Genomic DNA, 144,179 nt, shown 5'->3' with positions numbered 1-144,179 from the left:
AGAAATCTCAATTTCTGTCACCCCCTGATGACTTATACCAGTGCAAGGCCATTTGGTCTCAGAAATGCTCCAGCAACCTTCCAAAGACTGACAAATCAGGTGGTGGCTGGAACAAATAACTGTGTTGTGTACCTGGATGAACTGCTGGTTTACAGTGACACTTGGAAAGACCACTTAGACCACCAGAAGATAGTATTTAGCTGCCTGCAGGGAGATAACAGGAGTAAACAGCCAAGAGTGAGTTTGCTAGACTGAAAGTAAATTAATTAGGGCATGTGGTAGGATCGGGTCGAGTACTTCAACAGGAGGCGAAGGATCACGCCCTGGTCAATTTCACCCAGATTCCTATTATCCACTTTGCTTGTTCGCTTCGAAGAAATCTAGCAAATTAATCAAACACGATTTACTCTTCGTGAGACCATGCTGTCTGATGGATTGCGTTTGGACTTTCTAAATGTCCAATTTCCCAACAACAGATGTTAAACTAACTGATCTATAGTTTCCTACTTTCTGCCTCCCTCACTTTTTGAATAAGGGCGTTAGATTAGCTCTTTTCCAATTCACTGGAACCTTTCCCGTATCCAGAGAATTTTGGAATATTATAACCAATATCTCCACCGCCACTTCCTTTAGGACCCTAGGATGTAGGTCATCAGGACCTGGGGACCTGTCAGCCTTCAACCCCAATAGTTTGCTCAGTACTTTTTCCCTTGTGATGATGATTGTTCGAAGTTCCTCCCTTTCTGTAACCTCTGCATTACCTGGTACTATTGGGATGGTACGAGTGTCCTCCACTGTGAAAACTGAAGCAAAATACTGATTTAGTGTCTCTGCCATTTCCATGTTCCCTTTTATTAAATCCCCAGTCTCATCCTCTAAAGGACCAACATTCACTTTAGCTTCTCTTCCCTTTTATATACTTATAGAAGCTTTTGCTATCCATTTTTATATTTTGCGCCAGTTTTGTTTCATAATTAACCTTTGCTTTTTTAAATTTTTTTTTTTAGCAACCCTTTGTTGATCTTTAAAAGTTTCCCAATCTTCCAGCCGGTCACTGGCCTTTGCAATTTGGTATGCCTTAGTTTTTGACTTTATGTTATCCTTAACTTCCTTGCTCAGCCATGGATGTTTTTTTTCCCCCTCTTAGAATCTTTCTTCTTCTCTGGAATTTATTTTAATTGGGATAAATTGAATATCTCCTTCAACATCTGCCACTGCTCACCAACCGTCCTACGTTGTAGTCTACCTGCCCAGTCCACTAGGGCCAAATCTCTCCTCATGCCTCTATAATTACCTTTGTTTAACTCCAGAACACTTGTGTGGGACCCCAGCTTCTAGCCCTCAAACTGAATTTGAAATTCTAGCATGCTATGATCACTTTTCCCCACAGGATCCTAAACAATGAGATCATTTATTAATCCCACTTCATTACACAACACCAAATCGACAATAGCCTGCTCCCTGGTTGGTTCCACAACATATTTCTCCAAAAAACTATCTCTAATCCATTCAATGAACTCTCCCTCGAGGCTATCCTTGCCAATTTGATTAATCCAGACTATATACTGATTAATATCACCCATGATTACTGCCGTACCTTTCTTACAAGCCCCCAGTATTTCCTGGTTTATACTGTGTCCCACTGCGGAACTACTTTTTGGGAACCGAAAGATTACTCCCACCAGTGACTTCTTTCCCTTGCTATTTCTTATTTCGATCCAGAGTGATTCTACGCCTTGATCTCCAGTGCCTATATCGTTTCTCACTACAGCACTGATCTCTTCCTTCACTAACAAAGCTACACCACCTCCTTTTCCTTCCTGTCTATCTTTTCAAAATACTGAGTACCCTTGGATTTTCAATTCCCAAACCTGGTTTCCCTGCAAACACATCTCAGTAATCGCCATTAAATCATACCCATTCATCTCCATTTGCGCTGTTAACTCAATTATTTTATTCTGAATGCTTCGTGCATTCAGATCCAAAGCCTTTAAGTTTGTTCTTTTATTAAATTTCCCTACTCTTGTACGATTCCTTGATGCAATATGTTTTTCACACGATCTGTCCCTTCCTTTTATTTTCTGGTAACAATAAGCCTCACCACTAACCTGCACTCCTACCTTCTCCTTTAACTTTGACTTCCTATTTTTCCATGCAACTGAACCCTTCCCCCCACTATTTACTTTAAAGTCCTATCCACAGCCCTAGTAATGCCCTGGCACCAGGTAGGCGATACAGCCTTCGGGACTCTCGATCCTTGCCACAGAGAACAGTGTCTTTGCCCCTAACTGTACTATCCCCGATTATGATTACATTTTTCTTTTCTCCCCCAACTTGAATGGCTCCCTGTACCACGGTGCTGTGGTCAGTTTGCTCATCCTCCCTACAGTTCCTGCTCTTGTCCACACAGGGAGCAAGAATCTTGAACCTCACTTTTCATCCCACCAGCCTCCATATCCAAAGGATCATCCTCCGCCATTTTCGCCACCTCCAGCGTGATGCCACTACCAGTCGCATCTTCCCCTCCCTTCCCCTGTCAGCATTCCGAAGGGATCGTTCCCTCCGCGACACCCTGGTCCACTCCTCCATTACCCCCACCACCTCGTCCCCGTCCCAGGGCACCTTCCCTTGCAATCGCAGGAGGTGTAATACCTGCCCATTTACCTCCTCTCTCCTCACTATCCCAGGCCCCAAACACTCCTTTCAGGTGAAGCAGCGATTTACTTGTACTTCTTTCAATGTAGTATACTGTATTCGCTGCTCACAGTGTGGTCTCCTCTACATTGGGGAGACCAAGCGCAGACTGAGTGACCGCTTTGCGGAACATCTCCGCTCAGTCCGCAAGCAGGACCCTGAGCTTCCGGTTGCTTGCCATTTCAACACTCCCCCCTGCTCTCATGCTCACATCTCTGTCCTGGGATTGCTGCAGTGTTCCAGTGAACATCAACGCAAGCTCGAGGAACAGCATCTCATCTACCGATTAGGCACACTACAGCCTGCCGGACTGAACATTGAGTTCAATAATTTCAGAGCATGACAGCCCCCCACTGTACTTCCATTTTTAGTCATTTTTAGTTATTTTTTCTTCCTTTTTTTTTGCATTCCTTTTTACATTTTTTACAATCTTTTTTTGCATTTATTTCATTTCATCTTAGTTTGTTCAGTTTGCTTACCCACTGTTTTTTTCAGGTTGTTTTTCTTCAGGTTTGCACTTGCTGATGTTCAATATTCAGTATATTCACACCTAATCTGTACTAATGCTTTGTCTTTCAACACACCATTAACATATTGTTTGCCTTTGCTCCGTGACCTTTTGGTCAGCTATGTGGCCTGGTCCAATCTGCACCTTCTCCTTTGTTATCTCTTGCCCAACCCCCACCTCACTTGTTTATAATCTGTGACTTTTCTAATATTTGTCAGTTCCGAAGAAGGGTCACTGACCCGAAACGTTAACTCTGCTTCTCTTTCCACAGATGCTGCCAGACCTGCTGAGTGAATCCAGCATTTCTTGTTTTTGTTTAAGAATCTTGAACCTGTTGGACAAGGACAATGGCTGAGGTTCCAGCAGCACTACCTCCTGGATCCCTCTGCCTGCCTCATTCATAGTCACACCCTCCTGTCCCTGACCACTGGTCAAATCCAAGGCAGTTAATCTAAGGGGTGTGACTGTCTCCTGAAACACAGCATCCAGGTAACTCTCCCCCTCCTGATGTGTTGCAGTGTCAGAAGCTCAGACTCCAACTCAACAACCCTGAGCCGGAGTTCCTCGAGCAGCCAACACTTGCGACAGATGTGTTCATCAGTAACCACAATGGGGTCTACCAGCTCCCACTTCATGCAGGTACAACACATCGCCTGGCCCTGCATCTCTTATTTTATATAATTAGATTTTAATTTGTTATTTAAATTTCCGACTGGTCTTTAGTTTTTTTTAATCTGCTTTAGTTTTTAGTTTATATACTTATAAATCAATCAAGTCTTACTCGATGTTGATTCAATTAAATTAAATTAAAAACTTACCTGAATACTGACCCCAACTGCTTTCCATTTCCCTGCTCTCACTGTTCAATGTGACGTCACTCTGATGTCACTTTTCGATTTTTCCCCAGCTCCTCGGGCTCCTCCTCTCTGTCTCTCTCCCACACAAACCTCCAGTACTGCTGCTCCTCGGGCTCCGCTCCTCTCTGTCTCTCTCCCACACAAACCTCCAGTCCTGCTGTTCCTCGGGCTCCTCCTCTCTGTCTCTCTCCCACACAAACCTCCAGTACTGCTGCTCCTCGGGCTCCGCTCCTCTCTGTCTCTCTCCCACACAAACCTCCAGTACAGCTGCTCCTCGGGCTCCGCTCCTCTCTGTCTCTCTCCCATACAAACCTCCAGTACTGCTGCTCCTCGGGCTCCGCTCCTCTCTGTCTCTCTCCCACACAAACCTCCAGTACAGCTGCTCCTCGGGCTCCGCTCCTCTCTGTCTCTCTCCCATACAAACCTCCAGTACTGCTGCTCCTCGGGCTCCGCTCCTCTCTGTCTCTCTCCCACACAAACCTCCAGTACTGCTGCTCCGCGGGCTCCGCTCCTCTCTGTCTCTCTCCCATACAAACCTCCAGTACTGCTGCTCCTCGGGCTCCGTTCCTCTCTGTCTCTCTCCCGCACAAACCTCCAGTACTGCTGTTCCTCGGGCTCCGCTCCTCTCTGTCTCTCTCCCACACAAACCTCCAGTCCTGCTGCTCCTCGGGCTCTGCTCCTCTCTGTCTCTCTCCCACACAAACCTCCAGTACTGCTGCTCCTCGGGCTCCGCTCCTCTCTGTCTCTCTCCCGCACAAACCTCCAGTACTGCTGCTCTTCGGGCTCCGCTCCTCTCTGTCTCTCACCCGCACAAACCTCCAGTACTGCTGCTCCTCGGGCTCCGCTCCTCTCTGTCTCTCTCCCACACAAACCTCCAGTACTGCTGCTCCTCGGGCTCCGCTCCTCTCTGTCTCTCTCCCGCACAAACCTCCAGTCCTGCTGCTCCTCGGGCTCTGCTCCTCTCTGTCTCTCTCCCACACAAACCTCCAGTACTGCTGCTCCTCGGGCTCCGCTCCTCTCTGTCTCTCTCCCGCACAAACCTCCAGTACTGCTGCTCTTCGGGCTCCGCTCCTCTCTGTCTCTCACCCGCACAAACCTCCAGTACTGCTGCTCCTCGGGCTCCGCTCCTCTCTGTCTCTCTCCCGCACAAACCTCCAGTACTGCTGCTCTTCGGGCTCCGCTCCTCTCTGTCTCTCACCCGCACAAACCTCCAGTACTGCTGCTCCTCGGGCACCGCTCCTCTCTGTCTCTCTCCCGCACAAACCTCCAGTACTGCTGTTCCTCGGGCTCCGTTCCTCTCTGTCTCTCTCCCGCACAAACCTCCAGTACTGCTGTTCCTCGGGCTCCGTTCCTCTCTGTCTCTCTCCCGCACAAACCTCCAGTACTGCTGCTCCTCGGGCTCCGCTCCTCTCTGTCTCTCTCCCGCACAAACCTCCAGTACTGCTGCTCCTCGGGCTCCGCTCCTCTCTGTCTCTCTCCCGCACAAACCTCCATTACTGCTGCTCCTCGGGCTCCGCTCCTGTCTCTCTCTCTCTCCCGCACAAACCTCCAGTACTGCTGTTGCTTGGGCTCCGCTCCTCTCTGTCTCTCTCCCGCACAAACCTCCAGTACTGCTGCTCCTCGCGCTCCGCTCCTCTCTGTCTCTCTCCCGCACAAACCTCCAGTACTGCTGCTCCTCGGGCTCCGCTCCTCTCTCTCTCTCTCTCTCTCTCCCGCACAAACCTCCAGTCCTGCTGTTCCTCGGGCTCCGCTCCTCTCTGTCTCTCTCCCGCACAAACCTCCAGTACTGCTGCTCCTCGGGCTCCGCTCCTCTCTCTCTCTCTCTCCCGCACAAACCTCCAGTACTGCTGTTCCTCGGGCTCCGCTCCTCTCTGTCTCTCTCCCGCACAAACCTCCAGTACTGCTGCTCCTCGGGCTCCGCTCCTCTCTCTCTCTCTCCCGCACAAACCTCCAGTACTGCTGTTCCTCGGGCTCCACTCCTCTCTCTCTCTCTCCCGCACAAACGTCCAGTACTGCTATTCCTCGGGCTCTGCTCCTCTCTGTCTGTCTCTCCCGCACAAACCTCCAGTACTGCTCCATTCACGGAGAAGACTCGGAGGGCGGAGTTCTGGACCGGTCAGTATAAAAAACTTACCTCGGGGATTCGCGGCTTCCATTCACGGAGAAGACTCGGAGGGCGGAGTTCTGGATGCGTAAGTATAAAAAAGTTACCTCGGGGATTCGCGGCCTACATTCACGGAGAAGACTCGGAGGGCGGAGTTCTGGACGGGTAAGTATAAAAAACTTACCTCGGGGATTCGCGGCCTACATTCACGGAGAAGACTCGGAGGGCGGAGTTCTGGACCGGTCAGTTTCAAAAACTTACCTCCGGGATTCGCGGCCTACATTCACGGAGAAGACTTGGAGGGCGGAGTTCATGACCAGTAAGTATAAAAAACGTACCTCGGGGATTCGCGGCCAACATTCACGGAGAAGACTCGGAGGGCGGAATTCGTGACCGGTCAGTATAAAAAACTTACCTCGGGGATTCGCGGCCTACATTCACGGAGAAGACTCGGAGGGCGGAATTCGTGACCGGTAAGTATAAACAACCTACCTCGGGGATTCGCGGCCAACATTCACGGAGAAGACTCGGAGGGCGGAATTCGTGACCGGTAAGTATAAAAAACTTACCTCGGGGATTTGCGGCCTGCATTCACGGAGAAGACTCGGAGGGCGGAATTCGTGACCGGTAAGTATAAAAAACTTACCTCGGTGATTCGCGGCCTACATTCACGGAGAAGACTCGGAGGGCGGAATTCGTGACCGGGAAGTATAAAAAACTTACCTCGGGGATTCGCGGCCTACATTCACGGAGAAGACTCGGAGGGCGGGGTTCGTGACCGGTAAGTATAAAAAACTTACCTCGGGGATTCGCGGCCTACATTCACGGAGAAGACTCGGAGGGCGGAATTCGTGACCGGTCAGTATAAAAAACTTACCTCGGGGATTCGCGGCCTACATTCACGGAGAAGACTCGGAGGGCGGAATTCGTGACCGGTAAGTATAAAAAACTTACCTCTGGTAAAAAAACTGAAAAGTGACGTCACAGGAAAGCTGTGACCTGATTGGCTGGTGGGGAATTTGTACTGAATTTGAAAATAAAACATTGGTAAAAATTGATTAAAACCATTAATTAACTAATTAATAAGTAGAGTAACTAAACCAGAGGGAGGAGATTACTATATTTAGTTAGCATTTAGTATTTATTGTAGAAATCTAGCACGAGGAACCATATAGTTAATTATAACAATTTAGTAAGGATTTAATAAGTATTTTTATTTATTAATTAATTAGTGCTAGAAATGACGGTTAGAGGGGTGAAGTGCTTCACCTGTGAGATGTGGGAGGTCCGTGAAGCTTCCAGCATTCCGGACGACTACATCTGCAGGAAGTGTACCCAGTTGCAGCTCCTCACAGACCGCATGGATCGGTTGGAGCAGCAACTGGATGCACTTCGGAGCATGCAGGTGGCAGAAAGTGTCATAGACAGGAGGTTTTGAGAAGTGGTTACACCCAAGGTGCTGGCAGATAGATGGGTGACCGCTCGAAGTGGCAGGCAGTCAGTGCAGGAATCCCCTGTGGCTATCCCCCTCTCTAACAAGTATACCATTTTGGATACTGTTGGGGGGGATGGCCTATCAGGGGAAAACAGCAGCAGCCAGAGCAGTGTCAACACGGCTGGCACGGTTGTTCAGCAGGGAGGGACAAAGCGCAGAAGAGCAACAGTTATCGGGGACTCTATAGTCAGGGGCACAGATAGACGCTTCTGTGGACGTGAAAGAGACTCCAGGATGGTATGTTGCCTCCCTGGCGCCAGGGTCAAGGAGGAGGTGTTGGGTGTCTTGCAAAGCATTAAGGTGGATAAGTTTCCAGGGCCTGATGGGATCTACCCTAGAATACTGAGGGAGGCAAGGGAAGAAATTGCTGGGGCCTTGACAGAAATCTTTGTATCCTCATTGGCTACAGGTGAGGTCCCAGAGGACTGGAGAATAGCCAATGTTGTTCCTTTGTTTAAGAAGGGTGGCAAGGATAATCCAGGAAATTATAGGCCGGTGAGCCTTACGTCAGTGGTAGGGAAATTATTAGAGAGGATTCTTCGGGACAGGATTTACTCCCATTTGGAAACAAACAAACTTATTAGCGAGAGACAGCATGGTTTTGTAAAGGGGAGGTCGTGTCTTACTAATTTGATTGAGTTTTTTGAGGAAGTGACGAAGATGATTGATGAGGGAAAGGCAGTGGATGTTGTCTATATGGACTTTAGTAAAGCCTTTGACAAGGTCCCGCATGGCAGACTGGTACAAAAGGTGAAGTCACACGGGATCAGACGTGAGCTGGCAAAATGGATACAGAACTGGCTCAGTCATAGAAGACAGAGGGTAACAGTGGAAGGGTGTTTTTCTGAATGGAGGGATGTGACTAGTGATGTTCTGCAGGGATCAGTGCTGGGACCTTTGCTCTTTGTAGTATATATAAATGATTTGGAGGAAAATGTAGCTGGTCTGATTCGTAAGTTTGCGGACGACACATAGGTTGGTGGAATTACGGATAATGATGAGGATTGTCAGAGGATACAGCAGGATATAGATCGGTAGGAGACTTGGGTGGAGAAATGGCAGATGGAGCTTAATCTGGAAAAATGTGAGGGAATGCATTTTGGAAGGTCTAATGCAAGTGGGAGGTATAATATAAATGGCAGAACCCTTAGGAGTATTGACAGGCAGAGAGATCTGGGCGTACAGGTCCACAGGTCACTGAAAGTGACAATGCAGGTGGATAAGGTAGTCAAGAAGGCATACGGCATGCTTGCCTTCATCGGTCGGGGCACAGAGTATAAAAATAGGCAAGTCATGTTGCAGCTGTACAGAACTTTAGTTAGGCCACACTTAGAATATTGCATGCAATTCTGGTCGCCACACTACCAGAAGAATGTGGAGGCTTTGGAGAGGGTACAGAGGTTTACCAGGATGTTGCCTGGTCTGGAGGGCATTAGCTATGAGGAGAGGTTGGATAAACTCAGATTGTTTTCACTGGAACGACGGAGGTGGAGGGGCGACGTGGTAGAGGTTTACAAAGTTATAAGCAGAGTGGACAGTCAGAAGCTTTTTCCCAGGGTGGAAGAATCAGTTACTAGGGGACATAGGTTTAAGGTGCGAAGGACAAAGTTTAGAGGGGATGTGCGAGGCAAGTTCTTTACACAGAGAGTGGTGAGTGCCTGGAACTTGTTGCCGGGGGAGGTGGTGGAAGCAGGTACCATAGAGACGTTTAAGAGGCATCTTGACAAATACATGAATAGGATGGGAATAGAAGGATACGGTCCCCGGAAGTGCAGAAGGTTTTAGTTTCGGCAGGCATCAAGATCGGGGCAGGCTTGGAGGGCTGAATGGCCTGTTCCTGTGCTGTACTGTTCTTTGTTCTTTTGTTCTTTGTTTTGATGACCTGCTGGCTTTTCTCATCGTGGACAGCATGTGACGGCCGCCTGTTCACTGTAAACTGAGGAAGTGTTCATGGAGAGGTGACAGGTTGAATAATCTGCAGAGGTAGGTTTTGTATATTCTAAGTGGGCTTCCACTGCCCCGCTGCCAATTGAGGCCCTCAACTGGGTAATTAACCCTTAATTAAGGGCATCTTCCCACCGTAACCGCAATTAGCCATGTGACGGGTGGCCCTGTCACCGCACGGGAAATACGGCACAAAAACATGTGTGGCTGTTTCCCGGTTGCTGGGGGTGGGGGACCTCATTCAAAGGCATTATTTCCTGGATGAGGGAACCAGCATCGGGTAGGTGGGTGCCCACTGATATCTACTCTGCTACCCCTGCTGCCAACCTCCTTACCCACTCCTCCTCCATGACCCCTACCCCATGAGACCCCTCTCGCCCTGACCTACCTTGAGCCTGGTTCCAGGGCCGCTCCTCGGTATCTGGTGGTGGATTGGCCGGCAGCTCTGTAAAGCTGGGAATTCCAGCGGGAGGGTCCTAAATCATAGAGAAGCCCCGCCGCTGTGCAGTTAAGTGCCTGATCAGCAATAGAGTCGGTGGGTCTTCCATACAAGAGTCACGCACGGATCTCAGCGTCAGTTTCCCCCAACGGCGAGACTCCCACCACCTGCACAAGGTTCCACCCTCGCTTTTTTTAATTCCAGATTTTGTTTTTTATTGATTAATTGAATGTATTAATTGAATTTAAATTCCACAAGCTGCTGTGGTGGGATTTAAACCTGTGTCCCCCAGGTATTAGCCTGAACCTCTAGAATACCAGTTCACTCGAATAGGGAGAAGCTATTCCCAATGACAGAAGGATCAGTAAACCAGCTTTAAGGTAATTGCCAAAAGAGGTGAGATGAGGTGTAATGATTTTAAGCAGTAACTTGTTATGATCTGGAATACGCTGCCTGCAAGGATGGTGAAAGCAGATTCCATAGTAACTTTCAAAAGGAAATTGGATACATAACTGAAAAGAGAAGAACATGCAAGATTAAGGGAAAGAACAGAGGAGTGGGACGAATAAGATAGCTCTTTCAAAAAACCAAAATCGGCACAATGGGCCGGATTTCAGCCTCCTGTTCATTATGATTATATAAATCTGTGATTATAAATCCTGAGAATGGATAAGAAACTGTCTGAAAGATACAGAACAAGTTGTATTCATTGGAGGAGTTATGTATGTCAGGGTGGGAAGAGTGAGTATTGAGTCGGGAATCTCAGGGCTCAATGCTGGGACTACTTACTGTCTTTAATTTACATCAATAACCTGGATTTATATACACAATGCAATGTAGCCAAATTTGTAAATAATACCAAACTCGGAGTGGTCGTGAAATTAGAGCAAGCAGCTCAGAAATTATGAAATAAGTTAGACATGATTTGGAAGTGGCCTGAACAACAGACCATGAAATGAAATGTAGAATGGGGCATAAAGTCTGCAAGAAAACATACATGACATGTAATCACCATGAAGGCATTGAAATAAGGGTGAAGTTGAAATTAACCTGGGACTGTTGGTAAACACAATAAAAAAAATCCAACGAATGTAGAGATGCAAGAAGGTGAAGACAGAACGGAACATTGATCACCTGGAGGAACAGAGAGAGTGGAAGTTGATCAGCTGTAGGAACAGAGAGAGAGGAACATTAATTCGCTTTAGGAAAAGAGAGAGAGGAGCATTGATCAGCTGCAGGAACAACGAAAGAGAGAGAGCAACATTGATCGGCACAAGTTCTGTGGCATTTACTGTGTTGGGAGGTCTCAGAGTTACACAGGAGATCATACTCCTGCGTCAACCCACACCTCCCCCGGATTCCTGCCATTGTTTTATAAGCGCAATCAACACTCCTTTGGTGCAGGCCCTCAATGATCCCCACACACATAAATGCCCTGTTCCTCCTTGCACCACTTGTTCCAACACACCTCCACACCCCCTTTCTGCCCTGTGATGGTCCGATATGTTTCTTTCCCCAGTCCGTAGTCTGGTTTCCTTTTACTGGGTCTAACTTTCTCAATCACCATCACAGTCCCAGGGGAATGTTCCCCTCACTTCTGAGACAGACGTTCTTTCCTTCAGTCACCCCAACCCTCGTAGCAGTAACCTTTATTTTTACACACGGCACGGAAGCCTCCCTGGAAGTGTAGCCAGAGTGGTTCATGTACCTGGTCGAATTCAACCCAACCCACCCTGACCACCTTCCCTTGTGGAAATAGGCCCTCCGTCCGTCCGTCACCCCTGTACCCTCCTTTAGTCACAGTGGGTCCATGTCCTCCAATTCACCCGTACACAATGGCTGCCTCGGTGTCTCCCCTTCTCGCCCTTCCGGTCTGTACGGCCATCAAAAATACAAATCCCCATGGGGAGGTCTGAATCCTTCACTCTTCTGATGTTTCCCTGCTTGTAAACAAAACAGACAGAACATATAATCCTCTGTGAGAGGTTTGATCCTCCACAGGTTCAACTGATTATTGACAAAACATGGAAAAACTATCTACAAAACTCCACCGCCTTACTCGAGGCACCCATGGCTAGATGGTATCCGGCCGGGGCCTCTTACAGTTCAGCACTGGCTCGTCAGTAGGCAACCACGGCACTCTTGGCCTCGGGGTCCTATTGCTCCTCCTTACAGCCCCAGATACTGGGTCCTTGTCGTCGTCCCAGATGAACGGCGACAGGCCCGTATCCACCAGACTCATGACTGGGCCTGGGCTCCGTTTGACCTTTCCCTTCCCTTCCTCAGGAGTAAACAGTTTACACTGGTTGATGTGAAACCATTTTGTCCGCCTTGGAAGCTTCACTGCATAAACCTCGGGGTTCGCCTTGTACGGCCCCATGTACAGTGGTTTGAACGTCCCTACGTGGGTGTAATTCCACACCATCACCATGTCTCCTATCTTCCATTCCTGGCAGCACTGTGATTCCAGCAGCAACTGGTTCTGGATGTGCTGCTTCCCCAGATTGCTGGTAGCCTGCCAATGAATGCTCTGGAGTGTCTCATAAAGACTCTGCATGAAACAATCCCGGGTAACCTCCCTCACCTGTCAATCTGATCGCCCGGGAGCTAGCACGTGTGTGGGAGTTTTCATCACTCTCCCCATCATGAGCTCATGCGGGGAGTACCCTGTGCTTTTAGAAGGACTGGCTTGATCTCTCATTAGAATCAATGGAAGGACTTCATCCCACCGCTGAGAGAATGACCCTCTCTCCTTCCTCATCCTTTCTTTTAAAGTCCAGTTCATGCGCTCCACAATCCCTGAAGACTGGGGATTGTGAGACACATGCCACCTTCCGTGTATTCCCAAGAGTCTGAGGGTATCCCTCATGACCTGGCCCATGAAATGACTCCCCTGGTCGTATTCCACCACGTCTGGCAATCCTCACCGGGAGAACGCTTCCCTCGCCAGCAACCTCGCAGTTGCTAGTGCGGTGGCAGATCTACAAGGAAAAGCCTCAACCCTCTTGGAGAATACATAGACCAGGACCAAGCAGCACTTGTTCCCAGCCTTTGTCCTCAGAAACGATCCGATAAAGTCGATCTGCAAAGTCCGCCATGTTTCCTCTACCTTTCGCGTGTGTCCTAAGGTTGCCTTTCTTTTCAGGGGATCGGTATTGTTCACCTGTACACCAAACAGTTCGCACAGAACTCCCAAACGTATTCCCTGAGCTGGCGCCGCACCCTACCCTCTCTACCATCTTCCAGGTCGTTTCTGGCCCTGGCTCCCAGAACCGCGTTGGACAACGGAAGAAATTCTTTCCAGTGCTGTTCGGGAACTACCCACGGATCCCCTTTTAAAGCAAACCCTCTTTCAAAACCACGTCCACTGCCGCGAGCGGACCCTCAAACCTCTTTCCCCTAACCAGCTTTCCTTGGACCACTCTGATAGCCGGGTCCTCTGCCTCGACTTGGTTATGTCTGGGCCTAACACTACCCCCTGGGTCCCTCAGCTGTCCTGGATCGCTGCGACCGGCCCTGCCTGACAGGGATCCCAGAATTCTCCCTCTCTTGTTCCCTGTTTTGCCAGCTTGTCGGCCTTAAAGTTCCCCTGCCACCTCGGCTCTGACCTGGAGTGGGCTTCCTCTTTGTGGATGTAAAAGCCCTCTCCACTACATACGGCTGCAAGGATCGTTTTCAACAAAGGGGCTGTTAGAAGGGGTTTCCTGTCTGCTGCTTGAAAGCCACAGTGACTCCAAATCACCAGATATTTGGTACACGTGTTGCAGGTGAACATCGAGTCTGATCAAATAGTGTAAGGAGTGGGGAATACCTAGCGGTGTGTAACCACATACACCGCTGTGCAGAGTTCTGCGTATTGGGCACTCATGTTGTCGGGGAATTTAATTGCCTTGGTCACCTTGGCCACAGGATCATAAATCCCACATCCCATGAGTCGTGTCCCGTTTACGACAGAACTTGAACCATCATCATAGATGTCCCTGCCGGTAGAATGGACTCCGGCCTTGAACCCTACATCGTGGTTCCAAACCCCTTCAACCGTGCATCGATGAGCTTCCCCTGCATATGTGAGGTTCATGGTGGGTTTGGGCTCCGTGAGCCCCTGCACTTTCAAATTTAGCTGAGACAGTAGTAAAGTCCAGTGTGCAATGTGAGCACTGCTCATCGTGTCATCCTTTATCCTGCAGTCCAGCAGTATTTGAGTGGGGGTTTAGTGGGTTAATAACATGAGGAGCGAGCACCCTGTGAAAAGCTGAGAGTGTTTCATGGCCCAATGCATGGCTAGAAGATGCCTTTCACAATTGGAGTACCATTAATCCACATCTGTGAGGGCCCTTGAGGAGTACACCATAGGCCTTAGCTTGCTGTGCCACTCCTGGAGCAAAACTGCACCGAGACATCCCGGCTGGCGGCTGCTTCCAAGAAGAAATCCTCATCCCCATTAATCACCCTTAGTGCTGGTGTCGTTTGGAGGTTCTCCTTGAGGCACACAAACACTGCCTGGCAGTTCTCATCCCACTCCCATCCCACTCCCTTTCAGAGGAGCTGGAGCAGAGGGCCTGCTGTGATGGTGTAGCCGTCAATGAAGAAGCAGCAGTATCCTGTGAGCCCCAGGGAAGACCTTACCCCGGTAACGTCTTTCAGCGCTGGCAATCCTGTACTGTCTTCCTCCTTCCCTCATCTATGCAGCACTATCCTGCCCGCATGATCAAACCCGGGGCTTCGGGCTGACCAATCTGAACTTTTTTGTGATGCACCTTGAATCCCACCTCGTTTAGTAGCCCGAGCAACTCTGGTAACAATGGGATATCGTCCTCATCCCCTTCTGAGAAGAGCAACAAATTGTCCATGTATTGGACTAGCTGGTGTGGCCGGCTGACCGCTTTGAGTGCATCAGCCATACTCTGGTGGAAGATAGACGGGCTGTTGTGGAAGCCCTGGGGAAGACAAGTCCAAGTATGTTGTTGGCCTTTAAAAGTGAAAGTAAACTTATACTGGTCCTCCCGTTTTAAGGGGATTAACCAGAACCTGTTTGAAATCTCCAGCACTGAAAATGTGGTTGCAGTGACTGGAATTCTCACTATGAGGTCGGCTACTGCTGCCACAGGAGGCGCGCATGCTGGAATGTTTTTATTCAGGACTCGATCGTTCCCGGTAGCTTTCCACAAATTGTCCTGTTTCCTGACTGGCCAAAGTGACGAGTTCACATGGGTCGCTATTGCCCTCGATGCCCCTTGCTGCTCAAGGGATCCCAGTGCTGTCTCGAGGTCAGCCTCGGCCTCCTTGGGAAAACTGTACTGCCGTTGTGGTCATGACATCAGGTCTCCTAGGACTCTAACCTCCACCTCGGTCACCCTACCACAATCGTGTTTGTGGGTGGCAAACGCTGTGAGATTGGCTCACACGTAGGCCTGGTACTGTGCTGGGGTGTTCCTCACTGGTGCTTCCAAGTTGTAACCTCCCTTTGGACTCATCGTACAGATGTTTCCCCTCTTATCCCTATCCTGAGGGATAACTATCACTTCCTCCACTTCCTCGGATCCACCTGCTCCCCATAAGCAATGGTTCCTGAGATCCACAATAATCCAGTTTGCTAACAGAAAGTCAGCACCGAGGACTCCGGATCCCGGTTGCTCCCACTTCATCAGCATGTATTTCCACGTGGTGTGAAGCACCCTAACATAATGGTGAGGGGTTTTGAAATCACCACAGCCTGTTCGTTCCCAGTGAACCCCACCAGACTGAAGTGAACCCCGTTAGACCAGGGTGAAGTGGTCGGGTTATTTGCATGGTGTACCGTGCTAGAAGCCCTGGTATCCACTATATATTCCCCCTTAACCATCTCCACCCCTATCTTCACACAGGGTCTGCCACACTCGTCATAGGTGAGTAGACACAGATACTCAGGCTGGGCTTGTTCTAGTCAGGGTCGTGGGGGAATGCGGGAGCTGTGGGAACTGTACTGGACAATACAGGGTCCAGCTTTCCCCTGCTCCTGGTAAAAGCCTCCTTGAACGTCGTCATGAAGCGTATGAACTCGGAGTCATCGGCTTTCTTTGCGTGGGGCTTCTGCCCTGGAGGAGATTTCTGCTCTGGCTTCCCCCTTTGGGGCAGTCCTTCCTCCAGTGACCTGCCTTCCCACACCCATAGCAAGTCCCTGGTTTGCTGGTGTCACCCCATTCCTGACACCATTCTTTCTCAGCCTCACTGGCTCGAGCCTCATGGAGCTTGCCCTTTGGTTTGACCTCCCCTCCAGATTCGGCTTTAAAAGCTGGGCTGAGCTTCCTCATCGTGCCTGCTCTATGTTTGCAAGGTCTTCAGGGTCATACCAATTCTCGGCCCTGCTCCTGACCCTGGGCAAGCTGTTTGCCACGAGGAGTCTAAGTTATTGATTTCTGGGAGTGCCCATCAACTGTGCCCGGACGACCACTCCCGCAGCTGTCTTTGCATAGACTGGCCACAGCCGATCGGTAAACTCATCTGGGTACTTGCCGGGTAACTGCCTGGTCTTTTCAACCTGTAAGAATGGATTCCCCTGGTTCTGCCCCATGGCTACCAGGATCTCATCCTTCCGGACCTCTGTGGTGCCTCCCCCCAGCTTGGTAGCTGCGGAGAGACTCTGATCTCCATCTGGGAAGAACAGCATCAGCCTGTTCATCTTCTGAGGGACAGGGTTAATCTCCACTTGGAGAGGCAGGAATTAATCAAGAATAGTCAACACGGCTTTGTCAGAGGGAGATCGTGTCCAACAAACTTGATTGAATTTTTTGAGGAGGTGATTAGATATGTAGATAAGGGTAAGGCAGTTGATGTAGTCTACATGGACTTCAGTAAGGCTTTTGATAAGGTCCCACATGGGAGATTGGTTAAGAAGGTAAGAGCCCCTGGGATCCAGGGCACTTTGGCAAATTGGATCCAAAATTGGCTTCGTGGCAGGAGGCAGAGGGTGATGGTCAAGGGTTTTTTTTTGATTGGAAGCCTGTGACCAGTGGTGTACCGCAGGGATCGGTGCTGGGACGTTTGCTGTTTGTAGTGTACATTAATGATTTAGACATGAATATTGGAGGTATGATCAGTAAGTTCACAGATGAAACGAAAATTGGTGGTGTTATAAACAGTGAGGAGGAAAGCCTTAGATTACAGGATGATATATATGGGCTGGTAAGATGGGTGTTGCAGTGACATTTTCCCTTAGCGGAGGGATCAATAACCAGGGGGCAAAGATTTAAAGTAAGGGTAAGTAGGTTTAGAGGGGTTTTGAGGAAAAAATGTCCACCTCAAGGGTGGTTGGAATCTGGAAGAGACTGCCTGAAAGGCTGTTAGAGGCAGAGAAACTCTCAACATTTCAGAAGTATTTGGATGAGCACTTGAAATGCCAGAGCATACAGGGCTATGGGCCAAGTGCAGGAAAATGGGATTAGAATAGTTAGGTGCTTGATGGCCAGCACAGACACGATGGGCTGAAGGGCCTTTTTGTGTGCTGGATAACTCTATGACTCTATGACCCTATCTCGCCCTCGCTACACCCGTTGATCCCCCCAATCTGCTCCATCTCCATGAAGTGAACTGAGGGATCCCCACTCCGTTTTAACTTGGGTGTTCCTGCAAACATGGTTTGCAGCTGAGGGTTTTTGTAAGGCACCACATAGTCACTCTGCTACTGCCCTTGGTCCCCGTTTGCTGCTGTTGGAGAAAACATTTGCTGTCACAGAGGACACATGGGACTCCCTAGCATCTATTGCTGTTCCTGGGATTCCATAACCTGAGCCCTACTGGCGGACTCTGCGGTAACCCCACTGGCAGGCTCCGCATCCTGGACCCTACTGGTGGGACCTACACTCTGTATTCCTTTGGCGGATTCTACAGTAACCGTGCTGGCAGGATCACCCTGACCTTCTTCACCCCTGAATAGCTTAGCTTCCCCCGGAGCTATCAGGCTAACCATCCCTCTGGCCTACGACAAGGCTTTGGTCAGCTTTCGAATCTCCACCCTAAGGCCCGTGATCTGTATCCTCGTATCCCTTCCCCTGCACAACCTTGTTCGCTATCCTCATGTCGCTGAGGCTCCCCTCAGCTGTACCAGCCCTGGCTTGTAGTCTTTGGTTGTCCTCTCGGAGACCCTGAACTTACACTTGAGCTTCAGTTACCTGCCATTTCCAATATTCGTTCTAGATACGAGACGTTTCATAAGATCATAAGATCATAAGAAGTAGGAGCAGGAGTAGGCCGTCCGGCCCCTCGAGCCTGCTCCCCCATTCAACAAGATCATGGCTGATCTTTTCGTGGTCTCAGATCCACTTACCCGCGTTCTCACCGTATCCCTTAATTCCTTTATTATTCAAAAAGATATCTACCTTAGCTTTAAAAACGTTTACTGAAGAAGCGTCAACTACTTCACTGGGCAAGGAATTCCATAGATTAACAACCCTCTGGGTGAAGAAGTTCCTTCTTAATTCAGTCCTAAATCTGCTCCCTCTAAACTTGAGGCTATGCCCTCTTGTCCGAGCTTCACCTGCCAGTGGAAACATACTCTCCACTTGTATCTTATCTATTCCCTTTATGATTTTATATGTTTCTATAAGTTCCCCCCTCATTCTTCTGAATTCCAATGAATATAATCCCAATCTACTCAGTCTCTCCTCATAAGCCAACCCCCTCAACTCCGGAATCAACCTAGTGAACCTCCTCTGCACCCTCTCCAGTGCCAGTACATCCTTTCTCAAGTAAGGAGACCAAAACTGCACACAGTACTCCAGGTGCGGCCTCACCAGTACCTTATACAGCTGCAACATAACCTCTCTGCTTTTAAACTCAATCCCTTTAGCAATGAAGGACAAAATTCTATTTGCCTTCCGAATTACTTGCTGTACCTGCAGACCAACCTTCTGCGATTCATGCACAAGGACACCCAGGTCCCTCTGCATAGCAGCATGCTGCAACTTTTTACCATTCAAGTAATAATCCTTTTTACTGTTACTCCTACTGAAATGAATGACTTCACATTTATTAACATTGTATTCCATCTGCCAGTCCTTTGCCCACTCACTCAATGTATCTATGTTCCTCTGCAAAGTTTCACAGTCATCTGCACACTTTGCTCTGCCACTCATCTTCCTGTCTTGTGCAAACTTTGACACCCTACAAGTTGTCCCCAACTCCAAATCATCTATATAAATTGTAAATAATTGCGGACCCAACACCGAACCCTGAGGCACACCACTAGTGACTGATTGCCAACCAGAATAGCACTCATTTATCCCCACTCTCTGCTTCCTGTCAGTCAACTAATCCTCTATCCATGCTAATACTTTACCCCTAACGCCATGCATCCTTATTTTATACAGCAGCCTCTTGTGCGGCACCTTGTCGAAGGCTTTTTGGAAATCTAGGTACACCACATCCACTGGGTCCCCAATTGTCCACCTTGCTCATAATGTCATCATAGAATTCCAAAAGATTTGTCAAGCATGACCTGCCCTTCATGAACCCATGCGGCGTCTGCCCAACGGGACAATTTCTATCTTCCGTAATAATGATTGTTTCCAGGTCCTCACCTACATTCGTCTCTTTGTCAATTACTGGCATGTTATTAATGTCCTCCACTGTGAAGACCGATACAAAATACCTGTTCAATGCCTCGGCCATTTCATCATATCCCATAACTAAATTCCCCTTCTCATCCTCTAAAGGACCAACGTTTACTTTCGCCACTCTTTTTCGTTTTATATATTTATAGAAACTTTTACTATCGGTCTTTATATTCTGTGCTAGTTTTTTCTCATGTTCTATCTTACTTTTCTTTATAGCCCTTTTTGTGGCTCTCTGTTGACCTTTAAAGTTTTCCCAATCTTCTAGTTTCATGCTGTTTTTGGCCGCTTTGTATGCCTTCTTTTTCAATTTGATAGCCTCCCTTATTTGCTTAGACACCCATGGCAGATTACCCCTTTTCTTCCAGTCCTTCCTTTTCACTGGAATATACTTTTGCTGAGCACTTTGAAAAATTGCTTTGAAAGTCCTCCACTGCTCGTCAACTGTCCCACCATAAAATCTTTGTGTCCAGTCTACTCTAGCCAAGTCCTCCCTCATTCTATTGTAGTCCCCCTTGTTCAAGCGCAGAACCCTGGTATTGGATTTTATCTTCACACTCTCCATCTGTATTCTAAATTCAACCATACTGTGATCACTCCTTCCAAGAGGATCCCTAACTATGAGGTCATTAATTATTCCTGTCTCATTACACAGGACTAGATCTAGGATAGCTCGCTCCCTCATCGGTTCCATTACATACTGTTCAAGAAAACTATTATGGATACACTCAACGAACTCCTCCTCAAGGCTACCCTGACTGAGCTGGTTCGACCAATCTATATGTAGATTAAAATCCCCCATGATAATTGCCGTACCATTTTTACAGGCATTAGTTATTTCTTTGTTTATTGACCGCCCCAATGTGATGTTATTATTTGGTGGCCTATAGACTACGCCTATCAATGACTTTTTCTTCTTAGAGTTTCTAATTTCCACCCAAATGGATTCAACCTCATTCTCCATAGAACCTATATCATCTCTCAGCACCGCCCTGATGTCGTCCTTGAATATCAGAGCTACACCACCTCCCTTACCTTCCTGTCTGTCCTTCCGAATAGTCTGGTACCCCTGGATATTTAACTCCCAGTCGTGACCAACCTGTAACCATGTCTCCGTAATGGCTACCAAATCATATTCATTCGCGATGATTTGTGCCGTTAACTCATCAACCTTATTACGAATGCTACGAGCATTCAGGTAAAGTGCCTTTATGCTAGCTTTCTTACCCTCATGATTTCCAACATCTCTAATAACTCCTGAGTTATTAGTTTAGTTTAGAGGTACAGCACTGAAACAGGCCCTTCGGCCCACCGAGTCTGTGCCCACCATCAACCACCCATTTATACTAATCCTACACTAATTCCATATTCCTACCACATCCCCACCTGTCCCTATATTTCCCTACCATCTACCTATACTAGGGGCAATTTATAATGGCCAATTAACCTTTCAACCTGCAAGTCTTTTGGCATGTGGCAAGTTATCCTTCCTTTCTGATTCTTTCATAGTCTGCCTTGAACTTAAACCCTTCTGCACACATGTTAACCTGCTGCTTACCATTTTATTTACCATCATACTCCCTGTCGTTTTCCCTTTCCCTTCCCCCCGAGTCACTAGTTTAAAGTCCTAGAGACCACCCTATTTATCCGTTTCGCGAGAACACTGGTTCCAGATCGGTTCAGGTGGAGACCGTCCCATCGGTACAGATCCCCCCAGGTTCCAAAACTGATGCCAATGCCCCATGAAATGGAACCCCTCTTTCCCACACCACTCCCTTAGCCACGTGTTTACTTCCATAATATTCTTATCCCTAAGCCAATTTGCACGTGGCTCGGGCAGTAATCCGGAGATTATGACCCTCGAGGACCTGTTCCTTAATTTCGTTCCTAGTGCTTTATAATCCCCAAACAGGTCTTCCATCCTCGCCTTGCCTATGTTGTTAGTCCCAATGTGGACCACAACAACTGGATCCTCCCCCTCCCGCTCCAATATCCTTTCAAGCCGGTCAGAGATGTCCTGCACCCTGGCACTGGGCAAGCAACACACCATGTGGGACTCCCGATCCGGCTTGCAAAGGATACTATCTATCCCCCTAATTATAGAATCCCCTATAACTACCACTTGTCTTTTTGCTCCCCCCTCTTGAATGGCCTTCTGCACCATGGTGCCATGGTCAGTTGGCTCATCCTCCCCGCAGCCCTTTTCCTCATCCACACAGGGAGCAAGTATCTCGTACCTGTTGGATAAGGTCAAAGGCTGAGGCTCCTCCACTCCTGAACTCAGGATCCCCCTACCTGCCTCACTTGCAATCACACCCTGTTGTCCCTAATCATTAACTGAATTTGAATTACTTAATCTACCAGGTGTGACTGCCTCCTGAAACAAAACGTCCAGGTAACTCTCCCCCTCCCGGATGTACTGCAGTGTTTGAAGCTCAGACTCCAGATCATCAGCTCTGAGCCGGAGTTCTTCCAGCAACCAACACTTGCTGCAGATGTGGTCACTGCCGTTCACAATGGGGACAGCCAGCTCCCACATCATACAGCTACAGCACATCACCTGCCCAGCCATCTCTACTCAGTTAATTACTTTATTAATTTATATAAATTTATGAGCTAAATACTTTGATACTTCTCTGCTGTGGTCTTTTTCAAATAACCAATTAATAGATAAGTCAAAAAAGTAAAAGAAGAAAGTAAATTTTTACCAATCACACGATACAGCAGAAATAAAATAAAAAGCATACCTTATCTCGAGCCCCGCACTCCTTCCTTGTAGAGTGGAGATCCTCCAGTAATCTACTCCCAGCCATCCCTCTAACCTCACACTCTTCCTCGGAGGCCTGCAGCTCTATCTCAAGCCCTGAGCTTCTGGATTTGCTTTTACAGACATAGCAGCCACACAGCCTTTTCATTAGACTTTTTGTGACTATTGCTATCTGTCCATTCCTCTGCCCCCTGCTGAGGGCAGTCAGAATGGATCATGTCCAGAATCCACGGCTGGACCACATTAATTTTCACATACATGTATGAGGAAATTCTTTCCTCCATATCCAAACATTCACCTGAAAACATATCCATATCTTTCATTGAGTTCACTGCCAAACCTCCTACCTGATTCACCAGATCTGTAGGGTATTTCCGATCTTGTGAGGGTCGTTCAGCCTTGCTGGGCATGACCGAACCCACTTATTTACAGTCGAACGTCTGGACTTACCCTTATGAATCACACTGAAGGATGATGAATAGTGCAATCGATACAGGTTGCATATTTTGAATAATTAAAGTATGTTTAATATGTACAGCGATTCTCAATATGGCAAATCCAATACTAACGCTCCTATAGGACTGACAACAAATAGATTACTTCCCCTTGGATATCTTAAACTAAGCCGCTCCATGTTCCCTTACTCACGGTCGGTTAATTTCCAACACTACACTAACCTCCTTTTCTAAGGTTTGGTCAGGACATGTAGAGGTAACTCTCCACATGGCTGTGAGTTGACTATTCTGCAGGCTGCGGATGAAATGCTCACCCTGCTGACTTTGGCAGCTGGGTTGTGTCTTCTATGATCGAATTCCTTGGGGGCCGTACCCGTTCGTTAGGGCATGTGACTTCTATTGGTCCTGGTTGTCGAGAGAGCTGGTGGACAGCCATAACGGCGGTGCTAAAGTGTGGTGAGTTGAAGAGACTTAGAAGTTGGCAGGAAAAAAGACAAAAGCGCAAGGGGAGAGCCAACTGTGTAACAGCCAAGACAACCAATTTTATCTGCAGCACCTGTGGAGGAGTCTGTCACTCTAGAATTGGCCTTTACAGCCACTCCAGGTGCTGCTCCACAAACCACTGACCACTTCCAGGTGCTTACCAATTGTCTCTTGAGACAAGGAGGCCAAAGTAGAAGAAATAGACAGTTGTAGAGAGAGCAGCGTGCGTTGATCCTCTGTCCTGTAGAGCTGTGTGGCTGGTGTCCATTTGACATCAACTGTTTGACCCTCCTCTCCTTCCTCAGGTGCTTCAGTTCTACTGTTACAGCACTCTTGCTTTGCTTCCCCCCAGAACAGAATGTTGCCTTGTTTTCTGACTGATCTTGTCAGACGGGGAAAATGCTCCGATTGGTCCCTGGAGAGAAAGTTTTGTTTGAATGTGCAGTATTTTCCCCCTCTCATCCAGCTGGTTTCAGGGGGGCAAGGGAGGGGAGGGAACAATGGGAACTGCTGGTCTTGCGTCATCTAGTTGCTATATGAGGTGTGAACTGTTTCAAATGGGTTCTGTTGTCCAGACCGATTAACTTGATTATGTGGGGCGACACAGTGGCGCAGTGGGATATGGGCCGCAGAAGTGCAGAAGGTGTTAGTTTTGGCAGGCATCAAGATCGGCGCAGGCTTGGAGGGCCGAATGGCCTGTTCCTGTGTTGTACTGTTCTTTGTTCTTTGTTCTTTAGTCTTGAGAACTCATGTAGATTCCCTGAAAGTTTTGAAAGTTAGGCAAGCTGCGGAAATTGCTTATGATTTTGAGCTTGTGAATAAGCGAAAACCTTTTGTCTGTCACCCCCGTAAACCCAAGAAGGATAGAAAGTGGGAGAGTGAAAGGAAGGCAAGTAGCCAGGGTAAGGAAGGAACTGCTGGGATTGCCCCAGGATCACCTCCTCAGGCCAGAATCACAGAATCGTTACAGTGCAGAAGGAGGCCATTCAGCCAATCGTGTCCATTCTAGCTCTCCGAAACAGCAAGTCCCTTAGTTCCATTCCCCTACATTCTCCCCGTAACCCTGCACATTCTTCCTTTTCATATAACTGTCTTATTTCCTTTTGAATGCTTCAACTCAACCCGCCTCCACCACTTTCTCAGACAGCGCATTCCAGACCTTAACCACTCACTGCATGAAAAAGATTTTCCTCATGTCACTTTTGCTTCTTTGACCAAATACTTTGATTCTGTGCCCTCTCATTCTCGATCCTTTCACGAGTGGGAAAGGTTTCTCTCCAACTACTATGTCCAGACCCTCATAAATTTGAATACCTCTGTCAAATCACCTCTCAGCCTTCTCCTCTCTGAGGAAAACAGTCCTAACTTCTCCAAGCTATCTTCATAACTGAAATTCCTCATCCCTGGAACCATTCTCATGAGTTCTTGCCAGAAAGGAAGTTGCTGAAGGTAGAAATGAGGTTTGAAAGCCAAAGTGTTATCATTACCACAAAACAGGTCAGCTTCATTCAGAATGCTAGAAGTTGCAAAGTAAACCCATAGGACTTGTTGGGTACACAAAGCTAATGCAGAGCAAAGAGCTCTGACTAAGAGTATAGCAGAGCAGGCTGTAGCTTTAATGGTGGCTGTAAAGCCAGATACATAAACTAAAATGAGTGTAGAGGTTAAGAATAAGATAATCAAAAGTCATAACGAATTTTTGTGAAAGGGAAAAGTAACTTCATTTCCTTGAAATGAGGCAGGAAAACGTATCATTATACCGAGGGACACAGGAGCAACCCATATATTCTTGCTGGGGAAAGATATGAGGTTTCCACCACAGAGCACCTGCAAAGCTGAAGTTTTATTTAATGGAATTGGCGGGGAGTGTATACCCACACCTTTGGGATAGCAACTGTAGGAGTTGTCCACAGTTTGCCAGTAGAGGGAATTGATCTACTCCTAAGATCAGATTTGACTGGATCAAAAGTATCAGTTTCTCATCTAATTGCAGAGGAACCAAGTGAAGTTAGCGAAACGGAACAATTACAGGAACAAGTTCCAGGAATATTTTCTGCATGTTTAGTCATCTGAGCAATGGCTTAAACAGGTTCCGTTATTCAAGGTAAAAGTGGCAGCACAAACAAATAGCCAAGTATCTGAAACCTTATTTGGGGATTTAGATAATCCTAATGACATGTTTAACAGATCTTCTATATTTGCAGCATAGCAAGCTGATCCAGAGTTATGCAGAATGGCACAGACGGCTCTGACAGAAGCTGAGGCAAAAGGAGTTCCAGAAGACTATTACATGGAAAATGGGGTTTTGAGGAGGACATGAAGACTGCCTCATAGACCTGTGGGTGAACTTTGGACAATTGTTGGCCAGATAGTCGTGCCAACTAAATTAGAGATTATTAAGGTTAGCACATGAAATTCCGGTTGCAGAACATAGTGGGATTCTGAAGACTAAATCACACATAAGTCAACATTATTTGGCCAGACTTTACAAAGGATGTGAGGCAACTTTGTAGGACATGCTATATCTGACAAATGGTGGGAAACTGCAACCTACCATAAAACCTGCACATAAGCACTAATTCCCATAGCAGCGATTGAGGAACCATTTAGCAGGTTATTGGTAGAGTATGTTGGACACTTGCCAAAAACTAAAGTGGACATCAATGCATATTTACTATCATGGATATGTCTCCTCGATTTCCAGCGGCCATCCCTTTGGGGACAATTACAGCTAAAATAGGAGTAGAAACGTTTACCCAATTCTTTACAAGATATGGATTACCACTTGAAGTTCAATTGGATCAAGGTTCGAATTTCACGTCGAAGCTATTTTAAGAAATCATGGGCAATTTGAGTATCAGACAATTGAAATCATCAGCATATCACCCACAGTCACAGGGAGCTTCAGAGAGGAAACACCAAACCCTCAGAACAATGATTAGAACCTGCTGTCATGAATATCCACATGACTGGGATGAAGGACAAGACCTTCTTTCATTTGCCACCAGAGACTCACCGAATGAGTCTCCAGGCTTCAGTCCTTTTGAACTGGTTTACGGATGAAGTAAGAACTCCTCTAAAACTCATAAAAGACAGATTCTTAGAGCAAAGGAATGAATCTTTGATACTACACTATGTATCTGTGTTCCGGGAAAGGCTCATGAAAGCAGTTTTGTGTGGCTCAGGAACACTTTAAAGCATCCCAAGCTGAGAAGAAAAAATGGGCAGACAAGAATGCAAAGACCCACAATTTTCAACCAGGGGATGAAGTATTGGTGTTGTTACCATTTCAGGGGGAACCATTTAAAGCATGGTTCAGTGGCCCATATAACGTGATTAAAAGAGCGAGCAAGGTAGATGACTTGATTGGCACCCCTGATCGCTGGAAAAAGAACCGGTTGTGTCAAATCAATATGTTAAAGCAGTAATATCGCAGGAGCAGGATAAGCCAGTACAGGTATGTCAGGTAATCAGGACTGTTGAGAAGGAAAAGGAATATTTTTTGATTTAGAGATACAGCACTGAAACAGGCCCTTCAGCCCACTGAGTCTGTGCCGACCATTAATCACCCATTTATACTAATCCTACATTTATCCCATATTTCTACCACATCCTCACCTGTCCTTGTATTCCCCTACCACCGACCTATACTAGGGGCAATTTATAATGGCCAATTTACATATCAACCTGCAAGTCTTTTGGCTGTGGGAGGAAACCGGAGCACCCGGAGGAAACCCATGCAGACACAGGGAGAACTTGCAAACTCCACACAGGCAGTACCCAGAATTGAACCCGGGGCGCTGGAGCTGTGAGGCTGCGGTGCTAACCACTGCACCACTGTGCCGCCCCGGAAGTGAGGAATGAGGCAGAAGGAGTCCGAGACAATTCTCTGATTGAACCTCCAACTATCAGGTTAGCGAATATGGAATGGCTAGGAAAATTGGACAACATGTTTTTGTACTTACAGACAAAACAACGTGAAGAACTAACCAGGCTTTTCACAACATTTAAAAGAGTCTGCAGGGATAAGGCAGGATGTACAATCTTAACTATACATGATGTGGATATAGGGGAATCCATTCCTTTAAAACAACATCCTTACTGCTTAAGACCAAACAAACAGGCCCAAGTAAAAGCAGAAACCCAATACATGCTGGAAAACAACTTGATCAACCTGAGTCAAAGCAGCTGGAGTTCACTAATAGTTCACCTAAACCTGACTGGTCAACCTGGTTTTGTATAGACCACAGAAAAGTCAATGCAGTAACGAAGGCAGCATCCTACCCAATTCCGCATTTAGAAGACTGGATCGACAGAGTGGGCAGTGCTAGATTTCTTACCAAGATCGACTTGTTAAAGAGATACTGGCAAGTTCCTTTGACTCCTTGAGCCAAAGAGATATCGGCTTTTGTAACACCTGACGATCTCTATCAGTCCCAGGTGATGGCATTCGGGCTAAAAATGCCCTCGTCATTTTTCAAAGATTAATGAATCAGGTAGTAGTCAGTGTTCCCAAGGGTATCTCGATGATGTTCCACTTGGCAAGAACTGTTAAACCAGCTAAAATAAAAACAAGAAATGCTGCAAATGCTCAACCGGTCTGGCAGCATCCATGGAGAGATAAGCACAGTTAACATTTCAGGTCAGCGACCCATTGCCAAGCATCGTTTGAAAAGCTGAAGGCAATCTTAACTAATGAACCAGTACTCCAAATTTTGCTAAACTCTTCAAAATAGCGATCGATGCCAGCGACCTGGGGCTTGGTACAGTCCTATTGCAGGATGATGAATTGGGCACAGTCCTATTGCAGGATGATGAATAGGGCACAGTCCTATTGCAGGATGATGAATTGGACACAGTCCTATTGCAGGATGATGAATTGGGTACAGTCCTATTGCAGGATGATGAATTGGGTACAGTCCTATTGCAGGATGATGAATTGGACTCAGTCCTATTGCAGGATGATGAATTGGGTACAGTCCTATTGCAGGATGATGAATTGGGTACAGTCCTATTGCAGGATGATGAATTGGGCACAGTCCGATTGCAGGATGATGAATTGGGTACAGTCCTAGTGCAGGATGATGAATTGGACACAGTCCTATTGCAGGAAAATGAATTGGACACAGTCCTATTGCAGGATGATGAATTGGGCACAGTCCTATTTCAGGATGATGAATTGAGCACAGTCCTATTGCAGGATGATGAATTGGGTACAGTCCGATTGCAGGATGATGAATTGGGTACAGTCCTATTGCAGGATGATGAATAGGGCACAGTCCTATTGCAGGATGATGAATTGGGCACAGTCCTATTGCAGGATGATGAATTGGGCACAGTCCTATTGCAGGATAATGAATTGGACACAGTCCTATTGCAGGATGATGAATTGAGCACAGTCCTATTGCAGGATGATGAATTGGGTACAGTCCTATTGCAGGATGATGAATTGGACTCAGTCATATTGCAGGATGATGAATTGGGTACAGTCCTATTGCAGGATGATGAATTGGGTACAGTCCTGTGGCAGGATGATGAATTGGGCACAGTCCTATTGCAGGATGATGAATTGGGCACAGTCCTATTGCAGGATGATGAATTGGGTACAGTCCTATTGCAGGATGATGAATTGGGTACAGTCCTATTGCAGGATGATGAATTGGGCACAGTCCTATTGCAGGATCATAAATAGGGCACAGTCCTATTGCAGGATGATGAATTGGGTACACTCCTATTGCAGGATGATGAATTGGGTACAGTCCTATTGCAGGATGATGAATAGGGCACAGTTCTATTGCAGGATGATGAATTGGGCACAGTCCTGTTGCAGGATGATGAATAGGGCACAGTTCTTTTGCAGGATGATGAATTGGGCACAGTCCTATTGCAGGATGATGATTTGGGCACAGTCCTGTTGCAGGATGATGAATAGGGCACAGTTCTATTGCAGGATGATGAATTGGGCACAGTCCTATTGCAGGATGATGAATTGGGCACAGTCCTATTGCAGGATGATGAATTGGGTACACTCCTATTGCAGGATGATGAATAGGGCACAGTCCTATTGCAGGATGATGAATTGGGCACAGTCCGATTGCAGGATGATGAATTGGGTACACTCTTATTGCAGGATGATGAATAGGGCACAGTCCTATTGCAGGATGATGAATTGGGCACAGTCCTATTGCAGGATGATGAATTGGGCACAGTCTTATTGCAGGATGATGAATAGGGCACAGTCCTATTGCAGGATGATGAATTGGGTACACTCCTATTGCAGGATGATGAATAGGGCACAGTCCTATTGCAGGATGATGAATAGGGCACAGTCCTATTGCAGGATGTGAATTGGGTACAGTCCTATTGCAGGATGATGAATAGGGCACAGTCCTATTGCAGGATGATGAATAGGGCACAGTCCTATTGCAGGATGATGAATTGGGCGCAGTCCTATTGCAGGATGATGAATTGGGCACAGTCCTATTGCAGGATGATGAATTGGGCTCAGTCCTATTGCAGGATGATGAAGAGGGCACAGTCCTATTGCAGGATGATGAATTGGGCACAGTCCTATTGCAGGATGATGAATTGGGTACAGTCCTATTGCAGGATAATGAATTGGACACAGTCCTATTGCAGGATGATGAATTGAGCACAGTCCCATTGCAGGATGATGAATTGGGTACAGTCCTATTGCAGGATGATGAATTGGGTACAGTCCTATTGCAGGATGATGAATTGGACACAGTCCTATTGCAGGATGATGAATTGGGCACAGTCCTATTGCAGGATAATGAATTGGACACAGTCCTATTGCAGGATGATGAATTGGACACAGTCCTATCACAGGATGATGAATTGGGCACAGTCCTATTGCAGGATGATGAATTGGGCACAGTCCTATTGCAGGATGATGAATTGGGCACAGTCCTATTGCAGGATAATGAATTGGACACAGTCCTATTGCAGGATGATGAATTGGACACAGTCCTATTGCAGGATGATGAATTGAGCGCAGTCCTATTGCAGGATGATGAATTGGGCACAGTCCTATTGCAGGATCATAAATAGGGCACAGTCCTATTGCAGGTTGATGAATTGGGTACACTCCTATTGCAGGATGATGAATTGGGTACAGTCCTATTGCAGGATGATGAATAGGGCACAGTTCTATTGCAGGATGATGAATTGGGCACAGTCCTGTTGCAGGATGATGAATAGGGCACAGTTCTATTGCAGGATGATGAATTGGGCACAGTCCTATTGCAGGATGATGATTTGGGCACAGTCCTGTTGCAGGATGATGAATAGGGCACAGTTCTATTGCAGGATGATGAATTGGGCACAGTCCTATTGCAGGATGATGAATTGGGCACAGTCCTATTGCAGGATGATGAATTGGGTACACTCCTATTGCAGGATGATGAATAGGGCACAGTCCTATTGCAGGATGATGAATTGGGCACAGTCCGATTGCAGGATGATGAATTGGGTACACTGTTATTGCAGGATGATGAATAGGGCACAGTCCTATTGCAGGATGATGAATTGGGCACAGTCCTATTGCAGGATGATGAATTGGGCACAGTCCTATTGCAGGATGATGAATAGGGCACAGTCCTATTGCAGGATGATGAATTGGGTACACTCCTATTGCAGGATGATGAATTGGGTACAGTCCTATTGCAGGATGATGAATAGGGCACAGTCCTATTGCAGGATGATGAATAGGGCACAGTCCTATTGCAGGATGATGAATTGGGCGCAGTCCTATTGCAGGATGATGAATTGGGCACAGTCCTATTGCAGGATGATGAATTGGGCTCAGTCCTATTGCAGGATGATGAAGAGGGCACAGTCCTATTGCAGGATGATGAATTGGGCACAGTCCTATTGCAGGATGATGAATTGGGTACAGTCCTATTGCAGGATAATGAATTGGACACAGTCCTATTGCAGGATGATGAATTGAGCACAGTCCCATTGCAGGATGATGAATTGGGTACAGTCCTATTGCAGGATGATGAATTGGGTACAGTCCTATTGCAGGATGATGAATTGGACACAGTGCTATTGCAGGATGATGAATTGGGCACAGTCCTATTGCAGGATGATGAATTGGGCACAGTCCTATTGCAGGATAATGAATTGGACAAGGTCCTATTGCAGGATGATGAATTGGACACAGTCCTATCACAGGATGATGAATTGGGCACAGTCCTATTGCAGGATGATGAATTGGGCACAGTCCTATTGCAGGATGATGAATTGGGCACAGTCCTATTGCAGGATAATGAATTGGACACAGTCCTATTGCAGGATGATGAATTGGACACAGTCCTATTGCAGGATGATGAATTGAGCACAGTCCTATTGCAGAATGATGAATTGGGTACAGTCCTATTGCAGGATGATGAATAGGGCACAGTCCTATTGCAGGATGATGAATTGGGCACAGTCCTATTGCAGGATGATGAATTGGGCACAGTCCTATTGCAGGATGATGAATTGGGCACAGTCCTATTGCAGGATGATGAATTGGGCACAGTCCTATTGCAGGATGATGAATTGGGCACAGTCCTATTGCAGGATGATGAATAGGGCACAGTCCTGTTGCAGGATGATGAATAGGGCACAGTTCTATTGCAGGATGATGAATTGGGCACAGTCCTATTGCAGGATGATGAATTGGGCACAGTCCTATTGCAGGATGATGAATTGGGCACAGTCCTATTGCAGGATGATGAATTGGGCACAGTCCGATTGCAGGATGATGAATTGGGTACACTCTTATTGCAGGATGATGAATAGGGCACAGTCCTATTGCAGGATGATGAATTGGGCACAGTCCTATTGCAGGATGATGAATTGGGCACAGTCCTATTGCAGGATGATGAATAGGGCACAGTCCTATTGCAGGATGATGAATTGGGTACACTCCTATTGCAGGATGATGAATTGGGTACAGTCCTATTGCAGGATGATGAATAGGGCACAGTCCTATTGCAGGATGATGAATAGGGCACAGTCCTATTGCAGGATGATGAATTGGGCGCAGTCCTATTGCAGGATGATGAATTGGGCACAGTCCTATTGCAGGATGATGAATTGGGCTCAGTCCTATTGCAGGATGATGAAGAGTGCACAGTCCTATTGCAGGATGATGAATTGGGCACAGTCCTATTGCAGGATGATGAATTGGGTACAGTCCTATTGCAGGATAATGAATTGGACACAGTCCTATTGCAGGACGATGAATTGAGCACAGTCCCATTGCAGGATGATGAATTGGGTACAGTCCTATTGCAGGATGATGAATTGGGTACAGTCCTATTGCAGGATGATGAATTGGACACAGTCCTATTGCAGGATGATGAATTGGGCACAGTCCTATTGCAGGATGATGAATTGGGCACAGTCCTATTGCAGGATAATGAATTGGACACAGTCCTATTGCAGGATGATGAATTGGACACAGTACTATCACAGGATGATGAATTGGGCACAGTCCTATTGCAGGATGATGAATTGGGCACAGTCCTATTGCAGGATGATGAATTGGGCACAGTCCTATTGCAGGATAATGAATTGGACACAGTCCTATTGCAGGATGATGAATTGGACACAGTCCTATTGCAGGATGATGAATTGAGCGCAGTCCTATTGCAGAATGATGAATTGGGTACAGTCCTATTGCAGGATGATGAATAGGGCACAGTCCGATTGCAGGATGATGAATTGGGCACAGTCCTATTGCAGGATGATGAATTGGGCACAGTCCTATTGCAGGATGATGAATTGGGCACAGTCCTATTGCAGGATGATGAATTGGGCACAGTCCTATTGCAGGATGATGAATAGGGCACAGTCCTGTTGCAGGATGATGAATAGGGCACAGTTCTATTGCAGGATGATGAATTGGGCACAGTCCTATTGCAGGATGATGAATTGGGCACAGTCCTATTGCAGGATGATGAATTGGGTACACTCCTATTGCAGGATGATGAATAGGGCACAGTCCTATTGCAGGATGATGAATTGGGCACAGTCCGATTGCAGGATGATGAATTGGGTACACTCTTATTGCAGGATGATGAATAGGGCACAGTCCTATTGCAGGATGATGAATTGGGCACAGTCCTATTGCAGGATGATGAATTGGGCACAGTCCTATTGCAGGATGATGAATAGGGCACAGTCCTATTGCAGGATAATGAATTGGACACAGTCCTATTGCAGGATGATGAATTGGGCACAGTCCTATTGCAGGATGATGAATTGGGCACAGTCCTATTGCAGGATGATGAATTGGGCACAGTCCTATTGCAGGATGATGAATTGGGCACAGTCCTATTGCAGGATGATGAATAGGGCACAGTCCTGTTGCAGGATGATGAATAGGGCACAGTTCTATTGCAGGATGATGAATTGGGCACAGTCCTATTGCAGGATGATGAATTGGGCACAGTCCTATTGCAGGATGATGAATTGGGCACAGTCCTATTGCAGGATGATGAATTGGGCACAGTCCGATTGCAGGATGATGAATTGGGTACACTCTTATTGCAGGATGATGAATAGGGCACAGTCCTATTGCAGGATGATGAATTGGGCACAGTCCTATTGCAGGATGATGAATTGGGCACAGTCCTATTGCAGGATGATGAATAGGGCACAGTCCTATTGCAGGATGATGAATTGGGTACACTCCTATTGCAGGATGATGAATTGGGTACAGTCCTATTGCAGGATGATGAATAGGGCACAGTCCTATTGCAGGATGATGAATAGGGCACAGTCCTATTGCAGGATGATGAATTGGGCGCAGTCCTATTGCAGGATGATGAATTGGGCACAGTCCTATTGCAGGATGATGAATTGGGCTCAGTCCTATTGCAGGATGATGAAGAGTGCACAGTCCTATTGCAGGATGATGAATTGGGCACAGTCCTATTGCAGGATGATGAATTGGGTACAGTCCTATTGCAGGATAATGAATTGGACACAGTCCTATTGCAGGATGATGAATTGAGCACAGTCCCATTGCAGGATGATGAATTGGGTACAGTCCTATTGCAGGATGATGAATTGGGTACAGTCCTATTGCAGGATGATGAATTGGACACAGTCCTATTGCAGGATGATGAATTGGGCACAGTCCTATTGCAGGATGATGAATTGGGCACAGTCCTATTGCAGGATAATGAATTGGACACAGTCCTATTGCAGGATGATGAATTGGACACAGTACTATCACAGGATGATGAATTGGGCACAGTCCTATTGCAGGATGATGAATTGGGCACAGTCCTATTGCAGGATGATGAATTGGGCACAGTCCTATTGCAGGATAATGAATTGGACACAGTCCTATTGCAGGATGATGAATTGGACACAGTCCTATTGCAGGATGATGAATTGAGCGCAGTCCTATTGCAGAATGATGAATTGGGTACAGTCCTATTGCAGGATGATGAATAGGGCACAGTCCGATTGCAGGATGATGAATTGGGCACAGTCCTATTGCAGGATGATGAATTGGGCACAGTCCTATTGCAGGATGATGAATTGGGCACAGTCCTATTGCAGGATGATGAATTGGGCACAGTCCTATTGCAGGATGATGAATAGGGCACAGTCCTGTTGCAGGATGATGAATAGGGCACAGTTCTATTGCAGGATGATGAATTGGGCACAGTCCTATTGCAGGATGATGAATTGGGCACAGTCCTATTGCAGGATGATGAATTGGGTACACTCCTATTGCAGGATGATGAATAGGGCACAGTCCTATTGCAGGATGATGAATTGGGCACAGTCCGATTGCAGGATGATGAATTGGGTACACTCTTATTGCAGGATGATGAATAGGGCACAGTCCTATTGCAGGATGATGAATTGGGCACAGTCCTATTGCAGGATGATGAATTGGGCACAGTCCTATTGCAGGATGATGAATAGGGCACAGTCCTATTGCAGGATGATGAATTGGGTACACTCCTATTGCAGGATGATGAATTGCGTACAGTCCTATTGCAGGATGATGAATAGGGCACAGTCCTATTGCAGGATGATGAATTGGGCGCAGTCCTATTGCAGGATGATGAATTGGGCACAGTCCTATTGCAGGATGATGAATTGGGCTCAGTCCTATTGCAGGATGATGAAGAGGGCACAGTCCTATTGCAGAATGATGAATTGGGCACAGTCCTATTGCAGGATGATGAATTGGGTACAGTCCTATTGCAGGATGATGAATTGGGCACAGTCCTAGTGCAGGATGATGAATTGGACACAGTCCTATTGCAGGATAATGAATTGGACACAGTCCTATTGCAGGATGATGAATTGAGCACAGTCCCATTGCAGGATGATGAATTGGGTACAGTCCTATTGCAGGATGATGAATTGGGTACAGTCCTATTGCAGGATGATGAATAGGGCACAGTCCTATTGCAGGATGATGAATTGGGCACAGTCCTATTGCAGGATGATGAATTGGGCACAGTCCTATTGCAGGATAATGAATTGGACACAGTCCTATTGCAGGATGATGAATTGGACACAGTCCTATTGCAGGATGATGAATTGAGCGCAGTCCTATTGCAGGATGATGAATTGGGTACAGTCCTATTGCAGGATGATGAATAGGGCACAGTCCTATTGCAGGATGATGAATTGGGCACAGTCCTATTGCAGGATGATGAATTGGGCACAGTCCTATTGCAGGATGATGAATTGGGCACAGTCCTATTGCAGGATGATGAATTGGGCACAGTCCTATTGCAGGATGATGAATTGGGCACAGTCCAATTGCAGGATGATGAATTGGACACAGTCCTATTGCAGGATGATAAATTGAGCACACTCCGATTGCAGGATGATGAATCGGGCACAGTCCTATTGCAGGATGATAAATTGAGCACAGTCCGATTGCAGGATGATGAATCGGGCACAGTCCTATTGCAGGATGATAAATTGAGCACAGTCCGATTGCAGGGTGATGAATCGGGCACAGTCCTATTGCAGGATGATGAATTGGGCACAGTCCTATTGCAGGATGAAGAATTGGGCACAGTCCTATTGCAGGTTGATGAATTGGGTACACTCCTATTGCAGGATGATGAATTGGGCACAGTCCTATTGCAGGATGATGAATAGGGCACAGTCCTCATGCAGGATGATGAATTGGTCATAGAGAAGCCAGTGAAGTACTTTCCAAGAAAACTGAATTGCCATCCAAAAAAGTATTCCAATGTGGAAAAAGAAACATTCAACTTTTGCTGGCTCTGAAACCCCCACCCTGGGCATTGCTAATGGGATTTAGAGCATTCCTGTGTGGAGGGAACCAGGGCAAATTCACATCTACTTTTGGAGATCAGCAATATACAAGGAATTGTTCATCTCACTGTCAGCAGGTAAAAACATTTTAATCCCCTATTGTTAGTTACAATGTGTTGATGATTTGTTACTGGCTACAGAAAGAGCATAAGGAATTATTGTTGCAGCAGTTTTGGTTGTTGTTGGATGCAGAGTTCAAATTAAAATTAAAAAAATTCAAACTCATCCAATGAAGACTGAAGTCACCTCCTAGGAAATACACATAGAGAATCATAAAATGAGACATACAGAATGAGGCCACGCAACCCATCAGGCTGAATTTTGTTCAGCTCCCGTCGTTGGGCTCCATGGCGGGGGTGCAGGGTCCGGGTGCCGGACGTCCGGAGTGGCAGCGGCTCACCACAGAACCTGACGTGCCTTCACTTTCCCATCCAGGGAAAGCTGGCGCCACCGAGGTGGGAAAGGGGGGAACTCAGGATTTATAATGTAGTGGGGAGCGGGGGGAACAGGGTTAACTCTGCATTTGTAGTCTGGTGGCAGGAAGAGGTGATCTCCACATTTTGTGCAGTTGGAGGCAGAGAGGAGAACACTTTAATCTAAGTGTTTTGGGTTGGGATGTTGGGGGGGGGAGGAAATGGGGTGAACATTTATTTTCGGTGTAGTCGGGGTGTACAGGGTTTAACTCTGCAGTCTCTGGGCAGGGCTGGCTGCCCTTTGAAAATGGTGCCAGCGCATCCGCCGAGACAGCTGATGCCGTTCATGGCGTCGCTGAGGCCGCCCCCGCCATGTGATTGGGGGAAGGGGCTGGCTCACCCTGCATATTTAAATGAGCTACCGCGTGCAAGAACACAGCGACATAGCGGCTCGTGGCCCATACATGCGGGCCGCCATTTTCTTCAAAACAAAATTCAGCCCATTGTGTCTCTGCTGGCTCTGGTACAGCTATCCAATGAATCCCACTCTCATGCTCTTTCCCCGTAACCCGATATATTTTTTCCCATCATGTAACTTTTCTATGGTTTCTGTGTATTTATTCAATTCTGTTTGAATGCTGCTCTTGAAACTCCTTCCACCACCTCTCAGGAAGTGCTCTCTGTGGTGTTCCTCACTTGCTGTATACGAATATACCAATCACAATGAGATGACTGGTATGAACAAGATCGGTTCCTTTATTTGAAGACTAGGACTGTTACATATTTATTACAGGACAGCCTATGAGGCCTGTCTAGCCTTGGGATCCACACACCACAATTGCACAATCACATGCTACATGGAAACACTTTCTTTTGAGATGATCACGCCCATTCTTTGTACATTACCTTAAAGCAACATCATGCAACTTTGCATATTTCAACTCGCTGGCTAAAAATGTTTTCTCATGTCGCCTCTGGTTCTCCTTTGCTAATCACCTGAAATCTCCGTCCTCTGGTTCCTGACTCTTTGGGCCCTGCAAACAGTTTCTCTTTATTTATTCTATCGAGACCGTTCATCATTTGGAACACTTCCATCAAACTTGCTCTTAACCTTCTCTGCTCCAGGAGAACAATCCCAGCTTCTCCAATGTCTCCACATAACAGAAGTTCCTCATCCCTCGTTCCATTTGAGTGAGTCTCTTCAGCACCCCATCAAAGGCCTTGACATCCTTCCTAAAGTGTGGTGCCCAGTAATCGACACCATGGGCAGAATTTTACCAGCCCCTGGGTGGCAGGCTGGGAGGTGGGGGGCCGGGTACAGCTCCCTTACACAGTCCCGTGGCCAGGGATGTTTCCCAGCAGTGGGCTGCGAGGTGGATCTGCTGTCCACTCCAAGGAGGTGAACAGTCAATTTGCATCATTAAAGGGTCTAGTGAGGGCCATGTCACAGGCCACCAGCATTTTGCTGATGTGGATGACCCGCACTGTGTGAGGAGGTTACTAGCTTCATGGAGCCTCTCTCCCTTCAGCAGCCCAGGGAGAGGGACAGGCTATTGTAACTGGAGACTCAAAGAGGGGGCCATGGGCAGGAAATGCAGCCCCCATGGCCCAACGATTCCCCCTGGGAGGGGCTTTCCCTCATATTCTCAGCCCTCTGAATTTTTATATTTTGTTTACTTATCTGGAGGCAGCCCATGAACTCTGACCTACCTCAACAGTGCCCACCTCTCCTGTTGGCATTGGTGAAGCTTCAGAGCTGCCGGCCTCTGATTGGGCCAGCAGCATCAAGAGCTTCCCCCCCATCCAATTAGGAGGCTGTCTGCAGTAAAATTACTGAGTCGGTCCTGCTACCTGCAAGTGTGGTTTCTGAACCCGTATTTCGCCCCGACATCGAGGTCCCAAAAACAGCAGTATAGTTCAGCCCAATTCTCCAACTGAGGCCTAACCAGTGTTTTGTAAATGTTCAGCATAACGTCCTTGCTTCTGTACCCATTTCCTCCATTAATAAAGCCAAGGATCCCATAATCTTTTCCAACATCTTTCTCAACTTGTCCTGCCACCATATAGTACTCCAGCTGTGGCCTGACTAGTGTTTTCTTCAGTTCCAGGAGAACCTCCCAGCTTTTATAGTCCATACTTTGGCAATAAAGGCAAATATCCCAGATACCTTCTTCACCACCTTATCTCCATGATGAGCCACCTTCAGGGATTCCTCTACACCTCTCAGTATCCTACCATTTATTGTGTATTCCCTTGCCTTGTTAGCCTTTCCCAAATGCATTACCTCACAGTTCTCCGGATTGAACTCCATTTGACACTGTTCCGCCCACCCGACTAGCCCATTGATATCTTCCTGCAGTGTACAGCTTTCTTCTTCATTCTTGAACTGCTGCAGTTCGTGTGCTGTTAGGGAGAGAGTTCCAGGTTTCTGACTGTCGGTATGGCCATTTTTAAGCCCTCAAATCAAACCAGGCCAAAGAACACTTTGAATTCAGCTCAGTGAACTGTCCCTTTAAATCACTAAGAATTTGTCTCTGAATCAATTAAAAATCAATTAAAGAAATACAGTGACAGCCGATCAGGCACCAAACAGCAGGGAGTTCACCAGCCAGTCTTTGAATATTCAAAAGACCTGAAAAGGGATGCCATTCTCAGGACAAGTCATTTCAAATAAAATAAAACCCGTTATCAATTAACATCCACTCTAAACATCTCCAAGCTATGAAGATATGATCAGCTCATCTTCCCTCCATTTTTCACCTACTGTCCCCAAACGAGACAGGCAACCTTGTTCAAAAGAACTATTCAACAAGTTATATCTGGCCGGTCTGACACAAACACACAGGACAATAACAAGGCAGCTTTTGGTGTGAACCCACAACACTGTCACTGGTACAGGGTTTGCCCAATGAGGTTTTTGGGCAGATTAGTTCTTTTATCTTCAGCAGTAGCATTACAGAAACAGTATGAAAAGTCAGGCCAGCATCTCCAGCAATCTGTACAGAGTGAGTGCAGAGAACATCAGCACATCGAGACCACGGAGCTCACGTCTGAGTTTAGGACACAGAGGAAAAGAGGGGCATTGAAGTAAGGAGGTAAATCCTCAACCCAAGATAGAATGTGCACTGCAATAACAACAGGCCACTGCCAGCTGCAAGACATCGGACCCGTGAGTATCACCAACGAGACTACACCACACACTGCATGGGCTCGGGTCCCTCTATCAAACACACCAGGCATACAACTTAGGTTCGACTGGGTGGGTGGTGTTTTTATAACCTTCTTTCTTCTTCTTTTGGGCCTCCTTATCTCGAGAGACAATGGATACGCGCCTGGAGGTGGTCAGTGGTTTGTGAAGCAGCGCCTGGAGTGGCTATAAAGGCCAATTCTGGAGTGACAGGCTCTTCCACAGGTGCTGCAGAGAAATTTGTTTGTTGGGGCTGTTGCACAGTTGGCTCTCCCCTTGCGCCTCTGTCTTTTTTCCTGCCAACTACTAAGTCTCTTCGACTCGCCACAATTTAGCCCTGTCTTTATGGCTGCCCGCCAGCTCTGGCGAATGCTGGCAACTGACTCCCACGACTTGTGATCAATGTCACACGATTTCATGTCGCGTTTGCAGACGTCTTTATAACGGAGACATATATAACCATTGTACAAGATAGAGCATAAGTGATGTCACTGTTGTTTTTTGTTTAATAAATACCCTTGTTTGATTCATCATATACCTGTGTGTTGTTTGACATCATTTTCAAATTCCACTTCGTAAACATCACACCGCCTTCGCCAAGAAACCCACAAGTGAGTGTTGTGGGAGGAGAGATTTTCACCATTACAACCCCTCACAGGCCAATCACTTACAGCAGCCTTGTACAGGCTTTGGGGAGTCAGGAGGTGAGTTACTTGCTGCAGGATTCCTAGCCTCTGACCTGCTCTTGTAATCACTAAATTTATATGACTGGTCCAGTTCAGTTTCTGGTCAATAGTAACCCCCAGGCTTTTGATGGTGGGGGATGCCTCAATGGTAATGACATTGAACATCAAAGGGAGATGGTTGGATTCTCTCTTTTTGGAGATGGCCATTGCCTGGCACTTGTTGGCATGAATGTTACTTGTCACTTATCAGCTCAAGCCTGAATGCTGTCCAGGCCTTGCTGCATGTGGACACAGACAGCTTCAGTGTCTGAGGAGTCACGAATCATCAGCAAACATTCCGACTTCTAACCTTATGATGGAGGGAAGGTCATTGATGTAGCATCAAGGTGGTTGGGCAAAGGACATTACCCTGAGGAACTGATGCAGTGATGTTCCTGGACTGAGATGTTTGGCCTCTAACAATCACATCTTCCTTTGTGATAGATGTGGCTCCAACCAGTGGAGACTTTTCCCTCGATTCCTGTTGAATTCAATTTTGCTCGGGCTCCTTGATGCCACACTCAGTCAAATGCTGCCTTGGTGTCAAGGGCCACCTCACCTCTGGAATTCATCTCTTTTATCCATTTTGCCCTCTTTGGACCAAGACTGTAATGAGTTCTGGAGCTAAATGCCCCAGCAGGAACTCAAACTGAGCATCAGGGAGGAGGTTATTGCTGAGTAAGTGCTGCTGATAACACTGTCAATGACACCTTCCATCACTTTGCTGATGATTGAGAGTAGACAGATCTGGTGCTCATTGACTGGATTGGATTTGTCCCGCTTTTTTGTGGACAGGACATACCTGGGCGGCACAGTGGTGCAGTGGTTAGCACCGCAGCCTCACAGCTCCAGGGACCCGGGTTCGATTCCGGGTACTGCCTGTGTGGAGTTTGCAAGTTCTCCCTGTGTCTGCGTGGGTTTTCTCCGGGTGCTCCGGTTTCCTCCCACAAGCCAAAAGACTTGCAGGTTGATAGGTAAATTGGCCATTATAAATTGTCACTAGTATAGGTAGGTGGTAGGGAAATATAGGGACAGGTGGGGATGTTTGGTAGGAATATGGGATTAGTGTAGGATTAGTATAAATGGGTGGTTGATGTTCGGCACAGACTCGGTGGGCCGAAGGGCCTGTTTCAGTGCTGTATCTCTAACCCTGGGCAATTTTACACATTGTCAGGTAGATGCCAGTGTTGTAGTTGTGCTGGAACAGCTTGGCTAGGAGCATGGCTAGTTCTGGAGCAGAAGTCTTCAGTACTAAAGGTGGGATGTTATCAAGGCCCATAGCCTTTGCAGTATCCAGTGCCTTCCGCCATTGATATCACATGGAGTGAATGGAATTATCTAAAGACTGGCATCTGTGATACTGGGGACCTCAAGAGGAGGCCAAGATAGATAACCCACTTTTCACTTCTGGCTGAAGATAGCGGAAAATGTTTCAGCATTTTCCTTTGAACTGGCACGCTGGGTTCTGTCAGAATTGAGGATGAGGATGTCTGTGGAGCCTACTTCTTCTGTTCATTGTTGAATTGTCCACCACCTTTCATGATTGGATGTGACAGGACTGCCGAGCTTTGATCTGATCCGTTCGTTCTGGGATCGCTTTTCTCTGTCTGTCACATACTGCTTCTGCTGTTTATCAGGGTGTAGTCCTCTGTTGTAGCTTCATCAGGTTGGCACCTCATTTTTAGGTTTGCCTGGTGTTGCCCCGCGCATGCTCTCCTGATCTCCTCTGATCCCGGCTTGATGGTAGTGGTAGAAAGAGGGATATGAGCTTACAGATTGTGGTTGAATACATTTCTGTGTCTGCTGATGGCTCATAGCACCTAACGGATGCCCAGTTTTGAGCTACTAGACCTGTTCTGAGTATATCCCATTTAGCGGGATGGTAATGCCACACAACACGATGGAGGGTATTCTCAGTATGAAGACAAGACTTCATAAGATCATAGGGAATAGGAACAGGAGTGGGCCATTCGGCCCCTCGTGCCTGCTCCTCCATTCAATAAGATCATGGCTGATCTGATGTGCCCTTAACTCTAATTTCCTGCCTTGACTTCCCTCGTACATCAAAAATCAATCAACGACCCAGCCTCCACTGCTCTCTGGGGAAGAGAATTCAAAAGATTAACGACCCCCTGAGAGAAGAAAATCCTCCACATCTCCATCTTAAAAGGGAGATCCCTTATTTTAAATCTGATCTCACTAGTTCTAGGTTCCCCCATGAGGAAAAACATCCTCACAGCATCTACCCTGTCAAGGCCACCTCGGAATCTGATATGTTTAAATAATAGGGCGGCACAGTGGCGCAGTGGTTCGCACCGCAGCCTCACAGCTCCAGGGACCCGGGTTCGATTCCGGGTACTGCCTGTGTGGAGTTTGCAAGTTCTCCCTGTGTCTGCGTGGGTTTTCTCCGGGTGCTCCGGTTTCCTCCCACAAACCAAAAGACTTGCAGGTTGATAGGTAAATTGGCCATTATAAATTGTCACTAGTATAGGTAGGGGGTAGGGAAATATAGGGACAGGTGGGGATGTTTGGTAGGAGTATGGGATTAGTGTAGGATTAGTATAAATGGGTGGTTGATGTTCGGCACAGACTCAGTGGGCCGAAGGGCCTGTTTCAGTGCTGTATCTCTAATCATAATCAAAATCACCTCTCATTCTTCTAAACGCCAATGAGTATAGGCCCAATATGCTCAACCTTTCCTCATAAGACAACCCCTTCATTCCAATAATCAACCTCATGAACCCTCTCTGAAATACTTCCAATGCAATTATAATCCCTCCTTCAGTAAGGAGACCAAAACTGTACACAGTACTCGAGGTGCAGTCACACCAACCACATGTACAGTTGTACAAGACTTCCCAACTTTTATCCTCCATCTCCCTTGCAATAAACATAGACATTCCATTTGCCTTCCAATTACTTGTTGTACCTGCATGCTAGCTTTTTGTGATTCATCTCCACAAGGATTTAGCAGTGGTCACTTTGACCAAAACTATCATCGGCGGATGTATCTGTGACAGGTAGATTGGTGAGAGTGAGGTCAACTAGGTTTTCCCTCTTGTTGGTTCTCTCACCCCCTGTTGGATGCCCTGTCTGACAGATATACCCTCCAACACTCAGCCAGTAGTAGTTCTAACGAGCCACCCTGGGTGATGGACATTGAAGTCCCCCACCCAGACTACATTCTGTGCCCTTATCATCCTCACTGATTCTGTGAAGTGGTATTTAAGATGGAGGAGTAGAGATTCATCAGTTGAGGGAGGGTGATAGGTTTGGAGGTTACCTTGCCCATCTTTGACCTGATGTCATGTGACTTCTGGGATCACTGTTGAGGCCTCCCAGGGCCATTCCCTCCCAATTGTATACCAATGTGCCACCACCACGTGGTGGGAGAAGGATGTTTTTGGAGGAGTCTTGGACATTGGTTGTAAGGTGATTTGGTGAATGTCATAATGTCAGGTTGTTGCTTGACTAGACTGGGACAGCTCTCCCACTTTGACACAAATCCCCAGATATTAGTGAGGAGGATTTTGCAGGATGTGCCTTTGCCTTATCCAGTGCTGAGGTCAATGCCAAGTTGTCCATTCAGTTTCCTTCTTTGTAGATTTTTCTGTAGCAGGTGGGTGCAACCGAGTGGCTTGCGAGGTTATTTCAGAGGGCAGCTAAGAGTCAACCACATTGCTGTGGGTCTGGAGTCACACGTAGGCTAGACCAGGTAAGGACAGCAGATTCCCTTCCCTAAAGGACATTAGTAAACCAGATGGGTTTTGAACAATATGGTTACCATTAGACTGGCATTTTAATTTTTTTAATTAATTGAATTCAAATTTCACCATCTGCCATTCAAACCTATGTTGCTCAGGCTTTAGACTAGGCCTCTAGATTATTAATTCAGTGACATTACCACTACACTACCACCTCCCCTGGTGCTGTGATTGTGGAATTAGTGGATACTTCCAACAGTGATTAATTTCCACATCATGGGTCTGACCAGGTCTGTAACAAGGCCAACTGCGAAATTTTTGAAACTAGCGCAAAAGATTGCAGAAAGTCAAGCTGGGTTGAGTGCAATTTGTTCTTAAAATTCTGCTGCCTTTTAGCGTTGTTTACGCTGAAATTGGGGGGAAAACTTCAGACCCTGGCCGAACGTACTGCATCCATTCTTATGAGAATAAGCAAGAAGAGAGCTAGCAGAGACTCTATTAAATAGTTGATTAAAAATTCATTAGAAAAAGGAACAATGCCAGAGAATAGTTAATTCAATTCATACATTTGAAAAGGGAGGTGTATCAAGATCAGGGACTATAGACCTGTTAACCTAATGTCTCTGATAGCACGTTCATGAAATCTTTACTGATAGAGCGAGAGCCTCCTAAGGTTGGTAAAATTGGTCTCTGTCTACCCTGTGATTTCATTCGTGAAATCCCATTGACAGAGTTATAAACACTCTTCAAAGGGGAGTTTGACAGATTCAAGTGTCAGGCTGCATGGGGATGTGAGCTGTTACCTGAAAAATATGGAGCTCACTCTCCACATGTTACATCTCTCACTAACTTACACTCTAACTTTCCATTCTTTTGCATTTTTTACTTTTACACTTCAATATTTTCAAAGTATCATTTCACTGAAATGTGGAATGTTTATCTGATATGACGTGAGGAATGTGATCAGTGACCATTTTTATTTCTGAGTAAGAATCCAACATGACACCAAGTGTTGTGATGCATCACCCTCTTTATTTCATAGTGAGATGACATTCCCAGCAGGTCAAAAAACAAAAGAAAACAAATAAAGTCTGGAAGACAATGACTTATTTACTCCACAAGAGAAGCCTGTGAATGAGCCGCCTGTTAACAGGAGCAAGGACCATATTATCAGGTTCCTCCAGTGAATGTATTGCTCTTCCTACAATGCACAGTATCCAGTTGACACAGTCTGTTAACAGTCCATTTCCATCACATTTCAGAGAACAGGAGACAGAACAATTTATACATGGAAGGAAATCATTCAAGATCATGTGACTAAAAATCCCGACCATTTTAAAAATGGTGAACACACTGCATCTTTACAGTTTAAACCTTCCCTTGTAATTAAATAATTCAATCTGGAGCTAATTCAGAGTGAGAGAGACCAGGTACGATCCCACATCTGACCATCCCTGATTTCACATGTAACAACTTCAATACTCTCTGCTCTGCAACACTTCCCATTCTCTATTGGCTCTTTTCACATCAACTTTAACTGTTTTGGTCAGCATGACAGGGATAAACATAAAAATAGTCCATCACTGTGTGAAGATACAACATCTTGGAACTATATCTGACAACAGAACCATCTCAATGTCAGTCTGTGCACGATTCATTTAAATTAAGATTACAGAAAAGGGAAATTACTGCAGTGATTAATCCCTGTTGATTCAAGCAGAGCCCAACACCATGTACACCTGGGTTTAGTCCTGTGTATGTGCAGGATGGAGACATTAAACAAATATCCTTGTGACTTGATGGCTCTGATTGAAACACTCCCAGATTTCCAAACAGAAATGTTTCAATGTGAAGGGTTCGATTGTTAAATCACCCAAGCTGCCCCTCACAGCTGGTCGGTCAGAAATGATTTAGGGATATTTACAAATAACTCGGAATTGAAGAGGGAACCTAATTATAAACAATATTAAAAGGAACAACAGCAGCCAGGACTCCTCTACCAGGGGCAGTCAGATCTTTCAGGGCCGGAGTTGAGTGTCTGGTTAATGTGGGGGTGGAAGACCATGTAGCTCCCCAATATATTTTATCTGGGAAATGAAAGGGAGGTACAGACCTTGCTGAAAACCAGGGATTATCTGTCACAGGTCGATAAGTGATGACACGTTGAACTGGGCACCTGGAAAGAGCCCTTGTTTAGATTAATTGGACAAAACCTAATAATGTGAACAGTGAATGTAAAATACAAAGAAAATGGGAAAGGAAACCTGACTGTTAGAATTAACGTAGCTGAATAATTCTGAATAAAGAAACTCCACCTCACAATGCAGCAGTGTGGGTGGGAACAAAAACTGTAAAGTGCCAGTACAGGGCAGTATTTATAAACAGATTTACCATGCACAGGGCTCTGGAGATGGGACATTGGGGAAATTGTTCAAAATCCCAAGGCAAGCACATGCACAGAGATGAATCCAATGTGTACTTTGTGGGAGGCCCAAATTAAAGATGAAGAATAGAGTTAAGCACATCTCACTGTTGCATATCTGTAAATGGAACAGAAACTTTAAGAAATAAGTTCTGTTTATTTCTTTCTAAAGGCAATTTGCATGAGCCCTTTTGTTGAGTACCAGGCAATGATAAATAGAGACTTATCAAAGGATTGATTGTCAGTTTCCAGTTTGTTCATGAAATCTGTCATCTGTGCAGTATAGCCTAGTTCCTCAGGATTAATATGGAGAGTCCTGCAAAACAATTGAGAATAAACAATAAAAAACAATTTTAAGGTTGATGCAGGAACAGAGACATCTGTAGTTGCACGTACACAAGGTGTCAGAGCAAGTTGAGAATGATGTTAAAAAGGTGTACAAGATGCTTATCTTTATAAATGGAGGTATAGAGCACAAAAGCAAGAAAGTTATAAACCACTGGTTGGAAACCAGATGGAGAATTGTGGCCACTTCTGGACACCACACTTTAGGAAAGATGTCAAAATCTGTCACAGGTACCAAGGAGATTTAGTGGAATGATACCAGCAATGAAAGACTTTGGAGAAACTAGAGAAATTGTGTGGTTTTCTTCAGAGCAGAGAAGCTGAAGGGGAAATTTGATAGGTGCGTTCAAAATCTTGAAAGATTTTAATAGAATAAATAAGGAGAAACTGTTTCCAGCGGCAGGTCCCAATAATCAGAGGGCACAGATTTAAGGTGATTGGCAAAAAAAAACAGAGACGACATGAGGAAAATAAATTATATGCAGTGTGTTGTCATGGTCAGGGAGTGCTGGAATTAGATTCAATTGTAACTTTCTAAATGGAATTAGATAAATATATGAAGGGGTAAAATTTTCTGCGCTCTGTGAAAAGAACAGGGTAATGGGGCTATTTAGATCGTTGTCAAAGAGCCAGCAAGGGCAAGATGGGCTGAATGGCCTCCTTCTGTGCTTGATGATTCCATAAAGAGACTTTTCATTTCTATTTCTCCTGTCAAAACCTGTTCAAAACCAAACAATTTGACAGGGAGATGGTCTCATTATTCCTTGTGATTTTACTACTTGGCGTCAGAGAATTATCATTTGTTGGCCACAGAATTCACCCTCCTCAGTCCTGTTGTTACCCTTATCAACGTAAACCTGATGGCTCTCCCTTCACAAGGACTGCAGGCTCACAGCTTTGGTGACCTCCCTCCTGTCTGCAAGTGCTGCCCTCTGGGATGTGGAGACTTGTCCTCCAAGCAGATATGAAAAGAAGGTATTTAATAAATAGGATTGTGAGAGAAAATGAGTTCTACTAAAGTACCCAGGACAACAACAGCCATCTGATGTGAGTGTGAACCTGAGGCTGTGAGACTCTTGTGCTGGTGTTGTATCCCTGGTGCTTCTCAACCCAGTCGATTAATAGCCAACTGATAAACTGCCACCTCACCAAAAAGGTGCAAAAAAAACACAAATTATATCCTCTGTGACTGTGACCAGCAACGCTTCCTCCCAGCTGTTCGGTCACACAGCAATTGGGGATAAACAGGCCACACACATACAGCTTTCCCTTTAAAATGCATAGCTGCATGCCAATCTTAAAGGGACCACGCACTGGACCAACTGCCTGCTTATAGTTAGGTAAAATTAAAGGCAATATTGGTGACCGGGATGCTCTAACTCTCCTCAACCTTCTTGACCTATCTACAGGCTTTGACACAGTTGAGCACACCGTCCTCCTCTAATGCCTCTCATCCATTGTGCAGCAGAGTAGGACTGCCCTCACTGATTCCATTCTAATCTACATTGTCGAGAATCTCCTTCAATGGCTTCACTTCCTGTTCCCACACCGTTCTCTTTGATGTCCCCCAGGGATCTATCCTTGGTCCTGTACAATTTCTCAGTGACATGTATATCAGAGCAGTTAGGGATGGCAGGTTCCCTTCCTTGAATGACATTGATGACCAAGTTGGGTTTTTATGACAATCAGTAGCATTTGTGGTCATTTTCTGACACGAGCTCACAATTCACCAATAAGAGCAGTCTCAAGAAACCAACAAAGAAGCTTACCTCACAAAATAAAAATGATTAGTTGGTTTAAATATTTTCACTGTGTCATCAGTTGGTTCAGGTGCATTATTGACCGAAGGAGGTAAAAAAAGAGCCACACTGAAGTTTTGTATTTTCCCATCTACCAAGTGTGCTTCAGCCACCCAAGGTGCAGCGATAGGAACTATAGTACCTGCAGTGAAAGAAAGACACTGTTAGATCAGTTTACTGACAGATTAACCATCACATTTCTCATGGTGAGTCAGAAGTTAAAGGTGGGGGTGGGGACGGTGCTGGTGTGGGGATGACACTCATGTGATACTTTATCAAATGGTCTTTAAAATCCAGATCAACCATATTCACTGCATCTCCTTCATTTCTCATCTCCCTTATTGCTGCAAAATATTCTCGAAAGGTCTGAACTGCCATTTAGAAATCTATGCTGTCTGGTCCTGACTAAATACAGACTCTCCAAATCTAGGAATTAAGACATTTGGACCCCAATATTTATACTGGAGGTAGGTGACCATGGCTGAGACTGAAAATGGGTGTAGAATCTGGTAAAGGTGAGGACATGGAGGTCCTTAATGGTAGGACCTCATGAACATATGTTGGTCTGTCTCCCATCCGGCAGCTGGCCACATGTACAGCATGGCCAATGGTGGGAAAAAACCCCAGTAACAGGAGACCACAGCTGGCAACCCTTGAGGAGAGTCCCCAGCAATTTGGAGCTAGGAGAGTCTCTTCGTGTAGGAGGGGGGAGAGGCCATTATTGTGAGTGCTTGTTAATTGTATATTAATTGTGTTTAATTGTATGGAGTTGGTGGCATTAACTGGGCATTCACTTGAACCCAATAAAAACACATAGACTAAAACTGTTGGGGTTTGGAGGTGTCTGCTTGTATTGTGTAACTCTGTAAGTAAATATAAAAATGTTTAAAGCTTGGCTCCTGTTCTAAAATTCACCAATTGGCTTTACGGAATAGAGCATGGTAGCCTGAAAGTGCAGGTTGGAAGTTTAGAAAAAAAATTGAGAGAGAAATCTATCATCCGAGTAGCTATTGTGAAAAATGGCAAAAAGCTTCTGTAAATTGTTCGGATATGATTACACTTTGATGTTATAGATTCATAGAGTTGTACATCATAGAAACAGGCCCTTCGGCCCTCCGCGACCATGCCGACCATAATGCCGAGCTATACTAATCCCACCTGCCTGCATTAATTCTCAGACTCTGAACCATTTGAGCAGTGGAACAATGATGTAGGTATGTGGACACGGGTTACGTCCCTACCAAAGAAGAACATAGGATAGAAAAGTTGGAGTAGGCCATTCGGCCCTTCGGGCCTGCTCTGCCATTCCGCTCGATCATGGCTGATCTACTACCAACGCCATTTTCCCGTACTATCCCCATACCCCTGATATCTTTAATACCTGGAAATCTATTGATCTCTGTCTCAAATAGACTCAATGACTGAGCCTCCACAGCCCTCTGGGGAAGAGAATTCCAAAGATTCACCTCCCTCTGATTCAAGAAATTCCTCTTCCTCTCAGTTCTAACTGGCTAATCTCTTATTCTGAGACTGTGTCCCCAGTTCTACACCCCCGAGCCTGGGGAAATATCCTTCCCACATCGACCCTGTCAAAGCCCTGTAAGAATTTTGTTTGCCTCAATGAGATCACCCCTCATTCTTCTAAACACTAGAGAATATAAGCATGGCCTTGGTATGTTTGCTTCTGACTGGACAGTGACATCACGGGAAAACTGCATGGTGATTGGTTGGGTAAGTACCAGCTGTTAGTGCCTTCAAATAGCTTAAAACAATGAGGGGAAAGTTTTTTTTTGATATAAAACCTCAAAACCTTCCGTATAAGCGATCAGGTGAGACCTACTAAAGTGTGTTTTTTTTAAATTAGTGTACCATATTAAGGACTTAAGATTGTAGTGGGTAGTGTTTGGAATAGAACAAGGCCCCTACTGCAATTAGTATTTTTTATAGGGAGTAACTAAGTAATCTAAAGGTAAGTCATGGCAGGAAAGCTCCAGTGTCCCTGACGACCATGTGTGTCGGAAATGTATCCATCTACAGCTACTGGCTACCTGCATTACGGAGCTGGAACTGCGGGTGGATTCCCTGTGGAGCATCCGCAATGCTGAGTGCGTCATGGATAGCACGTTTAGCGAGGTGGTCACACCGCAGGTCATGGCTGCACAGGCAGAAAAAGGATGGGTGAACACAAGGTGGAGTAGTAGACACAGGCAGGAAGTGCAGGAGTTCCCTGTAGCCATCCCCCTCTCAAACAGATGTACCACTTTGAAAACTGTTTGGGGGGAACGGCCTCCCAAGGGAAAGCAGCAACAGCCAGGGTTGTGACACCATGGATGGCTCTGCTGCACAGCAGGGGGGAGAAAGTCTGGGAGAGCCAAAGTGATAGGAGATTCAATTGTAAGGGGTACAGACAGGTGTTACTGTGGCCGCAAACGAGACTCCAGGATGGTACGTTGCCTCCCTGGTGTTAGAGTCAAGGATATCTCGGAGCGGCTGCAGGACATTCTGAAGGGGGAGGGTGAACAGCTAGTGGTTGTGGTACATGTTGGAAACCAACGACATTGGTAGAAAAAGGGATGAGGTCCTGCAAGATGCATTTAAGGAGTTAGGAGCTAAATTAAAAAGCAGGACCTCAAAGGTAGCAATCACAGTATTACTTCCTGTTCCATGTGTTAGTGAGTATAGGAACAGGAGAATAGATCAGATTAGTATGTGGCTGGAGAAATGGTGCAGTAGGGAAAGATTTAGATTCCTGGGATATTGGGACTGGTTCTGGGGAAGGTGGGACCTGTTCAACCTGATTAGTTAACAATCTTGTTGTGCTGGGTCCCTTGTGGAAGAGCGACCCTAACATGATAGAATTCTTCATTAAGATGGAGAGTGAGAGAGTTGATTCTGAGACTAGGTTCCTGAATCTAAATAAAGAAAACTATGAAGGTATGAGACGCGAGTTGGCTATGATAGATTGGAGAACGTTACTTCAAGGGTTGACAGTGGATAGGCATTTAAAGAGCGCATGGATGATTACAACAATTGTTCATTCCTGACTGGCGCAAAAATAAAACAGGAAGTGTGGCTCAACCATGGCTTACAAAAGAAATTAAGGATAGTATTAGATCCAAGGAAGAGAAATATAAAATGGCCAGAACAAGCAGAAAACCTGAGGATTGGGAGCAGGTTCGAATTCAGCAAAGGAGGAAAAAGGGATTGATTAAGAAGGGGAAAATAGAGTATGAGAGTAAGCTTGCAGAGAGCATAAAAACTAACTGTAAAAGCTTCTATAGATATGTGAAGAGAAAAAGATTAGCAAAGACAAATGTGGGTCCCTTAAAGTCAGAAATGGGGGAATTTATAATGGGGAGCCAAGAAATGGCAGACCAATTAAATACATACTTTGGTTCTGTCTTCACAAAGGAGGACACAAACTACCTCCCAGAAATGTTAGGGAACATAGGGTCTCGTGAGAAGGAGGAACTGCATGAAATCAGTATTAGTAGGGAAATGGTGTTAGGGAAATTGATGGGATTGAAGGCCAATAAATCCCCAGAGCCTGATAATCTACATCCCAGAGTACTTAAGGAAGTGGCCTTAGAAATAGTAGATGCATTGCTGGTAATTTTTAAAAATTCGATAGACTCTGGAACAGTTCCAACAGATTGGAAGGTAGCTAATGTAACCCCACTATTTTAAAAAGGAGGTAAAGAGAAAACCAGTTAGCCTGACATCAGTAGTGGGGAAAATGCTGGAGTCCATTATAATAGATGTAATAGCAGAGCACTTGGAAAACAATGACAGGATTGAACAAAGTCAACATGGATTTACCAAAGGGAAATCATACTTGACAAATCTACTGGAATTTTTTGAGGATGTATCTGGCAGAATAGATAAGGGAGAACCAGTTGATGTGGTGTATTTGGATTTTCAGAAGGCTTTTGATAAGGTCCCACATAAGAGTTTAGCATGCAAAATTAAAGCACATGGGATTGGGGGTAAGATACTGACATAGATAGAGAACTGGTTGGCAGACAGGAAACAAAGTGAAGGGATAAATGGGTCTTTATCCGAGTGGCAGGCACTGACTAGTGGGGTACCGCAGGGATCAGTGCTCGGACCCCAGATATTCACAATATATATGAAGAATATAAATGAGGGAATTAAATGTAATATATCCAAGTTTGTAGACAACGCAAAGCTTGGTGGGAGTGTGAGCTGTGAGGAGGATGCAGAGAAGCTCCAGTGTGATTTGGACAGGTTGAGTGAGTGAGCAAATGCGTGGCAGATGCAGTATAATGTGGATAAATGTGAGGTTATCCACTTCAATGGCAAAAACAGAAAGGCAGATTATTATCTGAACGGCGATAGATTGGGAAAGGGGGAGGTGCAGCGAGACCTGCGTTTCCTTGTGCACCAGTCACTGAAAGTAAGTATGCAGTTGCAGAAGGCAGTTTAGAAGGCAAGTGGTATGTTGGCCTTCATGGCGAAAGGATTTGAGTACAGGAGCAAGGATGTCTTGCTGGAATACAACAAGGCCTTGGTGAGACCACATCTGGAGTATTGTGTGCAGTTTTGGTCTCCTTATCTGAGGAAGGATATTCTTGCTATGGAGGGAGTGCAGCAAAGGTTCACCAGACTGATTCCTGGGATGGCAGGACTGACGTATGAAGAGAGATTGGGTCGATTAGGCTTGTATTCATTAGAGTTTAGAAGAATGAGAGGAGATCTCATCGAAACCTACAAAATTCTAACAGGAGTGGACAGACTAGATGCAGGAGGGATGTTCCTGATGGCGGGGGAGTCCAGGACCAGAGATCACAGTCTAAGGATAAGGGGTAAGCCATTTAGGACTGAGATGAGCAGGGCGTTCTTCACCCAGAGAGTGGTGAACCTGTGGAATTCTTTACCACAGAAAGCAGTTGAGGCCAAATCATTAAATATATTCACGAAAGAGTTAGATATAGTTCTTAGGGCTAAAGGGATCAAGGGATATGGGGAGAAAGCGGGAACAGGGTAGTGAGGTTGGGTGATCAGCCATGATCGTATTGAATGGCGGAGCAGGCTCAAAGGGTCGAATGGCCTACTCCTGCTCCTATTTTTCTATGTTTTGGTGTTTCTAGAAGTAAAACCCGAAGTAAAGTTTTTTGTGAGCTGGATGCCCATCAGTGGAATAGTGATGAAGATTTGCACCTGCTTCTAATTGGCCTTCAATTCTGGGAGCGGGAGAGAGACCCTCTTGGATTAGATGTTTGCTGCCTTGAAAAACTCTTGGGGAAACAGTAATTTCTGGAACAAATGTGCCATTCTCTCTTAACACAAAGAATAGAGGACTCAATGATCACTAGATTATGAAATGGTCCAGATACTGGATGCTGGCATCAATACAATGGATGGGTTAAAGAGAGGCAGAATGAGAATGAAAGCACTTTTAGCTGATCTGGCTATTACAGCAGAGACAAAGAACAAAGAACAAAGAAAATTACAGCACAGGAACAGACCCTTCGGCCCTCCAAGCCTACGCCGATCCAAATCCTCTATCTAAACCTGTCGCCTATTTTCTAAGGGTCTGTATCTCTTTACTTCCTGCCCATTCATGTATCTGTCTAGATACATCTTAAAAGATGTAAAAGACAGAATTATAACAGCAATAATTGGTGAAAGAATCCCTGCAATGTCTAAGGAACAGTTAATAGGTGCTTCAGATGTGACTAAAAGTACCATTATGTGATGAACTACCCAAGGCAGTGAGGCAGGTTCCCCAAACTGACACATGACAAAGAGAATTTTGAGGAAGAGATGAAGATAATGATGAATCTGAACAAATTTACTGGTCACAAGGAGTTTTAGTCCAATGATGAATGTGTTATTTGCAAACTTGTTTAACTGTGCAGTTCTAGATAGTGCTTGCATTTGAACAGCATGTCGAACAGATTGGCTGAAATGTGATCTTGATTCATGAAGTTTTGAGGATCAACACAAAGTTAATGAATATAAAGAATTACTTGCTTTCGGTTTGGTGATGGCAACACATTCAAGTCATGAAACAATTGTAATTTCATATAAAGCAGCTGGAGTAAGCACTTTCGAAGTACTGATGTAGTCTCCAGTGAGGTTTGAACTCTGTTGCGTAAATCCTTTACGCAAAAGGCACAAATGAATCTAGACATGGAGTAAGAGACCACTGGAAACCCTGAGGAAATGAGACAGCCTAGGTTACATCGAGTCTCCATCATTTCTATCACTTTCCACTATGTGTTGTAAGGAAACAAACCTTTTACTGCCCATCACATGGCTGAGGTAGGGACAGGAGTGTAGACTTCATGAATCTAGAGTTACATAGAAACATAGAAAATAGGAGCAGGAGTAGGCCATTTGGCCCTTCAAGCCTGCCCCGCCATTCATTATGATCATGGCTGATCATCCACAACAGTAACCTGTTCCCGCTTTCGCCCCATACCCTTTGATCCCTTCAGACCCAAGAGCTCTATTTAACTCCTTCTGGAAAACATACAATGTTTTGGCCTCAAGTTCTTTCTGTGGCAGCAAATTCCACAGGCTCACCACTCTCTGGGTGAAGAAATTTCTCCTCATCTCAGTCCTGAAAGGTTTACCCCATATCCCTCCCCCTTCAGAATGTCCTGTAACTGCTCTGAGACATCCTTGACCCTCGCACCAGGGAGGCAACATGCCATCCTGGAGTCTCTTTTGTGGCCAAAGAAACGCCTATCTATTCCCCTTACAATTGAATCCCCTACTACTATTGCATTCCCACACTTTTAACTCCTCCCCTGTGCAGAGCCAACCATGGTGTAACGAATTGGGCTGTTGCTGCTTTCCCCTGAGAGGCCATTCCCATCAACAGTATCCAAAGCAGGATCCCTGTTTTGCAGGGTAATAACCAAAGGAGATTCCTGACTGCCTGCCTAGTCCTCTTGTTCAGCCTGGTGGTCACCCATTCCCTTCCTGCCTGTGGGGTCCGAGCCTACGGTGTGACACCTCTATGTATGTGCTGTCAATGATACTCTCCGCCTCGTGGATGCTCCACAGTGTCTCCAGCTGTCGCTCCAGCTCCGAAACCTGGGCTTCCAGGAGCTGCAGCTGGAGACACTTCCTGCACACATGCTGGTCCCGGGCACTGGAATTGTTCCTGGCTTCCGACATGGAGCACGAGGAGCACACCATGGCTTTGAGCTCTGCTGCCATGACTTAACCCTTTAAATTAAATTAAACCTTCTGGAAGATCTTAATGTCCAATAATATCAGTTACTCTCGGGCCCTTCTTCCCTGGTCCTCGTTCCTACGGAGCTCCCTTAAAAAAAACACTACTTACTATATTTGAAATAAACTTTAAACTTTTAAACTTTTTTTACCTGAGATACTTACCCTGCTATTTAGAGCTATTCCCTAACATCAGTGACTTCCATGGGGACCAGCATTTCAATGGTACCATCACACCAGGAACGATGTTGTATATCGGCCTCCACAGCTGTGCAGAAAGGCTCCACTGGTGGGATTCAACCCCAAATGTGTCTGGACTCCCAGACAGAGCAATTTATTTTTATAAACTTTACCTTCTGAATCAGTCTCCACACTCAGGAGCAAATTAGACCCCTGACTGGAGTTTGGGGGGATGTGGGGTGTTTGGCATTTCACTGTCTGATTGTTGATGAGTTGCTGATTGTCGCCGATTCATTGCATGTGGGGTATGTGGGCAAATTAAATAGCATTTCCACTTACTGGCCCCATGTAAATGAGGAGTTCTCCTCCACTCCATCATTGACTACATTAAACTTCAGTGGAGCTCATTGTTGGAGGACACCAGTGACAATCACTGAAAAACATTACCAACCATGGAATTGTGGGGACAGAGTGTGTCTCTCAATACAGGTAGTTTTAAATAAGACAGGTCAATCAGTGAAGATTTACTTTACATTCTGCATTGTTACATTGAAAGAAAATTTAAATTACCTGCATCATTCTCAAAATGTGCATATTTTAAAAGTTTATCCAGGCCGGTCTTTACATCACTCTTCAGATCCATTCCATTCACGTCTGTGATAATCCAATGGTGGTTTGGCAATGTATACACTTCATAATCCTAAGGCCACAAGAGAAACGGTATCAACACATTGCATAAATATACAGTTACTGAAACACATCTGTGTTGAGAGGACTGTCCGAGTACCCAGGAGTGGCAGCATTATTCATGGACTGGAATGACTGGGCTTTAAAGAGAGTTAGGATTTTGATGGGACTCAGCATCTGCACTTCCTGATTCACCTTGTCTTCTCACTCAGTATTTCACACTTGGTGATCTCCTGCACTATGGACCTTGGTCCTCCCCCTTAGATTTCAATAAGAAAGCAAAGAGAATGCCATTAAAACCCTTCTACACTGAGTGAGTGCGAATAACCACATGTCCAGCTCCAGCATTTTCCTGTGAGTTTTTTTTATCACATTATCTACACAGCCCACATCTTCCTGGAAAAGTAAAGATGTGTAAATGATGCCCACCATTATTAATGTGCAATCAGCCAGCAGATTCCGGGGAAGAAGGGACACATCATGAACTGTAAATCTCTAGAACCTGATGGTTGATATATGCTGCTCTGCTGATTGCCTCATGCAAACATTCTCAGGCCCTTAAACTCTCTGTTATTTGAAGAACTTTCTGGATTTACACATTACGATCACTGAATCCCCCACTATCAACATTCCGCAGGTTACCATTGACCAGAAACTGAACTGGAGCAGCCATATTATACCATGGCTACAAGAACAGGTCAGAGGCCAGGAGTTCTGCAGCGAGTAACTTACCTCCTGAACCCCTAAAACCTATCCACCAAGGCACAAGTCAGGAGTGATGGAAGATTCTCCACTTGCCCGGATGGGTGCAGCTCCAACAACACTCAAGAAGCTCGACACCATCCAGGATAAAGCAGTCCACTTGATTGGCTCCCCATTCACAAACATTCACTCCCTCCATCACTGACACACAGTGGCAGCAGTGTGTACCAGCTACAAGATGCACTGCAGCAACACAGCAAGGCTCCTTACACAGCACCTTCCAAACCTGTGACCTCTACCACCTAGAAGGACAACGGCAGCAGATGCATGGAAACACTACAACTTGTAAGTTCCCCTCCAAGCCACACACCATCCTGACTTGAAACTACATCGCCGTTCCTTCACTGTCACTGGGTCAAAATCCTGGAACTCCCTTCCTCACAGCACTGTGGGTGTACCCATGTCACATGGACTGCAGTGGTTCGAGAAGACAGCACCCCACAACCTTCTCAAGAGCAATTTGGGATGGGCAATAAATGCTGGGCTAGCCAGCGACTCCCACATCTCACAGACAAATAAAAGAAGTAGAAAAAGGGGCATAATATGAAAAGAAGTCTTAAGATAGAGGGACTATGGGAAATTGTAACAAGTCCACTGCAGCTGGAATTAAAAGTCCTTGAAGAGCTGGCTGAGAACTGTCTAGTTGGTCTCTCTGAAGTTAATAAGAGACACAACACCTAAAGACCTTGAGAAGGAGAGAATAAGAGAATGTTGTAATGAAAGACATGATGTAATAATGTAAGGTTGGTAACAGCTACGTGATTAAATACCGGATTGGACAAGAAAGGCATACACAGGGTATGAGGGCCTCGGGGATGAACATGATTGGGCACTGGGATGGGTTAATTGGAAAAGAGACCGAAAAAAGAGACCCTACCAGTTCGGACTGTATGTTGGAGTGAACCAGAAACAAGAAAATAAAGAGAAAGAAAAGAGAGAGAGAGATAAACATAGAGAAAAGAAGAGAATTTTGGAGACCAAACGCTGCAAGAGATGTGCAAATCCCCGCCCACGACAAATACGGGAGGTATTTGGCGTGCCTTAGACTGTCAATCACTGCCCGAGTTTATTGCCATAGTTGGCATGAAACTTAACAAATATGCTCTGACTTGGTCTCAATAAGTAGCTTCACAACTGAAGTCTTGTCATGTCTGATCCCTTTGTGAGTAAGGGGTTAAATCCTCACAGACTGACTCCTGATTAGATTCTTTCTCCGTCTTTCCTCAGTTTCTTTATCACCCCTTCAACCTCATTGGTTAAGGAGATACACTGTTAGTCCCATCATTCACTAAGGTCCGGCTGAGGCTGACAGGATGAAGGTCTCCTCTCTCTGTCAGCTATAAGGATCCAATGTGAAATGAATCTTTGAGGCTAAACCCAGTTCTTAGCGTGAACCCACAAGACAGAATGTCTGTAACTGTCCACACATTGGTTATCTGACTCAGAGTGGGGAATAGATGAAGTGTTGTGGGAAATGGAAGTGCCCAACTGGTGGAGGAGTGATTGTTCTTGTGAGCTTTGGGCTGAGGTTCCATATGGGACTTTACTCTGCAGCTGTCTGTGATCCACCCGGTCCAGGAGTGCTCGATACAGACTGAGGGGCATCTGAAATGTGGAGATTATTCTGGGACTCAGAACTGACAGCAAATTCCAGATACACATCTCTAATTGTGGGAATTATTGCTGAAATAGTCTGCTGATGCAATTGTACAAAACCTTTTCTTTAATGGAACATAAATATATTAATCAGTAAGATTAAAGATCTTGTTTGGAACTGCAGGTAATTTTGAAAGTTTCCTGAGACACAAAATCAAACATGATCGAGAATCAAGCACTGAAAGTGTATTTCTGTCTCCGACTGACAAACGTAAAATGAACTGACACAAACATGGCAATAAACAGTAAACTTCTGACTATACTTACTGTGTATAATTCATCCTTAATAGGTTCAAGGCAGCCAACGTCCCAGCAGAATTCGGTCACCTCTTTATTCGCTCCCGTTCCAGCAATTTCAAGCCCAAGTAGGACAGATAGAGTTAAGGTGAGAACCAGCATCTTGGTGTCCACTCCGATCACTGAATTCACTGAATGATTCTCAGCACCTTCAGATCTGGTGTTTGAGCAGAGTGTTCGCATCCTTTTATACTGTTTTCAGAAGATGGTTTTGAATACAACAATCTGCAGGCAGGAACATTAGACACTGAGGAAAATTAGCAGCTGATTTATTCAGCAATGTGTCTCCGTTCCAACCATGTGATGAATTTAGAAATCTTTAACTCCCTGAGTGCTGGCTCTAGGGAAGTCTGAACACCTGGGACAGTCTTTTATGAAATGATTCCAGCTGTCACACTGTTAGGCTGAACTGTTCCCCATTAATACGAAATAACATTGAAGTGTCAGGAGTGGTTTGTTCTGTATGTTACAATTCAATCTCACTCAACAAAACTCTTTCCTTGTTCTGACTGTAAAAGACAGCTTCCATTAGCAGGCCCACCACTCTCAATGACCCTGTCATGTTGTAGAGTGAATGGGATGTACGATGTGTCAGAGCGAACACCATTTCTTTAATTGCTGCTTTATATCGTCTAAAATGAGCTGCTGAATGGCTAATTCCCATTTTTCTTTATTGGTCAAATGGAGATTGTACCCTCTCATGTCTGAAAAATTTGCCTTTGATTATCCACTGATCTCTCTGAAGATAAGTTGGTCTGGAATGTGGAACTTAACTGTATCAAGTAGGAAGGTCCCAGGTTTAGTCTGTGCTGTCTTTCTTTCTTTCTTTTTTTCTTTTGGGCCTCCTTATCTCGAGAGACAATGGATACGCGCCTGGAGGTGGTCAGTGGTTTGTGAAGCAGCGCCTGGAGTGGCTATAAAGGCCAATTTTAGAGTGACAGGCTCTTCCACAGGTGCTGCAGAGAAATTTGTTTGTCGGGGCTGTTTCACAGTTGGCTCTCCCCTTGCGCCTCTGTCTTTTTTCCTACCAACTACAAGTCTCTTCGACTCGCCACATTTTAGCCCCGTCTTTATGGCTGCCCGCCAGCTCTGGCGAACGCTGGCAACTGTGCTGTCACTGCTGAATTATCTGATCACAGCAGTTGGGTCACAACAGATCATCTATCCCTTGTCTGAAAAAGGGGAAAAATCAGCAGGGTTCCTGATGCTGGTGAATATCCACCGACTGCTGCTGTTAAAAAGCCCGTATATGGGTGTCAAGTGAGGACAGGATTGGGATCATCTGTGATGCTGTCTGTGGTCAAATAACACACTGACGTTTATCACCCCCTCCACCACCCACCTGCCCAACTGCGGCAAGGTAGGAACAGTGCATGTGAAAGAATAAAGCCGAGTGAGTAACTTACTGACTCGATGTTGCTCTGTTCCCACCTGACCCTCATTTTAACTTCAACAACTTTCCCAATCGGACAAGCCACACATTGGAGCCAGGCAGGGTCCTCATCAATAGTGAAATGTTGGGGTCATGTTGACATCTATTGGACCCTGATGTGATCTGAACTGCCGATAGTGACATTGATACCTCACCATCTGGGAAAACCTGACTGGAAGCTACATCATAATAGGAGAAGGCCAGACTTCCTAATGGTCAAAGAGGGCAGAAGTAGACCATTCAGCCCCTTGAGACTGTCCCACCATTCAATTGGATCATGGCTGATCTGTACGAGTGTCGCTCAAGGACCAACCCCAGAAACTCTTGGCCACCCCTGCTCCAGGCTTCTCTTCCCTTTCCCCAGTTCAATCACTTCCAGACCCTTTTCCCATCCACTTTCCCAGTGCCAGGGATCATTTCATCGAGTCTCTGGTGGTGGCCCCATGCCGTGGAAAATCGTGCTCCCACCCGCAACCCACCTCATCATTTCTGCTGGGTTTGGGTTTGACTTCAATCTGAAAACAAGATGTAAATCACCATGTAAATATTTGGGGAATAAAGAGTCAGAGAGAATTGCAGGTACTTTTTTTGTCTCATATAATAAAATTTCCCAAATAGTAAAATTCAGGTATTTGGTTTGTTCACGGGAACAGGTGCAGATGAGATCACTTTGTGACTTGTGACAATGTTTTTCTTCATCTCTCTGAGTTCAACATTAAAAGATGTAAATCACCATGTAAACGTTACTGAGAAGAGAGGCCAAGAGATGACTTGTGTGTCTCTTATTGCAAAGTTAGTAAAATCAGCTCGGTACCTCAGTCAAAACAGGGTGACTATAAACGGCAGTGAGATCTGGACCACCCAAAGTTCACTGAAGTAAAGCCCACCTCCAAAGGCAGATCTGAGACAAATTCCAATTGTCCATCTGACATTTACAGGCTCTACATTTCAGAGCAATAGGTGGAGCTGATTTTTATATTTGTAAATTGTTCAAATGCTTTTCAGTCATTTCGCAAAAATGAAGCTGTACAGACTTTAACAAGGAACATATTTGGCGGAGTCATTGTACATTCTGTTCATATAGTATTAATTATTCATTTTGGGATGTGGGAGTCACTAACAAGGCTGGTATTTAATATAAATCCTTTGGTGCCCTAAGATGGTGGTGAGCTGCCTTCTTGAACCGCTGCAGTCTGTGTGGTGAAGGGACACCCACATTGCTGTTAGGTCGGGAGTTCCAGGATTTCAACCCAGTGACAGTGAGGAAATGGAAATTGATGTCTTGGAGGTTGTCATGCCCAGTAAAGGCATGTCCGATTGACTACTTTAAACATTGACCATCTTCAGCATCGAATCTTCTGGAACTGAATTTCCCTTTTTTTTGACATTAAAAGGACACATGAGATGGCTGCTGAGGATCAGGCGACTTCTGCAATTCCAGCTCAGTCTCAGAAATATCTCAAGCATCCGGAAAGTTCCTAATTGAATGACCATGGGTGGAGTAACTCCTTTGAATGGACAGATCAAGATGAAACAATGGGCCAGATTTTGTCCTCATCCTGACGGAGGGTTTCTTGGCAGGGACTAAACCAAATCAGAAGTACACCCCTATGAATCTCCTTTCATTAAGTTCAAACCAGACAAACTCTTAGAGACTTATTTTAGATCCAAAGAGTTGAGCTAGCTTCCCCACAAAGAAAGAAAACTCATAGAGAATATTGCCATTTTTCAGATAGCCTACTTTTTTCATAATTATGGCTAAGTCATAAATATCCCAGATATTATAAGGGTCTGGGAACTCTCTTCAAAACGTATCTCTCCACTTAAAGAGACACAGAGAGGTGGATCGTGTTGTTGTACACAGAATGGTCCTTGAGATGATTTATTAACTTTTATATATTTATTAAAGACTTTAATATGCAATACACTTTTAAATGGATAAGTATACTACAATATCAAAGATTACCAAGAGATGTAAAACATAATCTTATTTCTAAAATAGAATCCAAAAGCTCAACTTTGACAATGTTGCAGCAAAATATCTTAGAATATCCATCAAAATTCAAAGTAAATTGTTACCTTAAATTCCCTGAGTGAGCCTCCTGCCTAACAAAACAAAATACCCTCAGTTAAGAGCAGAATTCTCTTGTCATGCAGTCGGCCATTTTTACCATAGTATGAGTAGTATTGATGAGGAATTCAATATCACTGATTTTTTGATTCCAAACTCTCACGTTTATACTGTTTCTAATCGATTAACTCATCTTTGGAATGTCGGTGTTACCTTTTTGTGTGCGTTTTCCCTGCTTGCGTTATCCATATATGGGAATATCATTACTTACTCCCAATTATGGGAATATCATTAGCTACTTATTCCCAATTAATTATCTGCTGAGAATTTCCTTCTCATGAATTTGTGAGTTTTTATCTGGTCAAAATGTTTGTAGTGTTTAATAGTAATACGAAGACTTAACTTTATAAATGTGTTTTATACTGAAAAGAATTTTTCATTCAATTTGTGCAGTAACTGTTTTTTTCCTTCAGGGGTTAAGTTGGGTTTACGTGGCATCTGTTTTTTGCAGGTAACATTTCATTCTGTGATGATCATCTGTGATGATTCTTTGATGTTACCTTGTACCATCTCTTTAAGTTAATCTGTCAATATCATTAATAATATCAACTAATTAGGTTTATAGTTATCAGTAAGGAACATGTATCGCCTCTCTCATTTACCTGAATAGGTGTTCCTGCTGCACATTCCATTGTAACAGGGATGTTCATGTATTTTAACTTTGCCCTTAAAGCAAATTTCAATGAGCCTTGAAAACTGACCATTTATTCAATCTTTAATTCGAACAGGTATAATGTATTAATTATATCTAACTTTTACCTAATTAAGCCTATTATACCTATAATTCATCACAGTCAGACCTGCTGAGTATTTCCAGCACTTTTTGTTTTTTCTTCGGAGCAACAATAACTGGTAGACTTGCAGGTCTCAAGGAGATGAAAATGTAAATAAAAGTGTTTGGAGGCCAATCATTACTGGAATGTTGTTGGGGATAACAAACATTCTCCATGGTGTGACAATACTTAGACCATCAAAACATCTGTAGAGACAATGTATGGAAGGTGATGTCATATCTGACCAATGGAAATGGTTAAGTTGGAATATAATGTAATATTAATATAAATGAAGAAACCCTCGGAGGGGGATAAAAGAAAGGTGCTGAGAGACATCAGCGGGCATCATCGAGAAGAAGGGAAGAAAGTAGATAGATTTCAATCAAGAGACTATCGCCACCATTAATCAGAGGCCGAGGAGCAGTGTTGCACAGTGAATGTGACTGCTTCTCGCTGCCTTTCGTGAAGTATCACATTTTTGTACTCATTGTGATAACTTAATAAATTCTGTGAAGCCTGTGAAAAAACACTCGGACCGACCATGGTTTGTAGCTAGTCTGAACTGAATGTCCCTTCGAGATCAGCTCTCCCAATGTAGTCTCTAATTGTAATTGACATAAGTCTTACAATTAAATTAAAGCAAACTGAAGATTTACATCTGGTGCCTAAACCCAGGACCTTGACTTGTACTCAAATCGAGTGTGTTGAAGCCAGTTTCACAAACAACTGACCTTTGTTTGGCCAGTGATAACTCCTGTGGGGATAACCTCTTTTGGAGGGTGTCAGCTTATACTGTCCCAGTGGTGTCTTTTTAAAGGAGAAGCTGTGTGGGGACAGAATAGTATAAAGGAGGGTCCCTGGGAAACATGAGGAAAATTTCATCACTAAATGTAATATAGACAGTATCCATTCCCTGTTGGAAGAGTACATACGGAAGCATGAGCACGTTCTGTTCAAAGAAATAGTGCAGTTTATCTAGGCGCAGGTGTTGGCTAAACGTTGGAAGATTGAGAGGGCTTAAAATCTAATTGCATACACAGCATCATACTGTGTGCAGAGTGATGAGAAAGTGATACAGTCACAGGCAAAACAAATGGTAGCTCAAAGTGAACAGATCCAGCAGCAGCAGACACAACTGGACATGTTACACACTCAGCTAAGGTCCTCTAGCTACTATACAGCAACATCTGCTTACTGCTGTACAGACTGGTGCAGCTCAGCAGTGGTTAAAGTTGGCAGAGGCGTATTGCCACTCACACAGCAAAATGCCCAATTGACCCAGAAATTAGAGGATTCACAGACACTCTTAGAGAGATACCGGAGAAACTCCACCGAGAGGCAGACCATGTACAGTGCAAGTCTACCATTAAGTGGCTGTGGAACTAGTGGGAAAGTAACAGGCGGATGTCACAAAAGCAGAAATATCGTGTAGCAGAAACTGAGATAGGACAGGAGTCCTCGGAACAGGATGACGATAGAGTAGGAGAGCCTTTTCCTGTCTGTCCTGCTAAGTTAACAACACGAAGGAGGCGGGTAGACCCGAGAGAAGAGTGGGGGGGCGGGGAAGGGGAACCAGAACTGCCCGTTCCTCCTGAGGAGGGAGGCGACTGAGTCCACCAATTCTGTGCCCCTTAGCTATGGAGATTTCAAAGCATTAACTGATCAATAGGGCCCGATTACAACTAAAACTTGTCCCTTAGAATTCGCACAGTGTTTAATGACCTTTAAAAATGATAATCCCCAGTTGACTGATGAGGACAAAAAGCGAGGCACCCTGTCAACATGTAAAATTGACGTGCATGATGCATTTCCCTAGGATGTATTGTGATGGAATATAGGTATATAATAGGCTTGATTAAGTAGAATTTGGAAATCGTTCGTGTATTGTGCCTTTTCGAGTTCAAGATTGAATAAATGGTCAGTTTTCAGATGTCACTGAAATTTCCCTTTAAGAAGGTAGAGTTAAATATTTCAGGGTCCCTGTTAAAATGGAATTTCTGTTGCCAGGGAGGTGGAAGGGAAACAGACACATTGGAATATCCTGTGTGACATCAGTAAGAGGGAGCAATAAATTTAATTAGTTTATGGGGTTGTTGGTGCAGAGAAATCAGCTTCGGAGGTTGATTAACAGTACCATAAAAATGGCAATGATAGATCATAAACAATAAATGAAAATGGACTTACAGGAACAAGAGGTCAAGTAAACACCATTATAAACATTTTGACCAGATAAATGCTCACCCCTTCAAATTCCAGTAAAACATGAAGTGGAAATGGTAATTAAAGTTATGGATTTTAAAAGGAACACAGGAAGGTCACATATATGCTAAGAGGTCATATGACACCTTATAAATAGTATAAAAATGAGAGGTTTTGGAAGCAATGCCAAGAAACATTAAATCCTCAAAAAACGCTTTTCAACTAAGGCGCATTTAAGGTAAAAGTTTACTTTAAATTTTGATGTATATTCTGGATATTCTGAGATATTTTTGCTGTAACATTAGCAAAGTTAAACTTTTGGATTCTGTGTTAGAAATAAGATTATGTGTTACATCTTTTAGTAATATTTGATATTGAGATATACTTAACCACTTAAGGGGCTCAATTGTATTGGGGCTCATTTCCATAGAGGCCGCGCACCCCCCCCAACCCCACCCCCAATGGTACATGGGGAGAGGGAGGACATTCGGCGCAGCAAGAGTTTTGACAGTTGTGCAGCAGGAACTGGGGCCCTATTTTAACTGCCCCAGCATCTGCTTCCTGACAATTGTCAAAGAAATACTTACCTGACTGTTGAAGAAAGTGCTGCAGAAATCCAGCAGGTCTGGCAGCATCTGTGGAGAGAAAAGCAGAGTTAATTTGTCCAAGTTCACTGTCCTGAAAGTTAACTCTGCTTCTCTCTCCACAGATGCTGCCTGACATGCTGAGTGATCCCAGCACTTTGTGCTTTGCAGCCACAAACTTACCCTGCTGTGTCCCAGTGTCCTGTGAAGTTGTGATCCTCTTCTTCCACTCAATTGTAACATTCCTTCTTGTAGTCGTGCTGCACCTGGGTGAATAATCTTATGTTTGCACATTCCAGGATGTGAGACTTAAATAGATCATAAAAGGTATTACAGAGGTTTACAGAGAACATACTGAAACAAATGGGAATGCACGGGTTTCACAGCAATGTAAATACGTCTTTCACAAAATGTTCCTCACAAACATGTGTGTCCTTTTCTCTGTGCGAATGATGTGTGCCAGCATGTAGCGCCAATGTCACATCCCTTTGCACTGTTGGCCCTTCAGGAGAAGAATAACATCATTGCTATGCCACCATTACTCATTAGCGTCTCCACAGATGCAGTGACAACATGGACATTGGCTCTGTTAGCTGCTGCCTCTCATGGTTTACACAGGGATGCTGCAGATGTGGACTGGTGCACAGCGGGTGAGTGAGGTTAATGTGTGGCTTGCAGAGCTCATGTCTGTTCCTATGGTGCAGAGAGCCTTTGTCTGATAAGCCACTTCCATCCATCCCTACCTCACTGCTAGCCCTGCATGCAGAGCCTGGGTGCAATCTGCCGTCCCATGAGTCTTTCATGTTCTAGCTCCTCAGCATCCTCATAGTCCGAGGAGGAACCCTGTTGACGTCTCTCCTCATCATGCCAGGCCAGGCCCCTATTGGGTGCATAGTTGTGCAGAGCAGCAAAGTAAGGAGCTGGCCTTTTTGGCCCATAGTACAGGGCATTACCCTAACCATATAGGCATTGGAGGTGCTCTTTAAGCATGCCGATCTCCTGCTTAATGGTGGTTTATGTAGCTCAGTGGCTGGAGTTGTATCTCTCCTCTGCAGCAGTGGTATGGTCTCTGCTTGGTGTCGGGAGCCATGTCTGCAAAGGATAGCCCTTATCTCAAAAAAGGCACCCCTCCATCTGAGCCAGTTCAGTGAACAGTGGTGGCAGTCGGGACTGGCGCAAGACTCAGGTGTCATGACAGCTGCCTGAAGAGCAGTCACAGATTTGCTGCAACATCTGCGGTGTTCACATACCAGCTTCATCTAGATTATGAGGACTCTTTTAGTGGTAATGTCAGCAGGTGGTAGCCTGGCAGTAGGCCTGATGGCCACAGGAGTGCAGTCTATGAACATTACAATCTATGGTTCTCCAGCAATGATGCCAGATCCAATGGCCCTCTGGGCCTGGCTGTGAGAGTCCATCCTGAAGCAGATGTCCTCACTGAAGCTCCGGGGCAGGGCATTGGTGACCTCCCTGATGTAGTGGTGCAATGTTGACTGTGTGACCCCACAAAGGTCTCTGGTGGGCCCTAAAATGCTGTAGAGGCTTGAGAACTGCTGCCACTATTAGGAACAAAGGCATGGGATGTCCACTGGAGTCAAAGGGCTGCAATTCATCCTTGAGCAGGGCACAGAGATGTGTCACCTCCCTCTCTATATGTGCAATCTCTTCTGACACTGGTGATCTGATTTCCGATGGCGTATCATGTGGGGCCTGTAGATGCATGGAAAATGTCATGGCATGTTCCCCTTGGGGGCTGCTGCTCATGACCGGGGACCTCTATGTGGATCGAACCTGCCTCTAGCGCATACGGATCCTCACGTGCAGAGGATCACACAATGTAGGATGAGCCATACCTATTTCCATGTGATAAATAAAGTTGAACCCTGCATCTAATCAAAGGTTCCGAACAGGGCATGGATTGGTGTTGATGGGTACATCATGTGAGGGGAACATTCCCCTGGGACTTTGATGGTGGTTGAGAAAGTTGGACCCAGTAAAAGGGAACCAGACTACGGACTGGGACCAATTGGGGAAGGAAACATACCGGACAATCACCAGGCAAAAAGGGGGTGTGGAGATGTGCTGGAACAAGTGGTGGAAGGAGGAACAGGGCATTTTTGTGTGTGGGGATCATTGAGGGCCTGCACCAAAGGAGTGTTGATTGCGTTTATAAAGCAATGGCAGGAATCCGGGGGAGGTGTGGGTTGGTGCAGGAGTATGATCTCCTGTGTAACTCTGAGACCTCCCAACACAGTAAATTTCACAGAACTTGTTGCCCAGGAAAGAAAGCCTCTGCCAACAGTCCCACTGGTAAGGGGAACAGAGATCGGTTACCCCGCCAGCACACCGGACCCAGGGAATGACTTGGTTTTAGTCCCCACATGAAAGGTACTGTACTACGAGGTGCACTATCAGGTCGTTTTAAACCTGACTCGTGTGCAGCTGCCAGAATTGTGTCCGGTTGAAACGGAGCATTTGTATGAAACCTGCTCCGGGAAATGTACCATCAATTTTATGAGTTAAGTTACGGGGGTGAACAGTTAGTTGTATTGTATGCACGGGAAACGGAGAGCAGCGTTGGCTTTATACGGGACAAACGGGGATTGATAAATGATGCTGCGACCGCGTTCAGCACAGGAACGTCGGCCACCAACAGTTTAGATGATGCTGAATTGCAGATTCAGGTCAATACCCTCAGAGACCAGTTGTGAAACGTCCTGGGGGAGGGGAATGCAGTAGAGGCAGGGGAGTTCCATGAAGACCAGGCTGTGACTATCCATTTAAGGGAGGTCATAGCGCAGTTGGAGTCTCATGCTCGCTGCTCTCTCTACAACCAGGACCAAAGGAAGTCACATGCCCTAAGGAACGGGTACGTCTCCCATGGCCTTCGATCGTAGAAGACATAACTCGGCAGCCAAAGTCAGCAGGGTGAGCATTTCATCCACAGCCTGCAGAATAGTCAACTCACAGCCGTATGGAGAGTTACCTCTACATGTCCCGACCAAACTGCAGAAAAGGAGGTTAGTGTAGTGTTGGGAGTTAACTGACCTGAGTAAGGGAACATGGAGGGGCTTAGTTTAAGAAATCCAAGGGGAAGTAATCTATTTGTTGTTAGTCATATACAAGCGTTAGGATCAGTTTTGCCACATTGAGAATCGCTGTACATATTAAACATAGTTTTACTATTTGAAATCTGAAACCTGTGTTGATTGTATTATTCATCATCCTTCAGAATGAAACATATCTCAGACCATCGACCGTAAATAAGTGCGTTCGGTCATCGCCAGCAAGGCTGAATGAACCTCAAATGATCAGAAGCACCCTGCACAGCTGATCAATGTTCCTCTCTCTGTTCCGACAGCTGATCAATGTTCCTCTCTTTGTTCCTGCAGCTGATCAATGCTTTTCTCTCTCTCTCTCTCTCTCTCTCTCTCTCTCACTCTGTTCCTACACTGGATCAATATTCCTCTCTCTCTGTTCCTACAGCTGATCAATGTTCCTCTCTCTCTGTTCCTACAGCTGATCAATTTTCCTCTCTCTCTGTTACTGCAGCTGATCAATGTTCCTTTTTCTCTCTTCTGACAGCTGATCTCTATTCTGCTCTCTCTGTTCCTACAGCTGATCAAAGTCTCTCTCTCTTTGTTTCTACAGATAGTAACATAGTAAATAATAGCCGTAGTTAGCCATTTGGCCCTTCGGACCTGCTCCACCATTCAAAAAAGATCATGGCTGATCGTCCAATTCCGTACCCTGTTCCCACTTTCTTCCCATATCAATTGGCATTAAGAAATATATCTGTCTTCTTCTTGAATATATTTAATGACTTGGCCTTCACTGCCTTCTGCGGTAGAGAATTCCACAGGTTCACCACCCTCTGAGTGAAGAATCTTCTTCTCATCTCGGTTCTAAATGACATACCCCGTATTCTGAGACTGTGACCCCCTAGATCTGGGGTCCCAAGCCATCGGGAACCTCCTCCCTGCATCTCGCCTGTTTAGTCCTGTTAGAATTTTATAGGTTTCTATGAGATCCCCTCTCATTCTTCGAAACTTCTGTGAATGTAGGCCCAGTCGACACAATGTCTCCTCATACATCAATTCTGCCATCCCAGGTATCAGCCTAGTAATATATGTTTGCACTCCCTTCATGGCAAGAACATCCTTCTTCAGATAAGGAGACCTGCACACAATACTCCAGCTGTGGTCTCACCAAGGCCCTGTAATAACTGCAGTAAGACATCCTTGCTTCTGTATTCAAATCTCATTGCAATGTAGGTCAATGGACCATTCACCTTCCTAACTGCTTGCTGCGCCTAAACGCTTGCTTTCAGCGACTGGTGTACAAGAACACCCAGGTCTCATTGCACCTCCCCCTTTCCCAATCTGTCACCATTCAGATAATAATCTGCCTTTCTGTTTTTACTATTAAAGTGGATAACCTCACATTTATCCACGTTATACTGCATCTGCCATGCATTTGACCACTGACCCAACTTGTCCAATTCAGATTGGAGCCTCTTTGCATCCTCCTTACAGCTCACAGTCCCCCCCAGCTTTGTGTCGTCTGCAAACTTGGAAATGTTACATTTAGTTCCCTCAAACAAATCATTAATATATCTTGTGAATAGCTGGGGTCGAAGCACTGATCCCTGCGGTACCCCACTAGTCACTGCCTGCCACCCGGAAAGACCCGTTTATTCCTACTCTCTGTTTCCTGTCTGTCAACCAATTCTCTATCCATGCCAGTATACTATACCCCATCCCATTTGCTTTAATTTTGCACAGTAACCTCTTATGTGGGACCTTATCGAAAACCTTCTGAAAATACAAATACACTACATCCACTGGTTCTCCCTGAAATAAAAGCAAAATACTGCGGACGCTGGAAATTTGAAATAAAAACAGGAAATGCTGGAACCACTCAGCAGGTCTGGCAGCATCTGTGGAAAGGGAATCAGAGTTAACGTTTCGGGTCAGTGACCCTTCTTTGGAACTGACAAATATTAAAAATGTCACATGTTATAAGCAAGTGAGGTAGGGGTGGGGCAAGAGATAACAAAGGAGAAGGTGTAGATTGGACAAGGCCGCATAGCTGACCAAAAGGTCATGGAGCAAAGGCAGACAATATGTTAATGGTGTGTTGAAAGACAAAGCATGAGTACAGAAAAGGTGTTAACGGACTGAATATTGAACCGCAGCAAGTGCAAACATGAAAAAAAACAGTGGGTAAGCAAACTGTACAAACTAAGATGAAATGAAATAAATGCAAAAAAAGGTTGTAAAAAATGTAGAAAAGAAAAAAAGAAAAAAGAAAAAACAACTAAAAATGGAAGTAAAATGGGGGGCTGTCATGCTCTGAAATTATTGAACTCAATGTTCAGTCCGGCAGGCTGTAGTGTGCCTAATCGGTAGATGAGATGCTGTTCCTCGAGATTGCGTTGATGTTCACTGGAACACTGCAGCAATCCCAGGACAGAGATGTGAGCATGAGAGCTGGGGGGTGTGTTGAAATGGCAAGCAACTGGAAGCTCAGGGACCCGCCAGTTTTATCCTTGAAAGAACTGTGTCCCTCTACCCTTCCCAGGAGATGAGCAAGTCCATTATACTGCTCAGGGCTACAAGGGCGACTCAGTCTTTAATGTGAGAGAACAGTCTAAACCTTCCCCTTGAAACCTCCGTGAAAGCCAAGGTCCTGATCAGTGGAGTGGGAGGAGGTTACCTGTCTGTTCCCCTCCATCGAGTCCACCTACAGTGCGACCTAGTCTCAGGCCCCAGAACCATAGGAATTGTCCCAGAATTATCGGTAGCAGGGATAGATTTCCTACTGGGAAATGATTTGGCTAGAAGTGAAACCAGGGAAACGGAACAAATACAAGAGGAAGTACCAGGGATCTTCCCCGATTGTGTAGTGACTCAGCCCCAAGCCAGACAGGCCAGATTAGTTGAAAGCAAAGCAGTGCCCCAACTGGATGAGCCGGAGGTCTGGTTAGCTGAAACTTTCTTTAAGGACCTACCTGAAGGGGAGGAGGTGATCAGCCGAGCCTCCCTAATTGACACCAAGCAGGCAGATCCTGAAATGAAGCGCAGAGCACAGACTGCTTGTCCTGTGGGAGAGGCCACCCTGATCCCTGAGTGTTACTACGTACAAGATGGGGTGGTAATGCGATAGTGGAGACCTCCTGGGAGACCTGCGATGGAAGAGTGGACAGTGCTCCACCAAATTGTAGTGCCCCCAGAATACCAGCTAAGGTTTTTAACGATAGCCCACGCTAACCCGATGGCTGGACATGTGGGTACTCGGAAAACTTTCACCCGAGTAAGTAAACATTTTTTGTCGCCTCACCTCTGGTTCGATGTGGCTGAATATTGCAAAACCTGCCATGCTTGCCAGATTGCAGGCAAACCCCAGCCACTATTAAACCGGTCCTCCCTCAAGTTCATTCCGGCATTTGGCGAACCCTTTGACCAAATGTTAATAGATTGTGTGGGACTCCTACCCAAAACCAAGCCCTGTGTTTGCCATTGGGCAGCCAGGACGAGTCAGTCAAGGAGGAGGAGACTGCGGTTGAACCCCCAGCTAACAGACTGGCAAACGCAGGAGTCTTAAAAGACTTAACCACCCGGCTGACACCCCTAACACAAGAGCAGTGAAAGGACTTGTCCACACTGTTAAAAATATTCAAAAAGATCTGTAATGATCAGCCAGGACGTAACACCCTCGCAGTTTGCGGAGTGGATCTGGGAGACATTCCACCAGTCAGGTGGGACCCAGCCGGCTGAGCCCCGACAAGCTAGCTGAGGTTAGACAGGAAATCCAGCCCATGCTGGATAAGGATGTGGTCGATCCTAGCTGAAGTGATTGGAGCTTCCCTGTTGTCCTGGTCCTGAGGCCAAATGGACCTCTATCACCTGCTATTCCCCTGCAAACTCCTTACCACCCTGCAGAACATGTGTCTACAGTTCAAGGTGCGCATCTGACCAGTTATCAGACGAGCTCTCATACAGCAAATCCAACATTAATGGTCAGTCAGAAACTGGAACAAGCATCCATTGTTCATAATTTTCCAGAGATGTGTGAAAATACTCTGACAAAGGTGACACTATCAAGGCATTCCCAGGTGATCCTGACTTACAATATCTGTAATTACAAGTGTGCTTCAAGAGGAATTAGGGAACTCATAAAAAGAGGGAGTACCTGGAGCAAGAGCAAATTCATCAAAAGCCTGCTCATCTTCCGTCCCTACCTGGGATGGAGATGGAGCTGAATCCATCAATCAGCTCATCCAGCTTGGTGAATCTGCTTGTACATACAGTCACAGAAAGAGCACAGACCTACCTGAATTTTATCAGAATAGTGTCAAGAAATCAGAACAAAAAATCAAGACATTGAACAAAGGGAATAATGGGATTTTCTCTGTTCCTGCTAGTTCTGTCACTGTACCTGTACCTGACACTATTCAGGAAGAAATGCTGAAACCAGGAAGGTCTGCTGACAACTTGCCTTCCAGAAATCATTCCACTGTATTAGACACTAATGTTCTGCAGCTTGGGGAACCCATACGCTGCTGTGTTGATTACCGAAAGTTGGTCCCAAACTTTAGCACCTTAACCGCCTCGCTAATAGAGGCACCAACACAAAAACCAAGGTGTTCTGGATAGAGATGTGCCAGGAGGTATTAAAAAAAATTGAAAACCATCTTAGTGAACGAGTCTGTATCAGCTCCCACAGACTTCAGCAAACATTTAAGTGTGAATGAGAGAATGAATGAAAACCTCTTTCCTCTTTATTTCTTTATTTTTTTTTAATGAAAAACATGCAAAGAAAAAATGAAATAGAATTTTTTTTCTCTGAGGGGTAAAGGTGTCACAAATAGATGAGAGCCCACTGCCAATTGTGATTTGTGCATTTAAGCTGGGATCCACTTATTAAAATGGACGAGAGAGATCATGGGACTGCAGCTTGAAAGGGTCTAGTTTTCGCACCCAGGAAACTACTATCCAACTTGCCTGGAATTGAAACTGTAACAGTTTGAGGGTACAGCCTGTTTTCAATACACAGCTGCTTATTGGTTCAGAGATTAGCCCAGCACTCTGAACCTGCACACCTCTCTCGAAGACACAGTCTGCAAAAAGACAGCAAATTAAAGGAGACAAAAAGTGCAAACAGCGAAGTAAATTAAAGACACAGGGCTGAATTTTACTGGCCCCTCAACGCTGCAAAAATAGCAAGAAAACCTGCCTTCTGCTAGCTTCCTTTCCATCTAAGATAAAGGTGACCTCAACAAAATTAAGCCTCTTCCATTTATATCTGAAAGTACGAAGAAGAAACTGTAAGAGAAGAGAGATTTCCAACAGCTCCTCCCCAGTTCGGTATTTCCAGTCAGTGATCTCCAATTTTTTGACTCTTTTTGATAATTTAAACAACACCAGTTTCAACTGAAATTCATGCTAGTTTATAGTTCTATTTAGTAAATGTCCTTGCCTTTTTATGCCTTTAAACTTTTCTAGAATGTTTGTAAGTGTGCGTGGCAAAGTTAAAATCCTTCCCGAGTTTAAGAGTGTGTAAATAAACCCTAATTCTATGATTTAAGTCTAACAACCGTGTTATTGTTGCGCTCATTTATTATCAGAGATTAAGGGAGGGAAAGAAATTCAATCACTAATCTATTTCCAGACAGGTGGTTGAAAAAACAGAGAAATCTGTTCAGAGAGAAAAAAGTTTAACTACCTGTTCGTAACAGTAAGCAGTGTTCAGCTTTCCTTGGGCCACTTCATCTGTTGGCCTTCTTTTCAAAAGAAATGAAAAATGCCTCTACATCTCTTTCCTCAAACTTAGGAAGGGCTTGCATAAATTTAAACAGCTCACCACTGGGTCCTGGGCTGGAGTCAGATCTTTCCTCACCAGAATTTCCTTGAGGTCAAAGACACCCTTTTGACTTAGTTCCAGCTTTTTAAATTAAAATTCCTTTTCTTCTCTTTCTCTTTCCCTTTCCTTTTCCTCAAGTTCACAATCTTTCATTGTCAAATCTTATCCAAGCTCAAGTTTTTTCAATTATTTTCCTCCTCAAGCTGCTTCATCTGTAACTGAATTTTAGCTAATTCAACTGCACTACCCTCTGGTTTGCTTTCTGCTTCTTCAAATTGTAAATGTTATACTATGACTTCAATTACGTCTGCTCTCTTAGCTCCTGGTTTGAACTCTAACCCCAATTTTGCTGCCTTTGCTTTTAGCTTAACCTTGGTTAAGTACCTCAAATCACTCAGGGATACATTTTCCGTTCCCTGAAAAGTCACAGCAACTGTTGAAGACAATCCGGTGGTATTCTATTACACAAGAAATCGGTGCTCATTATTTTTCCTTTTTTAATTATTATTACCTCAATTATAATTGTACGTCATTGGTATTGGGTTTGTCCCACATAGAACAAAGGACAAAGAACAGTACAGCACAGGAACAGGCCATTCGGCCCTCCAAGCCTGCGCCGATCTTGATGCCTGCCTAAACTAAAACCTTCTGCACTTCCGGGGTCTGTATCCCTCTATTCCCATCCTATTCATGGATTTGTCAAGATGCCTCTTAAACGTCTCTATGGTACCTGCTTCCACCACCTCCCCCGGCAACAAGTTCCAGGCACTCACCACCCTCTGTGTAAAGAACTTGCCTCGCACATCCCCTCTAAACTTTGCCCCTCTCACCTTATACCTATGTCCCCTAGTAACTGACTCTTCCACCCTGGGAAAAAGCTTCTGACTATCCACTTTGTCCATGCCGCTTCTAACTTTGTAAACCTCTATCATGTCGCCTCTCCACCTCCGTCGTTCCAGTGAAAACAATCCGAGTTTATCCAACCTCTCCTCATAGCTAATGCCCTCCAGACCAGGCAACATCCTGGAAACTTCTTCTGTCCCCTCTCCAAAGCCTCCACGTCCTTCAGGTAGTGTGGCGACCAGAATTGCATGCAATATTCTAAGTGTGGCCTAACTAAAGTTCTGTACAGCTGCAGCATGACTTGCCAATTTTTATACTCTATGCCCCGACCGATGAAGGCAAGCATGCCGTATGCCTTCTTGACTACCTTATCCACCTGCGTTGCCACTTTCAGTGACCTGTGGACCTGTACGCCCAGATGTCTCTGCCTGTCAATGCTCCTAAGGGTTCTGTCATTTACTGTATACTTCCCACCTGCATTAGACCTTCCAAAATGCATTACCTCACATTTGTCCGCATTAAACGCCATCTGCCATTTCTCTGCCCAAGTCTCCAACCGATCTATATCCTGCTGTATCCTCTGACAATCCTCATCATTATCTGCAACTCCACCAACCTTTGTGTCGTCCGCAAACTTACTAATCAGACCAGCTACATTTTCCTCCAAATCATTTATATATACTTGAGCCCCCAGTTATATGTTATGACTGAGGCGGGAGGAGTGCACTGTTTATTCCAGTGTCACTTTACCACAGGTCACACCACACTTCAACCAGGCTTCTTTAATAAACAATAAAATTATCTGTTTCTTATAAAACAGTAACCAGTAATGAAGTAAAACATACACACACTACATAGCCTGGTGAACTGCAAAAAAGTAAAGGGGACATTTGTTTACAGTACTATTACAAAGAAAACAGAAAAAAAAACACATAGGCGGAGCACTTGCACATACTTGAAGGAAGAAAAAAGTATGGAAAGATGTCTTTTGTCTTGGTTCAGTGTCCCAAATGTGTATAGAGGGATGTCACTGGATTCTTCTGAGAATAATTCTTTCCAGGCAATGTGGAATAACAGTTTGGCTAGGCTTTCCAATAAATGCAGCTGGAAGGGCTTCAGACAGGTCTTACAGCAGAAATACAACAACAAGGGCTTCAGTTCCAACACATTCGATACACAGGGCTTCTTCAAATACAGTTGGATAAAGGAAACTGACACGCTGTATGCAGGGTTTCTGTTTGAGAGAGAGAGAGATGAGCTGGGTCTTCTTGGCAGGCAGAAACCAGCTGTCTGTTGTAACAATTCAAACTGAAACTAAAAGATTCCAGAAGTCAAGCCGGCTCACCTCTTAAATCTTGACCTGTCACTTCTTTGTAACCATCTGCTCAGTCAAAAACAGCCCTTGCTGGGTGATTATCCACAGCAGGTGCTTTCCAGTAAGATTTGCTTACAAGCCACGTCCAGCAACCTTTTGGTGACTTCTTCTTGTAACTTCTTTTTAAGTTCAACTTCTCTTCAAGGTTCTAGATGAATCCATGTCCATAATTCAACTTTGAGTCCTTGAAACATATTTTACAAAAAAAAATGCATTCGCATTCTCATAACACTGTGAACACTGCAATGGAAATTGTGGAGGGAAGGAGCACCCGACTGTTCTTGGGTGGAAATTAGAAGCAGTGATGAAAAGGCGTGGAGACCTGGATTAATCAGATCCCACCCCAGATTCCTCCCCTACCCACCCAGTTTGGGAGAATTTCCAACAGAAGAATTTTACAATAGCAGGTCTATAATTGATCCATGAATTGTTGTGTGTTGGTCTCTGTCTCTGTATTTGCAAATAACTCAGATTTAAATAATGCATCTAATTATCAACAATATTAAAAGGAACAAGAGCAGCCAGTATTCCTCTACCAGGGACAGTCAGATCTGTCAGGGCCAGAGACGAGTGTCTGGTTAATGTGTGGGTGGAACACCATGTGGCTGGGGAATGACAGGGAGGTACAGATCCTGCTGAAAACCAGGGATTATCTGTCACAGGACTATAAGTGGTGACACGTTACACTCAACACCTTCAAAGAGCCATTGCTTAAATTATTGTGATCAATGAATTTAAAATAACATTCAGAAAATGGGAATGAAAACCTCACTGTTGCAGTGAACATCGCTGATTAACTCTGAATTATGAAGCTCCACCTCACAATGCAGCAGTGTGAGACAAAACTACCAACTGCCAGTAGAGGGCAGGATTTACAAACACAAGAACACAAGAAATAGCAGAATTTGACCACATGGCCCGTGGAGCCTGTTCCACACAGGATCACCATGATCAGAGAGGAACCACCAAACTCTCAAAACAATGATTAGAACATGCTGTTATGAATATCCACATGACTGGGATGAAGGACGAGACCTTCTTTCATTTGCCACCAGAGACTCACCGAATGAGTCCACAGGCTTCAGTCCTTTTGAACTGGTTTATGGATGAAGTAAGAACTCCTCTAAAACTCATAAAAGACAGATTCTTAGAGCAAAGGAATGAATCTTTGATACTAGACTGTGTTTCTGTGTTCCGGGAAAGGCTCGTGAAAGCAGTTTTGTGTGTCTCAGGAACACCTTCAGGCATCCCAAGCGAATATGAAAAAATGGGCAGAAAAGAATGCAAAGACCCACAATTTTCAACCAGGGGATGAAGTATTGGTGTTGTTACCATTTCAGGGGGAGCTATTTAAAGCATGGTTCAGTGGCCCGTATAAAGTGATTAAAAGAGCGAGTAAGGTAGATTACGTGATTGGCACCCCTGATCGCCGGAAAAAGAACCGGTTGTGTCACATCAATATGTTAAAGCAGTATTATCGCAGGAGCAGGATAAGCCAGTACAGGTATGTCAGGTAATCAGGATTGTTGAGAGGGAAAAGGAAAGTGAGGATGAGGCAGAAGGAGACCGAGACAATTCTCTCATTGAACCTCCAACTATCAGGTTAGCGAATATGGAATGGCTGGGAAAATTGGACAACATGTTTTTGCACTTACAGACAAAACAAAGTGAAGAACTAACCAGGTTTTTCACAACATTTAAAAGAGTCTGCAGGGATAAGGCAGGATGTACAACCTTAACCATACATGATGTGGATATAGGGGAATCTGTTCCTTTAAAACAACATCCTTACTGCTTAAGACCAAACAAACAGGCCCAAGTAAAAGCAGAAACCCAATACATGCTGGAAAACAACTTGATCAAACTGAGTCAAAGCAGCTGGAGTTCACTAATAGTTCACCTAAACCTGACGGGTCAACCTGGTTTTGTATAGACCACAGAAAAGTCAATGCAGTAACGAAGGCAGCATCCTACCTAATTAGAAGACTATATCGAGTGGGCAGTGCTAGGTTTCTTACCAAGATCGACTTGTCAAAGAGATACTGGCAAGTTCCTTTGACTCCTTGAGCCAAAGAGATATCAGCTTTTGTAACACCTGACAGTCTCTATCAGGGCCAGGTGATGCCATTCAGGCTAAAAAATGCCCCAGTCATTTTTCAAAGATTAATGAATCAAGTAGTAGCCAGTGTTCCCAACTGTGTAATGTATCTCGATGATGTACTAACATGCAGTAACACTTGGCAAGAAAACTTAAACCAGTTAAAAGATAAACAAGAAATGCCGGAAATACTCAGCAGGTCTGGCAACATCCGTGGAGAGAGAAACAGAGTTAACGTTTCAGGTCAGTGACCCTTCATCAGTTCTGATGAAGAGGATTTAGATCATTCCTGTGTGGAGGGAACCAGGGCAAATTCACATCTACTTTTGGAGATCAGCAATATACAAGGAATTGTTCACCTCAATGTCAGCAGGTAAAAACATTTAAATCCCCTATTGTTAGTTACAATGTGTAGATGATTTGTTACTGGCTACGGAAAGAGCATAAGGAATTCCTGTTGCAGCTGTTTTGGTTGTTGTTGATGCAGGATTCAAATTAAAATTAAAAAATGTCAAACTCATCCAATGAAGACTGAAGTCACCTCCTGGGAAATACACATAGAGAATCATAAAATGAGACAGACAGAATGAGGCCACGCAACCCATCAGGCTGAATTTTGTTCAGCTCCCGAGGTTGGGCTCCAAGGCGGGGGTGGGGGGTGCGGGTGCCGGAAGTTCAGAGTGGCAGCGGCTCACCGCAGAACCCAACAGTGGGATTGCCAGGCCCAATCTTCCTGGTGGTGGTGAGGCTCCATGGCAGTCCCTCCACCGGTCTGCGATGGGACCAGACTGTACTGCCTGTGCAGAGTTTGCATGTTCTCCCTGTGACCGCATGGGTTTCGCTGGGTGCTCTGGTTTCCTCCCACAGCCAAAGACTAGCAGGTGTTAGGTAAATTGGCTGTTGTAAATTGCCCCAAGTGTAGGTAGGTGGTAGGGAATATGGGATTACTGCAGGGTTAGTATAAATGGGTAGTTGTTGGTCGGCACAGACTCGGTGGGCCGAAGTGCCTGTTTCAGTGCTGTATCTCTAAATGAAAAAATATATATATATTTAAATATAATTCCCGACAATCTTACCGACAGTTCGAGATCTTCTGTGAAACGTGTGGCACTCACGTGCCTTCACTTTCCCATCCAGGGAAAGCTGGCGCCACCGACGTGGGAAATGGGGGAACTCAGGATTTATAATGCAGTGGGGAGCGGGGGGAACAGGGTTAACTCTGCATTTGTAGTCTGGTGGCAAGAAGAGGTGATCTCCACACTTTGTGCAGTTGGAGGTCGAGAGAAGAACACTTTAATCTAAGTGTTTTGGGTTGGGGGGTGGGGGAGGAAATGGGGTGAACATTTATTTTCGGTGTAGTCGGGGTGTACAGGGTTTAACTCTGCAGTCTCTGGGCAGGGCTGGCTGCCCTTTGAAAATGGTGCCAGCGCCTCCGTTGAGGCAACTGATGCTGTTCATGGCGTCGCTGAGGCCGCCCCCGCCACATGATTGGGGGAAAGGGCTGGCTCACCCTGCATATTTAAATGAGCTGCCACGTGCAAGATCACAGTGACATAGCGGTGCATGGCCCGTGCAGGCGGGTCGCCATTTTCTTCAAAACAAAATTCAGCCCATTGTGTCTCTGCTGACTCTGGTCCAGCTATCCAATGAATCCCACTCTTTCCCCATAACCCGATATATTTTTTCCCATCATGTAACTTTTCTATGGTTTCTGTGTATTTATTAAATTCTGTTTGAATGCTGCTCTTGAAACTCCTTCCACCACCTTTCAGGAAGTGCTCTCTGTCGTGTTCCTCACTTGCTGTATACGAATATACCAATCACAATGAGATGACTGGTATGAACAAGATCGGTTCCTTTATTTGAAGACTAGGACTGTTACATATTTATTACAGGACAGCCTATGAGGCATGTCTAACCTTGGGATCCACACACTACAATTGCACAATCACATGCTACATGGCATCACTTTCTTTTGAGATGATCACGCCCATTCTTTGTACATTACCTTAACGCAACATCATTCAACTTTGCATATTTCAACAACTCGCTGGCTAAAAATGTTTTCTCATGTCGCCTCTGGTTCTCCTTTGCTAATCACCTGAAATCTCCGTCCTCTGGTTACTGACTATTTGGCCCCTGCAAACAGCTTCTCTTTATTTAGTCTATCGAGACCATTCATCATTTGGAACACTTCCATCAAACTTCCTCTTAACCTTCTCTGCTCCAGGAGAACAATCCCAGCTTCTCCAATGTCTCCACATAACAGAAGTCCCTCATCCCTCGTTCCATTTGAGTGAGTCTCTTCAGCACCCCCTCCAAGGCCTTGACATCCTTCCTAAAGTGTGCTGCCCAGTAATCGACACCATGGGCAGAATTTTACCAGCCCCTGGGGGGCAGGCTGGGAGGTGGGGGGACGGGTAAAGCTCCCTTACACAGTCCCATCACCAGGGATGTTTCCCAGCAGTGGGCTGCGAGGTGGATCTGCTGTCCACTCCAAGGAGGTGAGCTGTCAATTTGCATCATTAAAGGGTCCAGTGACGGCCATGTTACAGGGCCGCCAGCATTTTGCTGAGGTGGATGACCCGCACTGTGTGAGGAGGTTACTGGCTTCATGGAGCCACTCTCCCTTCAGCAGCCCAGGGAGAGAGAGGGGCTATCGTAACTGGAGACTCAAAGAGGGGGCCGTGGGCAGGAAATGCAGCCCCCACGTCCCAACGATTCTCCCTGGGAGGGGCTTTCCCTCCTAACCACAGCCCTCTGAATTTTTATATTTTGTTCACTTATCTGGAGACAGCCCATGAACTCTGACCTGCCTCAGCAGCGCCCACCTCTCCTGTTGGCATTGGTGAAGCTTCAGAGCTGCCGGCCTCTGATTGGGCCAGCAGCATCAAGAGCCTCCCCACCATCCAATTAGGAGGCTGTCTGCAGTAAAATTGCTGAGTCGGTTTTGCTACCAGCAAGTGTGGTTTCTGGACCTGTATTTCGCCCCGACATCGGGGTCCCAAAAACAGCAGTATTGTTCAGCCCAATTCTCCAGCTGAGGCCTAACCAGTGTTTTGTAAATGTTCAGCATAACTTCCTTGCTTCTGTACCCATTTCCTCTATTAATAAAGCCAAGGATCCCATAATCTTTTCCAATATCTTTCTCAACTTGTCCTGCCACCATATAGGACTCCAGCTGTGGCCTGACCAGTATTTCATGCAGTTCCAGCATAACCTCTGAGCTTTTATATTCCAAACCTTGGCAATAAAGGCAAATATCCCATATAACTTCTTCACCACCTTATCTCCACGATGAGCCATCTTTCGGGATTCCTCTGCACCTCTCAGTATCCTACCGTTTATTGTGTATTCCCTTGCCTTGTTTACCTTTTCCAAATGCATTATCTCACAGTTCTCCGGATTGAACTCCATTTGCCACTGTTCCGCCCACCCGACTCGCCCATTGATATCTTCCTGCAGTCTACAGCTTTCTTCTTCATTATGAATGACACAGCCAGTCTGAAGTGATGCAATTTGGAAGGAAAAATTAGGAAAGGCCATAGAAAAGTAAATGGTAAAATTTTAAAGGATCTGCAGGTAGAGAGAGACCTGAGGAGTTTATGTAAAATCTTTGCAGAAAAACATATGGGAGCCTTGGTATTGGAAATAGAGGATAGAGTAAAAAAGCAAGGAATTTTTAAAATAACTTCATGGGATGTGGGCCTCGCCGGTAAGGCGACCTTGTTCAAAAGAACTATTCAACAAGTTATATCTGGCCTGTCTGACACAAACTCACAGGACAATAACAAGGCAGTTTTTGATGTGAACCCACAACACTATAACTGGTATAGGATTTGCCCAATGAGGTTTTTGGATAGTTGAGTTTTTTTTCTTCAGCAATAGCATTACAGGAACAGTATGAAAAGGCAGGCCAGCATCTCCAGCAATCTGTACAGAGTGAGTGCAGAGAACATCAGTACATCAAGACCACGGAGCTCACGTTTGAGTTCAGGACACAGTGGAAAAGAGGGGCTTTGAAGTAAGGAGGTAAATCCTCGACCCAAGATAGACTGTGCACTGCAATAACAACAGGCCACTGCCAGCTGCAAGACATTGGACCCGTGAGTATCACCAACGAGTCTACACGAAGCACTGCGTGGGCTTGGGTCCCTCTATCAAACACGCCAGACACACACCTTAGGTTAGACTGGGTGGGTGGTGTTTTTATGACCATTGTACAAGATAGAGCATAAGTGATGTCACTGTTGTATTTTGTTTAATAAATACCCTTGTTTGATTCATCATTTTCAAATTCCACTTCGCAACATCAAATCGCCTTCGCCAATAAACCCACAAGTGAGTGTTGTGGGAGGAGGGATTTTCACCATTACGACCCCTCACAGACCAATCACTTACAACAGCTTTGTACAGGCTTTGGGGAGTCAGGAGGTGAGTTACTTGCTGCAGGATTCCTAGCCTCTGACCTGCTGTTGTAGTCACTAAATATATATGACTGGTGCAGTTCAGTTTCTGGTCAATAGTAACCCCCAGGCTTTTGATGGTGGGGGATGCCTCAATGGTAATGTCATTGAACATCAAAGGGAGATGGTCATTGCCTGGCACTTGTGTGGCATGAATGTTACTTGTCACTTATCAGCTCAAGCCTGAATGCTGTCCAGGCCTTGCTGCATGTGGACACAGACTGCTTCAGTGTCTGAGGCACCAAAGAACAGTACAGCACAGGAACAGGCCATTCGGCCCTCCAAGCCTGCGCCGATCTTGATGCTGCCTCAACTAACACCTTCAGCACTTCCGGCGCCCATATCCCTCTATTCCCTTCCTATTTATATATTTGTCAAGATGTCTCTTAAACGTCGCTATCGTATCTGCTTCCACCACCTCCCCTGGCAGCAAGTCCCAGGCACTCACCACCCTCTGTGTAAAAAACTTGCCTCGCACATCCCCTCTAAACTTTGCCCCTCGCACCTTAAACCTATGTCCTCCAGTAACTTACTCTTCCACCCTGGGAAAAAGCTTCTGACTATCCACTCTGTCCATGCCGCTCAAAACTTTGTAAACCTCTATCATGTCGCCCCTCCACCTCCGTCGTTCCAGTGAAAACAATCCGAGTTTTTCCAACCTCTCCTCATAGCTAATGCCCTCCAGACCAGGCAACATCCTGGTAAATCTCTTCTGTACCCTCTCCAAAGCCTCCACATCCTTCTGGCGACCAGAATTGCACGCAATATTCCAAGTGTGCCCTTACTAAGGTTCTGTGCAGCTGCAACATGACTTGCCTATTTTTATACTCTATGCCCCGACCGATGAAGGCAAGCATGCCGTATGCTTCTTGACGACCTTATCCACCTGCGTTGCCACTTTCAGTGACCTGTGGACCTGTATGCCCAGATCTCTATGCCTGTCAATATTCCTAAGAGTTCTGCCATTTACAGTATACCTCCCACCTGCATTAGACCTTCCAAAATGCATTACCTCACATTTGTTTGGATTAAACTCCATCTGCCATTTCTCCACCCAAGTCTCCAACCGATCTGTATCCTGCTGTATCCTCTGACAATCCTCATCATTATCTGCAACTCCGCCAACCTTTGTGTCGTCCGCAAACTTACTAATCAGACCAGCTACATTTTCCTCCAAATCATTTATATATACTACAAAGAGCAAAGGTCCCAGCACTGATCCCTGTGGAACACCACTAGTCACATCCCTCCATTCGGAAAAACACCCATCCACTGTTACCCTCTGTCTTCTGTGACTGAGCCAGTTCTGTATCCATTTTGCCAGCTCACCTCTGATCCCATGTGACTTCACCTTTTGCACCAGTCTGCCATGCGGGACCTTGTCAAAGGCTTTACTAAAGTCCATATAGACAACATCCACCGCCTTTCCCTCATCAATCATCTTCGTCGCTTCCTCAAAAAACTCAATCAAATTAGTAAGACACGACCTCCCCTTCACAAAACCAGGCTGTCTCTCGCTAATAAGTTTGTTTGTTTCCAAATGGGAGTAAATCCTGTCCCGCAGAATCCTCTCTAATAGTTTCCCTACCACTGACGTAAGGCTCACCGGCCTATAATTTCCTGGATTATCCTTACCACCCTTCTTAAAACAAAGAAACAACATTGGCTATTCTCCAGTCCCCTGGGACCTCACCTGTAGCCAATGAGGATGCAAAGATTTCTGTCCAGGCCCCAGCAATTTCTTCCCTTGCCTTCCTCAGTATTCTAGGGTAGATCCCATCAGGCCCTGGGGACTTATCTACCTTAATGCTTTGCAAGACACCCAACACCTCCTCCTTTTTGATAATGAGATGACTGAGACTATCTGCACTCCCTTCCCTAGGCTCATCATCCACCAAGTCCTTCTCCTTGGTGAATACTGATGCAAAGTACTCATTTAGCACCTCGCCCATTTCCTCAGGCTCCACACATAGATTCCCATCTCTGTCCTTGAGTGGGCCAACCCTTTCCCTGGTTACCCTCTTGCTCTTTATATATGTATAAAAAGCCTTGGGATTTTCCTTAATCCTGTTTGCCAATGACTTTTCATGACCCCTTTTAGCCCTCCTGACTGCTTGCTTAATTTCCTTCCGACTGTCTTTATATTCCTCAAGGGATTTGTCTGTTCCTAGCCTTCCAGCCTTTACGAATGTTTCCTTTTTCTTTTTGTCGAGGCTCACAATATCTCGCGATATTCAAGGTTCCCGAAACTTGCCAAACTTATCCTTCATCCTCACAGGAACATGCTGGTCCTTGTTTCTAATCAACTGACGTTTCAAAGACTCCCCAATACCAGGTCCAGAATGGCCCCATCCCTAGTTGGACTATCTACGTATTGTTTCAAGAAGCCCTCCTGGATGTTCCTTACAAATTCTGCCCCATCGAAGCCCCGAGCACTAAGTGAGTCCCAGTCAATATAGGGGAAGTTAAAACCCACCACTACAATCCTGTTACCTTTACATCTTTCCAAAATCTGCCTACATATCTGCTCCTCTACCTCCCGCTGGCTGTTGGGAGGCCTGTAGTAAACCCCCAACATCGTGACTGCACCCTTCCTATTCCTGAGCTCCACCCATATTGCCTCGCTGCATGATCCCTCCGAGGTGTCCTCCCGCAGTAAAGCTGTAAAATGAAAATGTAAATGAAAGTTTTGGAGGCCATTCATTACTGGAATGTTGTTGGGGATAACAAACATTCTCCATGGTGTAACAATACTTAGACCATCAAACCATCTGCAGAGACAATGTATGGAAAGTGAGATCATATCTGACCAATGAAAAGGGTTAAGTTGGAATATGACTAATATGGAATGAAGAGACCCTCGGAGGGGAATAAAAGAATAATGCTGAGAGACATCAGCGGGCATCATCGAGAAGAAGGGAAGAAAGTAGATAGATTTCAATCAAGGGACTCTCGCCACCGTTAACCGGAGGCCGAGGACCGGTGTTCCACAGTGAATGTGACTGCTTATCACTGCCTTTTGTTAAGTATCACATTTTTGTACTCATTGTGATAAACCTAATAAATTCTGTGAAGCCTGTGAAAAAACACTCGGCCCCACCATGGTTTGTAGCTAGTCTAAACTGAAAGTCCCTTCGAGATTAGCTCTCACAACGTAGTCTCTAATTATAATTGACCTAAGTCTTACAATTAAATTAAATCAAACTCTAGACTTACATCTGGTGCCGAAACCCAGGACTTTGACTTGTACTCAAATCGAGCATGTTGAAGCCAGTTTCACGAACATTGGAACTTTGTTTGGCCAGCGATAACTCATGCAGGAATAACCTCTTTTGAAGGATGTCAGATTATACTGTCCCAGTGGTGTCTCTTTAAAGTATAAACCGAGTTGGGAAAGAACAGTATAAAGGAGGATCTCTGGGAACCATGAGGAAAATTTCATCACTAAATGTAATATAGTCTGTATCCATTCCCTGTTGGAAGAGTACATACGGAAGCATGAGCACGTTCTGTTCAAAGAAATAGTAGAGTTTATCCAGGCGCAGGTGTTGGCGAAACGTTGGAAGAGTGAGAGCGTTTTAAATCTAATCTCATACGCAGCATCATACTGTGTGCAGAGTGATGAGAAAGTGATACAGTCACAGGCAAAACAAATGGTAGCTCAAAGTGAACAGATCCAGCAGCAGCAGACACAACTGGACATGTTACACACTCAGCTAGCTTTCTCTAGCTACTATACAGCAACAGCTGCTTACTGACGTACAGACTGGTGCAACTCTGAAGTTGGCAGAGAGGCATATTGCCATTCTCATACAGCAAAATGCCCAATTGACCCAGAAATTTGAGGACTCACAGATACCCTTAGAGAGCTACAGGCTCAACTCCACCGAGAGGCAGACCATGTACAGTGCAAGTCTACCATTAAGTGGCTGCGGAACTATGGGAAGGTAACAGGCGGATGTCACAAAAGCAGAAATATCATGTAGCAGAAACTGAGACAGGAGTCCTCGGAATAGGATGACGAGAGGGTAGGAGAGCCTTTTCCTGTATGTCCTGCTAAGTTAACAACACGGGGCTACTAAGTCCACCACTTCTGTGCCCCTTAGCTATGGAGATTTCAAAGCATTAACTGATCAATTGGGCCCAATTACAACTAAAACTTGTCCCATAGAATTCGCACAGTGTTTAATGACCTTTAAAAATTATAATCCCCAGTTGACTGCTGTGGACCTAAAGCGAGGCCCCCTGTCAGCATGGAAGAGTGATGTGCAGGATGCACTTCCCTAGGATGTATTGTGATGGAATATAGGAATAACTGGCTTGATTAAGTAGAATTTGGAAATCGTTAGTGCCTTTTAGAGTTAAAGATTGAATAAATGGTCAGTTTTGAGATGTCGCTGAAATTCCCCTTTCAGAAGGTAGAGTTAAATATTTCAACGTCCCTGTTAGAATAGAATTTCTGTCGCCAGGGAATTGGAAGGGACACACACACATTGGAATATCCTGTGTGACATCAGTAAGAGGTAGCAATAAACTTAATTAGTTTATGTGGTTGTTGATGCAGACAAATCAGCTTCGGAGGTTGATTAACGGTACCATAAAAATGGCAATTATAGATCATAAAACAATAAATGAAAATGGACTTACAGGAACAAAAGGTCAAGTAAACACCATTATAAACATTTTGACCAGATAAATGCTCACGACTTCAAATTCCAGTAAAACATTAAGTGGAAATGCTAATAAAAGATATGGATTTCAAAAGGAACACAGGAAGGTCACATATGTGCTAAGCGGTCATATGACACCTTATAAATAGTATAAAAATGAGAGGTTTTGGAAGCAATGTGAAGAAACATTAAATCTTCAAAAAACGCTTTTCAACTAAGAGGCATTTAAGGTAAAAGTTTACTTTAAATTTTGATGGATATTCTGGATATTTTGAGATATTTTTTCTGTAACATTAGCAAAGTTAAACTTTTGGATTCTGTGTTAGAAATAAGATTATGTGTTACATCTTTTAGCAATATTTGATATTGTGATATACTCAACCACTTAAGGGGCTCAATTTTATTGGGGCTCATTTATATGGAGGCCGCACGCCACATGGGAGAGAGGTGGGACATTCGGCACAGCGAGAGTTTTGAAAGTTGTGCAGCAGGAACTGGGGCCCTATTTTAACTGCCCCAGCATCTGCTTCCTGATATCTGTGAAAGAAATACTTACCTGACTGTTGAAGAGTGGGGCTGCTGTCAATCTGCCAGCAAAGCAGAAAGTGCTGCATAAATCCAGCAGGTCAGGCAGCATCTGTGAAGTGAAAAGCAGAGTTAACTTGTCCAAGTTCACTGTCCTGAAAGTTAACTCTGCTTCTCTCTCCACAGATGCAGTCTGATATGCTGAGTGATCCCAGCACTTTGTGCTTTGCAGCCACAAACTTACCCTGCTGTGTCCCAGTGTCCTGTGAAGTTGTGATCCTCCTCTTCCATTCAAGTGTAACATTCCTTCTTGTAGTCGTGCTGCATCTGGGTGAATAATCATATGTTTGCACATTCCAGGAAGTGAGACTTAAATAGACCATAAAAGGTATTACAGAGGTTTGCAGAGAACACACTGAAACAAATGGGAATGCACGGGTTTCACAGCAATGTAAATACGTCTTTCACAAAATGTTCCTCACCAACATGTGTGTCCTTTTCTCTGTGCGAATGTTGTGTGCCAGCATGTAGCGCCAATGTCACATCCCTTTGCACTGTTGGCCCTTCAGGAGAGCCAACGTATTCAATAACATCATTGCTATGCCACCATTACTCATTAGTGTCTCCACAGATGCAGTGACAACATGGACGTTGGCTCAGTTAGCTGCTGCCTCTCATGGTTTACACAGGGATGCTGCAGATGTGGACTGGTGCACAGCGGGTGAGTGAGGTTAATGTGTGGCTTGCAGAGCTCATGTCGGTTCCTATGGTGCAGAGAGCCTTTGTCTGATAAGCCACTTCCATCCATCCCTACCTCACTGCTAGCCCTGCATGCAGAGCCTGGGTGCAATCTGCCCTCCCATGCGTCTTTCATGTTCTTGCTGCTCAGCATCCTCATAGTCCGAGGAGGAACCCTGTTGACGTCTCTCCTCATCATGCCAGGCCAGGCCCCTATTGGGTGCATAGTTGTGCAGAGTAGCAAAGTAAGGAGCTGGCCTTTTTGGCCCGTAGTACAGGGCATCACCCGAACCAGATAGGCATTGGAGGTGCTCTTTAAGCATGCCGATCTCCTGCTCAGTGGTGGTTTATGTAGCTCAGTGGCTGGAGTTGTATCTCTCCTCTGCAGCAGTGGTAAGGTCTCGGCTTGGTGTCGGGAGCCATGTCTGCAAAGGATAGCCCTTATTTCAAAGAAGGCACCCCTCCATCTGAGCCAGTTCAGTGAACAGTGGTGGAAGCCAGGACTGGCGCAAGACCCAGGTGTCATGGCAGCTGCCTGAAGAGCAGTCACAGATTTGCTGCAACATCTGCGGTGTTCACATACCAGCGTCACCTCGATTGAGAGGACTCTTTCAATGGTAATATCTGCAGGTGGTACCCTGGCATTAGGCCTGAAGGCCACTTGAGTGCAGTCCATGAACATTACAATCTATGGTTCTCGGCAATGATGCCAGAACCAATGGCCCTCTGGGCCTGGCTGTGAGAGTCCATCCTAAAGTGGACGTCCTCACTGACCCTCCGGGGCAGGGCATTGGTGACCTCCCTGATGCAGCGGTGCAATGCTGACTGTGTGACCCCACAAATGTCTCTGGTGGGCCCTAAAAAGCTGTAGAGGCATCAGGATGGAGAACTGCTGCCACTATGAAGAACAAAGGCATGGGATGTCCACTGGAGCCAAAGGGCTGCAGGTCATCCTTGAGCAGGGCACAGAGATGTGCCACCTCACTCTCTATATGCGCAACACCTTCTGACACTGGTGATCTGACATCCGACGGCGTATCATGTGGGGCCTGTAGATGCACGGAAAATGTAATGGCTGTTCCCCTTGGGGGCTGCTGCTCATGACCGGGGACCTCTATGTGGATCGAACCTGCCTCTAGCGCATACGGATCCTCACGTGCAGAGGATCACACAATGTAGGATGAGCCATACCTATTTCCATGTGATAAATAAAGTTGAACCCTGCATCTATTCAAAGGTTCCGAACAGGGCATGGATTGGTGTTGATGGGTACATCAGCTGCTTTCCTGGATCAACTTTGTGACATGCCATGGCATTGCCCATCTTGACCAACAGTCAGAGTGGCACAGCATGACCACATCAACATCCTACCAGCTGAATCGATGGCCCCCACCATCCATATAATCTTAATGCTCCTGTCCTTTATGGCACCCTCCCCACACACAGGGTGCCTCGTGTGCCATTGCCCCCTCACAAACACAAAGTGTACACTGTTAACAGAGGGATGGTACACAGTACCAACCTTCATGCCAACACAACTGTCCCACCAGTAATCCCAGTCACTTCTCCCTTTAGGAATGCAGAGTTAGACCCCTTAATATTCCCCCTCCCTCCTCCCTTCCATAATGCAGAATGAGACCCCTGGATAACAGAACTTACCTTCACTGGCAACAGCTTCTGCCTCCGAGGACCCGCCGGCTTTTCAAATCGTGAACGGGATGGCACATGTGTTCCAGGAAAACCATGGTCTGAACATACTGCCTTGAATACCCTCATGATTGGGATAAGGGATTAGGTTTCTTGCTGTTTACCTTGAGAAATTCACCTCAAGAATCTACAGGCTTCACCCCATTCTGATAAATTTATGAACATGATGTGTGAGGTTCCCTGAAGCAAATAAAAGAAAAATTTCTTGTGTCAAGGGAGGAAGCCTCACAACTAAAGTAGGTGTCCATATTTCGTGAACGACTCTTTAATGCCTGTGCTGTGGTCAAACAGCACTTAAAAGCCTCGCAGCAACTTAAGCAGGCAGACAGGAATGCTGAGACTCGAACTCTCCAGTTAGGAGATCAGCTTTTGGTGCTGTTGCCATGACCAAGTGATCCCTTTAGAGCAAAATTTAGTGGCACAAACAGTGTGAACAAAAGGATCAATGAGATAAATTATCTGATTCATACCCCCAACCGGAGAAAGAAACACCGGTTATGCCACCTTAACATATTAAAAAGATATTATTGCCGAGAAACCGGCCAACCAGTGTGTGCTTGCAAGAAGGTAGGGATAGAAGAGGACAGCAGTGTCAGCCAAAATGAGATAGACAAGGAAGAGGGACTAGAAACTCAGGTTGAATCCACAGCTGTGAGACTGACAAATACAGATTTTGGAAGATTTCAACAACATGCTGACCTATTTAACTGACGACCAGAAGAAAGACATAACCAGCCTGCTCAAGGAGTTTAAAGAAGTGCGTAGGGACCAACCGGGACGTACCACACTGACACGTCATGATGGGGATGTTGGAGGCACCCCACCAATTAAGCAAGACTGAGCCCTGACAAGTTGGCTCAATTCCACCAAGAAATCCAGTACATGCTAAAACATGATATAATTGAGCCCAGCCAAAGCAGCTGGAGCTCCCTCATTGTGCTACTGCAAAACCAGATGGTTCTAAGAATCTCTGCATTGGCTACCGGAAAGTAAATGCAGTGACCTGAACTGATTCATACCTACTCCCTCACATTGAGGATCACTTTGACCAGATAGGTAACTCCATCTATATCAGTAAAGTTGATCTTTTCAAAGTTCCCATGACCACCACAGTGAGAGAAATCTCAATTCCTGTCACCCCCTGATGACTTATACCAGTGCAAGGCCATTTGGTCTCAGAAATGCTCCAGCAACCTTCCAAAGACTGACAAATCAGGTGGTGGCTGGAACAAATAACTGTGTTGTGTACCTGGATGAACTGCTGGTTTACAGTGACACTTGGAAAGACCACTTAGACCACCTGAAGATAGTATTTAGCTGCCTACAGGGAGATAACAGGAGTAAACAGCCAAGAGTGAGTTTGCTAGACTGAAAGTAAATTAATTAGGGCATGTGGTAGGATCGGGTCGAGTATTTCAACAGGAGGCGAAGGATCACGCCCTGGTCAATTTCACCCAGATTCCTATTATCCACTTTGCTTGTTCGCTTCGAAGAAATCTAGCAAATTAATCAAACACGATTTACTCTTCGTGAAACCATGCTGTCTGATGGATTGCGTTTGGACTTTCTAAATGTCCAATTTCCCAACAACAGATGTTAAACTAACTGATCTATAGTTTCCTACTTTCTGCCTCCCTCACTTTTTGAATAAGGGCGTTAGATTAGCTTTTTTCCAATTCACTGGAACCTTTCCCGTATCCAGAGAATTTTGGAATATTATAACCAATATCTCCACCGCCACTTCCTTTAGGACCCTAGGATGTAGGTCATCAGGACCTGGGGACCTGTCAGCCTTCAACCCCAATAGTTTGCTCAGTACTTTTTCCCTTGTGATGATGATTGTTCAAAGTTCCTCCCTTTCTATAACCTCTGCATTACCTGGTACTATTGGGATGGTACGAGTGTCCACCACTGTGAAAACTGAAGCAAAATACTGATTTAGTGTCTCTGCCATTTCTATGTTCCCTTTTATTAAATCCCCAGTCTCATCCTCTAAAGGACCAACATTCACTTTAGCTTCTCTTCCATTTTATATACTTATAGAAGCTTTTGCTATCCATTTTTATATTTTGCACCAGTTTTGTTTCATAATTAACCTTTGCTTTTTTAAATTTTTTTTTTTAGCAACCCTTTGTTGATCTTTAAAAGTTTCCCAATCTTCCAGCCTGTCACTGGCCTTTGCAATTTGGTATGCCTTAGTTTTTGTCTTCATGTTATCCTTAACTTCCTTGCTCAGCCATGGATGTTTTTTTTCCCCCTCTTAGAATCTTTCTTCTTCTCTGGAATTTATTTTAATTGGGATAAATTGAATATCTCCTTCAACATCTGCCACTGCTCACCAACCGTCCTACCTTGTAGTCTACCTGCCCAGTCCACTAGGGCCAAATCTCTCCTCATGCCTATATAATTACCTTTGTTTAACTCCAGAACACTTGTGTGGGACCCCAGCTTCTAGCCCTCAAACTGAATTTGAAATTCTAGCATGCTATGATCACTTTTCCCCACAGGATCCTAAACAATGAGATCATTTATTAATCCCACTTCATTACACAACACCAAATCGACAATAGCCTGCTCCCTGGTTGGTTCCACAACATATTTCTCCAAAAAACAATCTCTAATCCATTCAATGAACTCTCCCTCGAGGCTATCCTTGCCAATTTGATTAATCCAGACTATATGCTGATTAATATCACCCATGATTACTGCCGTACCTTTCTTACAAGCCCCCAGTATTTCCTGGTTTATACTGTGTCCCACTGCGGAACTACTTTTTGGGAACCGAAAGATTACTCCGACCAGTGACTTCTTTCCCTTGCTATTTCTTATTTCGATCCAGAGTGATTCTACGCCTTGATCTCCAGTGCCTATATCGTTTCTCACTACAGCACTGATCTCTTCCTTCACTAACAAAGCTACACCACCTCCTTTTCCTTCCTGTCTATCTTTTCAAAATACTGAGTACCCTTGGATTTTCAATTCCCAAACCTGGTTTCCCTGCAACCACATCTCAGTAATCGCCATTAAATCATACCCATTCGTCTCCATTTGCGCTGTTAACTCAATTATTTTATTCTGAATGCTTCGTGCATTCAGATACAAAGCCTTTAAGTTTGTTCTTTTATTAAATTTCCCTACTCTTGTATGATTCCTTGGTGCAATATGTTTTTCACACGATCTGTCCCTTCCTTTTATTTTCTGGTAACAATAAGCCTCACCACTAACCTGCACTCCTACCTTCTCCTTTAACTTTGACTTCCTATTTTTCCATGCAACTGAACCCTTCCCCCCACTATTTACTTTCAAGTCCTATCCACAGCCCTAGTAATGCCCTGGCACCAGGTAGGCGATACAGCCTTCGGGACTCTCGATCCTTGCCACAGAGAACAGTGTCTTTGCCCCTAACTGTACTATCCCCGATTCTGATTACATTTTTCTTTTCTCCCCCAACTTGAATGGCTCCCTGTACCACGGTGCTGTGGTCAGTTTGCTCATCCTCCCTACAGTTCCTGCTCTTGTCCACACAGGGAGCAAGAATCTTGAACCTCACTTTTCATCCCACCAGCCTCCATATCCAAAGGATCATCCTCCGCCATTTTCGCCACCTCCAGCGTGATGCCACTACCAGTCGCATCTTCCCCTCCCTTCCCCTGTCAGCATTCCGAAGGGATCGTTCCCTCCGCGACACCCTGGTCCACTCCTCCATTACCCCCACCACCTCGTCCCCGTCCCAGGGCACCTTCCCTTGCAATCGCAGGAGGTGTAATACCTGCCCATTTACCTCCTCTCTCCTCACTATCCCAGGCCCCAAACACTCCTTTCAGGTGAAGCAGCGATTTACTTGTACTTCTTTCAATGTAGTATACTGTATTCGCTGCTCACAGTGTAGTCTCCTCTGCATTGGGGAGACCAAGCGCAGACTGGGTGACCGCTTTGCGGAACATCTCCGCTCAGTCCGCAAGCAGGACCCTGAGCTTCCGGTTGCTTGCCATTTCAACACTCCCCCCTGCTCTCATGCTCACATCTCTGTCCTGGGATTGCTGCAGTGTTCCAGTGAACATCAACGCAAGCTCGAGGAACAGCATCTCATCTACCGATTAGGCACACTACAACCTGCCGGACTGAACATTGAGTTCAATAATTTCAGAGCATGACAGCCCCCCACTTTACTTCCATTTTTAGTCATTTTTAGTTATTTTTTCTTCCTTTTTTTTTTTTGCATTCCTTTTTACATTTTTTACAATCTTTTTTTGCATTTATTTCATTTCATCTTAGTTTGTTCAGTTTGCTTACCCACTGTTTTTTTCAGGTTGTTTTTCTTCAGGTTTGCACTTGCTGATGTTCAATATTCAGTATATTCACACCTAATCTGTACTAATGCTTTGTCTTTCAACACACCATTAACATATTGTTTGCCTTTGCTCCGTGACCTTTTGGTCAGCTATGTGGCCTGGTCCAATCTGCACCTTCTCCTTTGTTATTTCTTGCCCAACCCCCACCTCACTTGTTTATAATCTGTGACTTTTCTAATATTTGTCAGTTCCGAAGAAGGGTCACTGACCCGAAACGTTAACTCTGCTTCTCTTTCCACAGATGCTGCCAGACCTGCTGAGTGAATCCAGCATTTCTTGTTTTTGTTTAAGAATCTTGAACCTGTTGGACAAGGACAATGGCTGAGGTTCCTGCAGCACTACCTCCTGGATCCCTCTGCCTGCCTCATTCATAGTCACACCCTCCTGTCCCTGACCACTGGTCAAATCCAAGGCAGTTAATCTAAGGGGTGTGACTGTCTCCTGAAACACAGCATCCAGGTAACTCTCCCCCTCCTGATGTGTTGCAGTGTCAGAAGCTCAGACTCCAACTCAACAACCCTGAGCCGGAGTTCCTCGAGCAGCCAACACTTGCAACAGATGTGTTCATCAGTAACCACAATGGGGTCTACCAGCTCCCACTTCATGCAGGTACAACACATCGCCTGGCCCTGCATCTCTTATTTTATATAATTAGATTTTAATTTGTTATTTAAATTTCCGACTGGTCTTTAGTTTTTTTTAATCTGCTTTAGTTTTTAGTTTATATACTTATAAATCAATCAAGTCTTACTCGATGTTGATTCAATTAAATTAAATTAAAAACTTACCTGAATACTGACCCCAGCTGCTTTCCATTTCCCTGCTCTCACTGTTCAATGTGACGTCACTCTGATGTCACTTTTCGATCTTTCCCCTGCTCCTCGGGCTCCGCTCCTCTCTGTCTCTCTCCCACACAAACCTCCAGTACTGCTGCTCCTCGGGCTCCGCTCCTCTCTGTCTCTCTCCCGCACAAACCTCCAGTACTGCTGCTCCTCGGGCTCCTCCTCTCTGTCTCTCTCCCACACAAACCTCCAGTACTGCTGCTCCTCGGGCTCCGCTCCTCTCTGTCTCTCTCCCACACAAACCTCCAGTACTGCTGCTCCTCGGGCTCCGCTCCTCTCTGTCTCTCTCCCGCACAAACCTCCAGTACTGCTGCTCCTCGGGCTCCTCCTCTCTGTCTCTCTCCCACACAAACCTCCAGTACTGCTGCTCCTCGGGCTCCGCTCCTCTCTGTCTCTCTCCCACACAAACCTCCAGTACTGCTGCTCCTCGGGCTCCGCTCCTCTCTCTCTCTGTCTCTCTCCCACACAAACCTCCAGTACTGCTGTTCCTCGGGCTCCGCTCCTCTCTGTCTCTCTCCCACACAAACCTCCAGTACTGCTGCTCCTCGGGCTCCGCTCCTCTCTGTCTCTCTCCCACACAAACCTCCAGTACAGCTGCTCCTCGGGCTCCGCGCCTCTCTGTCTCTCTCCCGCACAAACCTCCAGTACTGCTGTTCCTCGGGCTCCGCTCCTCTCTGTCTCTCTCCCACACAAACCTCCAGTACAGCTGCTCCTCGGTCTCCGCTCCTCTCTGTCTCTCTCCCACACAAACCTCCAGTACTGCTGTTCCTCGGGCTGCGCTCCTCTCTGTCTCTCTCCCACACAAACCCCAGTACTGCTGTTCCTCGGGCTCCTCTCCTCTCTGTTTCTCTCCCACACAAACCTCCAGTACTGCTTCTCCTCGGGCTCCGCTCCTCTCTGTCTCCCTCCCACACGAACCTCCAGTACAGCTGCTTCTCGGGCTCCGCTCCTCTCTGTCTCTCTCCCGCACAAACCCCAGTACTGCTGTTCCTCGGGCTCCGCTCCTCTCTGTCTCTCTCCCGCAGAAACCTCCAGTACTGCTGTTCCTCGGGCTCCGCTCCTCTCTGTCTCTCTCCCGCACAAACCTCCAGTACTGCTGCTCTTCGGGCTCCGCTCCTCTCTGTCTCTCTCCCACACAAACCTCCAGTCCTGCTGCTCCTCGGGCTCCGCTCCTCTCTGTCTCTCTCCCGCACAAACCTCCAGTACTGCTGCTCTTCGGGCTCTGCTCCTCTCTGTCTCTCACCCGCACAAACCTCCAGTACTGCTGCTCCTCGGGCTCCGCTCCTCTCTGTCTCTCTCCCGCACAAACCTCCAGTACTGCTGCTCTTCGGGCTCCGCTCCTCTCTGTCTCTCACCCGCACAAACCTCCAGTACTGCTGCTCCTCGGGCTCCGCTCCTCTCTGTCTCTCTCCCGCACAAACCTCCAGTACTGCTGTTCCTCGGGCTCCGTTCCTCTCTGTCTCTCACCCGCACAAACCTCCAGTACTGCTGCTCCTCGGGCTCCGCTCCTCTCTGTCTCTCTCCCGCACAAACCTCCAGTACTGCTGTTCCTCGGGCTCCGTTCCTCTCTGTCTCTCTCCCGCACAAACCTCCAGTACTGCTGCTCCTCGGGCTCCGCTCCTCTCTGTCTCTCTCCCGCACAAACCTCCAGTACTGCTGCTCCTCGGGCTCCGCTCCTCTCTGTCTCTCTCCCGCACAAACCTCCATTACTGCTGCTCCTCGGGCTCCGCTCCTCTCTCTCTCTCTCCCGCACAAACCTCCAGTACTGCTGTTCCTTGGGCTCCGCTCCTCTCTGTCTCTCTCCCGCACAAACCTCCAGTACTGCTGCTCCTCGGGCTCCGCTCCTCTCTGTCTCTCTCCCGCACAAACCTCCAGTACTGCTGTTCCTCGGGCTCCGCTCCTCTCTGTCTCTCTCCCGCACAAAGCTCCAGTACTGCTGCTCCTCGGGCTCCGCTCCTCTCTCTCTCTCTCCCGCACAAACCTCCAGTACTGCTGTTCCTCGGGCTCCACTCCTCTCTCTCTCTCTCCCGCACAAACGTCCAGTACTGCTATTCCTCGGGCTCTGCTCCTCTCTGTCTCTCTCTCCCGCACAAACCTCCAGTACTGCTCCATTCACGGAGAAGACTCGGAGGGCGGAGTTCTGGACCGGTCAGTATAAAAAACTTACCTCGGGATTCGCGGCCTCCATTCACGGAGAAGACTCGGAGGGCGGAGTTCTGGATGCGTAAGTATAAAAAAGTTACCTCGGGGATTCGCGGCCTACATTCACGGAGAAGACTCGGAGGGCGGAGTTCTGGACGGGTAAGTATAAAAAACTTACCTCGGGGATTCGCGGCCTACATTCACGGAGAAGACTCGGAGGGCGGAGTTCGTGACCGGTCAGTATAAAAAACTTACCTTGGGGATTCGCGGCCTACATTCACGGAGAAGACTTGGAGGGCGGAGTTCGTGACCGGTAAGTATAAAAAACCTACCTCGGGGATTCGCGGCCTACATTCACGGAGAAGACTTGGAGGGCGGAATTCGTGACCGGTAAGTATAAAAAACTTACCTCGGGGATTTGCGGCCTGCATTCACGGAGAAGACTCGGAGGGCGGAATTCGTGACCGGTAAGTATAAAAAACTTACCTCGGGGATTCGCGGCCTACATTCACGGAGAAGACTCGGAGGGCGGAATTCGTGACCGGTAAGTATAAAAAACCTACCTCGGGGATTCGCGGCCTACATTCACGGAGAAGACTCGGAGGGCGGAATTCGTGACCGGTAAGTATAAAAAACTTACCTCTGGTAAAAAAACTGAAAAGTGACGTCACAGGAAAGCTGTGACCTGATTGGCTGGTGGGGAATTTGTACTGAATTTGAAAATAAAACATTGGTAAAAATTGATTAAAACCATTAATTAACTAATTAATAAGTAGAGTAACTAAACCAGAGGGAGGAGATTACTGTATTTAGTTAGCATTTAGTATTTATTGTAGAAATCTAGCACGAGGGACCATATAGTTAATTATAACAATTTAGTAAGGATTTAATAAGTATTTTTATTTATTAATTAATTAGTGCTAGAAATGACGGTTAGAGGGGTGAAGTGCTTCACCTGTGAGATGTGGGAGGTCCGTGAAGCTTCCAGCATTCCGGACGACTACATCTGCAGGAAGTGTACCCAGTTGCAGCTCCTCACAGACCGCATGGAGCGGTTGGAGCAGCAACTGGATGCACTTCGGAGCATGCAGGTGGCAGAAAGTGTCATAGACAGGAGGTTTTGAGAAGTGGTTACACCCAAGGTGCTGGCAGATAGATGGGTGACCGCTAGAAGTGGCAGGCAGTCAGTGCAGGAATCCCCTGTGGCTATCCCCCTCTCTAACAAGTATACCATTTTGGATACTGTTGGGGGGGATGGCCTATCAGGGGAAAACAGCAGCAGCCAGAGCAGTGTCAACACGGCTGGCACGGTTGTTCAGCAGGGAGGGACAAAGCGCAGAAGAGCAACAGTTATCGGGGACTCTATAGTCAGGGGCACAGATAGACGCTTCTGTGGACGTGAAAGAGACTCCAGGATGGTATGTTGCCTCCCTGGCGCCAGGGTCAAGGAGGAGGTGTTGGGTGTCTTGCAAAGCATTAAGGTGGATAAGTTCCCAGGGCCTGATGGGATCTACCCCAGAATACTGAGGGAGGCAAGGGAAGAAATTGCTGGGGCCTTGACAGAAATCTTTGTATCCTCATTGGCTACAGGTGAGGTCCCAGAGGACTGGAGAATAGCCAATGTTGTTCCTTTGTTTAAGAAGGGTGGCAAGGATAATCCAGGAAATTATAGGCCGGTGAGCCTTACGTCAGTGGTAGGGAAATTATTAGAGAGGATTCTTCGGGACAGGATTTACTCCCATTTGGAAACAAACAAACTTATTAGCGAGAGACAGCATGGTTTTGTAAAGGGGAGGTCGTGTCTTACTAATTTGATTGAGTTTTTTGAGGAAGTGACGAAGATGATTGATGAGCGAAAGGCGGTGGATGTTATCTATATGGACTTTAGTAAAGCCTTTGACAAGGTCCCGCATGGCAGACTGGTGCAAAAGGTGAAGTCACACGGGATCAGACGTGAGCTGGCAAAATGGATACAGAACTGGCTCAGTCATAGAAGACAGAGGGTAACAGTGGAAGGGTGTTTTTCTGAATGGAAGGATGTGACTAGTGGTGTTCCGCAGGGATCAGTGCTGGGACCTTTGCTCTTTGTAGTATATATAAATGATTTGGAGGAAAATGTAGCTGGTCTGATTAGTAAGTTTGCGGACGACACATAGGTTGGTGGAATTACGGATAATGATGAGGATTGTCAGAGGATACAGCAGGATATAGATCGGTAGGAGACTTGGGTGGAGAAATGGCAGATGGAGCTTAATCCGGAAAAATGTGAGGTAATGCGTTTTGGAAGGTCTAATGCAAGTGGGAGGTATAAAATAAATGGCAGATCCCTTAGGAGTATTGACAGGCAGAGAGATCTGGGCGTACAGGTCCACAGGTCACTGAAAGTGACAATGCAGGTGGATAAGGTAGTCAAGAAGGCATACGGCATGCTTGCCTTCATCGGTCGGGGCATAGAGTATAAAAATAGGCAAGTCATGTTGCAGCTGTACAGAACTTTAGTTAGGCCACACTTAGAATATTGCATGCAATTCTGGTCGCCACACTACCAGAAGAATGTGGAGGCTTTGGAGAGGGTACAGAGGTTTACCAGGATGTTGCCTGGTCTGGAGGGCATTAGCTATGAGGAGAGGTTGGATAAACTCAGATTGTTTTCACTGGAACGACGGAGGTGGAGGGGCGACGTGGTAGAGGTTTACAAAGTTATAAGCAGAGTGGACAGTCAGAAGCTTTTTCCCAGGGTGGAAGAATCAGTTACTAGGGGACATAGGTTTAAGGTGCGAAGGGCAAAGTTTAGAGGGGATGTGCGAGGCAAGTTCTTGACACAGAGAGTGGTGAGTGCCTGGAACTTGTTGCCGGGGGAGGTGGTGGAAGCAGGTACCATAGAGATGTTTAAGAGGCATCTTGACAAATACATGAATAGGATAGAGGGATACGGTCCCCGGAAGTGCAGAAGGTTTTAGTTTCGGCAGGCATCAAGATCGGCGCAGGCTTGGAGGGCTGAATGGCCTGTTCCTGTGCTGTACTGTTCTTTGTTCTTTTGTTCTTTGTTTTGATGACCCGCTGGCTTTTCTCATCGTGGACAGCATGTGACGGCCGCCTGTTCACTGCAAACTGAGGAAGTGTTCATGGAGAGGTGACAGGTTGAATAATCTGCAGAGGTAGGTTTTGTATATTCTAAGTGGGCTTCCACTGCCCCGCTGCCAATTGAGGCCCTTAACTGGGTAATTAACCCTTAATTAAGGGCATCTTCCCACCGCAACTGCAATTAGCCATGTGACGGGTGGCCCTGTCACCGCACGGGAAATACGGCACAAAAACATGTGTGGCTGTTTCCCGGTTGCTGGGGGTGGGGGACCTCATTCAAAGGCATTATTTCCTGGATGAGGGAACCAGCATCGGGTAGGTGGGTGCCCACTGATATCTACTCTGCTACCCCTGCTGCCAACCTCCTTACCCACTCCTCCTCCATGACCCCTACCCCATGAGACCCCTCTCGCCCTGACCTACCTTGAGCCTGGTTCCAGGGCCGCTCCTCGGTATCTGGTGGTGGATTGGCCGGCAGCTCTGTAAAGCTGGGAATTCCAACTGGAGAGTCCTAAATCATAGAGAAGCCCCGCCGCTGTGCAGTTAAGTGCCTGATCAGCAATAAAGTCGGTGGGTCTTCCATACAAGAGCCACGCACGGATCTCAGCGTCAGTTTCCCCCAACGTCGAGACTCCCACCACCTGCACAAGGTTCCACCCTCGCTTTTTTTAATTCCAGATTTTGTTTTTTATTGATTAATTGAATGTATTAATTGAATTTAAATTCCACAAGCTGCTGTGGTGGGATTTAAACCTGTGTCCCCCAGGTATTAGCCTGAACCTCTAGAATACCAGTTCACTCGAATAGGGAGAAGCTATTCCCAATGACAGAAGGATCAGTAAACCAGCTTTAAGGTAATTGCCAAAAGAGGTGAGATGAGGTGTAATGATTTGAAGCAGTAACTTGTTATGATCTGGAATACGCTGCCTGCAAGGATGGTGAAAGCAGATTCCATAGTAACTTTCAAAAGGAAATTGGATACATAACTGAAAAGAGAAGAACATGCAAGATTAAGGGAAAGAACAGAGGAGTGGGACGAATACGATAGCTCTTTCAAAAAACCAAAATCGGCACAATGGGCCGAATTTCAGCCTCCTGTTCATTATGATTATATAAATCTGTGATTATAAATCCTGAGAATGGATAAGAAACTGTCTGAAAGATACAGAACAAGTTGTATTCATTGGAGGAGTTATGTATGTCAGGGTGGGAAGAGTGAGTATTGAGTCGGGAATCTCAGGGCTCAATGCTGGGATTACTTACTGTATTTAATTTACATCAATAACCTGGATTTATATACATAATGCAATGTAGCCAAATTTGGAAATAATACCAAACTCGGAGTGGTCGTGAAATTAGAGCAAGCAGCTCAGAAATTATGAAATAATTTAGACATGATTTGGAAGTGGCCTGAACAACAGACCATGAAATGAAATGTAGAATGGGGCATAAAGTCTGCAAGAAAACATACATGGCATGTAATCACCATGAAGGCATTGAAATAAGGGTGAAGCTGAAATTAACCTGGGACTGTTGGTAAACACAATAAAAAAAATCCAACGAATGTAGAGATGCAAGAAGGTGAAGACAGAACGGAACATTCATCACCTGGAGGATCAGAGAGAGAGAAACATTAATTCGCTTTAGGAAAAGAGAGAGAGGAGCATTGATCAGCTGCAGGAACAACGAAAGAGAGAGAGCAACATTGATCGGCACAAGTTCTGTGGCATTTACTGTGTTGGGAGATCATACTCCTGCGTCAACCCACACCTCCCCCGGATTCCTGCCATTGTTTTATAAACGCAATCAACACTCCTTTGGGGCAGGCCCTCAATGATCCCCACACACATAAATGCCCTGTTCCTCCTTGCACCACTTGTTCCAACACATCTCCACACCTACTTACTACCCTGTGATGGTCCGATATGTTTCTTTCCCCAGTCTGTGGTCTGGTTTCCTTTTACTGGGTCTAACTTTCTCAATCACCATCACAGTCCCAGGGGAATGTTCCCCTCACTTCTGAGACAGACGTTCTTTCCTTCAGTCACCCCAACCCTCGTAGCAGTAACCTTTATTTTTAAACACGGCACGGAAGCCTCCCTGGAAGTGTAGCCAGAGTGGTTCATGTACCTGGTCGAATTCAACCCAACCCACCCTGACCACCTTCCCTTGTGGAAATAGGCCCTCCGTCCATCCGTCACCCCTGTACCCTCCTTTAGTCACAGTGGGTCCGTGTCCTCCAGTGCACCCGTACACAATGGCTGCTTCGGTGTCTCCCCTTCTCGCCCTTCCGGTCTGTACGGCCATCAAAAGTACGAATCCCCATCGGGAGGTCTGAATCCTTCATTCTTCTGATGTTTCCCTGCTTGTAAACAAAACAGACAGAACATATAATCCTCTGTGAGAGGTTTGATCCTCCACAGGTTCAACTGATTATTGACAGAACATGGAAAAACTATCTACAAAACTCCACCGCCTTACTCGAGGCACCCATGGCTAGATGGTATCTGGCCGGGGCCTCTTACAGTTCAGCACTGGCTCGTCAGTAGGCAACCACGGCACTCTTGGCCTCGGGGTCCTATTGCTCCTCCTTACAGCCCCAGATACTGGGTCCTTGTCGTCGTCCCAGATGAACGGCGACAGGCCGGTATCCACCAGACTTATGACTGGGCCTGGGCTCCTTTTGACCTTTACCTTCCCTTCCTCAGGAGTAAACAGTTTACACTGGTTGATGTGAAACCATTTTGTCCTCCTGGGAAGCTTCACTGCATAAACCTTGTCAACGATGTTGTACGGCCCCGTGTACAGTGGTTTGAACGTCCCTACGTGGGTGTAATTCCACACCATCACCATGTCTCCTATCTTCCATTCCTGGCAGCACTGTGATTCCAGCAGCAACTGGTTCTGGATGTGCTGCTTCCCCAGATTGCTGGCAGCCTGCCAATGAATGCTCTGGAGTGTCTCATAAAGATTCTGCATGAAACGATCCCAGGTAACCTCCCACACCTTCAATCTGATCGCCCGGGAGCTAGCACGTGTGTGGGAGTTTTCATCACTCTCCCCATCATGAGCTCATGCGGGGAGTACCCTGTGCTTTTAGAAGGACTGGCTTGATCTCTCATTAGAATCAATGGAAGGACTTCATCCCACCGCTGAGAGAATGACCCTCTCTCCTTCCTCATCCTTTCTGTTAAAGTCCAGTTCATACGCTCCATTATCCCTGAAGACTGGGGATTGTGAGACACATGCCACCTTCCGTGTATTCCCAAGAGTCCAAGGGTATACCTCATGACCTGGTGCGTGAAATGACTCCCCTGGTCGGATTCCACCACGTCTGGCAATCCTCACCGGGAGAACACTTCCCTCACCAGCAACCTCGCAGTTGTTAGTGCGGTGGCAGATCTACAAGGGAAAGGCTCAACCCTCTTGGAGAATACATAGACCAGGACCAAGCAGCACTTGTTCCCAGTCTTTGTCCTCGGTAACAATCCATTAAAGTCGATCTGCAAAGTCCGCTATGTTTCCTCTACCTTTCGCGTGTGTCCTAAGTGTGCCTTTCTTTTCTGGGCATTGGGGTTATTCACCTGTACACCAAACAGTTCGCACAGAACTCCCAAACGTATTCCCTGAGCTGGCGCCGCACCCTACCCTCTCTACCCTCTTCCAGGTAGTTTCTGGCCCTGGCTCCCAGAACCGCGTGGGCCAACGGAAGAAATTCTTTCCAGTGCTGTTCGGGAACTACCCACGGATCCCCTTTTAAAGCAAACCCTCTTTCAAAACCACGTCCACTGCCGCGAGCGGACCCTCAAACCTCTTTCCCCTAACCAGCTTTCCTTGGACCACTCTGATAGCCGGGTCCTCTGCTTGGACTTGGTTATGTCTGAGCCTAACACTACCCCCTGGGTCCCTCAGCTGTCCCGGATCGCTGCGACCGGCCCTGCCTGACAGGGATCCCAGAATTCTCCCTCTCTTGTTCCCTGTTTTGCCAGCTCGTCAGCCTTAAAGTTCCCCTGCCACCTCGGCTCTGACCTGGATTGGGTTTTCACTTTGTGGATGTAAAAGCCCTCTCCACTACATACGGCTACAAGGATCGTTTTCAACAAAGGGGCTGTTTGAAGGGGTTTCCTGTCTGCTGCTTGAAAGCCACGGTGACTCCAAATCACCAGATATTTGGTACACAGGTTGCAGGTGAATATCGAGTCTGATCAAATAGTGTAAGGAGTGGGGAATACCTAGCGGTGTGTAACCACATACACCACTGTGCAGAGTTCTGCGTATTGGGCACGCATGGTGTCGGGGAATTTAATTGCCTTGGTCACCTTGGCCACAGGATCATAAATCCCACATCCCATGAGTCATGTCCCGTTTACGACAGAACTTGAACCATCATCATAGATGTCCCTGCCGGTAGAATGGACTCCGGCCTTGAATCCTCCATCGTGGTTCCAAACTCCTTCAACCATGCATCGATGAGCTTCCCCTGCATATGTGAGGTTCATGGTGAGTTTTGCCTCCGTGAGCCCCTGCACTTTCAAACTTAGCTGAGACAGTAGTAAAGTCCAGCGTGCAATGTGAGCACTGCTCACCGTGTCATCCTTTATCCTGCAGTCCAGCAGTATTTGAGTGGGGGTTTAGTGGGTTAACAATATGATGAGCGAGCACCCTGTGAAAAGCTGAGAGTGTTTCATGGCCCAATGCATGGCTAGAAGATGCCATTCACAATCGGAATACCCTCGCTCCAAATCTGTGAGGACCCTTGAGGAGTACACCATGGGCCTTATCTTGCTGTGCCACTCCTGGAGCAAAATTGCACCTAGCTCTCCCCACTGGCAGCTACTTCCAAGAAGAAATCCTCATCCCCATTCATCACCCTTAGTGCTGGTGCCATTTGGAGGTTTTCCTTGAGGCACACAAACACTGCCTGGCAGTTCTCATCCCACTCCCATCCGACTCCCTTTCAGAGGAGCTGGAGCAGAGGGGCTGCTGTGATGGTGTAGCCGTCAATGAAGTTGCGGCAGTATCCTGTGAGCCCCAGGGAAGACCTTACCCCGGTAACGTCTTTCAGCGCTGGCAACTCCTGTACTGCCTTCCTCCTTCCCTCATCTATGCAGCACTATCCTGCCCGCATGATCAAACTCGGGGCTTCGGCTGACCAATCTGAACTTTTTTGTGATTCACCTTGAATCCCACCTCGTTTAGTAGCCCGAGCAACTCTGGTAACAATGGGATATGTTCCTCCTCCCCCTCTGAGAAGAGCACCAAGTTGTCCATGTATTGGACTAGCTGGTGTGGCCGGCTGACCGCTTTGAGTGCATCAGCCATACTCTGGTGGAAGGTAGACGGGCTGTTGTGGAAGCCCTGGGGAAGACAAGTCCAAGTATGTTGTTGGCCTTTAAAAGTGAAAGTAAACTTATACTGGTCCTCCCGTTTTAAGGGGATTAACCAGAACCTGTTTGAAATATCCAGCACTGAAAACATGGTTGCAGTGACTGGAATTCTCACTATGAGGTCGGCTACTGCTGCCACAGGAGGTGCGCATGCTGGAATGTTTTTATTCAGGACTCGATCGTTCCCGGTAGCTTTCCACAAATTGTCCTGTTTCCTGACTGGCCAAAGTGACGAGTTCACATGGTTTGCTATCGTCCTCAATACCCCTTGCTGCACACGGGATCCCAGTGCTGTCTCGAGGTCAGCCTCGGCTTCCTTGGGAAAACTGTACTGCCGTTGTGGTCATGACATCAGGTCTCCTAGGACTCTAACCTCCACCTCGGTCACCCTACCACAATCGTGTTTGTGGGTGGCAAACGCTGTGAGATTGGCTCACACGTAGGCCTGGTACTGTGCTGGGGTGTTCCTCACTGGTGCTTCCAAGTTGTAACCTCCCTTTGGACTCATCGTACAGATGTTTCCCCTCTTATCCCTATCCTGAGGGATAACTATCACTTCCTGCACTTCCTCGGATCCACCTGCTCCCCATAAGCAATGGTTCCTGAGATCCACAATCACCCAGTTTGCTAACAGAAAGTCAGCACCGAGGACTCCGGATCCCGGTTGCTCTCACTTCATCAGCATGTATTTCCACGTGGTGTGAAGCACCCTAACATAATAGTGAGGGGTTTTGATATCACTGCAGCCTGTTCGTTCCCAGTGAACACCACCAGACTGAAGTGAACCCCGCTTGACCAGGGTGAAGTGGTCGGGTTATTTGCATGGTGTACCGTGCTAGAAGCCCTGGTATCCACTATATATTCCCCCTTAACCATCTCCACCCCTATCTTCACACAGGGTCTGTCACACTCGTCATAGGTGAGCAGACACAGGTACTCAGGCTGGGCTTGCTCTAGTCAGGGTCGCGGGGGAATGCGTGAGCTGTGGGAACTGTACTGGACAATACAGGGTCCAGCTTTCCCCTGCTCCTGGTAAAAGCCTCCTTGAACGTCGTCATGAAGCGTATGAACTCGGAGTCATCGGCTTCCTTTGCGTGGGGCTTCTGCCCTGGAGGAGATTTCTGGACTGGCTTCCCCCTTTGGGGCAGTCCTTCCTCCAGTGACCTGCCTTCCCACACCCATAGCAAGTCCCTGGTTTGCTGGTGTCACCCCATTCCTGACACCATTCTTTCTTCGGCTCACTGGCTCGAGCCTCATGGAGCTTGCCCTTTGGTTTGACCTCCCCTCCAGATTCGGCTTTAAAAGCTGGGCTGAGCTTCCTCATCATGCCTGCTCTATGTTTGCAAGGTCTTCAGGGTCAAACCAATTCTCGGCCCTGCTCCTGACCCTGGGCAAGCTGTTTCCCACGAGGAGTCTAAGTTATTGATTTCTGGGAGTGCCCATCAACTGTGCCCGGACGACCACCCGCGCAGCTGTCTTTGCATAGACTCTCCACAGCCGATCGGTAAACTCATCTGGGGACTCGCCGGGTAACTGCCTGGTATTTTCAACCTGTAAGAATGGATTCCCCTGGTTCTGCCCCATGGCTACCAGGATCTCATCCATCCGGACCTCTGTGGTGCCTCCCCCAACTTGGTAGCTGCGGAGAGACTCTGATACAGCCTCCCATCTGGGAAGAACAGCATCAGCCTGTTCATCTTCTGAGGGACAGGGTTAATCTCCACTTGGAGAGGCAGGAATTAATCAAGAATAGTCAACACGGCTTTGTCAGGGGGGGATCGTGCCTAACAAACTTGATTGAATTTTTTGAGGAGGTGATTAGATATGTAGATAAGGGTAAGGCAGTTGATGTAGTCTACATGGACTTCAGTAAGGTTTTTGATAAGATCCCACATGGGAGATTGGTTAAGAAGGTAAGAGCCCCTGGGATCCAGGGCACTTTGGCAAATTGGATCCAAAATTGGCTTCGTGGCAGGAGGCAGAGGGTGATGGTCAAGGGTTTTTTTTTGATTGGAAGCCTGTGACCAGTGGTGTACCGCAGGGATCGGTGCTGGGACGTTTGCTGTTTGTAGTGTACATTAATGATTTAGACATGAATATTGGAGGTATGATCAGTAAGTTCACAGATGAAACGAAAATTGGTGGTGTTATAAACAGTGAGGAGGAAAGCCTTAGATTACAGGATGATATATATGGGCTGGTAAGATGGGTGTTGCAGTGGCATTTTCCCTTCGCGGAGGGATCAATAACCAGGGGGCAAAGATTTAAAGTAAGGGTAAGTAGGTTTAGAGGGGTTTTGCGGAAAAAATTTTCACCTCAAGGGTGGTTGGAATCTGGAAGAGACTGCCTGAAAGGCTGTTAGAGGCAGAGAAACTCACAACATTTCAGAAGTATTTGGATGAGCACTTGAAATGCCAGAGCATACAGGGCTATGGGCCAAGTGCAGGAAAATGGGATTAGAATAGTTAGGTGCTTGATGGCCAGCACAGACACGATGGGCTGAAGGGCCTTTTTGTGTGCTGTATAACTCTATGACTCTATGACCCTATCTCGCCCTCGCTACACCCATTGGTCGCCCCAATCTGCTCCATCTCCATGAAGTGAACTGAGGGATCCCCACTCCGTTTTAACTTGGGTGTTCCTGCAAACATGGTTTGCAGCTGAGGGTTGGTGTAAGGCACCACATAGTCGCTCTGCAATGGCCCTTGGTCCCCGTTTGCTGCTGTTGGAGAAAACATTTGCTGTCACAGAGGACACATGGGACTCCCTAGCATCTATTGCTGTTCCTGGGATCCCATAACTTGAGCCCTACTAGCTGACTCTAAGGTAACCCTACTGGCAGGCTCCGCATCCTGGACCCTACTGGTGGGACCTACACTCTGAATCCTGTTGGCGGATTCTACAGTAACCCTGCTGGCAGGATCACCCTGACTTTCTTCACCCCTGACTAGCTTAGCTTCCCCCGGAGCTATCAGGCTAACCATCCCTCTGGCTTACGACAAGGCTTTGGTCAGCTTTCGAATCTCCACCCTAAGGCCCGTGATCTGTATCCTCGTATCCCTTCCCCATGCACAACCTTGTTCGCTATCCTCATGTCGCTGAGGCGCCCCTCAGCTGTACCAGCCCTGGCTTGTAGTCTTTGGTTGTCCTCTCGGAGACCCTGAACTTACACTTGAGCTTCAGTTACCTGCCATTTCCAATATTCGTTCTAGATACGAGACATTTGATAAGATCATAAGATCATAAGAAGTAGGAGCAGGAGTAGGCCGTCCGGCCCCTCGAGCCTGCTCCCCCATTCAACAAGATCATGGCTGATCTTTTCGTGGTCTCAGATCCACTTACCCGCGTTCTCACCGTATCCCTTAATTCCTTTATTATTTAAAAAGATATCTACCTTAGCTTTAAAAACGTTTACTGAAGAAGCGTCAACTACTTCACTGGGCAAGGAATTCCATAGATTAACAACCCTCTGGGTGAAGAAGTTCCTTCTTAATTCAGTCCTAAATCTGCTCCCTCTAAACTTGAGGCTATGCCCTCTTGTCCTAGCTTCACCTGCCAGGTGAAACATACTTTCCACTTGTATCTTATCTATTCCCTTCATGATTTTATATGTTTCTATAAGCTCCCCCCTCATTCTTCTGAATTCCAATGAATATAATCCCAATCTACTCTGTCTCTCCTCATAAGCCAACCCCCTCAACTCCGGAATCAACCTCGTGAACCTCCTCTGCACCCTCTCCAGTGCCAGTACATCCTTTCTCAAGTAAGGAGACCAAAACTGCACACAGTACTCCAGGTGCGGCCTCACCAGTACCTTATACAGCTGCAACATAACCTCTCTGCTTTTAAACTCAATCCCTTTAGCAATGAAGGACAAAATTCTATTTGCCTTCCGAATTACTTGCTGTACCTGCAGACCAACCTTCTGCGATTCATGCACAAGGACACCCAGGTCCCTCTGCATAGCAGCATGCTGCAACTTTTACCATTCAAGTAATAATCCTTTTTACTGTTACTCCTACTGAAATGAATGACTTCACATTTATTAACATTCCATCTGCCAGTCCTTTGCCCACTCACTCAATGTATCTATGTTCCTCTGCAAAGTTTCACAGTCATCTGCACACTTTGCTCTGCCACTCATCTTCCTGTCTTGTGCAAACTTTGACACCCTACAAGTGGTCCCCAACTCCAAATCATCTATATAAATTGTAAATAATTGCGGACCCAACACCGATCCCTGAGGCACACCACTCGTGACTGATTGCCAACCAGAATAGCACTCATTTATCCCCACTCTCTGCTTCCTGTCAGTCAACCAATCCTCTATCCATGCTAATACTTTACCCCTAACGCCATGCATCCTTATTTTATACAGCAGCCTCTTGTGCGGCACCTTGTCGAAGGCTTTTTGGAAATCTAGGTACACCACATCCACTGGGTCCCCAATTGTCCACCTTGCTCGTAATGTCATCATAGAATTCCAAAAGATTTGTCAAGCATGACCTGCCCTTCATGAACCCATGCTGCGTCTGCCCAATGGGACAATTTCTATCTAGATGCCCTGCTATTTCTTCCTTGATAATAGACTCAAGCATCTTCCCCACTACAGAGGTTAAGCTAACCGGTCTATAATTCCCCATCCTTTGTCTACCTCCCTTTTTAAACAGTGGCGTCACATCTGCTGTTTTCCAATCTGCTGGGACTACCCCAGAGTCCAGTGAATTTTGGAAAATTATCGCCAGTGCACCTGCTATCTCTCCCGCCATCTCTTTTAGTACCCTGGGATGCATTCCATCAGGGCCAGGAGACTTATCAATCCTTAGCTCCATTAGCTTGCCCAACACTAGCTCTTCCGTAATAATGATTGTTTCCAGGTCCTCACCTGCGTTCGTCTCTTTGTCAATTACTGGCATGTTATTAATGTCCTCCACTGTGAAGACCGATACAAAATACCTGTTCAATGCCTCAGCCATTTCATCATATCCCATAACTAAATTCCCCTTCTCATCCTCTAAAGGACCAACGTTTACTTTAGTCACTCTTTTTCGTTTTATATATTTATCGAAACTTTTGCTATCTGTCTTTATATTCTGTGCTAGTTTTTTCTCATGTTCTATCTTACTTTTCTTTATAGCCCTTTTTGTGGCTCTCTATTGACCTTTAAAGTTTTCCCAATCTTCTAGTTTCATGCTGTTTTTGGCCGCTTTGTATGCCTTCTTTTTCAATTTGATAGCCTCCCTTATTTGCTTAGACACCCATGGCAGATTACCCCTTTTCTTCCAGTCCTTCCTTTTCACTGGAATATACTTTTGCTGAGCACTTTGAAAAATTGCTTTGAAATGCCTCCACTGCTCGTCAACTGTCCCACCATAAAATCTTTGTGTCCAGTCTACTCTAGCCAAGTCCTCCCTCATTCTATTGTAGTCCCCCTTGTTCAAGCGCAGAACCCTGGTATTGGATTTTATCTTCACACTCTCCATCTGTATTCTAAATTCAACCATACTGTGATCACTCCTTCCAAGAGGATCCCTAACTATGAGGTCATTAATTATTCCTGTCTCATTACACAGGACTAGATCTAGGATAGCTCGCTCCCTCATCGGTTCCATTACATACTGTTCAAGAAAACTATTATGGATACACTCAACGAACTCCTCCTCAAGGCTACCCTGACTGAGCTGGTTCGACCAATCTATATGTAGATTAAAATCCCCCATGATAATTGCCGGACCATTTTTACAGGCATTAGTTATTTCTTTGTTTATTGACCGCCCCAATGTGATGTTATTATTTGGTGGCCTATAGACTATGCCTATCAATGACTCTTTCTTCTTAGAGTTTCTAATTTCCACCCAAATGGATTCAACCTCATTCTCCATAGAACCTATATCATCTCTCAGCACCGCCCTGATGTCGTCCTTGAATATCAGAGCTACACCACCTCCCTTACCTTCCTGTCTGTCCTTCCAAATAGTCTGGTACCCCTGGATATTTAACTCCCAGTCGTGACCAACCTGTAACCATGTCTCCGTAATGGCTACCAAATCATATTCATTCGCGATGATTTGTGCCGTTAACTCATCAACCTTATTACGAATGCTACGAGCATTCAGGTAAAGTGCCTTTATGCTAGCTTTCTTACCCTCATGATTTCCAACATCTCTAATAACTCCTGAGTTATTAGTTTAGTTTAGAGATACAGCACTGAAACAGGCCCTCCGGCCCACCGAGTCTGTGCCCACCATCAACCACCCATTTATACTAATCCTACACTAATTCCATATTCCTACCACATCCCCACCTGTCCCTATAGTTCCCTACCACCTACCTATACTAGGGGCAATTTATAATGGCCAATTAACCTTTCAACCTGCAAGTCTTTTGGCATGTGGCAAGTTATCCTTCCTTTCTGATTCTTTCATAGTCTGCCTTGAACTTAAACCCTCCTGCACACATGTTAACCTGCTGCTTACCATTTTATTTACCATCATACTCCCTGTCGTTTTCCCTTTCCCTTCCCCCCGAGTCACTAGTTTAAAGTCCTAGAGACCACCCTATTTATCCGTTTCGCGAGAACACTGGTTCCAGATCGGTTCAGGTGGAGACCGTCCCATCGGTACAGATCCCCCCAGGTTCCAAAACTGATGCCAATGCCCCATGAAATGGAACCCCTCTTTCCCACACCACTCTCTTAGCCACGTGTTTACTTCCCTAATATTCTTATCCCTAAGCCAATTTGCACGTGGCTCGGGCAGTAATCCGGAGATTATGACCCTCGAGGACCTGTTCCTTAATTTCGTTCCTAGTGCTTTATAATCCCCAAACAGGTCTTCCATCCTAGCCTTGCCTATGTTGTTAGTCCCAACGTGGACCACAACAACTGGATCCTCCCCCTCCCGCTCCAATATCCTTTCAAGCCGGTCAGAGATGTCCTGCACCCTGGCACTGGGCAAGCAACACACCATGTGGGACTCCCGATCCGGCTTGCAAAGGATACTATCTATCCCCCTAATTATAGAATCCCCTATAACTACCACTTGTCTTTTTGCTCCCCCCTCTTGAATGGCCTTCTGCACCATGGTGCCATGGTCAGTTGACTCATCCTCCCCGCAGCCCTTTTCCTCATCCACACAGGGAGCAAGTATCTCGTACCTGTTGGATAAGGTCAAAGGCTGAGGCTCCTCCACTCCTGAACTCAGGATCCCCCTACCTGCCTCACTTGCAATCACACCCTGTTGTCCCTAATCATTAACTGAATTTGAATTACTTAATCTACCAGGTGTAACTGCCTCCTGAAACAAAACGTCCAGGTAACTCTCCCCCTCCCGGATGTACTGCAGTGTTTGAAGCTCAGACTCCAGATCATCAGCTCTGAGCCGGAGTTCTTCCAGCAACCAACACTTGCTGCAGATGTGGTCACTGCCGTTCACAATGGGGACAGCCAGCTCCCACATCATACAGCTACAGCACATCACCTGCCCAGCCATCTCTACTCAGTTAATTACTTTATTAATTTATATAAATTTATGAGCTAAATACTTTGATACTTCTCTGCTGTGGTCTTTTTCAAATAACCAATTAATAGATAAGTCAAAAAAGTAAAAGAAGAAAGTAAATTTTTACCAATCACACGATACAGCAGAAATAAAATAAAAAGCTTACCTTATCTCGAGCCCCGCACTCCTTCCTTGTAGAGTGGAGATCCTCCAGTAATCTACTTCCAGCCATCCCTCTAACCTCACACTCTTCCTCGGAGGCCTGCAGCTCTATCTCAAGCCTACTCACTTGCTTCCTGAGCTTCTGGATTTGCTTTTACAGACATAGCAGCCACACAGCCTTTTCATTAGACTTTTTGTGACTATTGCTATCTGTCCATTCCTCTGCCCCCTGCTGAGGGCAGTCAGAATGGATCATGTCCAGAATCCACGGCTGGACCACATTAATTTTCACATACATGTATGAGGAAATTCTTTCCTCCATATCCAAACATTCACCTGAAAACATATCCATATCTTTCATTGAGTTCACTGCCAAACCTCCTACCTGATTCACCAGATCTGTAGGGTATTTCCGATCTTGTGAGGGTCGTTCAGCCTTGCTGGGCATGACCGAACCCACTTATTTACAGTCGAACGTCTGGACTTACCCTTATGAATCACACTGAAGGATGATGAATAGTGCAATCGATACAGGTTGCATATTTTGTATAATTAAAGTATGTTTAATATGTACAGCGATTCTCAATATGGCAAATCCAATACTAACGCTCCTATAGGACTGACAACAAATAGATTACTTCCCCTTGGATATCTTAAACTAAGCCGCTCCATGTTCCCTTACTCACGGTTGGTTAATTTCCAACACTACACTAACCTCCTTTTCTAAGGTTTGGTCAGGACATGTAGAGGTAACTCTCCACATGGCTGTGAGTTGACTATTCTGCAGGCTGCGGATGAAATGCTCACCCTGCTGACTTTGGCTGCTGGGTTGTGTCTACTATGATCGAATTCCTTGGGGGCCGTACCCGTTCGTTAGGGCATGTGACTTCTATTGGTCCTGGTTGTCGAGAGAGCTGGTGGACAGCCATAACGGCGGTGCTAAAGTGTGGTGAGTTGAAGAGACTTAGAAGTTGGCAGGAAAAAAGACAAAAGCGCAAGGGGAGAGCCAACTGTGTAACAGCCAAGACAACCAATTTTATCTGCAGCACCTGTGGAGGAGTCTGTCACTCTAGAATTGGCCTTTACAGCCACTCCAGGTGCTGCTCCACAAACCACTGACCACTTCCAGGTGCTTACCCATTGTCTCTTGAGACAAAGAGGCCAAAGTAGAAGAAATAGACATTTGTAGAGAGAGCAGCGTGCGTTGATCCTCTGTCCTGTAGAGCTGTGTGGCTGGTCTCCATTTGACATCAACTGTTTGACCCTCCTCTCCTTCCTCAGGTGCTTCAGTTCTACTGTTACAGCACTCTTGCTTTGCTTCCCCCCAGAACAGAATGTTGCCTTGTTTTCTGACTGATCTTGTCAGACGGGGAAAATGCTCCGATTGGTCCCTGGAGAGAAAGTTTTGTTTGAATGTGTAGTATTTTCCCCCTCTCATCCAGCTGGTTTCAGGGGGGCAAGGGAGGGGAGGGAACAATGGGAACAATGGGAACTGCTGGTCTTGCGTCATCTAGTTGCTATATGAGGTGTGAACTGTTTCAAATGGGTTCTGTTGTCCAGACCGATTAACTTGATTATGTGGGGCGACACAGTGGCGCAGTGGGATATGGGCCGCAGAAGTGCAGAAGGTGTTAGTTTTGGCAGGCATCAAGATCGGCGCAGGCTTGGAGGACCGAATGGCCTGTTCCTGTGCTGTACTGTTCTTTGTTCTTTGTTCTTTAGTCTTGAGAACTCATGTAGATTCCCTGAAAGTTTTGAAAGTTAGGCAAGCTGCGGAAATTGCTTATGATTTTGAGCTTGTGAATAAGCGAAAACCTTTTGTCTGTCACCCCCGTAAACCCAAGAAGGATAGAAAGTGGGAGAGTGAAAGGAAGGCAAGTAGCCAGGGTAAAGAAGGAACTGCTGGGATTGCCCCAGGATCACCTCCTCAGGCCAGAATTGCAGAATCGTTACAGTGCAGAAGGAGGCCATTCAGCCAATCGTGTCCATTCTAGCTCTCCGAAACAGCAAGTCCCTCAGTTCCTTCCCCTACATTCTCCCCGTAACCCTGCACATTCTTCCTTTTCATATAACTGTCTTATTCCCTTTTGAATGCTTCAAAACCCGCCTCCACCACTTTCTCAGACAGCGCATTCCAGACCTTAACCACTCACTGCATGAAAAAGATTTTCCTCATGTCACTTTTGCTTCTTTGACCAAATACTTTGATTCTGTGCCCTCTCATTCTCGATCCTTTCACGAGTGGGAAAGGTTTCTCTCCAACTACTATGTCCAGACCCTCATAAATTTGAATACCTCTGTCAAATCACCTCTCAGCCTTCTCCTCTCTGAGGAAAACAGTCCTAACTTCTCCAAGCTATCTTCATAACTGAAATTCCTCATCCCTGGAACCATTCTCATGAGTTCTTGCCAGAAAGGAAGTTGCTGAAGGTAGAAATGAGGTTTGAAAGCCAAAGTGTTATCATTACCACAAAACAGGTCAGCTTCATTCAGAATGCTAGAAGTTGCAAAGTAAACCCATAGGACTTGTTGGGTACACAAAGCTAATGCAGAGCAAAGAGCTCTGACGAAGAGTATAGCAGAGCAGGCTGTAGCTTTAATGGTGGCTGTAAAACCAGATACATAAACTAAAATGAGTGTAGAGGTTAAGAATAAGATAATCAAAAGTCATAACGAATTTTTGTGAAAGGGAAAAGTAACTTCATTTCCTTGAAATGAGGCAGGAAAACGTATCATTATACCGAGGGACACAGGAGCAACCCATATATTCTTGCTGGGGAAAGATATGAGGTTTCCACCACAGAGCACCTGCAAAGCTGAAGTTTTATTTAATGGAATTGGCGGGGAGTGTATACCCACACCTTTGGGATAGCAACTGTAGGAGTTGTCCACAGTTTGCCAGTAGAGGGAATTGATCTACTCCTAAGATCAGATTTGACTGGATCAAAAGTATCAGTTTCTCATCTAATTGCAGAGGAACCAAGTGAAGTTAGCGAAACGGAACAATTACAGGAACAAGTTCCAGGAATATTTTCTGCATGTTTAGTCATCTGAGCAATGGCTTAAACAGGTTCCGTTATTCAAGGTAAAAGTGGCAGCACAAACAAATAGCCAAGTATCTGAAACCTTATTTGGGGATTTAGATAATCCTAATGACATGTTTAACAGATCTTCTATATTTGCAGCATAGCAAGCTGATCCAGAGTTATGCAGAATGGCACAGACGGCTCTGACAGAAGCTGAGGCAAAAGGAGTTCCAGAAGACTATTACATGGAAAATGGGGTTTTGAGGAGGACATGAAGACTGCCTCATAGACCTGTGGGTGAATTTTGGACAATTGTTGGCCAGATAGTCGTGCCAACTAAATTAGAGATTATTAAGGTTAGCACATGAAATTCCGGTTGCAGAACATAGTGGGATTCTGAAGACTAAATCACACATAAGTCAACATTATTTGGCCAGACTTTACAAAGGATGTGAGGCAACTTTGTAGGACATGCTATATCTGACAAATGGTGGGAAACTGCAACCTACCATAAAACCTGCAGCACTAATTCCCATAGCAGCGATTGAGGAACCATTTAGCAGGTTATTGGTAGAGTATGTTGGACACTTGCCAAAAACTAAAGTGGACATCAATGCATATTTACTATCATGGATATGTCTCCTCGATTTCCAGCGGCCATCCCTTTGGGGACAATTACAGCTAAAATAGGAGTAGAAACGTTTACCCAATTCTTTACAAGATATGGATTACCACTTGAAGTTCAATTGGATCAAGGTTCGAATTTCACGTCGAAGCTATTTTAAGAAATCATGGGCAATTTGAGTATCAGACAATTGAAATCATCAGCATATCACCCACAGTCACAGGGAGCTTCAGAGAGGAAACACCAAACCCTCAGAACAATGATTAGAACCTGCTGTCATGAATATCCACATGACTGGGATGAAGGACAAGACCTTCTTTCATTTGCCACCAGAGACTCACCGAATGAGTCTCCAGGCTTCAGTCCTTTTGAACTGGTTTACGGATGAAGTAAGAACTCCTCTAAAACTCATAAAAGACAGATTCTTAGAGCAAAGGAATGAATCTTTGATACTACACTATGTATCTGTGTTCCGGGAAAGGCTCATGAAAGCAGTTTTGTGTGGCTCAGGAACACTTTAAAGCATCCCAAGCTGAGAAGAAAAAATGGGCAGACAAGAATGCAAAGACCCACAATTTTCAACCAGGGGATGAAGTATTGGTGTTGTTACCATTTCAGGGGGAACCATTTAAAGCATGGTTCAGTGGCCCATATAACGTGATTAAAAGAGCGAGCAAGGTAGATGACTTGATTGGCACCCCTGATCGCTGGAAAAAGAACCGGTTGTGTCAAATCAATATGTTAAAGCAGTAATATCGCAGGAGCAGGATAAGCCAGTACAGGTATGTCAGGTAATCAGGACTGTTGAGAAGGAAAAGGAATATTTTTTGATTTAGAGATACAGCACTGAAACAGGCCCTTCAGCCCACTGAGTCTGTGCCGACCATTAATCACCCATTTATACTAATCCTACATTTATCCCATATTTCTACCACATCCTCACCTGTCCTTGTATTCCCCTACCACCGACCTATACTAGGGGCAATTTATAATGGCCAATTTACATATCAACCTGCAAGTCTTTTGGCTGTGGGAGGAAACCGGAGCACCCGGAGGAAACCCATGCAGACACAGGGAGAACTTGCAAACTCCACACAGGCAGTACCCAGAATTGAACCCGGGGCGCTGGAGCTGTGAGGCTGCGGTGCTAACCACTGCACCACTGTGCCGCCCCGGAAGTGAGGAATGAGGCAGAAGGAGACCGAGACAATTCTCTGATTGAACCTCCAACTATCAGGTTAGCGAATATGGAATGGCTAGGAAAATTGGACAACATGTTTTTGTACTTACAGACAAAACAACGTGAAGAACTAACCAGGCTTTTCACAACATTTAAAAGAGTCTGCAGGGATAAGGCAGGATGTACAACCTTAACCATACATGATGTGGATATAGGGGAATCCATTCCTTTAAAACAACATCCTTACTGCTTAAGACCAAACAAACAGGCCCAAGTAAAAGCAGAAACCCAATACATGCTGGAAAACAACTTGATCAACCTGAGTCAAAGCAGCTGGAGTTCACTAATAGTTCACCTAAACCTGACTGGTCAACCTGGTTTTGTATAGACCACAGAAAAGTCAATGCAGTAACGAAGGCAGCATCCTACCCAATTCCGCATTTAGAAGACTGGATCGACAGAGTGGGCAGCGCTAGATTTCTTACCAAGATCGACTTGTTAAAGAGATACTGGCAAGTTCCTTTGACTCCTTGAGCCAAAGAGATATCGGCTTTTGTAACACCTGACGATCTCTATCAGTCCCAGGTGATGGCATTCGGGCTAAAAATGCCCTCGTCATTTTTCAAAGATTAATGAATCAGGTAGTAGTCAGTGTTCCCAAGGGTATCTCGATGATGTTCCACTTGGCAAGAACTGTTAAACCAGCTAAAATAAAAACAAGAAATGCTGCAAATGCTCAACCGGTCTGGCAGCATCCATGGAGAGATAAGCACAGTTAACATTTCAGGTCAGCGACCCATTGCCAGGCATCGTTTGAAAAGCTGAAGGCAATCTTAACTAATGAACCAGTACTCCAAATTTTGCTAAACTCTTCAAAATAGCGATCGATGCCAGCGACCTGGGGCTTGGTACAGTCCTATTGCAGGATGATGAATTGGGCACAGTCCTATTGCAGGATGATGAATAGGGCACAGTCCTATTGCAGGATGATGAATTGGACACAGTCCTATTGCAGGATGATGAATTGGGTACAGTCCTATTGCAGGATGATGAATTGGGTACAGTCCTATTGCAGGATGATGAATTGGACTCAGTCCTATTGCAGGATGATGAATTGGGTACAGTCCTATTGCAGGATGATGAATTGGGTACAGTCCTATTGCAGGATGATGAATTGGGCACAGTCCGATTGCAGGATGATGAATTGGGTACAGTCCTAGTGCAGGATGATGAATTGGACACAGTCCTATTGCAGGAAAATGAATTGGACACAGTCCTATTGCAGGATGATGAATTGGGCACAGTCCTATTTCAGGATGATGAATTGAGCACAGTCCTATTGCAGGATGATGAATTGGGTACAGTCCGATTGCAGGATGATGAATTGGGTACAGTCCTATTGCAGGATGATGAATAGGGCACAGTCCTATTGCAGGATGATGAATTGGGCACAGTCCTATTGCAGGATGATGAATTGGGCACAGTCCTATTGCAGGATAATGAATTGGACACAGTCCTATTGCAGGATGATGAATTGAGCACAGTCCTATTGCAGGATGATGAATTGGGTACAGTCCTATTGCAGGATGATGAATTGGACTCAGTCCTATTGCAGGATGATGAATTGGGTACAGTCCTATTGCAGGATGATGAATTGGGTACAGTCCTGTGGCAGGATGATGAATTGGGCACAGTCCGATTGCAGGATGATGAATTGGGCACAGTCCTATTGCAGGATGATGAATTGGGTACAGTCCTATTGCAGGATGATGAATTGGGTACAGTCCTATTGCAGGATGATGAATTGGGCACAGTCCTATTGCAGGATCATAAATAGGGCACAGTCCTATTGCAGGATGATGAATTGGGTACACTCCTATTGCAGGATGATGAATTGGGTACAGTCCTATTGCAGGATGATGAATAGGGCACAGTTCTATTGCAGGATGATGAATTGGGCACAGTCCTGTGGCAGGATGATGAATAGGGCACAGTTCTTTTGCAGGATGATGAATTGGGCACAGTCCTATTGCAGGATGATGATTTGGGCACAGTCCTGTTGCAGGATGATGAATAGGGCACAGTTCTATTCCAGGATGATGAATTGGGCACAGTCCTCTAGCAGGATGATGAATTGGGCACAGTCCTATTGCAGGATGATGAATTGGGTACACTCCTATTGCAGGATGATGAATAGGGCACAGTCCTATTGCAGGATGATGAATTGGGCACAGTCCGATTGCAGGATGATGAATTGGGTACACTCTTATTGCAGGATGATGAATAGGGCACAGTCCTATTGCAGGATGATGAATTGGGCACAGTCCTATTGCAGGATGATGAATTGGGCACAGTCTTATTGCAGGATGATGAATAGGGCACAGTCCTATTGCAGGATGATGAATTGGGTACACTCCTATTGCAGGATGATGAATTGGGTACAGTCCCATTGCAGGATGATGAATAGGGCACAGTCCTATTGCAGGATGATGAATAGGGCACAGTCCTATTGCAGGATGATGAATTGGGCGCAGTCCTATTGCAGGATGATGAATTGGGCACAGTCCTATTGCAGGATGATGAATTGGGCTCAGTCCTATTGCAGGATGATGAAGAGGGCACAGTCCTATTGCAGGATGATGAATTGGGCACAGTCCTATTGCAGGATGATGAATTGGGTACAGTCCTATTGCAGGATAATGAATTGGACACAGTCCTATTGCAGGATGATGAATTGAGCACAGTCCCATTGCAGGATGATGAATTGGGTACAGTCCTATTGCAGGATGATGAATTGGGTACAGTCCTATTGCAGGATGATGAATTGGACACAGTCCTATTGCAGGATGATGAATTGGGCACAGTCCTATTGCAGGATGATGAATTGGGCACAGTCCTATTGCAGGATAATGAATTGGACACAGTCCTATTGCAGGATGATGAATTGGACACAGTCCTATCACAGGATGATGAATTGGGCACAGTCCTATTGCAGGATGATGAATTGGGCACCGTCCTATTGCAGGATGATGAATTGGGCACAGTCCTATTGCAGGATAATGAATTGGACACAGTCCTATTGCAGGATGATGAATTGGACACAGTCCTATTGCAGGATGATGAATTGAGCGCAGTCCTATTGCAGGATGATGAATTGGGCACAGTCCTATTGCAGGATCATAAATAGGGCACAGTCCTATTGCAGGTTGATGAATTGGGTACACTCCTATTGCAGGATGATGAATTGGGTACAGTCCTATTGCAGGATGATGAATAGGGCACAGTTCTATTGCAGGATGATGAATTGGGCACAGTCCTGTTGCAGGATGATGAATAGGGCACAGTTCTATTGCAGGATGATGAATTGGGCACAGTCCTATTGCAGGATGATGATTTGGGCACAGTCCTCTAGCAGGATGATGAATAGGGCACAGTTCTATTGCAGGATGATGAATTGGGCACAGTCCTATTGCAGGATGATGAATTGGGCACAGTCCTATTGCAGGATGATGAATTGGGTACACTCCTATTGCAGAATATGAATAGGGCACAGTCCTATTGCAGGATGATGAATTGGGCACAGTCCGATTGCAGGATGATGAATTGGGTACACTGTTATTGCAGGATGATGAATAGGGCACAGTCCTATTGCAGGATGATGAATTGGGCACAGTCCTATTGCAGGATGATGAATTGGGCACAGTCCTATTGCAGGATGATGAATAGGGCACAGTCCTATTGCAGGATGATGAATTGGGTACACTCCTATTGCAGGATGATGAATTGGGTACAGTCCTATTGCAGGATGATGAATAGGGCACAGTCCTATTGCAGGATGATGAATAGGGCACAGTCCTATTGCAGGATGATGAATTGGGCGCAGTCCTATTGCAGGATGATGAATTGGGCACAGTCCTATTGCAGGATGATGAATTGGGCTCAGTCCTATTGCAGGATGATGAAGAGGGCACAGTCCTATTGCAGGATGATGAATTGGGCACAGTCCTATTGCAGGATGATGAATTGGGTGCAGTCCTATTGCAGGATAATGAATTGGACACAGTCCTATTGCAGGATGATGAATTGAGCACAGTCCCATTGCAGGATGATGAATTGGGTACAGTCCTATTGCAGGATGATGAATTGGGTACAGTCCTATTGCAGGATGATGAATTGGACACAGTCCTATTGCAGGATGATGAATTGGGCACAGTCCTATTGCAGGATGATGAATTGGGCACAGTCCTATTGCAGGATAATGAATTGGACACAGTCCTATTGCAGGATGATGAATTGGACACAGTCCTATCACAGGATGATGAATTGGGCACAGTCCTATTGCAGGATGATGAATTGGGCACAGTCCTATTGCAGGATGATGAATTGGGCACAGTCCTATTGCAGGATAATGAATTGGACACAGTCCTATTGCAGGATGATGAATTGGACACAGTCCTATTGCAGGATGATGAATTGAGCGCAGTCCTATTGCAGAATGATGAATTGGGTACAGTCCTATTGCAGGATGATGAATAGGGCACAGTCCTATTGCAGGATGATGAATTGGGCACAGTCCTATTGCAGGATGATGAATTGGGCACAGTCCTATTGCAGGATGATGAATTGGGCACAGTCCTATTGCAGGATGATGAATTAGGCACAGTCCTATTGCAGGATGATGAATAGGGCACAGTCCTGTTGCAGGATGATGAATAGGGCACAGTTCTATTGCAGGATGATGAATTGGGCACAGTCCTATTGCAGGATGATGAATTGGGCACAGTCCTATTGCAGGATGATGAATTGGGCACAGTCCTATTGCAGGATGATGAATTGGGCACAGTCCGATTGCAGGATGATGAATTGGGTACACTCTTATTGCAGGATGATGAATAGGGCACAGTCCTATTGCAGGATGATGAATTGGGCACAGTCCTATTGCAGGATGATGAATTGGGCACAGTCCTATTGCAGGATGATGAATAGGGCACAGTCCTATTGCAGGATGATGAATTGGGTACACTCCTATTGCAGGATGATGAATTGGGTACAGTCCTATTGCAGGATGATGAATAGGGCACAGTCCTATTGCAGGATGATGAATAGGGCACAGTCCTATTGCAGGATGATGAATTGGGCGCAGTCCTATTGCAGGATGATGAATTGGGCACAGTCCTATTGCAGGATGATGAATTGGGCTCAGTCCTATTGCAGGATGATGAAGAGTGCACAGTCCTATTGCAGGATGATGAATTGGGCACAGTCCTATTGCAGGATGATGAATTGGGTACAGTCCTATTGCAGGATAATGAATTGGACACAGTCCTATTGCAGGATGATGAATTGAGCACAGTCCCATTGCAGGATGATGAATTGGGTACAGTCCTATTGCAGGATGATGAATTGGGTACAGTCCTATTGCAGGATGATGAATTGGACACAGTCCTATTGCAGGATGATGAATTGGGCACAGTCCTATTGCAGGATGATGAATTGGGCACAGTCCTATTGCAGGATAATGAATTGGACACAGTCCTATTGCAGGATGATGAATTGGACACAGTCCTATCACAGGATGATGAATTGGGCACAGTCCTATTGCAGGATGATGAATTGGGCACAGTCCTATTGCAGGATGATGAATTGGGCACAGTCCTATTGCAGGATAATGAATTGGACACAGTCCTATTGCAGGATGATGAATTGGACACAGTCCTATTGCAGGATGATGAATTGAGCGCAGTCCTATTGCAGAATGATGAATTGGGTACAGTCCTATTGCAGGATGATGAATAGGGCACAGTCCGATTGCAGGATGATGAATTGGGCACAGTCCTATTGCAGGATGATGAATTGGGCACAGTCCTATTGCAGGATGATGAATTGGGCACAGTCCTATTGCAGGATGATGAATTGGGCACAGTCCTATTGCAGGATGATGAATAGGGCACAGTCCTGTTGCAGGATGATGAATAGGGCACAGTTCTATTGCAGGATGATGAATTGGGCACAGTCCTATTGCAGGATGATGAATTGGGCACAGTCCTATTGCAGGATGATGAATTGGGTACACTCCTATTGCAGGATGATGAATAGGGCACAGTCCTATTGCAGGATGATGAATTGGGCACAGTCCGATTGCAGGATGATGAATTGGGTACACTCTTATTGCAGGATGATGAATAGGGCACAGTCCTATTGCAGGATGATGAATTGGGCACAGTCCTATTGCAGGATGATGAATTGGGCACAGTCCTATTGCAGGATGATGAATAGGGCACAGTCCTATTGCAGGATGATGAATTGGGTACACTCCTATTGCAGGATGATGAATTGCGTACAGTCCTATTGCAGGATGATGAATAGGGCACAGTCCTATTGCAGGATGATGAATTGGGCGCAGTCCTATTGCAGGATGATGAATTGGGCACAGTCCTATTGCAGGATGATGAATTGGGCTCAGTCCTATTGCAGGATGATGAAGAGGGCACAGTCCTATTGCAGAATGATGAATTGGGCACAGTCCTATTGCAGGATGATGAATTGGGTACAGTCCTATTGCAGGATGATGAATTGGGCACAGTCCTAGTGCAGGATGATGAATTGGACACAGTCCTATTGCAGGATAATGAATTGGACACAGTCCTATTGCAGGATGATGAATTGAGCACAGTCCCATTGCAGGATGATGAATTGGGTACAGTCCTATTGCAGGATGATGAATTGGGTACAGTCCTATTGCAGGATGATGAATAGGGCACAGTCCTATTGCAGGATGATGAATTGGGCACAGTCCTATTGCAGGATGATGAATTGGGCACAGTCCTATTGCAGGATAATGAATTGGACACAGTCCTATTGCAGGATGATGAATTGGACACAGTCCTATTGCAGGATGATGAATTGATCGCAGTCCTATTGCAGGATGATGAATTGGGTACAGTCCTATTGCAGGATGATGAATAGGGCACAGTCCTATTGCAGGATGATGAATTGGGCACAGTCCTATTGCAGGATGATGAATTGGGCACAGTCCTATTGCAGGATGATGAATTGGGCACAGTCCTATTGCAGGATGATGAATTGGGCACAGTCCTATTGCAGGATGATGAATTGGGCACAGTCCAATTGCAGGATGATGAATTGGACACAGTCCTATTGCAGGATGATAAATTGAGCACAGTCCGATTGCAGGATGATGAATCGGGCACAGTCCTATTGCAGGATGATAAATTGAGCACAGTCCGATTGCAGGATGATGAATCGGGCACAGTCCTATTGCAGGATGATAAATTGAGCACAGTCCGATTGCAGGATGATGAATCGGGCACAGTCCTATTGCAGGATGATGAATTGGGCACAGTCCTATTGCAGGATGAAGAATTGGGCACAGTCCTATTGCAGGTTGATGAATTGGGTACACTCCTATTGCAGGATGATGAATTGGGCACAGTCCTATTGCAGGATGATGAATAGGGCACAGTCCTCATGCAGGATGATGAATTGGTCATAGAGAAGCCAGTGAAGTACTTTCCAAGAAAACTGAATTGCCATCCAAAAAAGTATTCCAATGTGGAAAAAGAAACATTCAACTTTTGCTGGCTCTGAAACCCCCACCCTGGGCATTGCTAATGGGATTTAGAGCATTCCTGTGTGGAGGGAACCAGGGCAAATTCACATCTACTTTTGGAGATCAGCAATATACAAGGAATTGTTCATCTCACTGTCAGCAGGTAAAAACATTTTAATCCCCTATTGTTAGTTACAATGTGTTGATGATTTGTTACTGGCTACAGAAAGAGCATAAGGAATTATTGTTGCAGCAGTTTTGGTTGTTGTTGGATGCAGAGTTCAAATTAAAATTAAAAAAATTCAAACTCATCCAATGAAGACTGAAGTCACCTCCTAGGAAATACACATAGAGAATCATAAAATGAGACATACAGAATGAGGCCATGCAACCCATCAGGCTGAATTTTGTTCAGCTCCCGTCGTTGGGCTCCATGGCGGGGGTGCAGGGTCCGGGTGCCGGACGTCCGGAGTGGCAGCGGCTCACCACAGAACCTGACGTGCCTTCACTTTCCCATCCAGGGAAAGCTGGCGCCACCGAGGTGGGAAAGGGGGGAACTCAGGATTTATAATGTAGTGGGGAGCGGGGGGAACAGGGTTAACTCTGCATTTGTAGTCTGGTGGCAGGAAGAGGTGATCTCCACACTTTGTGCAGTTGGAGGCAGAGAGAAGAACACTTTAATCTAAGTGTTTTGGGTTGGGATGTTGGGGGGGGGAGGAAATGGGGTGAACATTTATTTTCGGTGTAGTCGGGGTGTACAGGGTTTAACTCTGCAGTCTCTGGGCAGGGCTGGCTGCCCTTTGAAAATGGTGCCAGCGCATCCGTCGAGGCAGCTGATGCCGTTCATGGCGTCGCTGAGGCTGCCCCCGCCACGTGATTGGGGGAAGGGGCTAGCTCACCCTGCATATTTAAATGAGCTACCGCGTGCAAGATCACAGCGACATAGCGGCTCGTAGCCCATACATGCGGGCCGCCATTTTCTTCAAAACAAAATTCAGCCCATTGTATCTCTGCTGGCTCTGGTACAGCTATCCAATGAATCCCACTCTCATGCTCTTTCCCCGTAACCCGATATATTTTTTCCCATCATGTAACTTTTCTATGGTTTCTATGTATTTATTAAATTCTGTTTGAATGCTGCTCTTGAAACTCCTTCCACCACCTTTCAGGAAGTGCTCTCTGTCGTGTTCCTCACTTGCTGTATACGAATATACCAATCACAATGAGATGACTGGTATGAACAAGATCGGTTCCTTTATTTGAAGACTAGGACTGTTACATATTTATTACAGGACAGCCTATGAGGCCTGTCTAGCCTTGGGATCCACACACTACAATTGCACAATCACATGCTACATGGCAACACTTTCTTTTGAGATGATCACGCCCATTCTTTGTACATTACCTTAAAGCAACATCATGCAACTTTGCATATTTCAACAACTCGCTGCCTAAAAATGTTTTCTCATGTCGCCTCTGGTTCTCCTTTGCTAATCACCTGAAATCTCTGTCCTCTGGTTACTGACTCTTTGGCCCCTGAAAACAGTTTCTCTTTATTTAGTCTATCGAGACCATTCATCATTTGGAACACTTCCATCAAACTTCCTCTTAACCTTCTCTGCTCCAGGAGAACAATCCCAGCTTCTCCAATGTCTCCACATAACAGAAGTTCCTCATCCCTCGTTCCATTTGAGTGAGTCTCTGCAGCACCCCATCAAAGGCCTTGACATCCTTCCTAAAGTGTGCTGCCCAGTAATCGACACCATGGGCAGAATTTTACCAGCCCCTGGGTGGCAGGCTGGGAGGTGAGGGGCCGGGTACAGCTCCCTTACAGAGTCCCGTCGCCAGGGATGTTTCCCAGCAGTGGGCTGCGAGGTGGAACTGCTGTGCACTCCAAGGAGGTGAACAGTCAATTTGCATCATTAAAGGGTCTATTGAGGGCCATGTCACAGGCCACCAGCATTTTGCTGATGTGGATGACCCGCACTGTGTGAGGAGGTTACTAGCTTCATGGAGCCTCTCTCCCTTCAGCAGCCCAGGGAGAGGGACAGGCTATTGTAACTGGAGACTCAAAGAGGGGGCCATGGGCAGGAAATGCAGCCCCCACGGCCCAACGATTCCCCCTGGTAGGGGCTTTCCCTCCTATTTTCAGCCCTCTGAATTTTTATATTTTGTTTACTTATCTGGAGGCAGCCCATGAACTCTGACCTACCTCAGCAGTGCCCACCTCTCCTGTTGGCATTGGTGAAGCTTCAGAGCTGCCGGCCTCTGATTGGGCCAGCAGCATCAAGAGCCTCCCCACCATCCAATTAGGAGGCTGTCTGCAGTAAAATTACTGAGTCGGTCCTGCTACCTGCAAGTGTGGTTTCTGAACCCGTATTTCGCCCCGACATCGAGGTCCCAAAAACAGCAGTATAGTTCAGCCCAATCCTCCAACTGAGGCCTAACCAGTGTTTTGTAAATGTTCAGCATAACTTCCTTGCTTCTGTACCCATTTCCTCTATTAATAAAGCCAAGGATCCCATAATCTTTTCCAACATCTTTCTCAACTTGTCCTGCCACCATATAGTACTCCAGCTGTGGCCTGACTAGTGTTTTATTCAGTTCCAGGAGAACCACCCAGCTTTTATATTCCATACTTTGGCAATAAAGGCAAATATCCCAGATACCTTCTTCACCACCTTATCTCCATGATGAGCCACCTTCAGGGATTCCTCTACACCTCTCAGTATCCTATCATTTATTGTGTATTCCCTTGCCTTGTTCGCCTTTCCCAAATGCATTACCTCACAGTTCTCCGGATTGAACTCCATTTGACACTGTTCCGCCCACCCGACTAGCCCATTGATATCTTCCTGCAGTCTACAGCTTTCTTCTTCATTCTTGAACTGCTGCAGTTCGTGTGCTGTTTGGGAGAGAGTTCCAGGTTTCTGACTGTAGGTATGGCCATTTTTAAGCCCTCAAATCAAACCAGGCCAAAGAACACTTTGAATTCAGCTCAGTGAACTGTCCCTTTAAATCACTAAGAAATTGTCTCTGAATCAATTAAAAATCAATTTAAGAAATACAGTGACAGCCGATCAGGCACCAAACAGCAGGGAGTTCACCAGCCAGTCTTTGAATATTCAAAAGACCTGAAAAGGGATGCCATTCTCAGGACAAGTCATTTCAAATAAAATAAAACCCGTTATCAATTAACATCCTCTCTAAACATCTCCAAGCTATGAAGATATGATCAGCTCATCTTCCCTCCATTTTTCACCTACTGTCCCCAAACGAGACAGGCAACCTTGTTCAAAAGAACGATTCAACAAGTTATATCTGGCCGGTCTGACACAAACACACAAGACAATAACAAGGCAGCTTTTGATGTGAACCCACAACACTGTAACTGGTACAGGGTTTGCCCAATGAGGTTTTTGGGCAGATTAGTTCTTTTATCTTCAGCAGTAGCATTACAGAAACAGTATGAAAAGTCAGGCCAGCATCTCCAGCAATCTGTACAGAGTGAGTGCAGAGAACATCAGCACATCGAGACCACGGAGCGCACGTTTGAGTTTAGGACACAGAGGAAAAGAGGGGCATTGAAGTAAGGAGGTAAATCCTCAACCCAAGATAGACTGTGCACTGCAATAACAACAGGCCACTGCCAGCTGCAAGACATCGGACCCGTGAGTATCACCAACGAGACTACACGACACACTGCATGGGCTTGGGTCCCTCTATCAAACACACCAGGCATACAACTTAGGTTCGACTGGGTGGGTGGTGTTTTTATAACCATTGTACAAGATAGAGCATAAGTGATGTCACTGTTGTTTTTTGTTTAATAAATACCCTTGTTTGATTCATCATATACCTGTGTGTTGTTTGACATCATTTTCAAATTCCACTTCGTAAACATCACACCGCCTTCGCCAAGAAACCCACAAGTGAGTGTTGTGGGAGGAGAGATTTTCACCATTACAACCCCTCACAAGCCAATCACTTACAGCAGCTTTGTACAGGCTTTGGGGAGTCAGGAGGTGAGTTACTTGCTGCAGGATTCCTAGCCTCTGAACTGCTCTTGTAATCACTAAATTTATATGACTGGTCCAGTTCGGTTTCTGGTCAATAGTAACCCGCAGGCTTTTGATGGTGGGGGATGCCTCAATGGTAATGACATTGAACATCAAAGGGAGATGGTTGGATTCTCTCTTTTTGGAGATGGTCATTGCCTGGCACTTGTTGTCATGAATGTTACTTGTCACTTATCAGCTCAAGCCTGAATGCTGTCCAGGCCTTGCTGCATGTGGACACAGACAGCTTCAGTGTCTGAGGAGTCACGAATCATCAGCAAACATTCCGACTTCTAACCTTATGATGGAGGGAAGGTCATTGATGTAGCATCAAGATGGTTGGGCAAAGGACATTACCCTGAGGAACTGATGCAGTGATGTTCCTGGACTGAGATGTTTGGCCTCTAACAATCACATCTTCCTTTGTGATAGATGTGGCTCCAACCAGTGGAGACTTTTCCCTCGATTCCTGTTGAATTCAATTTTGCTCGGGCTCCTTGATGCCACACTCAGTCAAATGCTGCCTTGGTGTCAAGGGCCACCTCACCTCTGGAATTCATCTCTTTTATCCATTTTGCCCTCTTTGGACCAAGACTGTAATGAGTTCTGGAGCTAAATGCCCCAGCAGGAACTCAAACTGAGCATCAGGGAGGAGGTTATTGCTGAGTAAGTGCTGCTGATAACACTGTCAATGACACCTTCCATCACTTTGCTGATGATTGAGAGTAGACAGATCTGGTGCTCATTGACTGGATTGGATTTGTCCCGCTTTTTTGTGGATAGGACATACCTGGGCGGCACAGTGGTGCAGTGGTTAGCACCGCAGCCTCACAGCTCCAGGGACCCGGGTTCGATTCCGGGTACTGCCTGTGTGGAGTTTGCAAGTTCTCCCTGTGTCTGCGTGGGTTTTCTCCGGGTGCTCCGGTTTCCTCCCACAAGCCAAAAGACTTGCAGGTTGATAGGTAAATTGGCCATTATAAATTGCCCCTAGTATAGGTAGGTGGTAGGGAAATATAGGGACAGGTGGGGATGTTTGGTAGGAATATGGGATTAGTGTAGGATTAGTATAAATGGGTGGTTGATGTTCGGCACAGACTCGGTGGGCCGAAGGGCCTGTTTCAGTGCTGTATCTCTAAACCTGGGCAATTTTACACATTGTCAGGTAGATGCCAGTGTTGTAGTTGTGCTGAAACAGCTTGGCTAGGAGCATGGCTAGTTCTGGAGCAGAAGTCTTCAGTACTAAAGGTGGGATGTTATCAAGGCCCATAGCCTTTGCAGTATCCAGTGCCTTCCGCCATTGATATCACATGGAGTGAATGGAATTATCTAAAGACTGGCATCTGTGATACTGGGGACCTCAAGAGGAGGCCAAGATAGATAACCCACTTTTCACTTCTGGCTGAAGATAGCGGAAAATGTTTCAGCATTTTCCTTTGAACTGGCACGCTGGGTTCTGTCAGAATTGAGGATGAGGATGTCTGTGGAGCCTACTTCTTCTGTTCATTGTTGAATTGTCCACCACCTTTCATGATTGGATGTGACAGGACTGCCGAGCTTTGATCTGATCCGTTCGTTCTGGGATCGCTTTTCTCTGTCTGTCACATACTGCTTCTGCTGTTTATCAGGGTGTAGTCCTCTGTTGTAGCTTCATCAGGTTGGCACCTCATTTTTAGGTTAGCCTGGTGTTGCCCCGCGCATGCTCTCCTGATCTCCTCTGATCCCGGCTTGATGGTAGTGGAAGAAAGAGGGATATACTCGGCCATGAGCTTACAGATTGTGGTTGAATACATTTCTGTGTCTGCTGATGGCTCATAGCACCAAACGGATGCCCAGTTTTGAGCTACTAGACCTGTTCTGAGTATATCCCATTTAGCGGGATGGTAATGCCACACAACACGATGGAGGGTATTCTCAGTATGAAGACAAGACTTCATAAGATCATAGGGAATAGGAACAGGAGTGGGCCATTCGGCCCCTCGTGCCTGCTCCTCCATTCAATAAGATCATGGCTGATCTGATGTGCCCTTAACTCTAATTTCCTGCCTTGACTTCCCTCGTACATCAAAAATCCATCAACGACCCAGCCTCCACTGCTCTCTGGGGAAGAGAATTCAAAAGATTAACGACCCCCTGAGAGAAGAAAATCCTCCACATCTCCATCTTAAAAGGGAGATCCCTTATTTTAAATCTGATCTCACTAGTTCTAGGTTCCCCCATGAGGAAAAACATCCTCACAGCATCTACCCTGTCAAGGCCACCTCGGAATCTGATATGTTTAAATAATAGGGCGGCACAGTGGCGCAGTGGCTCGCACCGCAGCCTCACAGCTCCAGGGACCCGGGTTCGATTCCGGGTACTGCCTGTGTGGAGTTTGCAAGTTCTCCCTGTGTCTGCGTGGGTTTTCTCCGGGTGCTCCGGTTTCCTCCCACAAGCCAAAAGACTTGCAGGTTGATAGGTAAATTGGCCATTATAAATTGTCACCAGTATAGGTAGGTGGTAGGGAAATATAGGGACAGGTGGGGATGTTTGGTAGGAGTATGGGATTAGTGTAGGATTAGTATAAATGGGTGGTTGGTGTTCGGCACAGACTCGGTGGGCCGAAGGGCCTGTTTCAGTGCTGTATCTCTAATCATAATCAAAATCACCTCTCATTCTTCTAAACGCCAATGAGTATAGGCCCAATATGCTCAACCTTTCCTCATAAGACAACCCCTTCATTCCAATAATCAACCTCATGAACCCTCTCTGAAATACTTCCAATGCAATTATAATCCCTCCTTAAGTAAGGAGACCAAAACTGTACACAGTACTCTAGGTGCAGTCACACCAACCACATGTACAGTTGTACAAGACTTCCCAACTTTTATACTCCATCTCCCTTGCAATAAACATCGACATTCCATTTGCCTTCCAATTACTTGTTGTACCTGCATGCTAGCTTTTTGTGATTCATCTCCACAAGGATTTAGCAGTGGTCACTTGGACCAAAACTATCATCGGCGGATGTATCTGTGACAGGTAGATTGGTGAGAGTGAGGTCAACTAGGTTTTCCCTCTTGTTGGTTCTCTCACCCCCTGTTGGATGCCCTGTCTGACAGATATACCCTCCAACACTCAGCCAGTAGTAGTTCTAACGAGCCACCCTGGGTGATGGACATTGAAGTCCCCCACCCAGACTACATTCTGTGCCCTTATCATCCTCACTGATTCTGTGAAGTGGTATTTAAGATGGAGGAGTAGAGATTCATCAGTTGAGGGAGGGTGATAGGTTTGGAGGTTACCTTGCCCATCTTTGACCTGATGTCATGTGACTTCTGGGATCACTGTTGAGGCCTCCCAGGGCCATTCCCTCCCAATTGTATACCAATGTGCCACCACCACGTGGTGGGAGAAGGATGTTTTTGGAGGAGTCTTGGACATTGGTTGTAAGGTGATTTGGTGAATGTCACAATGTCAGGTTGTTGCTTGACTAGACTGGGACAGCTCTCCCATTTTGACACAAATCCCCAGATATTAGTGAGGAGGATTTTGCAGGATGTGCCTTTGCCTTATCCAGTGCTGAGGTCAATGCCAAGTTGTCCATTCAGTTTCCTTCTTTGTAGATTTTTCTGTTGCAGGTGGGTGCAACCGAGTGGCTTGCGAGGTTATTTCAGAGGGCAGCTAAGAGTCAACCACATTGCTGTGGGTCTGGAGTCATACGTAGGCTAGACCAGGTAAGGACAGTATTTTCCCTTCCCAAAAGGACATTAGTAAACCAGATGGGTTTTGAACAATATGGTTACCATTAGACTGGCATTTTAATTTTTTTAATTAATTGAATTCAAATTTCACCATCTGCCATTCAAACCTATGTTGCTCAGGCTTTAGACTAGGCCTCTAGATTATTAATTCAGTGACATTACCACTACACTACTACCTCCCCTAGTGCTGTGATTGTGGAATTAGTGGATACTTCCAACAGTGATTAATTTCCACATAATGGGTCTGACGAGGTCTGTGACAAGGCCAACTGCGAAATTTTTGAAACTAGCGCAAAAGATTGCAGAAAGTCAAGCTGGGTTGAGTGCAATTTGTTCTTCAAATTCTGCTGCCTTTTAGCGTTGTTTACGCTGAAATTGGGGGGAAAACTTCAGACCCTGGCCGAACGTACTGCATCCATTCTTATGAGAATAAGCAAGAAGAGAGCTAGCAGAGACTCTATTAAATAGTTGATTAAAAATTCATTAGAAAAAGGAACAATGCCAGAGAATAGTTAATTCAATTCGTACATTTGAAAAGGGAGGTGTATCAAGATCAGGGACTATAGACCTGTTAACCTAATGTCTCTGATAGCACGTTCATGAAATCTTTACTGATAGAGCGAGAGCCTCCTAAGGTGGGTAAAATTGGTCTCTGTCTACCCTGTGATTTCATTCGTGAAATCCCATTGACAGAGTTATAAACACTCTTCAAAGGGGAGTTTAACAGATTCAAGGGTCAGGCTGCATGGGGATGTGAGCTGTTACCTGAAGAATATGGAGCTCACTCTCCACATGTTACATCTCTCACTAACTTACACTCTTAACTCTCCATTCTTTTGCATTTTTTACTTTTACACTTCAATATTTTCAAAGTATCATTTCACTGAAATGTGGAATGTTTATCTGATATGACGTGAGTAATGTGATCAGTGACCAGTTTTATTTCTGAGTAAGAATCCAACATGACACCAAGTGTTGTGATGCATCACCCTCTTTATTTCATAGTGAGATGACATTCCCAGCAGGTCAAAAAACAAAAGAAAACAAATAAAGTCTGGAAGACAATGACTTATTTACTCCACAAGAGAAGCCTGTGAATGAGCCGCCTGTTAACAGGAGCAACGACCATATTATCAGGTTCCTCCAGTGAATGTATTGCTCTTCCTACAATGCACAGTATCCAGTTGACACAGTCTGTTAACAGTCCATTTCCATCACATTTCAGAGAACAGGAGACAGAACAATTTATACATGGAAGGAAATCATTCAAGATCATGTGACTAAAAATCCCGACCATTTTAAAAATGGTGAACACACTGCATCTTGACAGTTTAAACCTTCCCTTGTAATTAAATAATTCAATCTGGAGCTAATTCAGAGTGAGAGAGACCAGGTACGATCCCACATCTGACCATCCCTGATTTCACATGTAACAACTTCAATACTCTCTGCTCTGCAACACTTCCCATTCTCTATTGGCTCTTTTCACATCAACTTTAACTGTTTTGGTCAGCATGACAGGGATAAACATAAAAATAGTCCATCACTGTGTGAAGATACAACATCTTGGAACTATATCTGACAACAGAACCATCTCAATGTCAGTCTGTGCACGATTCATTTAAATTAAGATTACAGAAAAGGGAAATTACTGCAGTGATTAATCCCTGTCGATTAAAGCAGAGCCCAACACCATGTACACCTGGGTTTAGTCCTGTGTATGTGCAGGATGGAGACATTAAACAAATATCCTTGTGACTTGATGGCTCTGATTGAAACACTCCCAGATTTCCAAACAGAAATGTTTCAATGTGAAGGGTTCGATTGTTAAATCACCCAAGCTGCCCCTCACAGCTGGTCGGTCAGAAATGATTCAGGGATATTTACAAATAACTCGGAATTGAAGAGGGAACCTAATTATAAACAATATTAAAAGGAACAACAGCAGCCAGGACTCCTCTACCAGGGGCAGTCAGATCTTTCAGGGCCGGAGTTGAGTGTCTGGTTAATGTGGGGGTGGAAGACCATGTAGCTCCCCAATATATTTTATCTGGGAAATGAAAGGGAGGTACAGACCCTGCTGAAAACCAGGGATTATCTGTCACAGGTCGATAAGTGATGACACGTTGAACTGGGCACCTGGAAAGAGCCCTTGTTTAGATTAATTGGACAAAACCTAATAATGTGAACAGTGAATGTAAAATACAAAGAAAATGGGAAAGGAAACCTGACTGTTAGAATTAACGTAGCTGAATAATTCTGAATAAAGAAACTCCACCTCACAACGCAGCAGTGTGGGTGGGAACAAAAACTGTAAAGTGCCAGTACAGGGCAGTATTTATAAACAGATTTACCATGCACAGGGCTCTGGAGATGGGACATTGGGGAAATTGTTCAAAATCCCAATGCAAGCACATGCACAGAGATGAATCCAATGTGTACTTTGTGGGAGGCCCAAATTAAAGATGAAGAATAGAGTTAAGCACATCTCACTGTTGCATATCTGTAAATGGAACAGAAACTTTAAGAAATAAGTTCTGTTTATTTCTTTCTAAAGGCAATTTGCATGAGCCCTTTTGTTGAGTACCAGGCAATGATAAATAGAGACTTATCAAAGGATTGATTGTCAGTTTCCAGTTTGTTCATGAAATCTGTCATCTGTGCAGTATAGTCTAGTTCCTCAGGATTAATATGGAGAGTCCTGCAAAACAATTGAGAATAAACAATAAAAAACAATTTTAAGGTTGATGCAGGAACAGAGACATCTGTAGTTGCACGTACACAAGGTGTCAGAGCAAGTTGAGAATGATGTTACAAAGGTGTACAAGATGCTTATCTTTATAAATGGAGGTATAGAGCACAAAAGCAAGAAAGTTATAAACCACTGGTTGGAAACCAGATGGAGAATTGTGGCCACTTCTGGACACCACACTTTAGGAAAGATGTCAAAATCTGTCACAGGTACCAAGGAGATTTAGTGGAATGATACCAGCAATGAAAGACTTTGGAGAAACTAGAGAAATTGTGTGGTTTTCTTCAGAGCAGAGAAGCTGAAGGGGAAATTTGATAGGTGCGTTCAAAATCTTGAAAGATTTTAATAGAATAAATAAGGAGAAACTGTTTCCAGCGGCAGGTCCCAATAATCAGAGGGCACAGATTTAAGGTGATTGGCAAAAAAAAACAGAGACGACATGAGGAAAATAAATTATATGCAGTGTGTTGTCATGGTCAGGGAGTGCTGGAATTAGATTCAATTGTAACTTTCTAAACGGAATTAGATAAATATATGAAGGGGTAAAATTTTCTGCGCTCTGTGAAAAGAACAGGGTAATGGGGCTATTTAGATCGTTGTCAAAGAGCCAGCAAGGGCAAGATGGGCTGAATGGCCTCCTTCTGTGCTTGATGATTCCATAAAGAGACTTTTCATTTCTATTTCTCCTGTCAAAACCTGTTCAAAACCAAACAATTTGACAGGGAGATGGTCTCATTATTCCTTGTGATTTTACTACTTGGCGTCAGAGAATTATCATTTGTTGGCCACAGAATTCACCCTCCTCAGTCCTGTTGTTACCCTTATCAACGTAAACCTGATGGCTCTCCCTTCACAAGGACTGCAGGCTCACAGCTTTGGTGACCTCCCTCCTGTCTGCAAGTGCTGCCCTCTGGGATGTGGAGACTTGTCCTCCAAGCAGATATGAAAAGAAGGTATTTAATAAATAGGATTGTGAGAGAAAATGAGTTCTACTAAAGTACCCAGGACAACAACAGCCATCTGATGTGAGTGTGAACATGAGGCTGTGAGACTCTTGTGCTGGTGTTGTATCCCTGGTGCTTCTCAACCCAGTCGATTAATAGCCAACTGATAAACTGCCACCTCACCAAAAAGGTGCAAAAAAAACACAAATTATATCCTCTGTGACTGTGACCAGCAACGCTTCCTCCCAGCTGTTCGGTCACACAGCAATTGGGGATAAACAGGCCACACACATACAGCTTTCCCTTTAAAATGCATAGCTGCATGCCAATCTTAAAGGGACCACGCACTGGACCAACTGCCTGCTTATAGTTAGGTAAAATTAAAGGCAATATTGGTGACCGGGATGCTCTAACTCTCCTCAACCTTCTTGACCTATCTACAGGCTTTGACACAGTTGAGCACACCGTCCTCCTCTAATGCCTCTCATCCATTGTGCAGCAGAGTAGGACTGCCCTCACTGATTCCATTCTTATCCACCTCGTCATAGTCGAGAATCTCTTACAATGGCTTCACTTCCTGTTCCCACACCGTTCTCTTTGATGTCCCCCAGGGATCTATCCTTGGTCCTGTACAATTTCTCAGTGACATGTATAGCAGAGCAGTTAGGGATGGCAGGTTCCCTTCCTTGAATGACATTGATGACCAAGTTGGGTTTTTATGACAATCAGTAGCATTTGTGGTCATTTTCTGACACGAGCTCACAATTCACCAACAAGAGCAGTCTCAAGAAACCAACAAAGAAGCTTACCTCACAAAATAAAAATGATTAGTTGGTTTAAATATTTTCACTGTGTCATCAGTTGGTTCAGGTGCATTATTGACCGAAGGAGGTAAAAAAAGAGCCACACTGAAATTTTGTATTTTCCCATCTACCAAGTGTGCTTCAGCCACCCAAGGTGCAGCGATAGGAACTATAGTACCTGCAGTGAAAGAAAGACACTGTTAGATCAGTTTACTGACAGATTAACCATCACATTTCTCATGGTGAGTCAGAAGTTAAAGGTGGGGGTGGGGACGGTGCTGGTGTGGGGATGACACTCATGTGATACTTTATCAAATGGTCTTTAAAATCCAGATCAACCACATTCACTGCATCTCCTTCATTTCTCATCTCCCTTATTGCTGCAAAATATTCTCGAAAGGTCTGAACTGCCATTTAGAAATCTATGCTGTCTGGTCCTGACTAAATACAGACTCTCCAAATCTAGGAATTAAGACATTTGGACCCCAATATTTATACTGGAGGTAGGTGACCATAGCTGAGACTGAAAATGGGTGTAGAATCTGGTAAAGGTGAGGACATGGAGGTCCTTAATGGTCGGACCTCATGAACATATGTTGTTCTGTCTCCCATCTGGCAGCTGGCCACATGTACAGCATGGCCAATGGTGGGAAAAAACCCCAGTAACAGGAGACCACAGCTGGCAACCCTTGAGGAGAGTCCCCAGCAATTTGGAGCTTGGAGAGTCTCTTCGTGTAGGAGGGGGGAGAGGCCATTATTGTGAGTGCTTGTTAATTGTATATTAATTGTGTTTAATTGTATGGAGTTGGTGGCATTAACTGGGCATTCACTTGAACCCAATAAAAACACATAGACTAAAACTGTTGGGGTTTGGAGGTGTCTGCTTGTATTGTGTAACTCTGTAAGTAAATATAAAAATGTTTAAAGCTTGGCTCCTGTTCTAAAATTCACCAATTGGCTTTACGGAATAGAGCATGATAGCCTGAAAGTGCAGGTTGGAAGTTTAGAAAAAAAATTGAGAGAGAAATCTATAATCCGAGTAGCTATTGTGAAAAATGGCAAAAAGCTTCTGTAAATTGTTCGGATATGATTACACTTTGATGTTATAGATTCATAGAGTTGTACATCATAGAAACAGGCCCTTCGGCCCTCCGCGACCATGCCGACCATAATGCCGAGCTATACTAATCCCACCTGCCTGCATTAATTCTCAGACTCTGAACCATTTGAGCAGTGGAACAATGATGTAGGTATGTGGACACGGGTTACGTCCCTACCAAAGAGGAACATAGGATAGAAAAGTTGGAGTAGGCCATTCGGCCCTTCGGGCCTGCTCTGCCATTCCGCTCGATCATGGCTGATCTACTACCAACGCCATTTTCCCGTACTATCCCCATACCCCTGATATCTTTAATACCTGGAAATCTATTGATCTCTGTCTCAAATAGACTCAATGACTGAGCCTCCACAGCCCTCTGGGGAAGAGAATTCCAAAGATTCACCTCCCTCTGATTCAAGAAATTCCTCTTCCTCTCAGTTCTAACTGGCTAATCTCTTATTCTGAGACTGTGTCCCCAGTTCTACACCCCCGAGCCTGGGGAAATATCCTTCCCACATCGACCCTGTCAAAGCCCTGTAAGAATTTTGTTTGCCTCAATGAGATCACCCCTCATTCTTCTAAACACTAGAGAATATAAGCATGGCCTTGGTATGTTTGCTTCTGACTGGACAGTGACATCACGGGAAAACTGCATGGTGATTGGTTGGGTAAGTACCAGCTGTTAGTGCCTTTAAATAGCTTAAAACAATGAGGGGAAAGTTTTTTTTTGATATAAAACCTCAAAACCTTCCGTATAAGCGATCAGGTGAGACCTACTAAAGTGTGTTTTTTTTAAATTAGTGTACCATATTAAGGACTTAAGATTGTAGTGGGTAATGTTTGGAGTAGAACAAGGCCCCTACTGCAATTAATATTTTTTATAGGGAGTAACTAAGTAATCTAAAGGTAAGTCATGGCAGGAAAGCTCCAGTGTCCCTGACGACCATGTGTGTCGGAAATGTATCCATCTACAGCTACTGGCTACCTGCATTATGGAGCTGAAGCTGTGGGTGGATTCCCTGTGGAGCATCCGCAATGCTGAGTGCGTCATGGATAGCACGTTTAGCGAGGTGGTCACACCGCAGGTCATGGCTGCACAGGCAGAAAAAGGATGGGTGAACACAAGGTGGAGTAGTAGACACAGGCAAGAAGTGCAGGAGTTCCCTGTAGCCATCCCCCTCTCAAACAGATGTACCACTTTGAAAACTGTTTGGGGGGAACGGCCTCCCAAGGGAAAGCAGCAACAGCCAGGGTTGTGACACCATGGATGGCTCTGCTGCACAGCAGGGGGGAGAAAGTCTGGGAGAGCCAAAGTGATAGGAGATTCAATTGTAAGGGGTACAGACAGGTGTTACTGTGGCCGCAAACGAGACTCCAGGATGGTACGTTGCCTCCCTGGTGTTAGAGTCAAGGATATCTCGGAGCGGCTGCAGGACATTCTGAAGGGGGAGGGTGAACAGCTAGTGGTTGTGGTACATGTTGGAAACCAACGACATTGGTAGAAAAAGGGATGAGGTCCTGCAAGATGCATTTAAGGAGTTAGGAGCTAAATTAAAAAGCAGGACCGCAAAGGTAGCAATCACAGTATTACTTCCTGTGCCATGTGTTAGTGAGTATAGGAACAGGAGAATAGATCAGATTAGTATGTGGCTGGAGAAATGGTGCAGTAGGGAAAGATTTAGATTCCTGGGATATTGGGACTGGTTCTGGGGAAGGTGGGACCTGTTCAACCTGATTAGTTAACAATCTTGTTGTGCTGGGTCCCTTGGGGAAGAGCGACCCTAACATGATAGAATTCTTCATTAAGATGGAGAGTGAGAGAGTTGATTCTGAGACTAGGTTCCTGAATCTAAATAAAGGAAACTATGAAGGTATGAGGCGCGAGTTGGCTCTGATAGATTGGAGAACGTTACTTCAAGGGTTGACAGTGGATAGGCATTTAAAGAGCGCATGGATGATTACAACAATTGCTCATTCCTGACTGGCGCAAAAATAAAACAGGAAGTGTGGCTCAACCATGGCTTACAAAAGAAATTAAGGATAGTATTAGATCCAAGGAAGAGAAATATAAAATGGCCAGAACAAGCAGAAAACCTGAGGATTGGGAGCAGGTTCGAATTCAGCAAAGGAGGAAAAAGGGATTGATTAAGAAGGGGAAAATAGAGTATGAGAGTAAGCTTACAGAGAGCATAAAAACTAACTGTAAAAGCTTCTATAGATATGTGAAGAGAAAAAGATTAGCAAAGACAAATGTGGGTCCCTTAAAGTCAGAAATGGGGGAATTTATAATGGGGAGCCAAGAAATGGCAGACCAATTAAATACATACTTTGGTTCTGTCTTCACAAAGGAGGACACAAACTACCTCCCAGAAATGTTAGGGAACATAGGGTCTAGTGAGAAGGAGGAACTGCATGAAATCAGTATTAGTAGGGAAATGGTGTTAGGGA

The sequence above is a fragment of the Heterodontus francisci genome, chromosome 3 (assembly GCF_036365525.1).
Source record: "Heterodontus francisci isolate sHetFra1 chromosome 3, sHetFra1.hap1, whole genome shotgun sequence".
Taxonomy (NCBI): Eukaryota; Metazoa; Chordata; class Chondrichthyes; order Heterodontiformes; family Heterodontidae; genus Heterodontus; species Heterodontus francisci.
This window is presented reverse-complemented; position numbering follows the sequence as displayed.